Source organism: Telmatherina bonti (genome assembly GCF_933228915.1).
Source record: "Telmatherina bonti genome assembly, chromosome: 8".
NCBI classification, from domain to species: domain Eukaryota; kingdom Metazoa; phylum Chordata; class Actinopteri; order Atheriniformes; family Telmatherinidae; genus Telmatherina; species Telmatherina bonti.
In genome coordinates this window covers 29,878,082-30,015,664 of record NC_136626.1, presented here as the reverse complement: position 1 = coordinate 30,015,664, position 137,583 = coordinate 29,878,082, and the positions used below count along the sequence as shown (strand labels likewise).

At 42.2% G+C, this 137,583-nt stretch overlaps 6 protein-coding genes across 7 annotated transcripts; 4 read left to right on the top strand and 2 right to left on the bottom strand.

Moving 5' to 3' along the window:
• Nucleotides 1-26,165: 26,165 nt before the first annotated feature.
• On the bottom strand, nucleotides 26,166-37,364 carry dhcr24 (24-dehydrocholesterol reductase; the record flags this gene model as incomplete). The annotated part of the gene is made up of 9 exons (XM_079244872.1): nucleotides 26,166-26,319; nucleotides 26,401-26,579; nucleotides 26,666-26,863; nucleotides 28,731-28,874; nucleotides 28,958-29,221; nucleotides 30,712-30,830; nucleotides 31,310-31,415; nucleotides 35,446-35,601; nucleotides 37,134-37,364. The coding sequence occupies 9 exons, from the start codon at nucleotides 37,362-37,364 to the stop codon at nucleotides 26,166-26,168; spliced, it is 1,551 nt and encodes a 516-aa protein (XP_079100998.1).
• Nucleotides 37,365-40,052: 2,688 nt separating this feature from the next.
• LOC306759952 (uncharacterized protein) lies at nucleotides 40,053-42,866 on the top strand (the record flags this gene model as incomplete). Its single annotated transcript, XM_079245699.1, has 2 exons — nucleotides 40,053-40,360; nucleotides 42,629-42,866. 2 exons carry the CDS (start codon nucleotides 40,053-40,055, stop codon nucleotides 42,864-42,866), a joined length of 546 nt encoding a protein of 181 aa, XP_079101825.1.
• Nucleotides 42,867-49,053: 6,187 nt separating this feature from the next.
• Nucleotides 49,054-54,160, top strand: LOC306759705 (uncharacterized protein). The gene is made up of 2 exons (XM_079245420.1): nucleotides 49,054-49,160; nucleotides 53,685-54,160. The coding sequence occupies exons 1-2, from the start codon at nucleotides 49,060-49,062 to the stop codon at nucleotides 53,842-53,844; spliced, it is 261 nt and encodes an 86-aa protein (XP_079101546.1). The 5' UTR covers nucleotides 49,054-49,059; the 3' UTR covers nucleotides 53,845-54,160.
• Nucleotides 54,161-60,819: 6,659 nt separating this feature from the next.
• pcsk9 (proprotein convertase subtilisin/kexin type 9) lies at nucleotides 60,820-67,700 on the top strand (the record flags this gene model as incomplete). Its single annotated transcript, XM_079245354.1, has 12 exons — nucleotides 60,820-60,993; nucleotides 61,296-61,487; nucleotides 62,321-62,453; nucleotides 63,105-63,238; nucleotides 63,317-63,458; nucleotides 63,604-63,800; nucleotides 63,879-64,062; nucleotides 64,134-64,310; nucleotides 64,393-64,541; nucleotides 65,324-65,489; nucleotides 67,239-67,405; nucleotides 67,506-67,700. 12 exons carry the CDS (start codon nucleotides 60,820-60,822, stop codon nucleotides 67,698-67,700), a joined length of 2,010 nt encoding a protein of 669 aa, XP_079101480.1.
• A 4,278-nt stretch (nucleotides 67,701-71,978) lies between these two features.
• usp24 (ubiquitin specific peptidase 24) lies at nucleotides 71,979-115,488 on the bottom strand. Of its 2 annotated transcripts, none has more exons than XM_079245239.1 (66): nucleotides 115,132-115,488; nucleotides 111,475-111,643; nucleotides 110,833-110,900; nucleotides 110,607-110,750; nucleotides 110,376-110,498; nucleotides 109,848-109,883; nucleotides 109,680-109,745; nucleotides 108,621-108,686; nucleotides 108,319-108,393; nucleotides 107,999-108,157; nucleotides 107,797-107,911; nucleotides 107,548-107,651; nucleotides 107,256-107,363; nucleotides 107,045-107,140; nucleotides 106,679-106,840; nucleotides 103,384-103,491; nucleotides 103,150-103,299; nucleotides 102,871-103,002; nucleotides 101,142-101,253; nucleotides 100,985-101,061; nucleotides 100,757-100,897; nucleotides 100,593-100,646; nucleotides 100,352-100,485; nucleotides 100,141-100,207; nucleotides 99,942-100,052; nucleotides 99,720-99,818; nucleotides 99,469-99,642; nucleotides 99,290-99,375; nucleotides 98,934-99,042; nucleotides 98,643-98,798; nucleotides 98,408-98,505; nucleotides 97,731-97,826; nucleotides 96,973-97,195; nucleotides 96,728-96,890; nucleotides 96,469-96,630; nucleotides 91,694-91,764; nucleotides 91,447-91,607; nucleotides 91,314-91,375; nucleotides 90,032-90,223; nucleotides 89,833-89,947; nucleotides 89,537-89,681; nucleotides 89,333-89,452; nucleotides 89,126-89,251; nucleotides 88,871-88,969; nucleotides 88,022-88,104; nucleotides 86,747-86,888; nucleotides 86,539-86,658; nucleotides 86,237-86,451; nucleotides 85,152-85,276; nucleotides 84,930-85,071; nucleotides 83,500-83,650; nucleotides 83,307-83,402; nucleotides 82,845-82,948; nucleotides 82,627-82,740; nucleotides 75,691-75,898; nucleotides 75,507-75,596; nucleotides 75,323-75,425; nucleotides 75,107-75,225; nucleotides 74,910-75,023; nucleotides 74,736-74,801; nucleotides 74,594-74,660; nucleotides 74,410-74,488; nucleotides 74,209-74,284; nucleotides 73,292-73,378; nucleotides 73,030-73,140; nucleotides 71,979-72,613 (listed from the first exon to the last, which is right to left on the bottom strand). In XM_079245239.1, exons 1-66 carry the CDS (start codon nucleotides 115,408-115,410, stop codon nucleotides 72,551-72,553), a joined length of 7,788 nt encoding a protein of 2,595 aa, XP_079101365.1. In that variant the 5' UTR covers nucleotides 115,411-115,488; the 3' UTR covers nucleotides 71,979-72,550. The 2 variants fall into 2 exon arrangements, with proteins under 2 accessions (XP_079101365.1, XP_079101366.1); XM_079245240.1 differs by having other exon boundaries at nucleotides 100,370-100,485.
• Nucleotides 115,489-118,182: 2,694 nt separating this feature from the next.
• bloc1s2 (biogenesis of lysosomal organelles complex-1, subunit 2) lies at nucleotides 118,183-121,395 on the top strand (the record flags this gene model as incomplete). Its single annotated transcript, XM_079245055.1, has 5 exons — nucleotides 118,183-118,348; nucleotides 118,543-118,659; nucleotides 119,870-119,989; nucleotides 120,089-120,193; nucleotides 120,555-121,395. 5 exons carry the CDS (start codon nucleotides 118,183-118,185, stop codon nucleotides 120,584-120,586), a joined length of 540 nt encoding a protein of 179 aa, XP_079101181.1. The 3' UTR covers nucleotides 120,587-121,395.
• Between the last annotated feature and the right edge of the window lie 16,188 nt (nucleotides 121,396-137,583).

The window sequence follows — 137,583 nt, the reverse complement described above, 5'->3', positions numbered from 1 at the left end:
CCACCAAATTGGACAAGCAGTAACTGCAATGGACTAGCAGGTCTGCAGAGAGGATAATCAGGGTCAACCTGCCCTCCTTCCAGGACTTGTATCTGTCCCGGGTTGGGAAACGGGCGAGTGACATCTTTGCCGGCCCCTCACACCCTGCACACATTTTGTTCAAACTTCTCCCATCTAGTCGATGGTTTAGAGTTCAATACTCAAATACAGACACAGTTGCTTTTTCCAGGCCATCACTGTCTTGAACAAAATGTACCATCCATCCATCTTCTGCAGCTTATCTGCGGTCAGGTCGCGGGGGCGGCAGTCTAAGCAAGGAAGCCCAGAATTCCCACTCCCCAGCCACATTTCCCAACTCTGCGGGGGGATCCCAAGGTGTTCCCAGGCCAGCCGAGAGATATGATCTCTCCTGAGCATCCTGGGTCTTCCCCATGGTCTCCTCCCAGAGGGACATGCCCGGAACACCTCACCAGGGAAGCGTCCAGGAGGCATCCTTACCAGATGGTCGAGCCACTTCAACTGGCTCTTCTCGATATGGAGGAGCAGCGGCTCCCCTCTAAGCCCCTCCCGGGTGACAGAGCTTCTCACCCTATATCTAAGGGAGAGCCCGGCCATCCTGCGGAGGAAACTCATTTCAGCCGCCTGTATGTGAGATCTTGTTCTTTCAGTCACAACTTACAGCTCGTGACAGTAGGTGAGGGTAGGAACGTAGATCAACTGGTAAATCGAGAGCTTTGCCTTCTGGCTCAGCTCCTTCTTCATCACGACAGACTGGTGCAAAGTCCGCATTACTGCAGATGCCGCACCAATCCATCTATCGATCTCACGCTCCATCCTTCCCTCACTCGTGAACAAGACCCCGAGATATTTAAACTCCACCACTTGAGGCAGGACCTCACTCCAGACCAGGAGAGGGCAAACCACCCTATTTCGGTTGAGGACCATGATGTCAGATTTGGAGGTCATGATTCTCATCCCAGCCGCTTCACACTGGACTGTGAATCTCTCGAGTGAGAACTGGAGATCAAGGCCAGATGACGCAAACAGGACCACGTCATCCGCAAAAACCAGAGACCCAATCCTGAGGCCACCAAACAGGATCCCCTCAACACCTCGGCTGCACCTATTCTGTCCATATAAGTTATGAACAGAATCTGTGATGAAGGGCAGCCTTAGTGGGGTCCGACCCTCACTGGAAATGAATCCGACTAACTACCGGCAATGCGGACCAAGCTCTGACACCTGTCGTACAGGGACCGGACAGCTCGTACAAGGGCGTCCGGTACCCCATACTCCCGGAGTACCCCCCACAGGAGCCCCCGGGGGACACGGTCGAATGCCTTCTCCAGGTCCACAAAGCACACGTAGACTAGTTGGGCAAACTCTCACGCCAGGACCCCAAAGAGGGTATAGAGCTGGTCCACTGGTTCACTGTTCTGACAAAACCACACTGCTCCTCCTCAATCTGAGATTTGACTGTCCGGCGAACCCTCCTCTCTAGGACCCCCGAATAGACCTTACCAGAGAGGCTGAGGAGTGTGATTCCCCTGTAATTGGAAAACATCCTCAGGTCTCCCTTCTTAAAAAGGGGGACCACTACCCCAGTCTGCCAGGCCAGAGGCACTGTCCCCAATGTCCACGCGATGCTGCAGAGGTGTGTCAGCCAGGACAGCCCCACAACATCCAGAGCCTTAAGGAACTCTGGGCGGATCTCATTCACCCCCAGGACCTAGCCACCAAGGAGCTTTTTAACCACCTCAGCGACTTCAGTCCCTGAAATAGGAGAGTCCACCCCTGAGTCCCCCAGCTCTGCTTCCTCATCAGAAGACGTGTTGGTAGGATTGAGGTTTTCGAAGTATTCCTTCCACCGACCCACAACATTCCGAGTTGAAGTCAGCAGCTCCCCATCTCCATTGTATACAGTATTGACAGAGCACTACTTCCCCCTCCTGAGTCGCCGGATGGTGGACCAGAATCGCCCCAAAACCGTCCGGAAGTCATTCTCCATGGGCTTCGCGGAACTCCTCCCACGCCCAAGTTTTTCCATTGGTGACAGACGAAGCTGCATGCCACTTAACCTGTCGATACCTATCAGCTGTGTCCAGAGTCCCACAGGCCAAGAAGGCCTGAAGGTTGAAGGCTGAAGGCTTCTTCAGCTTGACGGCATCCCTCACTGCTGGTGTACACCAAGTTCTGGGATTACCGCCAATAGAGGCACAGAACACAGCTCACTTGGACTCGATGTCCCCCGCCTCACTCGGGACATGGTTGAAGCTCTGCTAAAGGGGGGATTGAAGCTAGCTCTGACGGGGGACTCTGCAAGACATTCCACCGGGGTAAACCCCAACGTGCAAGCACCAAGCCGGGGGCTGATGGGAATGCCCACACCTGCTCGGCGCCTCTCATCTAGAGCAATTCCAGAGTGGAAGAAGGTCCAGTCCCTCTTGAGGGTACTGGTTCTAGAGCCCAAGCCATGCGTCGAAGTGGTGTAAAAAAAAATTACAACTAGTAGTGATACTAATAAAAAGCCTTTGATAACAAAGGGCTTACTGAAGGAAAAAAAAAAAAATAAATCCCTGTAAAATAAATTTTACAGGGATTTGATACAATATAGAACAAATGAAGCCAAAAAGAAGTATAAGCTTAATAAAAACAAATACTAAGACAAGTTTAAAGAAAATATAATAACAAGAAGTTCAAAGAAAATAAAAGTATTATTAAAGATACTTGGAAAACATGATGCCTAATAATCCAGTGCGCCTTATGTGTGTACAGAGTTCCAAAATCTATAAATGTTATAAAAGTTGTGTGACTTTGATGAGCGCTTGACTGACTGAGAGTGTTTCCGACACGCTGCTTATATAGATAAAAGGTGGACGTAAAAGAGGGCAGCATGAGAATGTTTAAGGGGGAAAGTGTGGGCAAGAAGAAAGACCTAAAGGCATGTCCTCAGTAGGTATTTAGTGCCGATATGTGCATTATGCAAAACAACATTGGTGTGGCTAATGACCCCTTTTTAAAATGGCACCCATGAAGAGACACGCTTACAAAGCACAGTTCAAACTGCAAGCTATCAGCTACGCGGACAAACATAGAGTCCAACTATATCTAGCCGTAACCGCTAAACCTCGCGCACAAGCTTAGGTTCCTTCCCCACCAGAAAGATGACATTCCATGTCCCTAGAGCCAGTTTCTGCAGCTGGGGATCGGACCGCCAGGATCCCCACCTCTTGCTGCCTCCTATCTTACATTGCACCAGACCCCTAAGGCTCCTCCCGCAGATGGTGAGCCCAAAGGAGGTGGGGCCCATGTAACCATTTCGGACTGAGCCCGACCGGGCCCCACAGGCAAATACCTGGCCACCAGATGCTTGCTCTCGTGCCCCACCCCAGGCCAGGCTTCAGAGGGGGGCCCCCTGTGACCTACGTCCGGGCAAGGGAACGTTTCCGCTCATCATAGAGGTCTTTGAGCCAGTATTTGAGTCTGGTCCCTCCTCTAGACACCTGTTTGCCATGGGTGACCCTACCAGGGGCATAAAGCCCTCGACAACATAACTGCTAGGATCTTCAGGACAAACAAACCCCTCCACCACAATAAGGTGACGGCTCAGGGAGGGGCAAAATGTACCCTGATGCACCTTTGCGCACATCCACCAGAAATTGCTGTCAAATGTTGTATAGATACCATGTAAAAAGTTAGAATAACCAATAACTAATGTTTATTGCTTCTCACAACTATGTTGCAGCTTTCACTTATTTCTGTGTATTTGTTTATTTATCCAACTGTTTCTCATTTCTTTATTCTTTGATTATTTAATAGATAGATACTTACATACATACAGACATCAAACATGCAAACATCCATCCCCAGGGGGGAAATTCATGGTGTTTCAACTGTTCCTTTAAAAGCAAGATAAATGGATTGAATTAAAGATCAATATTAAACAGTCTAATTGCGGCTGAATGAAGGACTTTCTGAACCTCTCAGTCCTGCTTCGAAGAGAGATAAGTCTCTCACTACAGCTGCTCCGATGTCCTGCCAGGGTATTATGGAGGAGATTTTTTTTATTATCCAAAATACCCTGAAGTTTTCTTCTTTAGTACTTAATGTACTTAATGTCAGTACAACTGAGAGTAACTTGCCACTGGAGTCAAGTTCCTTGTTTGTTTGCACAAACATGGCGAAAAAAGCGATTGATTCTAAATCTGATTAAATTGTTTCCATAATTTAATTGTTTTTGTTAATTTATTGTTTTTCTCTTTCAAATTTTCTGGCTTCCTCCCTGGTTAATTAATTTAAGCCCTGCTGTGGACTGGCAACCTGTCCAAGGTAGGGTTGGGCGACCAACCCAATATGACCAAAATCTCACATCCTGATATAGGTAATGTATATCCCAATAACAATATATACATAATGATGTAAAACTGCTTGTGTAATTTTGTCCGAGTCATCAGTTATTTGTCAGATGTGCTTGGTAAAGGTAGTGATCTTCTTTCATCTGCGAGAACTGTGGCTATATGGCGTTTAACAGGTAAATGCCTGCTGCAGCATTTGCATCGAGAGTTTATTATGAGCGCTTTCGCCACCACTTGTGGCTGCTTTTGTGGCTTTTGCTTGTTGACTCTGTATTCTTTGTCCCAATTCTTGCCCAGGTGATAAAATAAGTTAATTGTGTCGGAGTGTTACGGCAGCGTGCATGCCGTAAAACGCATCTTGACGTAAAATACCGCTGTGAAGCACCTTATTGTGGCGTAAATGATAGTCTCATATAAAATGATAGACATTTTCTGTCGTACAAAGGATAAATATTGTCATATCCCCCAGCCCTAATCCAGGGTGTGCCCCACCTCTCGCCTGAATGCTGCTGGGATAGGCTCTAGCTCCCCCGCGACCCTTGATTGGATTAAGCAGTTCAGATAATGCATGAATAAATGAATTATATATTTTCATTGCCAATAGAATTGAGATAGTGACTATAGGAAGTATTTGCAGTTTGCTCAGATAGAATTTTTTTTTTTAATCTTTTGAGAGATGTATTTTTGTAGGTGGAAGCAAAAGGAACATCACATCCACAGAATGTACAGAATGAGTGTTACATACCGTAGGACAGAAAGTGGACATATTTGCTTTTGAAGGGTAATACCTGTGCGCAATTTTGAACAGTATATGTTTGACTTTGTTTGCAATTATATACTGATGAGGCAGCAGGAAAATAAAGTTTCACAATGTTTTGTCCAGGAGTGTCTATCAGTGTTTACACAAAGGATCTGTGATGGGATCTAGGAAGTTTCTAATAAAAGCATTGTTACATCTATTATCAGATTTTTCTATAAACAATTGATGGGGAGTAGAAAATTCACTATGTTAACATTGTTTATAAACCAGTTACGTCAATTTTTTTTGTTTGTTTTTTGTGTAATATATATGCACATTGTTCCGCAGAAAACAGTTAATCAAAAGTGAATTAAACAACAGTGAATTAAAAGCAGGGCTGCACGGTGGCCCAGTGGTTAGCACTATGGCCTCACAGCAAGAAGGTCACTGGTTCAGTCCTTGGCTGGGGAGGGGTTTCGTCAGTGGTCTTTCTGTGTGGAGTTTGCATGTTCTCCCCGTGTATGCGTGGGTTCTCTCCGGGTACTCCGGCTTCCTCCCACCATCCACATCAATTTTTTTTGTTTGTTTTTTGTGTAATATAGATGCACATTGTTCCGCAGAAAACAGTTAATCAAAAGTGAATTAAACAACAGTGAATTAAAAGCAGGGCTGCACGGTGGCCCAGTGGTTAGCACTATGGCCTCACAGCAAGAAGGTCACTGGTTCAGTCCTTGGCTGGGGAGGGGTTTCGTCAGTGGCCTTTCTGTGTGGAGTTTGCATGTTCTCCCCATGTATGCGTGGGTTCTCTCCGGGTACTCCGGCTTCCTCCCACCATCCAAAGACATGCAGGTTAATTGGTTACTCTAAATTGCCCCTAGGAATGAGTGTGAGCGTGAGTGGTTGTTTGCCTCTGTGTGGCCCTGCAATGGACTGGCGAGCTGTCCAGGATGTACCCTGCCTGTTGCCCAAAGCCAGCTGGGATAGGCTCCAGCTTCCCCACAACCCTGAATTGGAATAAGCAGTTTAGAAAATGAATGAATTAAAAGCAGACACTCATCCAATATGGCAGTGATGCTGTATTACGCTCCAGCGCACAATGAGGCGTCTACATATGTTATGTATGTCATGTTAGAGGCATGTTTTGGGTTTTGTGGAAGTTTTTGAAAACAGGGTTGAATAGACTTTTTTTTTTTTTTTTTTTTCTTGTCTTACATTGGCCGGAGGGGAGAAGACATTCGGTTTTACAAAAACCCGGTTACATGTGTATATGGCCTGATGCCAACATGGAAGATCTTTACCTGTATTTACCCACACGATCAAAGTTAATCATGCAAATTTTCATTTGTTATTAATGTAAATATTATTCATTATTTATTTAATTTCAGACCACACACACATACATACCAAAAGAAATTGGAAGTAAATATTATTTGTACCTATTATGCTGCTGTGCTGTAATAGAGTGTTAGAAGTAAAGAATGGAGTTCATGGACTTGCATGAATCTTCCTTCCTTGTGTTCTGACTGACACACTAGGGACACACCCACAGCATATAGTCTTTCCTATACATTCCACCCTACGGCTCAACTATTTACCAGTTATACAAATAAGCTACAACTTTGGATGAACTGATCAGTTGTGGAAATGTCTTTTGGAGATTTTTATTTGTTGCGTGGTATTAAAATCCAGAGTTATCTTTCTGTTTATTTCAGGGTTCCCTGATGATGTGCAGCAACATTTGGTGATTACAGAGGGAGTTCCTTGTAAATGGAGTCTAAACAAGCAGCACCTTGACCTTCTCATAATAGAGGAAAAGGAGGAAGTATGGCCAGTCAGTGTGGACAAAGATTTAGTCAAAAAACAGATGGTGAGCCCTCCCGTGGGCTCACCATCTGCGGGAGGAGCCGTAGGGGTCGGGTGCAAAGTGAGCTGGGCGGCAGCAAGAGGCGGGGACCCTGGCGGTCCAATCCCCGGCTGCAGAAGCTGGCTCTAGGGACGTGGAACGTCACCTCTCTGGTGGGGAAGGAGCCTGAGCTTGTGCGCGAGGTTGAGCGGTTCCGACTAGATATAGTTGGACTCACCTCGACGTATGGCTTGGGCTCTGGAAGCAGTACCCTCGAAAGGGGCTGGACTTTCTTCCACTCTGGAGTTGCTCATGGTGAGAGGCGCCGAGCAGGTGTGGGCATTCTCATCAGCCCCCAGCTTGGTGCCTGCACGTTGGGGTTTACCCCGGTGGACGAAAGGGTAGTTTCCCTCCGGGTGGGGGGATGGGTCCTGACTGTTGTCTGTGCTTATGCGCCGAACAGCAGTTCAGAGTACCCACCCTTTCTGGAGTCCTTGGAGGGAGTGCTGGAGGGTGCTCCTTCTGGGGACTCCATTGTTCTGCTGGGGGACTTCAAATCTCACATGGGCAATGACAGTGAGACCCCCCCCCCCCTCCCTCTGAACCCAAATGGTGTTTTGTTATTGGACTTCTGTGCTCGTCATGGATTGTCCATAACAAACACCATGTTCCAACATAAGAGTGTCCATATGTACACATGGCATCAGGATTCCATGGGCTGCAGTTCGATGATCGATTTTGTAGTTGTATCTTCGGACCTGCGGCCACATGCCTTGGACACTCGGGTGAAGAGGGGGGCGGAGCTGTCAACTGATCACCACCTGGTGGTGAGTTGGCTCAGATGGTGGGGGAGGAAGCTGGTCAGATCTGGCAGGCCCAAACGTGTTGTGAGGGTCAGCTGGGAACGTCTGGCTGACTCCCCTGTCAGAGCGAGCTTCAACTCCCACCTTCAGCAGAGCTTCGAACATGTCCCGAGTAAGGCGGGGTACATTGAGTCCGAATGGGCTGTGTTCCGTGCCTCTATTGCTGAGGTGGCCAGCCGGAGCTGTGGCTGTAAGGTCGTTGGTGCCTGTCGTGGCGGTAATCCCAGGACTCGTTGGTGGACACCAGCAGTGAGGGATGCCGTCAAGCTGAAGAAGGAGTCCTATCGGGCCTTCTTGGCCTGTCGGACTCTGGACGCAGCTGATGGGTACCGACAGGCTAAGCGGCATGCGGCTTCGGCTGTTGCCGAGGCAAAAACTTGGGTGTGGGAGGAGTTCGGCGAGCCCAAGGAGAATGACTTCCGGACGGTTTTGGGGTGATTCTGGTCCACCATCCGGCGACTCAGGAGGGGGAAGTAGTGCTCTGTCAATACTGTATACAATGGAGATGGGGAGCTGCTGACTTCAACTCGGGATGCTGTGGGTCGGTGGAAGGAATACTTCGAAAACCTCAATCCTACCAACACGTCTTCTGATGAGGAAGCAGAGCTGGGGGACTCAGGGGTGGACTCTCCTATTTCAGGGACTGAAGTTGCTGAGGTGGTTAAAAAGCTCCTTGGTGGCTAGGTCCCGGGGGTGAATGAGATCCGCCCAGAGTTCCTTAAGGCTCTGGATGTTGTGGGGCTATCCTAGCTGACACACCTCTGCAGCATCGCGTGGACATTGGGGACAGTGCCTCTGGCCTGGCAGACTGGGGTAGTGGTCCCCCTTTTTAAGAAGGGAGACCTGAGGATGTTTTCCAATTACAGGGGAATCACACTCCTCAGCCTCCCTGGTAAGGTCTATTCAGGGGTCCTAGAGAGGAGGGTTCGCCGGACAGTCAAATCTCAGATTGAGGAGGAGCAGTGTGGTTTTGTCAGAACAGTGAACCAGTGGACCAGCTCTATACCCTCTTTGGGTCCTGGCGTGAGAGTTTGCCCAACTAGTCTACATGTGCTTTGTGGACCTGGAGAAGGCATTGAACCGTGTCCCCCGGGGGCTCCTGTGGGGGGTACTCCGGGAGTATGGGGTACCGGACGCCCTTGTACGAGCTGTCCGGTCCCTGTACGACAGGTGTCAGAGCTTGGTCCGCATTGCTGGTAGTTAGTCGGATTCGTTTCCGGTGAGGGTTGGACTCCACCAAGGCTGCCCTTTATCACCGATTCTGTTCATAACTTATATGGACAGAATTTCTAGGAGCAGCCGAGGTGCTGACGGGATCCGGTTTGGTGGCCTCAGGATTGGGTCCCTGCTTTTTGCAGATGACGTGGTCCTGTTTGCGTCATCTGGTCGTGATCTCCAGCTCTCGCTTGAGCGATTCGCGGCCGAGTGTGAAGCGGCTTGGATGAGAATCGGCACCTCCAAATCTGAGACCATGGTCCTCAGCCGGAATAGGGTGGATTGCCCTCTCCGGGTCGGCAGTGAGGTCCTGCCTCAAGTGGAGGAGTTTCAAAATCTCTGGGTCTTGTTCACGAGTGAGGGAAGGATGAATCCGACAGACGGATCGGTGCGGCGTCTGCAGTAATGCGGACTCTGCGCCGGTCTGTCGTGGTGAAGAAGGAGCTGAGCCAGAAGGCAAAGCTCTCGATTTACCAGTCGATCTACGTTCCTACCCTCACCTATGGTCATGACCTGTGGGTCGTGACCGAAAGAACGAGATCTCGTATACAAGCGGCTGGAATGGGTTTCCTCCGCAGGGTGGCCGGGCTCACCCTTAGAGATAGGGTGAGGAGCTTGGTCATCTGGGAGGGGCTCAGAGTAGAGCCGCTGCTCCTCCGCATCGAGAGGAACCAGTTGAGGTGGCTTGGGCATCTGGTCAGGATGCCTCCTGGACGCCTCCCTGGTGAGGTGTTCCAGGCACGTCCCCCTGGGAGGAGACCCCGGGGAAGACCCAGGACACGCTGGAGGGATTATATCTCTCAGCTGGCCTGGGAACGCCTCGGGATCCCCCCGCAGAGTTGGCAAATGGGGCTGGGGAGAGGGAAGTCTGGGCTTCCCTGCTTAGGCTGCTGCCCCCGTGACCCGACCCCGGATAAGCGGCATAAGATGAAGATGAAGACAAGTGAAAACCGACACATGAGAATCCACACAAGAGCCAGACCATTTCCCTGTGAGGTTTGTGCACATTTTAGTTATATACTGGTTAGATCTTTGAGGGTTGTTCATGATAATTTCTTTAGAAAGAAATCCAGCTGAAGAAGTCTAACTCAAGCTATCTTAATCTCTTGATTAAGCTTTAGGATGTTCCATTCAGTCTTTACTGATCCCGACTAATTCAAGACAGACTTGAACAAAATTTTATTGCACTCCGTATCTGTGTGAATCTCCAGGAATGTGTTAGTCTCACTTTCTTATTCCTAAAATCTAACTGACCTCTTTGTTTTTTTATACACATAATTATGGGTGCCAATTAGGGCCCGACCGATATATCGGCCGGCCGATATTATTGGCCAATATGGGGGTCCAGGGTGATATCGGCTATCGGTAAAAAATTGCAGATTTTTTTTATTGATTTATTTTTGTCATATTTGTTTCTGCATCTCCATTAATGAGCCTGCCCAGTTAAAAATGTAATTAGGCTACTTATCCAGCAGATGGGCGCCATCTGCTGGATAAGTAGCAGGGCGGGGTCATCCTTGCTCATGGCTGCCTACCGTGGAACCTGAGACAGAGCAAACCGGATGGTGAAACAGATAGCAGCTGAGCCAAGTAAAGTGAAATCTGCTCACAAGCATTTTATATTTTGTCACTGGTAAGTTGAAATGTTAAACAAACAAACACAGTTATGTTTTCCGTCTTACATTCTCTACAAACTTGTTATTGCGTGCCTCGTGGCTGCGCTGTTTAAAGTTGCAATAATTCTTACCTTGCTAAAAATTAAGCATGCACCAATAAAATGTGATGCATAGCTGTCTAAGTGCATAAAAGCATCATAACTGGTGTGTTTTTCGTGACATAAAGTTATCGTGTTTCTTTCTCTCACTTAAAAAGAGTGTATTCTTCATTAAATGGCTCTTTGCCATCGTAAAAAAAATGTAGCAACCTGCTCTGTTAATACATCCATCCACATGCTGGGTTCTACTCTGTTACTGCAATAGTAGTGCAGTACATCACACAATGCTAATATTTTCAGGCCCAAGCATGATTAATATTATGTACAATAAGAAAGATATTGGTGTTCTGTGACGGATAGACAGACAGGACTAACTATGCTTAAGTTAAATAGCGACTATTGTCATCATATCTAAAAATAGCCATAATCTGACGGCTATTTTGTCCAAGAGTGTCTTTAAAAATGACTACTACATGTCATAGAGACGCCCCCAAAACACCTGTAGTCACGAGGCAGGGAAGTCATAAGAATGAGGAAAACTTGATGTTTTGCAGCAAGGAATGCAGTGCTTAGTGTTTAGCCTCGTGAACGTGTGTGAAAGTTGGTGGCTGCATGCCATTTACACAACTTCTGAATACTTATTATTCGTGGTGCAATGGATCATCATTTATCCGCGATCCGTTCGGATCAGTATCTATGATTTGGCACACACGTGATCCACGGATTGATATGAAAAAAAAAAAAAAAAAAAAAAAAAAGAAAGCTGCGTGCATAATCGTTCCTCACAAGTGCAGCCTGGTCATGGCGAGCGAGGAACTTGAACGCCCCAGTTCATTCAAATCCCGTGTGGGAACACTTTGGTTTTCCTGTCAAATACGATGAAGAAGAAAGAGGTCAGCTGATAAAACAGCGACGTGTGTAGGCACCGCTTTTACATTTTTTTAAATCAGTGAATAATTCAGATAGTTCATGGTGTCTAACAGGTAGACATGAGTTTAAGAATGAGCTTAGAATGTAGTGATTTAGGTTTGAGTAATATTTTTTAATTTTTTTCTGGTGGATGGATTTATCGGCCATTATATCAGCTATCGGCCTGCCCTAAAGTCTTTATATCGCTATCGGTATTAAAAAGTCCATATCAGTCGGGCCCTAGTGCCAATACTGTAAGCACAGAGGCACATATAAATACTATTGCTCTGCGTATGTCCTGCTTCTTTTGCCATTTCCACCTTGATATTTTGGCATGTATTTCCTCCCACAGTTTTGACGCTACCCCCACAAAAGTAACATCAAAACATGCATTTCGATCGGGCATAGTGTTCTACGACTGTGGCTGTACAAAAGTCTTACAGTTTTAACGTAATTCAAAATAAACTGCGACTTTCTGTCCCATTGAAATGAATGGGATTTTGGCCTAAAGGAACAAAGATGAGCCTAAACCCCAGCCTACATTGGAGCCGTACAGCTCACCCCTACTTTCATCTAGCAAGATCAATTGAAGTTTAAACGGGTTACCAAAGACTCAACTTTGACCAATTCAAAGGACATTTTCATGTCTTTTATTGTTTTGACATTATTGCAAGTTATGTTTTATATTAAAAAATAAAATAAAAAATCTGAAAATTTATTAAAATCCCTCTCCACTCTAGCTCCACTCTAAATCCGGGCTCAAAAAAATTGTTTCTGAATTTCTTTAACAAATGCCTCTCACTTCCAGTGTTTTTGTCGTACATGCACAAACTTTAAATCAAAACGTAGGAAATCAAGTTGGCTACAAAGTGGACCTGAGCTCTCAAATTGCTAGGACTGATGGTTTTTGAGTTATGGAGCTCTAAAGGTTAGAAAGTCTACTTCTCACCATTGACTCCCCATCCTTAAAAAAATAAAATAAAATAAAAATAAAACTGACCTCCATTGGGACCCTGGCATTTTTAACTTGATGCCGTTTAAATGTTTTTTCACATCACAGTATAGAAAATTACATTTCTGCTTTCCTCGAACCCTTCTGGCGTTCAGGGTTCAAGAATTATTTTGAAACCACTGCTTTTGTTTTAGGGTACTTTGAGCTGTTGCAATGTTGACAAGGAAGCAGTTGCATGCGTGTGTGCGCATGTTTGTAAGATTGGAATCATGCACACACCTCCCCGGATACAATAACATGAAGTGATTCAAAGGAACAGGATCCATTTCATGTTCAATCCACATGTTTTATTGGTTTATGTTGGTTATCAGTAATTAAGTGATGTCATATAGTGAGGAAATACAGATATATACGTTAGTCCCTCTCTCACTCACTCAAAGTTGCTAAAGTTGGCATGATAGCCCGGCAGGGATGCGTTTAACCAGTAATGGAACATGATTCTTATTTTGATGAGCTAGAATTATTCAAATGAACAGGACCTTCATGTAATCAGCTTGTTAGAATATCCCCAGGTTTAATGTACATAATTATTGCAACTTACCATATAATTATTTTAGTTTATAGAATAATTTAGTTAATTTTTTAAAATGCTAATGTTTTACCATTGTTATTGCTACATTTTTTTGTCATCAGTTTTCTGTACAATAGAGTAAAAGGAAACTAAAAAATAAATTCTTGAAACAAAAACTCTTTTGCTTAGATTTTTCTTTCTTTAATCAGATACTACAAAATTTAATCTTCTCCATGCAGCCTGCACTAACCTCTCGCTATATGGTGAGCGGTGATTCATGTGTTGAACAGGCAGCTCAAGGAGCTGATGGTAGTTGGTTCTCCCTCCACTGACCAACAACGTCCCGAGTTGAGGTCAGCAGCTCCCCATCTCCACTGTACATAGTGTTGACGGAGCACTGCTTCCCCCTCCTGAGCCACCGGATCGTGGACCAGAATCGCCTAAAAGCTGTCCGGAAGTCATTCTCCATGGCTTCGCGGAACTCCTCCCATGCCCGAGTTTTTGCCTTGGTGACAGCCGAAGCCTCATGCCACTTAGCCTGTCGGTACCCATCAGCTGCCTCCAGAGTCCCACAGGGCCAAAAAGGCCCGATAGGACTCCTTCAGCTTGACGGCATCCCTCACTGTTGGTGTCCACCAACGAGTCCTGGGATTACCCCCACGACAGGCACCAACGACCTTACAGCCACAGCTCCGGCTGGCTGCCTCAACAATAGAGGCACGGAACACAGCCCATTCAGACTCGATGTCCCCCGCCTCACTCGGGACACGTTTGAAGCTCTGCTGAAGGTGGGAGTTGAAGCTCGCTCTGACAGGGGACTTAGCCAGATGTTCCCAGCAGACCCTCGCAACACGTTTGAGCCTGCCTGGACATGAAGAACAGGAGGACGAAATCTACAACAGGATCAAGGAGGTATTTCAATGGGAGAAAATCCAAGATCCATCAGGGCCAGCCGGAAAGTAAAAGAGAGACTGCAGGAATTTCATAGAAAAGGTGAAAATACATAAGAGAAGCAGAGGGGGGAAATAAATAAAATATAAATTTAATTACTTTGTATGATGAAAACTTGCTTTGTTATAGTCAAATTAACTTACTTATGATTAATCTAATTTACTAGAACAGAGAACTGCTATTTAAAACCCCAAGTTTCCCTCCAAAACTAAACTGTTGTCTTTAAATTAAAAGTCTGGCGAGATGAACACAAACGGTTGGACAATTGTAGCATGAAGGGAAGACTCAGATATGAGTCCTATCCTATCTCTACTGAGGAGCCCACCTATGTAAGGTTTTACCCCTCCCCTACCAACGGGACTCAGGGACCTACAGAAGAACCCTGAACTTACTGGGTAAAGGTTTAAAAATGTAAAATAAAAGGCAGCAAATTCAAAATAGCTCACAACTTAAATACAACTATGGAAGAATTGGGAATCATAGATGTCTGGAGAGAGACACACCCATCAGAAAGAGACTTTGCATTTTACTCAGCTCTTCGCTCAATTCATACAAGGATAGATTATTTCTCAAATGAACCAAGAAGATAGATTTAGAATTAAAACATGTAAGATAGTGTGGCAAGCAAGGGGTGGGTAATCCTAACAGGACGGAAAATGCCACTTTGGGAATTGCACCCAAGGAAATATTAATCAGAGGCCACAAAAAAAGACTAAAGCACTCATGTTCAGTTCACTTTAAAGGCAGAAGACTGGATCCAAGTTAAAATGTTTGTTAACCATTTAAAAAAAAAAAAAAAAGAACCAATAAAATAAAAACACAGCTTTGGTACTGGCAAGCTTACCAGCGGGGAGGCTGGCAGAACAGGAGCGGCATCCCCAATTTAAGACATGCATGAGTCACTCATGTGCACACCAAAAAGGAACAACCCATGCCCAGGAGTGCAGGTTTAACACCGCATACACACACGAAGAAAGGGGGATGCCACTGCCAACAAAGCCCAGCGACCACCACCTAACTTCTCCAGCACCTAAAGAATAAAGGAAATAAATAAAAACAATACAATGGTCGTTTCAGAGTAAGAATTAAAAACAAAATTAAAATTTCAAGATGAAATAAATTAGCTCCTCGCAAACTCCAGTCCTGTTTGGGAGCTACTCTGCAGTGATCAGCAAAACTGCAGAGATTTAAAAGGAAGCTAAAACACAGAAGAGTTTGAGGCCTTGGCTTGACTCTTGTCAGACTAGGCCACGGTAGCAGCAAGCAACTTTGAGAGGTGGCAGGGAAAGACTGAGGCCCAGGCAACCAGTCCAGCAACGTCAGTGATGTCCAGGCAGAGATAACCAGCTTGGGGCTGAGCTCTCCCAACACTAAGGCCTTCACTGGGAGATATGTATAACACAAATAGCTGCAGCCGAAGAGAGATAGAACCAGGAAATAGGCGGAGACTTCATTGTCTTCATGCTGAACATGCAGCTGCAATCTCCTTTTATAGGGCTGGCCGCCTCATGCTGTTAAAGTGACAGCAACTATAGCGAAGCAACAGGAGGAATAAAATGTCCCTCCTGCTACAACAGGAAGAGCTGACTTATCAGACCACTGTACACTGTACTTAGAGATAAGTTTAAATAGGAAAGTTAAGATCACAAACTGGAGATTGAATATTGGCCTATTAAATGATAAAAAAAAAAAATTGGTGAAAAAATAAAAAGGACAAAGAAAACTAGAAAAGTGCTCTTCTTGAAGAAGAGCAAATGTGAATGCCATACTGTGCTGAATGATTGATATGCAATTGCAGAACCATTTGGAGAAGCAGAACAACTGTGCAACTTAATTTATCACCATAATGCATCAGGATTTGAACCCACAAACAAGAGCCCATTTCTTTAACCACTACACTAGCACAGCACGCTACTGTACTTTGGCAGAATCATTGTAATTTTTTTGTCTTTAGAATGGGAACCTTTTTTTTTTTTTTTTTTTTTAAACAATTCCTGCAATGTGTCATCGGCAAAAGAGCTTAAGATTTGTGTAAAGTAGCACACGAGATCTTTCAGACATAGATCAGCATAAGGACAAGACGTAAAAGCATCTGATATGATTTAAGAAAATGCAGCTCCTGGGTTTGACCTCACAACCTTCTGAATGAGAGGCAATTCACTTTGCCACTTCAATTAAGCTCCATATCCTGGCAGGAGCACTAATATTTTTTGCAATTGGTATGGGATTGCCTTTGCCACCAGTGTGTAATCACCAGAATTGCAAAAAGATGTGAGGGGTTGAACTGCTGTCAAGACGCCAAAGATTTTTTAAAATAATTTGTAAATACAACTAAAACTCTAAAGTCAGTAGTTAAACTACATCAATTATTGCAGAAAATCATTTAGAACTGCTTGTGTAATCAGTTAAAGACTTTATTGTTCTATGTGAGCAATGTTGTTTCATTTGAAGCATTTTAACAACAAAACTGTAATATTAACTGTCATTTATGGAGTTTTTTTTTTTTTTCCTTGAACTAACCCTTTGTATTAATTGCACAAGTTTTGAAGACAGACATCGCACAAGATGTATCCTATTTGTGCAGACAGTGCACACTATGACTGCACAGTTTGCAGCCAAAATCAAAGTCAAAGCTCTTTGATTAGAATAATCCACAGCACTCTACCATTACTGTACACAATGTTCAAGACTGGATTTGAACCATTGCCTTGTATATCAATGCGTACATGTGTGCCAGTGCAGAACATGGACCAATCGCTGAGCTGCATTTTCTGTTTTGTCCAATCACAGGAACAGATTTTAAAAATTGACAAAAACTTGAATAACTTGAAGAGTTTAAATGTTACAAAGACCAAAAGTCTTTGCTGGATTGGAATTCAACCCTTGTACATCAATGTGTTTCTGTGTACCGGTACCAAAAATGGACCAATCGCTGAGCTGCATTTTCTGATTTGTCCAATCTCAGAAAATGATCTGCAAATTTGACAAAAACCTGACAACTTAAAAATTTTTACATGTTACGAAGACCAAAAGTCATAGAACATATCTCCTAAATGAGCTGAACAGTTTGACATTTGAATGGTTGAAGTGGGGCAAAAGGTGTGGGAGGAATAGAGTTTCAAACATTTTACAAGAAAGATAAGTGTTTTATTTGAAGCATTTTAGGAACAACTTAATCAGTGTGAATGCAATTCATCGCGTTTGTGCCACTTCAGCCTATCAAATATTAAACTCTTTGGTACATTCATGAGAATTAAACTATGACTTTTGTCACGACAAACTTTTGTAGATTTTGAGATATTTAGCATTTTGTAAAAACAAATTCAGGCTTGTGATTGGCTGAAAGCTCTTCAAACCAAATGTGGATTGGACACTGAAAAAATGCAGCTCAGCTATAGGTCAGTTTTTGCATTATGAGCTGGAAATTGCTTCAACAGGGTTCAGAGCTCTGCACCAGTTTCCAGTGGCCGGTACATGGCAGCCATATGAATATTGACCATTTCCATTTTACTACTGGTTTGGCAGAGTTTTACAACAGTCCTGTACACATAGAGATGTTTCTCAATGTAAATCTGCCTCGTGCTTCTTAAAATCCAACAACTTTTACATAAATTCATGGTGGAATTTTACTTTTATTGAACCTGTTTTCATTCACAATGTGTCAAACTAGTCAAATTAGCATAGTTAGTATAGTATATAGAGTTTTTGCAATGTTTTGTTTTTTGTTTTTTTTTTTAAAAGGGGGTGTAACCTTGTAACATCAAGTCAAGTCAATCAAGAAATTCAACTCAGCAATTGGTTGATTTTTTGCATAATGAGCTGCAGACTGCTTTATCAGGGTGCACCGCAACGCAAGTGTATAGTGGTGTACAAGGCGCAGGTTCTCATCTAGCATATATTACAGAGCTTCTTAATGGTTAGTGTTTGAATATTGTGAGGTTCATGCAGATGCCTTTGGATGGTGCAGTTACCTCCAGCTGTGTGCTGTAGATTGCAAGTTACAGTCTAAGAAGAGGCAAACTATGACTGGCTACAGTGCAAAATGCAACATCACTTCTGACACTAATGTAATTTGTGAATACAGGTATTTTGAAAGACCATGTAAGTAGCTGTAATTGATTGGTTGTTGAATTTATTGTGAACAAACACAAATTTGTACTCCGACCTTAAATTCATAGTTATATCTGAAACCTATAATCAAGTCAGATTTTTTTTTTAGCTGGTTCAAAGGTCTTCACCAGTTCTTGGTATCTGGTACATTTTGGTCCTGACTCCCATTTTCTCTTCTGAAAAAAAAAGTCAGCTCAGTCCCTCTTAACAGTACCTATTCATAGCACCTAAAAAAGAAAAGGGTTTCTATACATGGCCACTGGGTGGCACTCTAAGACCAGAAATGAAAAGAAACTCCATGCTTTTCAGTCCATGGTGCTTTTCAGTTGACCAACAGCAGTTTAGTTCAACCTTTCCCTTTTATTATGATTGGCTTTTTTGTGTGTCGTGCAACCAGCAAAGTCTGCTTGTTACCAACTAAATCAGCATAGTTAGTATCAGGTAAGGCTTTTTTTTTTTAAAAATAAAAAAAAAATTCAAAAGTAGGGCCTGTTTTATCAAGTCAGCTCTGTACCTCTTAGCACCTATTGATGGCACCTAAAATGAACATTTACCTCATCGCCACGAGATGGCACTCTAAGACCAGAAATTAAAAGAAACTCCGCCTTTTCAGTCTATGGTGCTTTTCAGTTGACCAAAAGATCAATGGCTTTTTCTTCTTCTTCTTCACAGCAGTTTAGTTCAAACTTTCCCTTTTAGCAATCCTGCTGATTACACGCTGGTGGAAGTTCTAAATAGGCATTTTTATGCCAATAGCAAAACTCTTCAATAGCTCTGCCAGTACATTGAACATCCTCTTTTCAATAGAAATGTTTTACCTTTTTCCACACATGTATATCTGGGCAAAATGGTGGCCTAGTGGTTTTGAGAGAATGGGCCTTCGCATTGGATGTTGTAGATTTGAATCCAAGCAGTAACATTTCATCAAATATTACCACACAGTACAACTCCTCACCTCCTTCCACATCCATATTAAATTGTTTCAGATATTTCACAGATGTTGACTTTTTGTGCTGATAATCCACATATTAACTGCACAGCTAACACCCAAAACTGAACACTGGTGGAAAGGTCTACAGCTTTCTGTGTGCAACAATTAGCATACTGTAATGTGGGTGTGTCGGACGAGAAGTTGATCACTGATGCTGCTCACGTGGGGGGGCGAGATGGATTTGCGGCTGCAGCAGAGGAGAGAAAAGGAGAGACTGAGAGGAGCGACGGGGCCCTGGACGACGGTGTGGCTGTCTGTCGGCGTGTGACAAGCATTGTCCGAGCTCAATTCAATTCAATTCAACTTTATTTATATAGCGTCAAATCACGGCAATGCCATCTCAAGACGCTTTACAGACAGAGGGGAAAACATAATGAAGGCCAATTCATAATAGCCTATATAAGGAAACCAACAGATTGAGTTGAGTCCAACTCAATCTCCCATCCTGAGCAAGCACACTGGCAACAGTGGGAAGGAAAAAACTCCCTTTTAACAGGAAGGAAACCTCCGGCAGAACCCGGCTCAGGACAGGCAGCCATCTGCCTCTGCTGTGTGGGGGGAAGAGGACAGAAAGACAACAGACAACAGGAACTGCTACTCCCGGCCAGGGAGACCTGCTGAGACAGGAGACATACATGTTAATGATGCAACACTGTTATGGGGGGGGGTAAAAGAAAGAGATAAAGAGAAAAAGAAAGAAGCTCAGTGTATCAGGAAATGTCCCTCAGCAGTCTAAACCTATAGCAGCATAACTAAGGGATGCTAACCATCCCTAGCTATAGGACTTATCAAAAAGATAAGTCTTCAGCCTAGTCTTAAAGGTGGGGAGGGTGTCTGCTTCAGCGGCTCAGCGGCTGCGTACGCGGCGGCACTCTGGTGGGTGGGTGCTGTTCGCAGCTTATAGTGCTGCCGGCAGCGAAGACAGCTGACTAGGGGAGCTGTGTTCCTGCGATTAGGAGGGGAGGCTGGATGCCTCCTTTAGGTAGCTAGGGTCCAGGGATTAGTAAGTGCCTAGCCGGTGCACCTCCGAGCTGTTTCGACAACTGAAACCACGCAAAGACACAGAGAGCGGATCAGCCCTGCCAGTACGCCCTTCGTGGCAGGAGCCGCAACACCGTTGGGTCCAGAAGACTTTAATCCTTCCGCCCCACGGGAGGGTCTCGTCGTCAGACCGGGGCAGGATAAGTCACTATTTTTTATTCTTATAACTTTGTTTTGTATTTGTTTATAACTCTTACTAACAGTTTTTATATCTTTTATAAGTCTGGGAGCTGTCATTTCAGGCGGTCAGTCAGACAAGCAACACTTTACCTTTCTGACGTCATATGTGGGCGTGACCTACTTGGTGTTGCAGTGGTCCTTTAAAGGGGTGGTGTTTGGTGAATCCCCCTAGTGTGCTGTGTGGTGTTGCTGTGCAGCTGTCTTTGTGTGCCTCTTTGGGTGTTAATAGCTCCTTTTTGGTTTGCAGTGTTGGCTCGCAGAACGTGGTGTAGTGCTCTGCCTACTGATTCCTTTATTTCATCTGCAGGTCCCAGACATTTTTTACCAGATCAACATTTTTCTAATAAAGTTTGTTGTGTATACTTATAAACTGGTGTGGTGGGTACTCTCTTGCCTCTGATACCAGACCAGACCGGATTAACAAAGGTGGTAGCAGTGTGATAAACAAATATTATTACAATACCATCATGACACACGATGTTCCAACACTGGATTTGAACCCGTGTCATATATACCAATGCCTACCCGTGTACCGGTGCAGAAAATTGACCAATCGCTGAACTGCATTTTCTGTTTTGTCCAATCACAGGAACGGATTTTAAAAATTGACAAAAACTTGAATAACTCGACAAATATAAAAGTTACAAAGGCCAAATGGCAAAGCACATATCTCCTAAATTGGCAAAAGAGTTCGATTTTTGAATGGTTTAAGTGAAACTATAGGTGTAGGAGGAGTAACATTAACATCTTGAAGGAAAGACAACTTCCTTCCATTTGAAGCATTTTAACAATAAATATATTTACCTGTTACTTCCCCACAGCTTTTTTTTTTTTCTTTTTAAACTGGAGTTAACACTTTGTATTAGTTGTGCAACTGTGCAAGACAAACCTTGCACAGACACTAATCTATTTCTGTGAAGAGTCAACACCAACTGCACAGCTTGCAGCTAAATCTAAGCACTTTGACAGAACAGTATGCAGTAGATTTTGCACAAAAACTAGTAAACCATCACAGTGCCCACCAGTTAATGCTGGATTTGAACCCATGCCTTGTATACCAATACCTGAAATGGACCAGTCGCTGAGCTGAATTCAGTTTTGTCCAATCACGGGAACGGATTTCAATACATTGACAAAAACTTGAATAACTTAAAAAGTTTAAATGTTACAAAGACCAAAAGTCGTAGAACATATCTCCTGAATGGGCTGAAGAGTTCGATACTTGAATGGTTTTAGTTCAACATACAATCCGCATTTGGTTTGAAGGACTTTCATCCAATCACAAGGCTGAATTTATTTTTACAAAATGCTAAATATCTAAAAAACTACAAAGATTTAAAATAAAAAAAATATCGTGGCACACATGTCCTGATGGAGCTGCACAATTTAAGATCTGAATGATTTAAGTGACTTGAACGGTGCAGGACTAGTACTGACTACTGAAAACACAATAAAAGCATTTTTAAACTCTTTGGATCTCCCAAACATAGGTAAATCACAGAATGCAAGAATATGTTCAAAGATTACAAAGGAAGAGTTAAATAATGCAGTTAAGAAAATGAAATCTAATAAGAATCCAGGATATGATGGAGTTACCGTTGAATGCTAGAAAACATTTAAAAAAGAATTTAACCCAATGTTGTTGGCATCATTTAATCAAACACTAAAAGAGGAAATTCTCCCCCCCATCATGGAATGAAGCTATTATTACTGTTATACCAAAAGAATGCAAAAACAATACTTTGAAAACTATAGACCTATGTCATTATTAAACTGCAACTACAAGATATATACATCAATCATATGCAATAGATTCCAAACCTTTATCTCAGATGTCAGATGAGGACCAAGTAGGATTTATCAAAAGATGGCAAGCTCAGGACAATATCAGAAGGACACTTCATGTAATTAAAGAAATCCAAGAAAAAGACAAGAGTGCAACAGTTCTAAGTCTAGACGTGGAAAAAGCTTTTGATTGTGTTCACTGGAGATTTTTGTTTTTGAGCTTAGAAAGATTTGGTTTAAATACCCAATCAATGTCTTGTATTCAATCACTGTACCAACATCCCAAGGCGAGTAAAGATTAATAACAGTCTCTCGGGTTAGTTTAGACTCGAAAGATCTATGAGACAGGGCTGCTGCTGTTCACCCACCTTATTTGCGTTATTTATAGAACCCTTGGCTCAGGCAACAAGGCAAACTGAGGAAATCGAGGGGGTTCAAATCAAAGGCACTGAACATAAAATTGGGTTATTTGCAGATGATGTCATAATTTATTTAAAATGACTAGAAAAAGGCCTCCTTTAATTGATGAATCTTTTAGAATTCTATGGATATCTATGAGGGTATAAACTGAATATTGCTAAGACCCAGATCCTATCCCTCAACTATGTTCCATCCATAGATATGACTAAACAGTACAATTTCAAATGGGATAAAAAATCAATTAGTTACCTGGGGATAACCATTACAAATAACTTAACCGAAATATGTCAAATAAACTATGTCCACCCAAATCAGAAAATGAGAGGTGGAAAGCCCCATTATTGGATTTGAATGCAAGAATTGAGATGATTAAGATGAATATACTGCCTAGAATACTACATTTATTCCAATCTTTACCAGTGACACTACCCACCACACAGTTTACAGAATGTGACAAAAAAATTTCAAGGTTTGTCTGAAACAGGAGAAAACTGAGAAATAAATATTCTACACTTCAAATATCTAAGAAAGGTAGGATTAGCTCTACCTAATCTCCAAAACTATTACAGTGCCACTGAAATATTTGATTAACTGGTGTATCCTGAGTCTTAGTACAAAATGGAAGGAAATAGAATTAAACGTATGTGGAGGCCATATAAGGGCAACGATTGCCAACAAGAAATCATTTAAAGAAAATGAAAAAGAGTTAGGCCCTGCGATGGACTGGCGACCTGTCCAGGGTGTACCCTGCCTTTCGCCCAAAGACTGCTGGGATAGGCTCCAGCTTCCCCGCGACCCTGAATTGGATTAAGCAGTTAGGATAATGAATGGATGAATGTTTGAAAAAGAGTTAGACTCCCTAACCAAATTTACTTTAGAGACTTGGTTCTTGGTAATCAAAAGATGTAAAATTAAGAATGAAATTAAGATATTTAGTTGGTCGGCGTATGATACAAGTTTTATACCAGGAAGTATGAACTCAAAATTTGAGGAATGGTCAGATAAAGGGCTTACTACGGTGTTTAAATTAGTAAATGGAGGGGGAATTAAGAGTTTTCAAACTCTACAAAGAGAGTTCAATTTTGATTAAAAAAAAAAAAAAAAAAAAAGAATTATATGTACCTCCAGATTCGTGACTACTTCCAAAAAGGAATCCGACCAGGCAGACCAAGACTACTATATCATTAATAAGAGACAAGTGGGAAAAAGAATTAAAAGTGGCAATAGCTGTGTTTCGGGATTTCGTCAGCCCCGGAAAACTTCCAGAAACGCATGTCCCGCATCCTAGAAGGCGTGGAAGGTGTCATGTCAGACGGACAATGTGCTTGTCTGGGGGCGACACAATCAGAACATGACAAGAGGCTAAGGAGGGCCCTGTCACAGCTGCAGGATGCAGGAGTCACACTCAATGATGAAGTGAGTTCTCAAAGAGCAAAATAAAGTTTTTATGGCAAGGGATCGAAGCGTCTGGGGTCAGCGCAGACTCTGACAAAGTGAGGGCTGTAAAAGCCATGTCTAAGCCCAAGAATGTCAGCGAAGTGAGACACTTCCTAGGAATGACCAATCACTTGGGGAAATTCCTCCCTCACCTGGTGGAAAAAACCCATCCCCCAAGTTATCTCCGTCCCCCAAGAGAACATCAGATGCGTGGATCTGGGGACCACTACGGCAACAAGCCTTTGACAACATCAAGGCAGACCCGACAACTCCACTGGGTCTTGCACTCTATGACCCATATGCTGAAACACTTATGTTGTTACTTGCACAGTTGACAGGGCTTCTTGAGAGTACATGCCTCAGGTCCATGGTTTCTGCCTGGTTATACTCACCTTCACTGAGGGGCCTGAAAGATGCAGAACACACAGATTCCTCCTCTTTCAGGAAAGATCTGATTAGTGCTGCTTGCACTAATGCCATCTCTTTCTCTTTCAGTCGTCGTTGCAGCACTTTGTGTCTGGTTATAGCTTCTTTGCTCTTGTATGCCATCTCTGCCCTCTCCTCCAAGCAACGTCTCTGTCGCTCTTGTTCTCTGAGGAACTCCTTTTTGTTGAGGGCATCTCTAGCTTCTTTGTCTAGACGACTGCACTGCTCATCCACTAGCGTCCGTTCCAAAATCTGCCTTTGCACTTCTGCTAGTTCCATGCGCTATACTTGTTCCTTCAGCATGGCACTCGGTTAGCCCCCCTGTACTAAACTTCTGAATAAGCGAGTAAGCGCCATCTTGGCTTCTCGCTCTGCTACGATGAGCACATGTAGAGGACTGGGAAGACTGTGCTTTTACAGAAAGTGGCTCATTACCTCGAACTGTTTCTCCAGGTTCTTCACCTTCAGTGGTAGGAGGTAATGTGACTCCAGGCCGGTAACTGACTTCAAAGTCTTCGAAGTGTGCTGGTAACTGTCTCTCCTGCTGGGGTCTTGAATACACTGCTGTTCCTGCAGAAGGTTGTTCAGACTCCATATTGTTTCTAGAAAACTATCATCCGGCTCGAAGGACCATGTGATAGAGTGGGACACTCTGGAGGGATATTGCTGGGTTGATAGTCTCTTTCCACAAAGCTCCAGTCAGAGAGAGGGGCACAGAGAGATAGTTCTCAAGCATACTTTATTACAGATGTTTCCAAAGAAACGCAGGTGAGGTCATAATGTAGATGCATGTGTGTTTTTCATTTATGCACGCACACGGGAGGTGTCAAGCTCTTGGAATGCGCCGTCAGTACAGAAAACGCTCAGAAAGGAAACTACGCCACTAACATAGACTTTTAAATTAAGATAACTGATAAACTTACAAAGACTTTCTGACAATATGTCCAACCTTGCAGCAATATGAGTCAACACTGGATGTCACTTCTGTCAGCAAAGAACAGGAAACTGAGACATTACTTGGTTTGATAGGTTTTGATTTCAGTTATAAAATTCCGATTGGTAGAATCAGGTTTCGGCATAAACATGAAAGCATGGTTCCATCCTGCCTTGTATGCTCCAAAGTTACAGCTGATGTAGTTATGTAAAGGATTTTTTTTTTTGGCTACAATTTGGGCCTGTTATTACCACGAGCATCATTACAAAGATCAAAAGATTTTAACGGTTTCTTGAACATGACAATGAGTCACTGTACTCCAATGGCCTCCACAGTCACCAGATCCGAATCCAGTAGAGCATCTTTGGAACGTGGTGGAACAGAACATTGTCATCATGGATGTGCAGCTGACAAGCCTGCAGCAACTGTGGGATGCTATCGTGTCAATATGGAGCAAAATCGCTGAGGAATGTTTTTAACATGTTTTTTAATCTACGCCATGAAGAATTAAGGCAGTTCTGAAATGAAAAGGGTGTCCATCTTACAGCTCTTAAGCAAACAATAAGATAAAACTTAAAAAAGAAACAGAATAAAGACATTTAGTTTGAGTCAAGAGGCCCCTAAAATCAGAAGACTATGTTTTAGTAAAAGCATTTTCAATTTAGCAGCTGTAATGAGTATCACACAGCACCTTAGTGTTACCATGATATGGGGAAACAGAAAAGAGGGTCAATGTCGGGCGGATTTACAGATTTTGTCATAAACTTCAGGAAAGGCCTCCTTACAACCCAACTCCTCTCTCAGTCTGTGGTACAGCTGTCCATCAAACATCTCCCAAAACTCCTCCCGGTCCATGTACACATCTGCATACAGCATCTGGAAACTGTATATTGGTCACAGAACATGTAAATCTCACGAGAAATTATGTAAATATGTCACATAAACTTAAAAAGCTAAAACCTACCCATGAACACTTCTGACAAACTTCTCCAGCTGGCGTGTTGATGCTCTAGCTTCAAAATGTTTGACTTTAGGCTCCCCGTAAGCTCCAATATCCACATAGAGCTCCTCCTGTTGACTTTTGGGGTGAACCATCCCTCGGCCTGGTGGCAGCAGAAACGGGCACAGCCACAGAGGGTAAACCTGAAGGAACATTTGATAAACTTAAAGGAGGCCTAGTTTATATTTAAATAGTGCATGTTGCATGCTAGCCTGCATTAAAGCCTCACCTGGATGTCTTGGTGAAAGCGTGTGATGGCAGCCTGCAGACTCTTCATGGGTATCAACATATCCTGGACCACGTGGTGCTGTTCATAGAGACGTCTGATGGTTTCCCCTTGGGTGAGCTTCAGCAGAGAAATTTTAGGAGGTACCATCCACCCCAAAACCCAACGGAAGACAGGATTGTTGCCGAATGGAATAATATCCTACAAAAAGAGTTGTAAATGTAAATAAAGACACTAAAAAAAGACAAACCTACATCCATCTTTGTTTAAAGTTACACATTTTAACCAAAGAAGCCTGACAAACCCCTCATGGATTTATTTTGTTATCCTCCTATAGAAGAAGAGGATCTATAAATATGACATTATAACTCAGTCGTCATCCCATCAGTTCTGGAGATTTGTAAAGTCCGCCATCTGTAATTGATTGCTTTTTAAAACATGTTAATTTAGTTTTTGCACATTTGGATCTTATCACGAGATGTTTAAGTCGCTGTGGGTCTTTTCAGCAAGACTGATACTTGTTTGGACCACTTATGAGAACAAGCAGGAATGTTGACAGGTAAGTTTAGATTTCTATAGTTTTCCCTGTTAGTCCTGCTTTGGCCTCAGCTGGCCACTGCAGCCTAGCATGCCCTCTGACCTGCCGGACAATTATCAAAGTCAAAGGACCAGTAAATAAGCCTTTGAGTGACGATGCTCAAAATGCTGCTGGCTAAAAAGAGAAGGAACTTGTCGCCTCACCAACATGCCTGATAGTTAAACGAGCATAATGGTTGAGACAGTTTCAGTCATGTTGATGTACTTCCTCAAAATTCCCTTTTCAATATCTTCAAATTAACCGGATCCACTTGTTGTCGTTTAGTATGTTTGGATAAGATATTATGGCTAACAGAGTCTAATCATATGCCACCACAATCATAAGAAGAGTGTCAGGGTGATTGTCTTCACAAAACCCAGTTAGCAAACAGGTTTGGGACTAATCTGAGCTACTTGTGGCACGTTGCAATTGTTGTGTAGGCCATTTTGGTCCAAATGCGAGGAGCCAACCTGGACATTAGTCTACAGCCATGTATTGTGGGCTACATGTGACTGAGTTTTGGCAGCATAACTGCATAACTGCATCACATGCAGGTAAAATAAAGGCCAAATAAAACTGCAGACGTGGGTCATATTTGGGCTGAACATTTTTTTATTTGGAAAACTTGCAAACTTCTCATTTCACCCAAATAAGTTGTACAGCCCCACTCAGAAAAAGGTCAGAATTGGTCCCTACACTGCTCAACATGGAGCATTTACTTAATTTACTACTTCTTCAGGCATAATGTAAATTTAGAGAAGTTGTGTAAGGAAATCCACTTAATCAAATTAGTAAAAAAAAAAAAAAAAACATATGATGAAATTGGATGACAATTTTAAGCTAATATAAAATAATTTTTATTTTTGTCACTTAATATTAAAGATAACTTTTCCAGCTCCTCTTTACTTCCACCAGAGGGCAATCTCATCCTGCCAAACTATCTTAACGCCGCCACATCCAACACATTGTTGTTGCTTATCACAAACTATTCGCCCCATTTCTGTCCATCTCTTGCCTGCAATGTGAAAAAAGACAAAGTCCTTTAAAAAGAACAGATCAGTTGAAAGCTCGGAGGACTCTCGTCTAGGTACCCGACAAACCAGTACCATGCATAATTTATCACACCATTTACTGCTGCAGAAATCAGGGATGCCAGACTCTTCTCACTAATGGATAATGCTTCATGTGTGTGTGTCAATTCGTGTGTGTGAGAGAGAGAGAGCTGGAACATTAGAGTTGGAGCCAACAAGAGAGAAATGACAAAGCAAGTTGGTAAGATGATGATGAGCTTTTTCTGGCAGTCCCTGGTGTAATCCTCAAACTCAAGGACACACAATGCCTGTGTGTGCGTGTGTGTGTGTGTAGGCATTTTGGAATGACTGTATCAGCTAATAAGAAAGAGACTACCATTCATGCGCCCAAAGTTCTTAGTCCAACAGGTTTAAATGATGATCTAAAGTTACAAAAGGTATAAAACAGGTACGTGATTACCTGAATCTCCCAGAAGATGCTGCGCGTGTGTCTGTGATAGTACTGTCTCAGAGGGATGTATTCAGTTCCAGTGTAATCTCCTTTCAGGTAGCCCTCCACGTGTTTGAAGAACCAGGGTTTGAAGTGGAGGCCGATTCTGTTAATCTAGTACGCAAGAGGAAAAGGCCATCTGAGGCGTGATAAAACATGGGATGATGGCTCCACATCTACATTCACCAACATCATACCTTGTCCGGCTCTGCGTGGTCAGTCATGGTTCCCGTCATAATGACAGCAGAATCCAGACTATACTGGATACCCTCAACGAATGTGTTCTGCTTGTTCTCAGATGCTTCAGTGAAACGTTTACAGATGTTTTCCAGTCCTCTGACCGGCTCATAGCGCAGCTTCACCCAAGCTTTAGCTGGGACTATCTTAATCTCAGCTGCAACCAGAAATCCCAGAGTTCCACAGGACCAGGGGACAGCATGGAACAGATCTGAGTTCTCCTCCTGTTTATACAAGAAAAAACTGCATACAGATCTTTGGTGTTGATAAAAAAAAAGAAAAGTTTGTTTCTTAATTTCTGAAATGGAAAAATCTCACAACACGGACATATATATTTTCTCCTAAGAAGATCTCTCACTGATTGAAATAGTGTGACAATTACATTATACACTAGCAGAAACAAAGACAGTAAGAGACTAAACGTAAAAAGAAAAAAAGATGAGTTTAATGGAGCACAGAACTAACATTTTATATTTGAATTTTGCTATATTTAAATTGTGAATTGAGCTTCTGCTACCATCTAAGAATAAAAGATGAAGCTGCTCTGCATCTACTGCAAGATAACAGGGAACAAAATGCAGTTCAGTCTTATGTGTGACTGTATTTGCTGCCCAAAATGTGGAAACAAACCATTAAAAAATGGCACAAGAGGTTTCAGGAGGTGAGTTAACCTTGTCACACTCATTTTTGTTCATTTCCAAAAACAGCATTTCCTTATCTTATTCAAACCAAATAAATAAAGAAGCATTTTAGCTCTTTCTTTCTCCTGGTAACTAAATAACTACTGATATGTTTTGCTTATCATTCAATGTAAAAACATATTTCAAACTTCCCTCATTTGAGGTGTATTAAATGCAAACCAATCACAGAGATAACTGAGAATTAATCCAACTTTTTAAAATTTCTATTATTAAAATCTATTATTTGTAATGATACAACCATATTGTTGACAATTTTTTTAGAGACCAGTCCATCCAGTCCAACCAGTCCTAATCCCAAGAGGAGGGCTAAGACAGAAACTGAGCAGAGGGTCAACTGAGCATAAATCAATCATATCTTTTTTTGTCTCCACATTTGCAACTGAGAGGGGGGGTGGTGTTTCAGAAACCAGAAATTAAACAAAGAATGCACTAAATCTTTGCTGAGTTGGAAAATACCTAAATTATCTTTAAAAAGAGGAAAGGAGATGACTGTAAATCTAGCAGTGACAGAATTGACTTTTGACCTTTAGCATTTCCTTCTCTATGTGTATTGTTTGTTCCAAACGTGTCTTGGAAATTATTATGAAGCAAATAAAAAGTTTGGGGGGGGGAGGGATTTTGTTAAATGATGCTGTAGTTGTGAAAACTAAGATTTTTCAAATCTCCAAACTGGGTTAATCTGGTTTTAAGAGCTTCACTTTCATACAATTATAGTCAGACGCACATGTTTATGTGTATTTAAAACTAATTTTGGTCTGACACAATGATTCTTTTATTTCTAGTGTCAAGTAATTTTATTATCCTTCATTTGTTTATCCCATTTTTCAAAACTGGATGTCCATTTGATTGTGATGTTTCTAATCAAAGAATGAGGAGTTGTTGATGAACACATGGTTGTTATGACACTGCTTGCATTCAGGACTCAATATGAGAAGATGCTTGATCTGATCTGACTTTGCAGGGGAATATGATGAAGAAAAAGGGCAAATACATGAAATACATTAAATTCTTACCTTTGTGCAGCGCACTAAACTACCATCAGCAAGAACAAGCTCATATGCAACACAGATGTGCTGAAACAGCCCATAGATATGGGAGGAAGACTCAATGCCTGTACCCATCACCAGCCCACCTGAGAGAGGAGAGAAGAAAAGGTGCTAAGCTGTAATTTCATTTCTACCTCGGCGAGAACAATAACAAGCAAACACATGAGCAGACAGAAGCCTTCCCCTGCTGTGAGAGTGTTGATCTGTGCCTGCATAGCCATCAGGATAAATGAATGAACCGCAGCCTGATGGGAAAACATTAGAATGTTGATGCGTTGTTTATGGCATCAGGAAATCCATTATGAAACATGATCTACGGGTGCTTCCAACACTGCAGCCATTTCCTCCTAGTTTCATCTTTGGAGCTACGACGTCGGTCTTTCTAATCCAATTAAAGGAGTGTCTGAGGCTCTAAGCAGGATGCAGCGATTGATGAAGGAGATGCCCATCTACCTCACTAAACAATGAGCTGTGGAAATCACCAGTGCATCTTTCCAATTGTAGAAACACTACACACTACTGCTTTGTTTTCCCACGAAAATGATACATGACCCAAACAACGTACCCACGGTGAGGTCATCCAGCTCCGGCAGCACCGGTAGCGTCCAGCCAATAGAGTTAAGGAGAGCGGTCACCTGTCCCATGTTGGCCAGTGGCTCGACTCTCACCACCTATAAGACAAAACACCTTGTAAGTAATAAAATGTAACCTTACAAACACAAACACTTTGATCCATTTTCCATGAAGTCTGTCTAATCTTACTCTAACCTTCTTCCCACTGTCTCATGTCCACAAGTCCTGAGGTTGTTGGTCTCACAGTCATGATGCTGTTATTTTACAGGAGGAAGTTTAAAAGGTCCAAAGCTTGAAGGTTTAATGGACAGTGGGTTTTTTTTATAACCACGTATATCAACATCATGGTGGAGGCAGAGGAGGCTGGCTGTAGCTTAGGAGGAAGAGCAGTCTTGCGGCTGGATCGATCGATTCCTGAATTTCCATGACTATAGTGTCCTTACTAGGCAAGATACTGAACCCTACGTTATCCCCTGATGCATCAGGATATAAGAGTGTGATTGATAAAAGTGGTCAGCATACAATTAGAAAAGTGCTGATTTAATTAATAGTTTTGACCAAAGTGGTGGACCCACACATCAACAGTAACACACTTAGGATTCTTATACACCAAGCAGACCTTCAGCTGGTGTAGTGCATTAATGAAAAGTTTCCTGTCTTCTATGTTGTCATAGGGCTGTTAAACGTCTCCAATAAAATCCCCTCATCCTAAAGCAGTGGAAAAGTGCCATTATTTTTGTAGCAACCTTCCAAGGCCGAGTTAACCCCCGAACCAGATAAGAACTCAGGAAGTCCTTATCTGAGGAGGTCCATCCACACATCTCCAAAACAGAGCTCAATGAAAGCCTGATCTGAAAAATCAGATCCATCTTAATCCGGGTAGACAGACCTCCACTTTAAACCAGGAACTCTGCTGGTTTTATCTTGTTCCTGGTAGGAAATGTCTACACAGACAGACTGTGGCACCCTTTTGAAGTTGGACCCTAGTAAGAGCCTGTTGTCCATCACCCCAGGAGGTCCCTTTGTATCCACAGCACACAAAGACCTAATTCCAGAGCAGAACCTTTAAGCTCTGAATTCTAAACTGTATAAAATACTGGATGTATCCTCAGCACACCTGGATAAATGGACTCTTCTTCCTTTCTCAATTAATCCAAGACTTTAACCATTTTTCAGATGTGAAAAAAAGCAGACACCCTCGAACAGGTTGAGATAGGCATTTCAGGCTGATTAAATACACCGTGATTAACATTATATGCTGTTGTTATTAACGACTCTGACTTAAAGTAAGAACTTGTTGTGTGGAAATGATTTCTTGACCCACCAGGTCCGTGGAAAGTGAAAATCATTGATGAAGTGTATTGAAATGTCTTAAAATGTCTTGATGAAATGTCTTGAACCTGTTAACAAACCTTTTCCCCTTTTGACAGCAGCAAAACTGTTTTAAGGTTCATGTTTATAAGGATCATTCATACTTCTCATCTACAAATGGATTTTATAGACATGTTTTGAGGTTGGAAAAATGTTAAGTTTAATTCCCCAAGAACTTAGTATTTTGACCAAACCTTCAGACCCTATGTCCTGAGCCCTGCGCTCTGATTGGATAATCTAAAGTCCGCAAATTTAACTGCGGGTCTTCCTGGAACTCGCTCTCTTTTGTCTCTTCCTCTCTTATCTTCTTTTGTCTTTTTTTCTGCTCTTGTTTTTTCTCTCTCGTTTTCTTTGTTTCTCTCGTTTTTTTTCGTTTTCGTTTGATGTTTGCGTTAGTCGTGTTTTTGTCCGTCTGGCGTCGTGTTCGTTTTTATTAAGTAAGCTCACTCGCTCGACTGCTTAATACCAGAAAACTCATCCAATTCTGGCTGAATAATTTTTGCTTCTGACACAATATCGAAGCTGCTCTCCCGGCCCACAAAGACTGTGACCAGTAACGCATGGACGACCCGAACGTTACTGCTCCAGCTGATCCCAGGCCTCTGCCGGCTCCCGTGACCCGTGGATTCTAATCAGAGTTGGGTCCAGCTTCAGACATCAAACCAGGCGGTTCCAGGCGAGCTCCTGACTTCTGTGGAGGTCCCCTCTGGACAAGTATCAGGATGACCATTGAATCCTTGCCCACTGGACCCAAAGTTCAGGTTCTCGACCACCAAGGCGCTGAAGTAAGACCGACCAATTATTCCACTGTCTCCGATCCAGCTGGTGTCTTAGCAGAAGCTGCCCTTTTTAAATCCATTCCCCGGTATCAGCCTGATAGTGTACCCTGACATAGTTAGTTAACTTCATTAGACTTGTATTCTTTCCAACCTTCCTAGTTGTGTAAGTTATGTAAGTTGCTTACATAACTACCTTTAATAATTTTATTTTACATTTTTGTTGTTGGCTTGGCTCGAGCTTCCATACTCTCCCTCTCTCTCATCTTGGCTAATTCAGTATTTGATGCTTGCTGACGCTATTTCTAGTTTACATTATTAATTTAATTTGTGCCTGATGATTTTAACCGGTGTGGTTTTTAATAAAGTGTGTTATATTTTAAGAAGTCGTGGTAGCGTGATCGATCTTTAAGGAAGTGATTTGTTCCTTCTGACGAGAACTTGCAGTAAGCGTATTTTGAGACTGATGGTTATCTGTTATTAGACAAATATCATTGTCATATTACGGTATTCCCTGCCTGACCGTATAACAAATTTAGGGCTGGGTGGTGCCCCGAGATCGTCCGCTTGTCTAAGGACACAGCGAATTAATAATTAAAACACCCACTGTCGCTCTGACATTGGATCACAGGTTAACGTTAATGATAATACGCTACATTTTACACCTTAATGCAGTTTTGTTTTCCCATTGCTATCATATTTTTCTAAATTGTCTTTGAGGGTGTATTCACATCAGAAGTCCACTAGAATCGGTCCGACTGAGGACTTGGTTCCGTTGGGGGGCCGAGACTGTGTTCACACTGCAACTTCTCAACCGAATGGGATCTTTAAAAAAAAAAACACGTTTCACTCTCTATCAGAGGCAAAAAATAAAACAGAGCTGTATCACATCATAGCGGGTTGGTTGTTTAGATTTCTATCAGAACTTTGACCCAATTCTTCTATGTTTCCCTGTGAACTATTTCTTCCATCCTGAGCCGTCTATTACGCCACACGTGCATGTTTCGCTTGCCATGGTGTAAAGATTGTGCAATGAACCCACAATATACTTTGTTTTGCAGTTCACTTACTGTATTTGGTTTGCTTGAAATAGACAAAGACCTGCTATAAATATAATATGATAGAAAGATAAGATAAGATAAGATAAGATAAGATATATTAGGGGTGGGAAAATCAAATCGTAAAAATTGAAATCGGGATTTCTTTGCTTCACAATTTTAAACTCGATCTTTTTTTGTTAAAAATCAATTTCTTTTTTTAAAATAAAAATAATTCATTACAAAATTTTTGTCATTTTTATTGTTTTCTTTGACCTTTTTACAAGTCTTTTTGGACATTATAGGAGCAGAATGATAGTCTGGCTACTGCATTGTTATTTTCCTAATTGAAATCAAGGAAAATGACGAGCAAAAAACAGGTCGGCCTTTTTCACAAGGGACTTTAACATGGCTCTGTTTTGGAGCCCCGAGCAGTTGACCTGCAATTGTTGGCACTTCCGCATAGGCTTCACTTTTATTTTTCCCTAGTGAAGGTTTTTGCTTGGTTCCAATATATAATCAAGAAAAACCAATGTAAAAAAAAAAAAAAAAATAGGTGAAAGCCTCTTAGGCTACACATTCATATCCAAATTTTGAACTATATGCACTCAAAGAAAACAAACTTCCAACTGAGTGCTTGTCAATTTTTTATGTCACTGATTGTTTGCTTATTTTCATTACAAGCTCTAATGTCAAAATTATCATTAACTCCCTATAGTAAGGAATCCTTAAAAATAATCCTGGATCTGGGTGGTTATTCTGATAACCCCTCAAATTTAATCACTTGTTCAGTGTTTGATATCTGAGATTTTCTGAAAATTTAATCAAAATCTGTCAATACCCTTTTGAGTCATGCTGGTAACAGACAGACAAACCAATGTTACCAAATACATGACTTCTTCCTTGACAGGAGTAATAACAAGATTCTTAAATTAGCTCCTTACCTGTCGTTCTGTGTCAACCTCCAGAATGTCCATCATATTGATCATGATGTTCTTGTGGGTTTTCTTGTATTTGCCCACTCTGAGAGACACAGTGAGCCAGCCAGGTCGACCTGTACACATGTATGTCTTACCACCCTCCTTCTTCCACTCACGTACCTGAAAAAGAAAAAGAAGTTATCAAATAAAGAACAGATTAAAATGAATTAAGGCAGATTATAATGAATTAAAGATTCACTGTAAAAGCTACTATTTTTAAGTAAATGATTTTAAATTGCAAATATGCTTTTCTGGAATTAAAATTTGGGTTAAAATAGGACTTTCTAAAGTTCAAACTGAGCTACAGAATGAAGGAAAAAAATTGATTTTTAGTAACTTTGAACGCAGCATGGTTGTTGGTCTGAGGATTTTAAAAAACTCTGATCTACTGGGATTTTTACACAAAACCATCTCTAGGGTTTACAGGGAATGGTCTGAAGAAGAAAAATAATCCAAGGAGCAGCAGTTGCCTGGACCAGTATGTCTTGAGTATGCCTGCGGTGGACTACAACCAAGGTGTAGGGAATATAATCTCTCAACATGTCCAACCATGAAGCAGATGTGCTACAGACCACATCAGGCACCAATCCTGTCAGCTAAGGCCAGGAAACGGAGGGTACAATTTACATAAACTCAACAGACAAAACTGCACAGTAGAAGAAGTAAAACAGTTCCCCGGTCCTATGAGTCTCAGTTTCACCTGCAATATTTGAAGGTAGGATCACAATTTGATGGAAAGAGCATTAAAAAAAATTAATCCATCCAGCTTTGTATCAATGATTCAGGCTGCTGGTGGTGTAATGATGCATTTTCTTTGCCCACTTTATGCCTCTTAGTTTCAACATCACATGGTTTAACCACCACAGTCTACCTGAGTATTGTTGCTGACCATGTCTATGACCACAGTTTGGCATTTTCTGATGGAAACTTCCAGCAGGATGGTGCACCACGTCACAAAGCTCAAGTCATCTCCAACTGCATTGTTAAACATAACTTTGAGTTCACCGTTTTCCAATGGCTTCCAAAGTCACCAGATCTCAATAGAAGCTTTAGGATGTGGTGGAATGGGTCATTTTCATCATGGATGTGCAGCTGACACATCTGCAGCAACTGTGCGATGCCTCCTGTCATTATGAAACAAAATCTGTGAGGAATGTTTCCAAAACCTTGTTGAATCTCTGCCATCCAGGCTGATCTGAAGGCTGGTCCAACCCGATACCAGTAAGGTGTACGTAATAAAGTGGCCATCAAGAGCAAAAGTTTGTAAATAAATGACTGTTAAAGATGAAGACAATATGCAGTTACCTCAGAGTTTAAAACTTTACAAAGTTGCTTTCATCCAGAGACTTTACACTCAATAAAATATCATTAGACTAAATGACTGAAACAGAAGAAACCAATACAGCTTTGTCAACAGTTAAATCTTGACTTTATAAACACAGTCTGTGGTCCAGTAATGAGCTGTCATCTGAATTAAAAGCTCTGATGTGCATTTCGTAAAAGAAAGAAAACAAAAGACCTTTTAAGGTTTGAAATGTCACAAGTGGAGGTGTACTATGTTGCATGTTCACCTTCCTAAAGAGTTAATTTTTTAAGAAATCCTCACACACGTGCGGATCATTGATGCATGCATGCAATGACAGTTTGCTTACCTGTCGTTGAATGTCTCGCACGCGCTGGTCGTGCAGTTTGGGCGCAGAGCTCATCTTAAAAATGAGCCACGCTCTCACATAATAATACACATCGAATATGACGGACAATGGCAGCAGGAATAAACACACAAATATCCACCGCTGATGAACGATCACGTAATCTAGACCTTTGACTTTGATCCACAGCAGGAAAATAAGAACCAAAACTCCTAAATACACCAGCGGATCCATCGTGTCCACAGAGTTCGGGATGAAGTCGGCAGTTTCTGAAGTGAAGGTATCAGCCTCACTTTTCAGATAAAGCCGCTAACTTCTGTATCGATTAAACAAAAAAAGAAGAAAAACTCGATTTCTGATCACCCTTTTACTGCGATAGGTGAGCAGCAGTGTGTGGTTTGGATGCTCCTCCTCTACTTCAAGCTGATTGGTCAACTTTACAAAAGAGGTGGAGTCATTTTACAAAGCAGCGATCTGATTGGTCATTCAACTGAGTGCAAGAAAATGCAAGGAGAGGCCATGTTAATCTAATGACCAATCATAAAGCACACACTGTGTCAGACCACGCACCGTGTCCTCATTCAGTGAGCTCTTTGTTTAAAGTTTTATCTAGAAACGTTTAAATTCGAAAGGTAGTCATACGATTTCTTGAATTTTGCATTAAAACATGCTTTTCTTTTAGATTTTTAGGAATATTAGTGCACAGAGATGAAATTACTCTCATCACATCATTACTTATAGTCAAAGCTGTTCACATATGTGTTAATGGCAAAAAAATACCTCACTTAAATGCATTATTAAATAAATGTGTTATAAAAAAAAATAAAGTATGCCTGATTATCAGTATGTGAGTGGGGGATTCAGAGTAAATTCTTATGACATGGTTATTTGCATGGCTGCCTATTTGGGAGACATTTACTTAATCAGTTAATCATTTGATAATCATTTTAAATTAACTATTAAATTAATTAAATGATGAAAAAACAGTTTTGTTTTGTTTTTCACACCAAAAAGCTCCAGGACCGCAGCCTTCAAGGACTGGCTGGACACCCCTGGTATAAGATCTATTTTTTGCGTTACTATGATGATTGATGATCTCAGAGACCACTTTAAAATGCTAAATGGTTTACAAGACGCCTGCATGGAGAATTCCATAGAGCGTTGGTTAGTCAGGAGCAAAATGAAATGAAGGAAGCAGCTTAAGAACAGTAAGCAGCACAACTGAACTAACACACACTTTAGGCTGATATCATCAGCAAATGTCTCAGAGTGATTAGGATGAATTTGGTACAATGGAAATTATTTAATATGATAAAATCATCAGTGTCACGGTAATTAACTAGTAATGTGTCGTTATGTATTTAATACTTGGAATCAATGGATTCCTTGTCATCTCAAGATTGTGAAGATACTGTTATTATGGCATCTGAAAAGCTGAATGCAACAAACCTAAAAAAAACAAAAAAAAACAACAAAAAAAAACATTGTGGAAATAGCAAATGATCCACCTTATAAGATAGCTAAAATAAAAAATAAAAAAGAAGAAAATGAATCAGTTTTAATGGTACAACGTCTAAAATATGCTGACATGTGCTAGTAAGGATGGACACAGAAAATATTTAAAATACCAAGGCTGGTGCCTGTCAGAGGCCACAATTCCTCCAGGCATTTAGTTATTTTAGTAAAGTGGTTAAATATCAAAAATAGCTGGTTAAAAATTGTTATGATACATATGATACAAATATGATACATTTTTTTTTGTCATTGATGTTTGATTTTGCTCCTCGCTGCACCTTTAAGGGATTACTGAATAATCAATAAGATACAGTCTCATTATGAACCACTGATGGTTCCTTTGAGAGTGATTTAATGACATATAAAAACCTTTTGATCTTAAAAAGAAGCTGTCTTATTATTCATCTTTCTCAGAATGACCTGAACCTACCAACTGGTATGAAATGACAGAGGAAAACCTTAAAAAACTGGAGAAAAACCAGAGAAAACAAAAAATTGTTGTTTACTTTTAATAATTTTTCTTTTCAAAGCAGATGACTACTTAAGTTATAATAATAATAATAATAATTTCCTTATTTCCTTTAAACCCAGAACAATGTTGGACTCATGTATGCCACCCTTCTCCTAGAACCCCTGGCTTGCCCCCTGTCAAACTGTTTCAAGCCCACCATTGTTTGAAATGTTTTCCCTTATTTTGAAATTATATACTGAACTTAAATTAGGGCAAATATTTAAGTGATAATTTGCAAATCGTAAATTGAGTGGCTGCATTTTTATAAATAATTTAGATTAACGTGTGATGGGAGGTTGACATAAACTGGTGCAGGCATAAATTCGAAGTCCAGCATGCCCACTTATGTTTGGGGAAATTGCTTTGACACACACTCATTCACTCTTTCTCTCTTACACTCACACACACACACACAAACACACATGCAGAGACTAGAGTGATACCCGTTAGACACATTAGATGGAGGGAGGGTGGGGCGCCAGTAAAGATTTCTTAATGGGCTCTGCTGTCCTTTCGTCCATCTGCCTTGAAGATAAACACAGATACTCATCACAAGCCAGATGCGCATCACAGATTTGACCCTTTTATTTATCTTTGTTTCCCAGCAAATGATCAGTTTTGGCATTTTTCCTCTGGACGTGGCACTTCAGACATGGACTAAACTATCAAGAGTAATTTAATACTCCTAGAGATGGAAATGACAGGAGGCAAACAGTAAGACTGAAGAGGATTCTCTGTCCTGGGATTTCTCCAACTGAAATTAAACATTTGGATTTCTGGTTTTTGTCAGAGCACATGGGGAATGCGCTCCATGTTACTGTTTACGTGTGAATGACACAATCCAGCCATCAGAGTCGAACAGTAACCTCAGAAATAGTTGGCAGTCTCAGAGGAGGATGCCTTCCCTGCACCATGGAGCAATCTTCGTCGGAGCCTTCCTCATTGTGGCAGGGGGCTCCACTGCCTTTCTCCAGCACCGCCTGCAGGCTTTCTCCCTCTGCTGTGTGGTGCTCGGGGTGGTCATGCTTATCCTCGGGTTATTTTGGGCTATGAATAGCAAAAGTGCAGCAAACTACGACCACCAGGAGTTTGACCCAGACTGCCCCCATTATCCCTACAACGACTACACCAACTATCCAAATAATCCCATCTTCTCCCCATCAGGACGCCACTTCCCAGAGTCCCAGTCAGTGTTTCTGCCCAGGTGGGTGAAAAAAAAGATGTGCTGTAGATGTCAGTCAAGTTTTACAGTTGTCTGCTTTACCATGCATAATTTTTTTGTCTTGTTGACAGTAAACCAGGAAATAGGATTATTTTTTATAGGCTTTTCTAAACTAAAAAGCCTTTAGTTAATAATGCAGATATCTAGTACTGTATGCATTACATTTTGGCCATTTCATTGTTCTTACAATGTAGCCCTTTTTCATTTTTTACAAAGTCATATATCCGCTTGATGACGTAATGAAATATCTCTTCCTGACGTTCTGCAACTCAATAGTGTAATTTTTACGAGTTAATCAGAATAAATTACAAAAATAACAAATAACATGAGTTGAGTTATGCGGGAATCAAATCCAGACTAATATTGGATCACCTTATGCAGCATCTTTTCATTAATTGGCACATATTGTCTGATGCATTCAGTTCTTTTATGGAGCATGAATCTGTATGTGACATTGCGATTTTTTTAACACTGATTATTACAAATGGACGCTCTATGTACTCTAACAGAAAGGCCAATAATCTGTTAATACTTTCTTATCTTAATGTGACCACCTTACAAAGCAGCTTTGAAACATGAAATGCTCTATAACAAACACTTGAGGAAAAGCTGTGAGACAAACTAGATCCATTTAAGCCAGGGGTGGGCAACTCCGGTCCTCGAAGGCCACAGTCCTGCAAGTGTTAGGAGTTTCCTTGCTGCAACACACCTGCAGACCTGTGTAGAGCTTAACATCAAACTTTGCACAAGTCTGTTAATTACCTGTTGATTTGAGTCAGGTGTGTTGCAGCAGGGAAACTTGTAACTCTTTCAGGACTGCCGTCCTCAACAACCGAAGTTGCTCACCCTCTGATTTATTTTATGTAAATGTATTAAGCATGTTTAAATGTGCAGCTTGTAACCATAAGAATCTATTTTAAAAAATCCTAGACCTAGGTAGTAATCCAGATCACCCCAAAATCTAATCACATGTTTCTTATTCCATTTATGATACACCTGCAAATCTTTATTAAAATCTGTCTGTACCGTTTGAATTATTTTGCGAACAGACAGACAAACCAAAGGCACAGAAAACATTAGCGAAGGTAATTAAAAACTGTTTGTTAAAACAAATGCAATAATTTTTTTTCTTGTAGAATGAGACATTTATATCTTCTCACTGTTAGTCCATAGAAACTGTGGCACAAGTGTGGCAGCCAAGTTGTGCTGCCATTTTTACTGTGGTGTCTCTGAATGGACAAACAACTTTTTGAGAGCTGCTTTGTTTAATAAATACTTGAGCACCATATCTGATAAGGAAAGGGTTCCAACATCTAAGCCCATTGGATCCATACGCAAACAAAGGATGTTTATGTCTGCTAGAATTTTAGCATCAAGGGCCTGTCTGTTTACAAATATGCTTGGTATTTGAAGTCATTTCTATTGCCATCTTAACCTTTGGATTCTTATATGCTGTACCTTGAAGTGTTAATTGTCATATTGTGTGACATTAGCAGGTTCTAGTCAGATTATCCATCTATAAACTAAGCTGAGCAAGGTAAAGCGAAGTTGAACTAAGTTTAGCAAAGTAATGCTGAGCTAAACTAAGCTAAGCTAAGCTAAGCTAAACTAAGCTATGCTATGCTATGCTATGCTATGCTGAGGTAAACTAAACAAAAAAACATAAAGCTAAGTGAAGCTATGGTAAGCTAAGCTAAGCTACACGTTAGTACAGACGTGACATAATTCTTATGTCTGTGTGCTAAAACTCAAATGAAAAAAAATCTCAGTTCTAGCAGTTTTCTGCAAGGAAATGGATTTCTGTTGCATAAATTTCGAAACTAGTTCTTTTGTATTTCTTCATGGAAACGCTAAAAACGCTGTATGGGGAAATTGTTATGTTAATACAGTGGTTCACTTTAAATCAGGACTTTAAGTGAACTACAGATGATTGCTTGTTGGTAACAGTCCAGTATGAAAAGTCATCAAATACAAAAAACAAAACACGAAAAAGAGAAAAGACTACTGAAACAGGTATACATAACTCATGACTATATATAAGTAAAACCTTTATACATTTCAACTCGGTTAGAATGTCGCTATGTATAAACTTTTATATTCATAATTAACAGGAAGTGGGATCCCTGACACAGTATGATTTAATTTGCCTTATAGTGTCTGGATCCAATGCCTCAGCACTGTACTGTACATATTCATAAAGGTCTTGACATGACAGTTCTCCTGTTGTTTTCCACTGTTTTTTGAGTGTAGGACGGTGGACCGTCATAGGCATGGTACTCGTGGGGAAGATTTTGACTATCCACCTATGGAATGTGGTGGTTTTAGTCCAACGCCTCACCCTCCACCCTGGCTGGATCCCCCACCTCCCTATGAGGTTGCCATCAAGACCACATGCAGCTCTACACACTTGAGGCGTGCATACTCTGACACACACCTTGCATCAGAGCCCTTGTTTGGACAGTCAAGAGAGATAAGCTTTGAGGTGTGATTCTGGATGATGATGACATCGTGCCTTGTCTATACGTCAATGGGTACAAGATAGTAGCTATCAACTTTATGTTATCTTTCATTATGAAGCATGCTTCTGTCTTGGTTCCAGCATGTATACCCAATATTTCGAGAAATTTCAGGCCAGGTATTATTGAACTTTTAAATATGTGGCCTCCAACAATTTTACTGTGTTAAGACATCTTTTGAAATTAAGGTTAGTCTTTAATCAGGATGATGAAGAAATGGTTATTAAGGGAGGAGTTTACTTTTTTTGGTCTGTAAAATCCACCTAATTTGACACATAGATGTGATATATGTAAGGATTAAATGACGAGGAGCCGTGGATTAGACGCTACGCGCTGTGGCGTTCTGGACTCCACGATCTGATGCATAGATCCAAGTTGTTTAATCCGCTTATACCATGGTCCCACATAGTCCACATTTTGTAACAATTTTTTTTCCTTTTTACAACACTTGCTAAATATGCTAAAGTTTCTAACTATGTTATGTTTGCCTCAATGTACTTTGCACCACACAACTTTTTGATCTGGAACATGACGTGACATTGCAGTGGAGTTTCACTTCACCCTAAAAACTGACTGTTTCGAACATGCAGCATCATTGATTCAGCAAAGAAACACAAGAAGATTATAAGAGAGAAAGAAAATAAACATGATTCATTGGAAATTTGTCTTTTGCTGGCTGGAGAGAGCTGACAGAACGGGTAGGATGCAAGATGGATGCTGAATTAGTTGTGTGTGATGGGAAATATAGCCAAGGTTCTGTAGTGTGTCTTTAAAAGCTAGGCTTGTGACATTTATTTGGAGCTTCATTTAAAGAACATAACATAAAAAAATAAACAAACAAACAAAAAAAACAAACAGGATTTGGAAGCTACAATTTTCTTCATTTCATGGGGAGGTTGGACAGATACTCTCTGCTGTCTGGGATATCCTGGGATTCTCGTTTTTGCCGCCTGCTGAAAAGTGCAGTTTTCACTTGGAATTACAAACTTGAAATCCTGAACAGACACTTGCTTGTTTTTCCAGTTTGTGTGGTGCACATGTACTCCTCAACTGAAAGCAAGGGAACAATGACTCATCTGGCCATACAAGTTTTTTCCGCTGCTCCATACTGTTGATCACCACAGCTTATACTAGCAACACCGCTTGAGCCTTTGGTATTATCACTTGACCAATTGTAACCACAAAATGTGTTTCAAAAACCCCTTTACTGTTTTTGATTTTCACACATTTTACTAAGTTTGTCTTTACCTTCTTTTAAGATCTCTTAGTTAAAAAGCTACATGATAATCAACTTCCAGAGGCCTTAAACTTGCTTCTCTTTAAGCAGGAGGCCTTCAGGTGCAGCTTGGAATCTAAAGCTGTCAGAATTCAGGGAGAGATCAAACCAAATGCTTTCTTTGTGTAACTTGTTGTTATTTTGTTTACTTAAATGGAAAAGAAAAGAAGGGAGATTCTCTGTCGCAGATGGTTTAATAATAAACTGATGGAGTAATCATGGTTTGCTGAAGTATGTCTGTAGCCTTCACATGGATGATTAATTGTGCGTCTAATTGCCATCACACTTATGTAGAACTCACTATTTGGGGTGAGGGGGGTGCTGTTCTGCACTCTTCTGGTCTTTTACAACAAAAGCAAAATTAATTCTTGCTGGTATCAGTCAAAGTATTACAGATGATCCAACAACTTGTTTTGCATTGCCTCTCTGCAGATGTATGCACATTTAACAGAACAAAGATGTTAGAAAGGAGAACGTTCTGCCAGTTTCTGTGAGAGTATATTAAACTAAAAAAAAAAAAAAAAAAACAGGGATTATTATCAGTATTTTATATCAGATTATATCGTAAAAACTGGAAAAAAACGTAACAAGTTTTGTACTAAATATTTCAATTTGACAAATACTCAAATCATGTAGGATCATGACCTGATTATGAATCAGTGGGTCATGAAGTGGAAAAGCCTCTTCTTAAAACGACTGAGACAACCCGGCTAAGGGGACGGACAACCACATGACACACAGTTTGTGATTGTTTTCTGTAAGGAATGTGTCTTACAGAGATTTGCAGCATGATTCATTTCACCATTGTTAAAATGTTAAAATATTTTCTGGCTAAATTAGCATCTTCTTTGGGTTGCTTATTGTCTAATTTGGTACGCATTTAGTTCATTTGGTGTCTGAAAGAAAATTCAATTTCCTTTTGACCATTTTGTGCCTCATTATTGCAGTTCTGCATCTTTGTTTTTGTTCAGTTTTGTCACATTGTGTTCTTTATGCGAGTTATTTTGTCTTCATAGTCACTGTATGTCTCGGTTTATTAATTTGGATGTCTTTTGGTATCATTACACCTTGTCAAAGCCATTCCACACATGTCTTTTTGTGTTGTGTATCCCATTAAAGTTGAATAGGATGGGGTTTTTGTATTTGTGTTGCCATTTCCTGTTAAAGCCACACATTTTGCTACTTTTTGCTTTTACGTAGCATTTTTATAATCTATTAATGCATTTATAGCAATAGTTCTTCAGGTTTGGAGGACCTGGTGTGTTTTTTCAAGTATTTCTTTAATTTATAGAGGTGTGTGTTCATTTTGTGTGTGTGTATGTGTTTATATTTTTAAATAAAGGTACTTCACATCAATCATTTAACGATAACTGGGCAGAAAGTAATCTCAGTCAGTCAGAAGATGGAGCCAATCCCAGCAACCATTGGGCGAGAGGCAGGGTACACCCTGGACAGGTGGCCAGTATATTGCAGGGCGAAGTATCTCAGACTTTGCCTTCCAACAACATAGCAAAAAAGTAATATTTTAAATAAGCACTTTGTTAGTAGCAACCTGAAATAACACAGTCTGGCAAATATGGAAAAGTTATTTAACAACAATAAAAAATATTTCCAAAGAACTATTATTTGACATTTGGCATGTTTTGGCATGAGTCACAGCATTTTTTAGAACAGTCGAGGAAACTGAACAACTGGTTGACAGAAGATGTGTTAGGCCTGACCAATGACCTGAAAGATGTGTCCGAACCTTCAGTTGATCCATCTACTGATCAATGAAGCCTCATCAGAAACGGTGTTCATGTTGTTGTCACGAAGCCATTAAAGTAAGGTAACAAGGGAAAAAAAGTTGAAGTATTTAAAATGACACAAGAACTGAAAGTCAGTGGGAACAGATCCAATCGAGACATAATTCCTCCTTCCAGCATGAAACATTATTTAAACAGTGCAGGATCATCTTGACAGAGAACAGAACAAGAGGCAGAAACATCCAAACATGAGCTTTGGGAAGAAGCCTGGAGAACTACTGAAGACAAAAGACTCAGTCTGTTGACTTTCAAACTTACTTCAAACCTGTGAAAACTGTTTTTGCCTCATGTTTGCACATGTAAATACATATATATATTTGGTTTTCATGGCAGTGTATAATATCTTATAATATCTTAGTTATGACCTTTAAACTGTTTTTCTATGTATGTTAACTCATGAATGTCTCTTGTATTTAATTTTATATTAATACCATGTTTTTCTGAGATGTACAACTAAAACTCCAAGAGTTGGGATATAAGATGTATAAAAACAGAATGTAATAATCTCATAAACATGTATTATATTCCCAGTATAACATAAATTGCATAACTGGAGTCAAATGTGTTTCTAAATTTCGCAGTTTTGTTAAAAAACAAAACAAAACAGGATATTTTGAATTTGTTTGCAAAAACTGTAACAGACTGATATTTATCATCGTGTATAGCATCCAGTTTCCTGTTAACACCCATCTGTTAAATCTGAGAAGTAAGGAGACCAATTGCTGGAGTTTTAGAGGAGGAACATTGTCCCATTCTGGTCTGATGCAGGATTGTAGCTGCTGGATTTTTCCCTTCATGATGTGCCAAATGTTTTCTTCCTGTAAAAGATCTGGACTGCAGCAGGCCAGTTCAGCACCAGGACTCTCCTCCTGTGAAACCATGCTGTTGTGATGGATGCAGTATGTGGTTTAGCACTGTCTGTTGGATAAAAAAAAAAAAAATTCAATCTTTAAAATAGAAACAACAGACAAACAGAATCTTAGTAGAGTAATTTTATCTTGCAAGGAGTTTAGTGTCAGCACAAACACAGAAGACAAGATGAATTGAACTGAATGTGAACTCAGAGCAAACTGAAGAACAGGTGCTAGCAAAGATTGTTAAAACTGCATTTTTTTTTTACCAAGGTCACGTTCAGCTTCCCCGTGAGAAAAAGAACATGATGTTCACAACACAGAATATGAAGACATAATATGCTTACATCGGTAAGAGAAAAAACAACGACTGTATAATGATGTTTTTCTCTAACAGTCTTGCTGAAATAGGTAAGACCTCCAAAAAAGATGCCTGGATGGGAGATTTGGTTTAAAACTACGACAGAGCCTTCACAGATGTACAAGCTGCCCACTGACATGAATACAACCACATATTATCAAAGATTGGGGCTTTTGAACTGTTTGCTCATAACAAGCTAGATAATCTGTGTCCTTTTTAGAGTTCAGGATCATCAACAGTTTTGAAAATTAATTTCAAATTTTGATAATTTGGCAAAAAATGTTTGTCTGAACAACTTTAATGAGTTTTGGCCAAGAGAAGATGTTGGCATTATCTTCACTTTTCTTTTCTTTTAACATTTTTTATGATGTAGTTTCAACCTACATTAGTGGATTTTATGAACTGTTTTCATTTCTCAAACTTTTTCATACTGTTTTCATTACAGTGCTCCCTGAGGACCTCGTGCCGCCGCATTCAGTTTTGATCTTTGTCCTTTTCACAGAGATTTCTCCTTATTCTCTAAATCTTGTGGCGATTAGATCTTCAAACATTAAGGAACTTTTTTTTCCACACTTTTTACAGTTTGTTACCCATTTTTACATCTAAGATGCTCTCTTTTGGAGGTCTTGTTACTGACCTGTTGCCAGTTTACCTAATTACCTCTCAAATGTTCCTAGATTTTATTTGTGACAAATACTTTTTCCAGACATATGTTCCAACTTTTTCTAGATGTGTTGCTGCACTCAAATAAAAAACGAGATAATATTTTTTAGTAAATAGATAAATATCTAAGTTTCAACATCTGATGTGTTGTTTATGTTCTAGTTTCTTAAGAACAGAGTGTACATTCAGACCTTGAGAGATTGAGGCTTCAGGCTGGCAACAAATAAAAGACAGATTAGAGATAGTAAGCAAAACAATGTTGGATCACAATGTCACATTTGTAAAGTCAGTTTAGTTGTAATACGATCATATAAAGTCGTAGTTTATGTTTAAATGTGACATTAACTCTTTTGGTGTGAGCATCTTCCCAAAAAATGAGGCAAAGAGACAACAGAGCCCGTGTGAATGCCCTGCCCTCCTGTCCTCGTCAGCAAACGCGTCCTCATTAAGAGAAAAAAACACTTCCTCACAGCGCAACTGTGCTGCTGCCGCCGTGGCCACATGAAATCCACACGGAAACCTGCCCACAAGCAACATCAACTCTTATCTAACGGGTCTGCCACAGTTTCCCATCTCCAAAAAGCGGATATGGGCGCTGTTCGGGGAAAGAAAGCAAAGTGGCAGAGAGGCACATCATGAGAGAGGCGCGGCGGCTTTGCGGATATACGGACTGACCCGGATAGACTGTTTCCCCGGATTTTTTTTTCCAGGGATCGGGAAGGCTCCAGGCAGGCACTAGGGGAAGAATCAAAGTTGATGACAAGAAAAAGAGGAATGATCACGGTTTCAGCTCAGACAGCAGCTGAAGAGCTCGTTCCCGCGGTTTCCTGTCAGGTATGGAGACGATCGAGATTTGCTCTCACTCCCTCACAGAGATGATTTACATGTTGCACATATCTGCTGTTGTTTGTTTCCACCCTGTTCACTTCCGCACACTTCTTGGCTCTTTATCTGTTGTTTCCCTCCTCCAGACTGGCTGTGACCGAGGTGGATGCGCAGCTGTAGCTGGAAGAAGTGAACCCCCGGAGGGCAGGAGCTCCTGAGATGCCCGTCCGTCATGGCACGCTGCTCTGTTTGGGACTGCTGCTGCTTACTACCGGGGGGCTCATGAGCTGTGGGTTGGGAATGACCCATCTATCATTCCCGTCGTATTTACCGGGGATATTTCTCTGCCTGGGGGGTATTGGCCTGCTGCTTATTGGACTCTGCATGGCCATGAGGAACCTCCAGGCAGCTGTTCCAGGACACTTTCTGTTGCACCCCCGCACGGGTACGCGTTTCAACCCCCAGCAGGGCTTGGCCATCCAAAGGTACACACTCCTACTGAAGCATGTGTTAGTGGAAAAACGTAGAAAATAACTTTTCAACAACACAACAAGAGAATGGTAAAAATAAAACACATTATTCGCCTGTACTGGTTTGAAACTTCAATAACGTTTAATAATACATTTATTTAACAAAAAAAACTAATCTGTATTCTCAAATCAATAAAACTAAAATTAATAATAAATAAACAAACAAACAAATAATAATAATGATAATAAAAAATATTCAACCAGAGGCAGAGGGGTGCACAGTGGCATGGTGGTTAGTATTGTGGCCTCACTGGTTCGATCCTGGGCTAGGGCGAGGCTTGGACAGCGACCTTTCTGTGCGGTTTTGCATGTTCTCCCTGTGTTTGCATGTTCTTGCATGTTCTCCAAAGACATGCATGTTAGGTTAATTGGTTACTCTAAATTGCCCATAGTGGTTGTTTGTGTCTGTGTGGCCCTGTAATGGACTGGTGAGCTGTCCAGGGTGTACCCTGCCTTTCGCTTGAAGACTACTGGGATAGGCTCCAACTGCTCCACGACCCTTCATCGGACTAAACGGTTAGGATAATGGATGGATGGATGGATTTCTTAAATGGAAACTAATGAGGGAATCACATTGAGGGCTCACAATTCAACAAAAATCTAAAACTTTTATTGATGTTATAAGCATGTTTGCATGCTGACTTGAGTTGGCCTACTTGGTACAACCTTAGCAATCACATACCAAGGTTATCTATCCATTGCTCTCAACTTTCATTCATTGTTCATGCGCTCACATGCTGCACACAGTACATGCTAAGAAATCATTAAATAATGCTGAAAAAGGTTTTAAAGTGGGGAATTTTCCCATGGTGTTGGAACGTGCCTTACACTAGCACAGAACCACAGCTAGCGAACCTCCAAGCAAGACGGATCGATTGTATCCAGGTGGGATGTGGATCATTCTGCATGGCAAGCTGTGTCACTTCCAGTGAACTGTCCCATGAGTTTATTTCATGCACGACTAGTTCTACTACAAGTCCCACAATGCATTGTGCTGGCACATTTTTCAAAATGTATTTCCATTGCAGATACAAAACAGACAACAATTTAAAGGTCAAGCTTAGAGGCAGCGTCACACACCATTCTGGTTTTAACATCTTTTGAATTTGTGCAAATTTAAAGGACTTTCGACACATGCTTGGCATAATATAATAAAATTGACATAATTGGTATTTGCTCAGCAAATTTTGCTTCCATGTTTATGAAATTTGGCAATAAAACAGCCAAGAATTTTTTTTTTAATCCTAACTTAATACTCCAATTGAGGTAGAGATTAATAGCATGCCAGAAGGGTTGACTATAAGAGCAGTCTGAATAAAGATGACATATACATTCATTTTCTTGATGACAGAAGAAACAGAAGTGGTCTGCATTGTTATGTCTTCACAGCTCATATAGAAGCCAAGTCCCCTAAAGATTCAGGAGGAAAAGAAATGATGCAGGTCAGCTGACAAACTGAATCATACAGTTGCAGTCATCATGAGGCAAAGGCTTGAAAAAGAATAATGTAAGGATGTAAGGAGCACCAGAACAAAAACAGTTAACTTTATAAGTAAAATGTGCAACTTTAATCACCAGTTAACCCACAGAAATCCAATCAGATTACACTATGTTTACAAAGTACAGTAACAAAAGAAAAGAAAATTGGCAAGTCTTTGCATAATGACCCACACCCATCCAGATACAACAATTCTTTCTTGATAGGCTGCTCTGTAGCTGTGGTTCCAACTCCATCAACATCTGTGCTGGACCTTTTCCACTTTGTTCTGTGATTTCTCTTCGTGAAAAACACTCCATGTGGCGTATGAGTGTGTGAACAGGCTGAAATGATTGTGTCTCACGCCCAGTGCGTGAGAATTGAGAACCCAGAAGGTTGTGCTAAGTGCTAAAGTCAGCATGCTAACATGCTTACAATGTTAAACGTCAGCAGGTATGTGGAACATGTTGGTCATCTTAAATGACAGCGTAAGGATGATTCAATGCACTAATTAGTCCTTCAACCCAATGTACAGCTGAGGCTTCTGGAGTTGTCCATACTTTTGTCAAAATTCCAATTTAGGGATTAAATTTTATCCAGATGGAGTCATGTTTGTGTCACACTGAATGGCAATCCATCAATCATTTGTCAATAAATTTCCCTCAAGGCCACCACATCACCTTGTAGCGTTACAGAGGAAAGATCAGGTGTTTATCCTGTAGGAACTGCAAATGCCTGCTCAAGTACGGTTGGAGTTTAACTCAGTAGTATCTGAGATATTGCAGTATGTTCCTAAGAGGTGAGCCCGCATGCCCACCGTCACACAGGAATACCCTGGAAGAACTTGCTCTGCTACTTTTCAGGGATCCTGTTTGTTGTGCAGAAAAAAGAAAAGAGCCCACTTGCAGACAAATACCAGAACACATCATCCACTGGTCTTGTTGAAAGGAATCACTGGGAAAGATCATTGCGTGTTACTGAGCGCGCTCAGTCTGTAGCAGAGAGCACTGAAGCGTATCAGAACCCTGATAACTTGAGATGCTGAAAAGCAACTGATTCTCTAATTGTGGAACAATTTTTAGAAGTAGGTCATGGAGAAAACAGCCTACACACACGTGGCAGACAGACTTCGGCCTGGAAATGCCGAAGGCAATCTACAATAGTTATGTTCATTGTCCAACACTAAGGAAGCGAGATGCCAAGAGCAAAAGCTTTCATCATTATCATTACGATCATCATTACTACCCCAGTAACCGACAAAACTCAGTACTTCTAAACCTTTTACTTTATGTTGCGACTTGCAAATGCTTCTCATAAAACAATATTTTTTGAGAGATAAAGTGTTAAAGTACTCTAGATACATTACATGCAAACTGCACGCATCGTTTTTCAAAGGAAACTAGTGTCTCATTGTTGGAATGAGACACTATGGAATGAAAGCAGCTGCTGCAGAAGGAACTCTAGCAGGAGTTTTTCTTGTGTTTTTGAAAATATATTTATCCTGTAGGATTTTTATCCCATATAGGAAAAAGAGTTAACTTGTCAATGTTTAGCTGCAAAGGAAACACACACTTTCCTGTCATTGAAGTCAGGAAAGGAACATTTCTGTCAGCTGAAGTACAAGCTTATTATACGTGATTGCAGCCCTGCAGAAATGCAACACTGCGAAAGTTTTCACACAGAAGACAACGTTCCATTTTGACATCAGCTATCAGCTGAGGTGTTACTACTGGAGTGGGGTGAGGTGCACTGAAATTAGCTGCTTCTTTTTAAAAGCTTAGGTTGGCTGTGCTTTTCAGCAGTAAGAGGGTGAAAGTCACAGGTCTTCATGCAAAAGCTTTCAGGTTTGATACTCATTCTCCACAATGTTTGCTTCTTACCGCCTCCTTGCATTTATTTTTAGGTTTTAAAATACATGCGTCCACTTTGAACCGGTCTAGGGGTGTCTAAAGTTGGTCCCTGAGGGCCGCTATCCTGACTCACATTAAATGGATCCAACAACTTATTAAGTTCTGCACAATGACGAATTAATTTAAGTCAGGTGTGTTGGAGCTGGGATACCTGGAAAACCTGCAGGATTGTGGCCCTCGAAGACCGGAGCTGACATCCCTGGGTTAAAACATGACATTACTTGCATTTTATGCAGCTCAATTCAGTTCAGATTTACTTATACAGCACCATCGCAAGGTACTTTTACAGCCATATTGGGCATTGTCCATTTTAATCCAATTAAAACAAATCCATTGCATGATCCTCATTAGTTTAAAAAAAACTCCCTTGTTACGAAAACCAACAGAAAACATCAAATCTTCTCTTCAGTCGAGCCCCTCCATCCTGAGTGGGGATGCGGGGAACAGTGATCCAAAATACAGCCGCAGCGTTCTGATGAAAATGATCAGGAGAGATTATTATTCTTTAGAGTTTCCTCATCGGCTTCCTGTTAAATCCAGACTAAATTCGGAAATTGTTCCCCTCATATAAAGCTCTTTGTGACCAAGCTGCACTGTATCTTAAAGATCTCAGTGACTTTCCCAGCAGAGCACTCTACTCTCAGCCTGGTTGTTAGAGCTTCTGAAAGGAGGCAGAACCCTCAATTACCAGGCCCGTCTCTAATGGAACCAGCTCCCAGTTTGGATTAAGGAAGCAGATACACTGGCGACCTTTATGATTAATGTTAAAAGTGTCCTTTTGATGAAGTTTATAGTTAGAACTGAGTGATTGACCTTTAGGCATCAATTTAGTTATGCTGCTATAAGATATAATGCTTATCATCTTTTCTCTCTTTGTTCTTTTTTTATCCGTGTATTCATACTGTATATGACATTATAATTGTCCTTATCTGGTGCTTACAGTCATGCGTATATTGGCCAACATTGCTGCCTTTTCATAATATTAAAAAAACCTGGATAGAAAGCAGGTGAAGCAGATGAAAACCATGTTGAGCGATGCTTGAAGCAATAAAACAGCCAATGTTCTTATTCTGTCTCATATTATGTCTTCAGGAGGTTGGATCGAATTCGTCGGGAGATGTCAGCAGACTCTGTCGACGGGGCGCCAGAGCCCGAGCCTTCCCTGCCGTCTACCCCTCCTCCCTGGACTATGGAGCCTCCTCCATCCTACGACACAGTGATGAATAGCCAGGAGCACAACGAGCAGCTTTAATCTCTTGTCCTGCCCGCTAAAACCCTTGTCAGTGCCTTCGTCGTTGGTTTTTCACAAGAGCTTTGCATGTTTGTTCCTGTGCTGCCAGTGAAGTCACTGGTTTCTCTGTGCCTTAAGACTGACGCTTTTTGGTAATCCAGAGCATGAAGGAAAAACAGAGGAAGCAGAAAAAAACTGAACGTTTCTTTGAAAAATGAAGTTTAAACTGTTATGGATGGCATGAATAAGAGTTGAATTGCTGGCCCCTCCTTCGTTTTGTTATTTCACATGAAGCTGTTGTTTAAAAACTGCTTCAGTTTATTTGATTTGGTGTGACATACTGCTGAAACAGTAAACACAAGGGCTAGACCTAATAACCACTCTGACATATGATCGACTGCCATTTATCATGTCGGATGATCGATTATTACACTGAATTATATGTTTTTATTAAAAACGTTTTGCTTTACTCTGTTTTATAAGTGGTCTGATCATTGTTTATCTAAAAGTCAAGCAGATGCAGGCTACTAAGAGGAAAAAAGTGATATTATTTAAGTAAGTGTACGTTTGTAATTCAGCCATGAATTGCCACAGATATGGGCTGTTATGGACCAGATATTGCTCAGCTTTATCCTGTGATGAAATAAGGGATTCACTTTTATACCGTGTCCGATAAGTGATAATAAATAATCTGTAATGTGCTAAACAATGCAGAATGTTTTCGTGCCTTGCTGTTTACCAAACCCAGTAACACACACCCAGGCCTTATTTATTGGTAGTCCCTCATGATAATAATTTCAACACAGCTTGGGTTTGTGGGTGCGTGATCATAAGTTTGCCACATTAAAAGCTCAGTGTGCTAAAACGAAATATTTTGCTGTTATTGGGAATAAGTTGTTTAATTAGAGGCAGCCCACTGGGTCTTAAGTCTCGGCGGCTCAGTTGCTCTGGCAGCCAACATGCTGGATGGATGTTGAAGCATTTGCCCGAATAAGGAAGTAAAGCTTATGCAAGTAGCTCCACAAGCTTCTCTGTCATCTTATAGCTTTCTAAGGTCTTAATCATCAAAAGGCTGGAACGCCAAAAGTTCTAAAAAAAAAAAACTTCTGTCCTGGACTCCCGGTTGCATTGTGCTGAGGTTTTTATTGATTTAACCAAAACTTTTGATATTGTGTATCACACTGATGTTATTGAGGCTTGGCTGTGTTGTCATCTGGTAAATCATCTATAAAAAAAAAAAAAGTAGGTGATGTATAAAGTTGACACTATTCTTTCTCAGTCCCTTCTTGATCCTTTGTCCCACCCTTTATATATTCATTTTTATTTAATATATTGTAAACTCTGTTGTGAAGTCATTCATGTCTATGTTGGATGGAGTTTCTAAACAACTTCAGCTTAGTTTCATCAGTCTTCAGTATGGCCTGCCTAGATTTGATCAGCGGTTTAACACCTCAAGTGGTTTGGTAAAGTAGGCTATATGTGCCCTTAAACACCCCAATTACCTTTAAGCATTTTGGGACTTCTTTAGAGAAGGTAACTAAGCATAAAAATCTGGGAATCTGGCTCGACAACATTCTGTCCTCTTTCAAACCACGTTGATAAATTACAGTCAGTGTTAAAGATAAAACAAAAACAGACTTACTCTATAGCAGAGATCCACAATCCTGATCCTTGAGGGACGGTTTCCTTTTAAGTTCAGGATGTTTCCCTGCTACAGCACACCAGACTCACATCAGTATGTATATGTAGACTTGATGTCAAGCTCTGCACAAGTCCAAGTCTGAATCAGGTATTTTTCCAGCAGGGAAACTAAAACCTGCAAGACGCTGGCCTTTGCAGACCAGGATGGAGCTTCCATTGCTCCACGGGATGTTCTTCTGTTTCACTTCTGCTGCAAGGTTAATACCAGCTCAAATGACCATCCTTCCCATGTTTGATTATAGTGATGTGATTTATGAATTTGCATGTAAAACCACGTTCCGAAAGCTGGATGTCCTGTCCTGCTCGGCCACCTGCTTTGTTTCATACGCTAATAAAGACAAACTGAAAACCAGGCTAGTACAGGTTCAAAGCTAGTTTAGATCAGAGTTGTTACTACAAAAAACCACAAACCAGGAATTTGACTCTCTTCAGTGTGTTTTATGTCAGAGGATGACTCCCGTTTGTTAAAGCGTTTATGCTGTCTGACTTCAGATCTTCTACTTGTTCCAAAAAAGGCAATAACACACCGAAGGAAGTGAAAGTACTCTAAAGATTAGTCTATACTTGAGCCTGAGCGTGTCTCTAATGTCTACAAACACAGTGTGAATGCAGTGACTGTTTGTTAGAGTGATTAAAATGATCACATCTGTTTGATTCGGTCTACTTTGGCCTTTTACCTTCACAGTACAGTTGGATATGTGTCAACAGACTGACTGCAGGCCTTTATAAGCCCACTTGACTTCATGTGACCTATAACTGTTTGCACAGCGCTCTTCAAACACAATAAGAAGTTTTCCCACAGCTGCATAGTTCCTCTCTGTATCTGCACCTCATTCTCGCACTAAGAGCATTAACTAGTGACAGCAGAATGCTAACAGGACAGCGTTAGCGATCACTCAGCTTTGGATTCACCGTTTCAGTGTCCATTTGTTGCGACATTGCTATAAACTTGACTTAATACATCGACGTGAAGCTCCCCAAGGTTGTTGGATTATTTATGTACAAGAAGGAAAGCCCCTGGAGAGTAGGAAAGGGGAGATGTCTACACATCGAGTAATGCTCAGGAGCTGAGTTGTGAGATTCCTTTGCCAGAAGCAAGGTGACCTATCAAACACACACACACATGCACAAACACCTGCAATTTTATACCTGACCTTAGCAGACTGGCTGCAGGCTGTAATAAGCAGCAGAGTGGAACCCTAACTGGGTTTTCTCCGCCCCTCACCTTCAAGCCCTGACACACAAGTACACAAAACCTGTCCTCTGTGTCTTAAATTGAGACAAGCACAGGTTTCAGTGATGGCAGAGGGGAAACCTTATCGATACGGCTTGATAGTGGCAGGTCTGTGTGTGGTGGCAGTCGGCTTATTCATCATGATGCAGGAGCGGCCCCATATCTATGTCACAATGTGTGTTCTGGGAGTCACCATGGTGTGTATCGGGACTGTGTGGAGCCTCTGCCAATGCTATCCTAAGGTACATACGGAGTTGTCTGTGAGAGAGAGAGAAACAGATGAAGAGGAGGGAGGGTTTGTATTGAAGGTGTGTGTTTACTAGGTCATTGTGACTGCTGAGATTCAGAAGGAAAGTGTGGAAGATTTGGATTCTGCTGCAGCTGAAATAAAAGATGAAAGGTACAGCACATAATCACAGTCAAATAGTACTGCACTGATTCCCTGTGGTCTTTTTGCTACGTGTCCATCATCTTGTCAGAGCACGATGACAGCAGCACTGTGTGGGGGGGAAGGGTGGAACTAATTCACTTTAGATACTCCTTTTTTTTATTTTCTCCAAATCTGGGTTTCCAAAGTGGTTTTGAAAATTGGAGGAAATGAAAAAGGGCCCAGATAGTTGTGATAAAAAAGGGTTAAATTAGCTGGAAATATGAAGGCAGAGAACCGTTAATGTTCCCCTGATTGCAGCACTTGAGTGTGATTTGTTGGAGCTGTAGAGGAGGCTGTGCTGAGCAGCTTCTGCATTAGTTTCTGTAATTACACGAGTGCTCGGCACTCTGATAAAGTCATGCATGGTCAGCAAAGCTCGTCTTCAGAGGCAAAAAAAGTAAGAAAATGGGGACACAATACTGGAACTGGACTTCTATTTCTGTCTCTCTCCTCCCCCATTTCAGATGCACGGCGGCTCAGCCAGGTTACTGTGGACAAAAGTGGAGTGGCGGCTTTCTTTTCCCTGAAGTGCCGAAGAGCCAGTGTCACAGCTGTCCCTCACTGCAGCTGGTCTGACGGAGAAAGATTACATTATCAGTAAACTGATAAAATCAAAGCAAACCAGTGTAATAGGCTGCAAACAGGAAAGCCATGGAAATGCTTTGATGTATCAGTCAGACATGATGCAGTCTGGATGAGCATTATGTTTTTAGCTGACAGAAGCAGCTTGTGCCACAATGAAGAGGTTAATAAATCTAAATGTGTTTGACATCTTGGCCCAGAAGAGGGTGCTATTTACCATATGATTAAGAGTGTGTCTGTATGAATGTCACAAAATACAGCAGAAATATAATGACAGACTAATACATATGCAAAAACAGAGAGAGGTTGATATGAGGAGCAGATAAACCAACTCAGTGGAGTTTTTCTTCATTTTCTTACATCTTTTAAACAGTAAAAGTATAAATACCACACTGAAAAACACAACCTCTTTCAATTAGATGGCTTTACAAATCTGGTCGTCATAATTATAGTGATCATGTTATGATTATATACATTAAATAAACATTATACATTAAAAGATCATCTTGTCTGTACTGCATCTTAAAGTTAGGTAAACAAAAGTTATATTAATCTTTCAAAAAAGTCAAAGCCAAAGTGCTTCATACGTTCACGTGTCAGTAGCTTGAATACCAACATTAGCAATGATGAAGTAATCTGAGACATGCATAAACATGTCATATACTCACAGTGTATATGTCAGTGTGATGCTATGAGTCTTGTTTCAGTTCAGTTGCGGTTTCTGGATATTAGTTTGTACACAGCGCTCCATAGATTCACATGTTTTTAAAGTCAATCAGGTTGAAGTCTTTTGTCAGACCGGGTCATTGCAACACTTTCATTTTAATCTTTTCCTTCTTTTTGTTTTATAACATCCATTGTGTCGCAGGTTAACCAATGTGTTTGTTCTTATATGATATATTATCACCTAGTTTAGCTTCCTGACTGCAAGATGCTCTGGAATACAGAAAACTTCATGGTAGAGTTAATGATTCCTGCAGCTGCTAAACAAACTCAAATCATCAACCCTCCACCACCATGCTTTACAATGGGTGTGAGGTGTTTATGTTGATATATTGTATTTAATTTTGAAAATTATGGCCAAATATGTCCAGTTTTGTCCCATCTGTCCAAACTACATTGTTCCAAATGTCTTCTGGAACTGAAAAACTGAAAGTAAGGCTATTTTCCAACCTTCATCCAAGCTGTCGTATTCTTTTTTTTTTTTTTTTTTTTTTTTTTTTTAGAGAAAAGAGGCTTTCTACTGCAAAATGCTAACCGTTGTTCAATTTTTTTCTAAATGTGTTTTCACGAATTGAACATTAATATTCTAACTTACGCTCTTTTTTCTCCTTTTTGCGTGTGTGTGTGTTTTGTTTTTGTTCAAAACATTGCATGATATCTGGAGAAAAGACTTGCTGGGGTATCCACACCTGAGAATATTGGCAATAGTTTTTAATGTTTTTCACTTGTAATTATTATTTCCCAGGATTGAATGACATATTTTTGGATAGCTTGTAAATTGTCCTACCCACCTTCACAGATTGATGGGCAGCAACAGCATGTTGTCTAATGTCATTGTTAATATCTTTATATCCTTCCTCTGTTGTGTTGCCAAAACCAGTCTTTTCAATTGGGTGCCTTATACATACATACATATGTATAAGGCATATATATATATATATATATATATATATATATATATATATATATATATATATATATATATATATATATATATATATATATATATATATATATATATATATATCAGTAATAATGATTCATTCTTACGTTCACTTTTTAGTCAATTAATGGATTGCTTTGGATAAAAATACAATCTAAAAATTTAAGCAAAGCTGTTACAGATGCTGTAAACACTGATCAAAATGGATGGATGGATAGATAGATAGAGAGATAGATAGATAATGTGATGATGGGTCCTCTGTGATCTGGGAAGCTTTCTTGAACACATCGCAGTGATGCAGGTCAGAAAGTTTTTTTTTTAGGTGGTGACTAACTTCGCTTGCCTAACTATGCAAGAGAGTTAATTTTTGTTTGATCAATTGGTTTGTTATGTAGGTGGAGTTTTTATAGCTAAATATAATTATATATTTTCCAAGTTCAATTGTTTTTTTTGTTTGTTTTTTTAATTATCTGTAGCCTTAATTAAACAACTCAACCAGTTAAATGTGGACACAGGGCTGCAGCACCGGGCTGTAGTGCACTGGCCTCACAGCAAGAAGGTTGCTGGTTCAAGCCTTGGTCCGACACCAGGAAGATCTGAGCTGACTGCATGACTTAAACATCATGTCTAAGACAGAATTCACGGAATGTGCAAGAGAAAGAAGTCAAACCTGGCTGAAAAGTCAACAGTGCACAATGTTGCAGAGAAAAATTGCCCAGTGATGTCTTAATAACTCCCTGTTCTGCTCCAGTTTGGACTGGGACAGTGTGAACTGAACCCAGCTGTTTGACAGCTGAATATTGAGACACAGTGACAGCTTTAACAGAATCAAGACTTTCTGCAGCTCTGAGTAAATCTCAACATCAGCTTAAGGAAACTTAAAATGTACAAAATAAAGCTAAATGAAACCAAACAGTCGTGAATTAACAAGTGAGTCTGCACGCGCTTCCAGGTGCACGTGTTCAAACGGCATCAACCTCGAAGTGTTTTCTCAGATTTACATGAAATAATCTCAGGGAGGTGGGGTGGGGGTGGAGGGGCATGAAACATGACTCCTCTACAGCAAGAGGTGTTTTTAACGGAGGACAATCATTCGATACAAAAGCGGTGGCGTGAGCCGCGGATACGTCACCAGTCCCCGCCTTAAATTATAAGAATCAATTGTTCGATTTGATTTATTATTTCAAATCATCGATGGTTGGAGGCAGATATCGGACTGTTGGACACGCAGGACGCGCGGCTGTCGGAGACACTTTGGAAACATCTGGAGAAGTCAGACTGAAATAATAATTATTAATATTATTTTTTTTTTTTAAAAAACAAAACATAATAAAATTTTGTCAGTGGTCTAATTTAGCAGCTGGAAACAGGTCGGCGTGAAGAATGCGTTGCGCCCCAGTCTGGGTTGGCTGGGCTCTGTGTTTGTGCGCATCTTTGGCCGCGTGCGCGCAGGACTACCCAGAAGACGACGAGATGATCCTGGATCTGATCCGCGAGGACGGGACTCAGCCTGAAACTGGAGCCGTGCCCGCCGCGGAGTTCCTCAGGTGCAACAAGGTAAAGGGAGAAACAAGGGAATGAATTTGATGAGAGGCATTAACATAATTTCTGTGTGAAGTCATCATTCATCTAATCAGTGTTGTGATGATCTAAAGAAATTGTTGGACACATATGAAGCTCACAGTTTGAAAATTAAATGTTCGTTCAGTGATGCTATGACAACGATGTAAACCGTCATGACGCACAGAATGCGGATACATGACTTGATGCAAGCAGGCTTGCATTGTCACGTGCATGCAGACATGAGGGGTCACCTGTACCCTAAATAACTGTATGGGTTCCCTGCACTGTTCTCCCAGGTGGCATGGCGCATGCCCGGTCAGTACCTGGTCATTCTGCACCCAGGGACGCACGAGTCACAAGTCCAGAGGACCATCAGGAGGCTGCGAGCCAAAGCAGCCAGGAGAGGCTACCTGGTGGAGATCCTGCAGAGCTACTCTGGAGCTCTGCAGGGGTTTCTGGTCAAAATGAGTCATGATGTCCTTCACATGGTCAGTGTTATTGCTCACAGGGAAAGTAATGGACTAAAATATGTTGTTTTAACTTCACATCCAGGTTAAAGCTGACAGAAAATGTAATCGATTAGCAGCTTTCTCACACAAGTTTTACAACCTAACCACACTTTTCAGTAATTCTAACCATGAACTTAAGGACTCCTCTGCTTAGACGACAAAGGTTAACACTGGTTAAAGTAATAAGAAGTTGTGTTTGTGCAAACTGTGGCAATTTTGCCTCCTGAAACTTACAAAATGTTCAATGACACAAAAGGCTTTAGATCTAGATCTTCTGTTGATCACCATCTTCCAAGCACTATGTGATGCTGGCTATCTAAATGAAAGGTGACTTTAGTTTGTAACACCTGAACTAGGGGGTGTCTTTGTGGGATTTTACCAATTAAAATATATGAACTTTGTTACCAGTGAATTTATCTGTTAAAGAATATTGAATGGACTGAAAGAGTTAGTGAATATACTGTTTTAGTATAATATATAATACTGAAAAATGCCTTGATTTAAAAGCCAAAAAGGGGGGTGTGGTGACAGGTTGCAGCAGCTTCAGCTCAAAGCAGAAGACAGACAGAAAACACCAGCCTAGGTTCACAACATTGATACTTACATAACTTTTCAGATATCTGACTATGTCCCAAGGACTTCTGACATAATTTGCTTCGACTAAAGTTTGTTGTCTTTTATTTTTAGATTTAGGGTCTTTGAATATGACTTTCAGATATTCAGAAGATGAAGTATAATTAAGTCATAAGTGGGTGGATAAATTCATTTTATCCGTACATGCAATCATTTTCCTTTGATTATGTCCCTGCCAGGCGGTGACTCTCCCTCATGTTCATTACATAGAGGAGGACTCTTCCATCTTTGCTCAGAGCGCCCCCTGGAACCTGCAGAGGTTGCTGCAGCCTCATGGCAGCATATCAGAGAATGGAACATACAGGCCTCCCAGTGAGTCTGTTTCTGACCCACACAGCTTGCAACTCAGCGAGAAGCAGAAAGCCTGTTAAAATGTAGGGTGAAGTGGATTTAATTTATCATTACGTGTACCTCAATATAACCTGAGACAAAAAAGCAGAGACTTGTATGAAGAAATTAACATGTTTTATGGCAATACATTGACAGGATTCTGCTCTGTCTGATGATATTATTGAGGTCATATGAACTTTCATTTGGTAATTACTCTAGAGTTTATCAACAAAAAAATGACAAATTAGTCCCAGTTATTGCATTTATTATCCCTGTGGCAACCTTTGATTGCAAGGTGACCACATGCAGATGCTTATTAGATGGTGCGAACTGCATCTGGAAGCAGTTTTCCAGCTGTGGTCTTTGAGTCTTACTGTCCTGCAGGTTTCCGATGCTTCCCTGCTTTAACACACTGGACTCAAATGAACTGCTCATTGTGGAGAAGTTGACAGCAACATATTGGATCCTTTTTTGTTTCAATCAATTATGTTGGAACAAAGAGGCACCTGAAACCTGCAGGACAGTGGCCCTTGAGGGCCACAGTTTAAGATTCCTGATATAAACACACTGGATTGTAACACTTGAAACTTACAGTGTTAAAAAAGACAAAGAAACGCTTTCTCTCATTTGCAGACGATGGAGGGATGGCGGAGGTGTATCTGATGGATGGAAGTGTGCAGAGTTCTCACAGAGAGATTGAAGGACGTCTACTCATCACAGACTTTAATAATGTCCCCGAGGAAGACGGCGTCAGAGTTCACAGACAGGTTTGTTAAATGCGGGTGAGACACAAAGCTTTAGGCGGGTCTGTTTCCGTGTGATGTTCAGCTTCGTTTCATCGGCAGGCCAGTCAATGCGACAGTCACGGCACGCACTTGGCGGCCGTTGTAACTGGATCAGATTCAGGTGTTGCTCGCGGTGCCGGTGTTAACCTGGTTCGTGTGCTCAACTGTCAGGGTAAAGGAACCGTGTCGGGAGCTCTGGCAGGTAAGACTTCTAGATGTAACCTGTAAGAAAAGATTCAGGTTGCAGGTTTGATCCTTTCTAGTCTTGGTGAGATATAGAGATGGTCAGGGAGGGTCACTATTTATGCAGTTTTCTGCCTTGTTCTGCTTTCTTTCTGTATAATTAGGACTGGAGTATATCCGAGCAAGCTTACTGGCCCGTCCAGTGGACGCAGTTGTGCTTCTGTTGCCCTTCATCGGTGGCTTCAGCCGCTCGTTGAACACAGCATCTCGAGACATGGTGGCAAACGGAGCTGTGGTCATTGCTGCTGCAGGGAACTACAGAGATGACGCCTGCCTCTACTCGCCTGCATCAGAGCCTGAGGTAATGCAACAGCCCATCAAAAGAGTTTTTACCTTCTGGACCAGCTTTACAGTATCTTTGCTTGTTTTGTGCATGCAGGTCATCACCGTTGGTGCAGTCAACTCAGCCAACCAGCTTATGTCACAGGGTGTAGGTGGCACCAACTTTGGCCGCTGCATTGATCTGTTTGCACCTGGAGAGGACATTGTTAGTGCCAGTAGTGACTGCAGCACCTGTTTCACCTCTCGCAGTGGAACCTCCCAGGCTGCTGCGCATGCTGCTGGTACGTCTACACGCAATCACACTTAAAGCAAAGGCAAAGCCAGACTCTAAAAGCAAGTGCTTTGTGTGTAGGTATGGCAGCAGTTATCCTGTCGTCCCATCAGAAGGCATCACCAGTGCAGGTTCTGCAGACGATGCTCCATCATTCCATTAGCAATACAATCAACTTCCTGTCGCTGTCTGAAGCGCATCGTCTCACCACTCCAAACCTGGTAGCAGCTATGCCCACTGCGAGTAACCCCACATCAAGTTAGTGCCGCATAACCTTTAATCTTACGGACTTGAAAAGACATTTGTTTAGTTGACACTCGAATTCTGTTTCCATTTGCAGATGAGGAGCTTCTGTGTCGCTCAGTGTGGTCAGGGAGGTCAGGACTCGCAACCACCGACAGGGTTGAGAGCCGGTGTCGTCTCGGGGAGGAAATGATGGGTTGCAGCAGCTATGCTCCTGATGGCGTGCGAGCAGGGGAAATCATCACCGTGAGTTTAACCTATAGACCGTATATTGAAAGTGGACGGAGCCTCCTGTGGTTAAAAGTGAAGCCTATGCGGAAGTGCATAAAACTGTAGTTCCCCCTTCATCCACTAGGGGCTGCAAAACAGCGCAAGTCCCCATAGACTCCCATGTTAAAAAGGCCAACTTCACAGCAGAAATAAACACGTTTACAGCCTGGTTCAAAAATCCATTTTCGGTTTATAGGTCAGGTTTACCTTCATGACAACTGTGGGGGGAGTGAATTTTTTTCTAACTCGCCCGTTTAAAAGTAATTTAATCTCGAAGTTCTGCAAATTTAGGGGCGTGTTCTTTTGATTGACAGGTACCCGATCTCCCGCTTCAAATAGGAACAACGTAGAAGAACCGCGGTTTTTAGCCGCTTAACATGACTTATCTTTAGCCTGCTTACCTCCGTTAGCTGGTTAGCTGGTTAGCTCCTGTTATCTCAGGGTTAGCTCGGTTAGCTCTTAGCAACAGAAAGCTCGGAGTTTGCTTGATGTCAATCATCCACCATGACGCTCACAGCCCCCCTCTCAGCTCCACCTCTTTGCCCACATTTGTATTTTCCGGGCGAGACGACACGCATGCCCCTGTCAAGATGACGATGGTAGGAACCGCCCTCCGAGCTTTAATTCAGCTCTTCAGAAACCTATGGGTGACGTCAGGGAGGCTCCATCCATCTTTATATATAGTCTATGGTTTAACCAGTTAAACTCAGATCCAAGGTGTGCAAGCACAAGAATCCATTAACGCTCTGTGTTCACAGGTGAGCAACAAACACATGGAGTGTGTTGCCTTTAATGGCCCAGCAGGTAATGGTGTGTATGCGGTGGCTCGTTGCTGTGTGATCAGTGGCCTGCAGTGCCAGGCCCACGCCAGTACTGAGTCGGGACAAGATGCTCAGTGCACTGGTCCACAGCACCACCTGACTGGTAGGTCACAGGTATATTATGCATACATCTGACCATTTAGTCTGTTTTAGATACTCTCACATACGTTCAGCCAGATCAAGCCTTCCTTTAGGTTTGAACATGCAGAATAAATGAAGTTACAGCCATCTGCTTGTGATAGGATCTGCTGCAGCTTCACTATACTACAGCTTTAACCATAGAATTGCTATAAGCCGGCCTTGACCTTTAATTGTAAGTGAAGATAAATGTTACTAGGAAAAAAGAAGCAGATAAACAGCTGATAAAACCATTTATTGCTGCTGTGTGCAACTCAGTCTAACGTGATCTTCAGATACGTTTCTTCAGTCTATTTAAACTGTACAAGCTTTTGTTCTGCTGCATTTAAAACATTATGATCAATTATGTTACCATGGAAACCCTAAGAGAAAAATACACTCATTATTGGCAGCTATATGTGTGATATGAAGAGTTTTGACTGAAAGGTTTTGCATAATCTTTGGTTACTGCTTTAGTGAATATTTGTTGTGTAAAGCAGGAGTGTCAAACATATGGCCCAAGGGCCTAAATCAGGCCACAAGAGGCTCCAAATTGGCCCACAGGATGAATTTGGTAAATGTGAAAATGACACAGAAGACATTAACTGTAATTCCTAATGTATCCATATGAGGTTGCAATATATAACATTTACAAGGCAGGGAGATAACTTGTTTTATCTTTTCTATTTTACTTAAAGCTGGGGTAGGTAATGTTGTGGACCTAGCAAGATGTGAAAGTGGCGCCCTGTCTTGGCTCCTCCCCCTCTGGTTTTGCTCCTTGGGTGATCCAAGGCTTTTCTAGTTTGCAGCGTTTTTTCACCAACGATTTTCTCTTTCTCGGCTGTTTAGCAGGAGGAGGCAAATAAACCGAGCCGGGTCGGGAAATCCTTCTTGGATTTTCCTCAGCCACGTTTGCCTTCTGAGTTTCTTCTTCACTATTTTCATCCTAACACGCTATTTATATGCAGGGTGTGGTGATCAGGTATGCACAGCAGGAGGGGGAGGAGGGGAGCCGGGAGAAGAAGCTTACAAAATAAAAGAAATGAACAACTTTAATTCAGTCTGACGTTTGGGTTGGTCAGAGTTTTTACAGATTTACAGTAAACTGAGAGGTCTAACTATATTTCTTATTGTTCATGATTAGAACATGTATAGACTACTATCAGGATGAGGAACCACTTCACCCAGAGTAAAAAAAATAAAAAATATTTGGGCAAGATTACCTACCCCAGCTGTAATGAACTTCACTTCAGTTTCTATCATAAGTGGCGTCACTTCAGGTGGTCAGGATTACCACACAGATGTATAAAGGTACATGAATAACCTCTAGCTTTTGGTGATTACTCTAATAGTCATGTGAAATACTGTGTTTTTCAGTTTCAGACACTTGTGATTAAAGGTGCATCGTGGTTTATAAGTTTTAATGCACGTGTAAATGATGAACTAAATGATGAAGCTGAAATTAGTTGAAAGGGATTTTTTTTTACCAAGAACTTTCACATTGGTTTTACTAAAAGGATAGCTAATTGAATATAAATAATAATGTATTTGTACTTCTTTGCACAATAAGAAAGAGAAAAAAATGGATATTTGTTGTTTATAGGTTATTATCCTGTTATTTTACTAGTTTGACCCACGTTCCCACGCCTCATGTGAAGGTTAAGTTGCTGCCTGACTCGTCCTTGTTACCATGACAACTGTGACAAGAGTAAGCATGCAGACTTTGTTTCTCCAGGGTGCACAACTTGGTCCACAGCTGAACTCTTGTCCGACTCACGTCCACACCACAGACACGTGAAACGCTGTAAAGTAAAAGAAGGAGCCACTTCACATGCAGTTTGCTGCCACGCTCCATATCTTGAGTGCAAGCTGGTAGAAAACATATCAGCTGACAAAGATCAGGTGTGTCATTTAAATATGGACGTCAGAAAAATGTAACTTTTGTCCCGGACTCCTCTCATCACATTTGAATGTCCCTCTTTTTTTTCTTTTTTTTTTGTAGGTTGAGGTGTCCTGTCCCTCTGGGTGGACTTTGACTGACTGTAGCGCCATCTCTCAGGACTCTGCTGTCTTGGGGCCAGTTGCCAAGAGCAACAGTTGCCATGTCCGCAGCGTCACAGGGTTTGGTGGAGCAGCAGGCGTCGCTGTGTGCTGCCGCGTCACACCACCTGAGCAGCCTGCAACAACAACTAACTGATCCAGTCTTTAACCATGTCTTTCCTCTGACCTCATGTATTCCTCTCCAGACACTTTAACCTGCTTTGTATTCACAGACAGAACTTCTGCAAAGCTGTCTGTGGTACTATTGTAGGGATAGACCAACATACGCTCCATATTGTATTAATGTGACATCTTGTTAGCTATTTTAAACCACCAGGCTTATGCAGGTTTGACTACATATATGTTCTCTTTTATGGACAGACTGGTTGAATATTTTTGTAACTTTTTACTAAACAAGTGTAATAAAAAGCTTTCATGAACATTTAAACAGTGACCATGTATTCAGCTGATGTACTGTATCCTCTTTACAAAGTAATAAACTAAGTGGATGAAATAAGTAAGTGCTTTCTGTTGAACGATAAAAAAAACATAAAAACACATCAAGGAATGCAGATGTTATTATGCACGTGATGAATCTGTTTCCAGCTGTACACAATTCATTAATTCATTTTCTAAACTGCTTTTTTTTTAAAAATTTTTTTATTCAAGGCTGCTTTATAAATGACCTACTTGTTTTGCATTCACTGGGAAACTGGAGGCTCCCTCAAGTGATGCATCTGCTGAGAGTCCAGTGTATTCAACACTACTGTTGGAGTGAAATTTATCAGTAGAGGTCAACAGCTCAGAAAAATGTCTGTCTCATGACAGCTTGGTGTGTTTCACTGGCATAAATCTTGACTCGCACAGATTGATGCCTTCAGATGCCCACAGATCTGTATCTGTAAAACACTGTGACAGCACATATGTCAGTGACAGCTCAGCTGATTTAATCTGTTTATGACAGATGCTTCACTTTCTTCTCTTTTAAACCGGGAAAAAAGATTTTCTGCATGAATGCAATGCTGTTTCAGTCAATTCTAAATACTTAAAGGAATAATAGTAATAATAGTAAAGAAGACAAATGGGAAGAAAAAAGAAGAAATATGCATCATGAAAAGCAATATTATTATGGACAGCATTCAGGGGAATTTTATTTTCTAATAATTATTTCCACTTGAAATGAGGGGGATTTGGGCATGAGAGCATGCAGCAGCACCCGCCAAAAATTCCCTTGAATCAGAAGCTGAACCCCAACTTTTTCTAAGCTGGTGTGTAAAAAAAAAATCTCAAGAGACCACAAAGCAGCACACCCACTAGCTACTTTATCAGGAAGACCAGTTCAATTATCTTTAACACAAACATCTTATCAGCCAATCACATGCCAGAAAATGCATGCATTTGCTCATGTAGACATGGTCAAAAACAACTTGCTGAAGTTCAGTCTGAGCATGAAATGAGGAAAAACAGGGATTTAAGTTAACTTTGAACATGGTATAGTTTCCTGAGTATTTTAGAAACTGCTGACCTGCTGGGATTTTCACAAACAACCATCTCTAGTGTTTCCAGAGAAGGTCTGAAGAAGAGTAAATATCCAGCGAGCATCAGTTGTCTGGACCAAAATGTCTTGTTGATGTTAGAAGTCAGTGAAGAATAGACAGACTGGTTGAAGATGACAGAAAGACAACAGGAAGTCAGATAAGCACTGATTCCAACAAAGACATGCAGAACATCATCTGTGATCACACAACATGTGCAACCTTGAAGCAGATGGTCTACAGCAGCAGAAGACCACACCGCGTGCTACTCCTGTCAGCGAAGAACCGGAAACTTAGGCTACAATTCACACAGACTCACCAGAACTGGACAAAACATCACCTGCTCTGATTAGTCTTGATTTTAACACTCCATTCAGATGGTATGATCAAAACAAGATAGAACCAACCTGCCTTTCAGCCATCTCCAACCTGTCTGTCCATTAGCTTTTGACATAAAAATAAAAACATTGATACAAAAAACTGCAGCGTACTGGATATGTTCTCTTTTAACCACTCTCTGCAAACCTTGTGTGTCAAAATCCCAGAGGATCAGCCTGTCTGGAACCAACAACTATGACATGTAAATTTCCTCACTTTCTCTGCAAGTATTCTCGACAATGTACATGCTGAAATGCATCGCCTTGATGTCATGTAATGGCAGACAAGACACTATTGTTAACTAGAGATGAACTGAAGTGCACTGTTGGTCAATGGGATTAATTTCAAGATGTACTTCTCTTATTTATCAATTATGATGTTTACTTCATGCTGATAACAACAGTGTCACACAGACATGTAACCAGTGTTTTATTCATAACACTTGCTAAATATAAGGTATCAGTGACAGGAACAGTGTGCAAACAAGTAAAACACAAACAAAAAGAACAACATTTGCAAAGGTTGTGCATTCCAGTTTATTTTATAACAAATTTCCCCATAATCAAACTCTGATGTACAAATTAAAACTGAGTTTTAACATGCATTACAGATTCCTGCGATGTCAGAAGTGAATTTTCAAAACTGAAATACAGTAAAAACCCGTATAGATGCCAATCCCAACCCACGCTTACTCACCAAACCCCCCCCCCCACCTTGCATCCCGGCATTAAAACAAAAGATTGTTTTACTTTTTTTTTTTTTATTCCTTCCCCTCCCTTATCTTTAAGTTGTTGTGGTAATGTAGAAGAGGGCCAAACCTATGAGAGACTCTCGGCTGGATGCAACTCATGTTGCCATGGCTATGTATCACTTGGCACAGACTGCATGCAGCTCCCTCACTTAGCACGGGCGTTGTTTGTCACAGTAAGTGCTAATGAAACCGAATCGCACAGCAAACAACACGGGGGGCTGATTTTTTTTCTTCTTTTTTTTTCCCATCACATAGAGACAGACAAACTTCACCACCATTTGCTGCCACACATGCAAATGTGCCGGAGAGCACGACGTGACATTCACAATAATGAGCTAGAAAGGAAGAGTGAGAGGTGTGTATGGAAGGGCTAAAGCAAAGTCATTCCTCTCAGTGGGCTGTGAGGATGCAGAGGAGCCTCAGCTGATTGATCGCAACAGAAAATCAGCTTGCATGATTGTTTTACACTGTAGGTCCCCACACTGTAAACATTGACCTGTTAAAGCTGAAAGCTAATCTGCTATGCAAGTTTAAGCTCAAGTCTTCAAAACATGAGTGAAAGTGTTCAAACTATCTAGCCTAAATCAGTATCTACAAAGTTTGTCTGCCAGAGAGCAGAGTGAAAAGAAGCAGCATTTTTACCATCACTAAAACCCTGTTTTACTGGGTACACCTTACTACCACCCTCCCCCCCCACCCTCTCACATCTGCACAGTATCACTTACATTCCTTGAATCCTTTGTCACAACACACAGAGGAAATTCCCTGTATTAGTTTGGAAGGATAAATGGGAACGAACAAGGCCTGCTGCTCTCCCACAGGTAGATTAAATGAACACAAGAGACACTGGTTTGGTGCCAGAAATGGACACGCCTTGCGGTGGAGAGGTGGGGAGATCGGGAGATTAAGGCACTTTAAGACTCCCGATGATTGGGGTAAGGATGATGGTAACATTGGTGTTTCCTTCTGTTGAAAACTAGAGCTACATTTGGGTTTAGCTCCCCTGTGTGTGTTTAAATAAAAGGCAAAAAAGCAAAAAAAAAAAAAAAAAGGCAAAGCATAAAACAAACAAAAAAAAATGTTCACCAAAAAGTAAGATGAACCCGATAAAGCAGAGGTAACAGTGAGGTGAGGACCTGTAGCTTGTGTGGAAAAAGTGAATGAGTGACGCACATTTACAGGTTTTGGAAACTTCTTTGTGCGTGTGAGTGTGTAGAACCTTGGCACCTAAAAGTAAAACGTGCTCCTGAGCTCCCCTTCAGTCGGCACTGATGGCCCACCACAACTAACCCGCGCACTTCAAGATCAGCTTTTCTTGCATAAGGCTGAAGTCCCTAAAGATCCTCTCTCTCAAATCCATCCAGAGTCAAAGACAAGTGGCCAAAAATAAAACTAAAAACACGGTGAGAGAAAGAATAAAATCCAGCACACGAGGCTGCCTGTCAGCAGATGAAATGGTGGAGGGGAGAGTGCTGACCATGGCACTGCTGAGGGGCCACGGAAACGGCCCCGTTTCAGGGACAGATCCTGCCCCGAACTGCTGTCCCCGTGGCTACAACATGGTCGCCGCGGGTCAAAGGTTCAGTCACAGGCAGAACGGCTTGCTATCAGGGTGTTCATGTGTCTGCATAAGTGGCACTGCAAAGATCAGTTGTTAAAAGCAAAAGAAGAAGAGTACGTGAGCGCCGAGTTGCTCTGGAGGAACTGACCACAATAACCTGGGCTGGACTATAAAGTGCATACTTGACCCCACCCCCCCTCCCAAGTGCTTGTGTGTCTGGAGGTGTTTCTGTACAAATGCACGTGTCTAAGTTCCTCTGGAGCAGCTAACGTAACATCCTTCAGTTTGCATGGCTGTGGACAAGCGAACCAAGAGACTTTAAAATACTATTTTACACTGGAAATTACACTTATGGAACAAATCTTAATTACAATATGAAGTTGTTTATGCAAATACATTGGCAAATATGAGCAAAAAATTGTTAAAACACAACCCAAACCCATCCTCCACCTTGCTGTCATTCCGAGTGAACGAATGAATAAAAAGGATAAACTGAAGTTGTCTGTGATTGTGGAGGGTTATTCGCACTTCCCACCCTAATCAACTCCGGTACCCTTAATGATAATGCATCTCCAACATCGCCTTGGCTTGTCTGAAAGGAAGTAATTCATAATTTATTCATAGCTCCTTATGTTGCCGTAGCGACCAAGAGAAAGTGTTCTGATTGGCTTTCTGTGGAGTCCCAAATGTCCTGACCAATCAGAGGCGAAGTGCAGCCCTTTCGAATGGCTGCCCGGACCTGTGCCGCCTCTCCTTTGGAGGGATACCGCCAGCTGGAGGAGTTAGGAGTCCACATCTTCTAGATCGCTCTTTGAATCACCGAGCATCATGGGAGACTCTGACCCCTGTAGCAGAGCAGAAGGAAACTCTTCAAACGCAAGAACAGAGAAATTAGGTCTTTTTGTTTATATATATTTGTTTATAAAAAAATAAAAATAATAGTAAAATATTCATGTGCCATGCAGTACCAGCAGGATTACATTTTCTATAAATCACACTCATTGTCTGGACTGAAAACAAAACAACAATGTGTTATGTAGGCATGTTGACAAACACAGCAAGACTCAAAAGCTTCAAATCCATCGCTAATAATAACCGTGGGAGGTAAAAACTGCCTTCAAAGCTATCTGCAGAAGCAATTTTTTTGCTCCATTCTTCTCCTGCTCACTGTGTGAGCTAAACACAGGCTGCCGTAACGCTATGAGTCATATGAGGTGCCCCGCTGTTCTTAGCAGCTCGCGGGGTTGTTAATGATAGCTACCTGTCGGAGGCTGCGGTCTGCATTTTCATTCGCTGGGCTGCCGTCGGAGCCGTTACTGCTGCCAGACTGCTCCTTTTCATTTAACAATGCCGTGGCATAAGCCAACGTATCCTGCACACACACAAATTCACACAGAAGTGAGTCTGAGAGCAGCGGGGAGAGATCAGTAACAGGTTCAAGTAAGTGGGTTTGTGGGAGAGTGGATGAAAAACAGAGAAGGTCTTATCATGCTGATATGCAGTTATTCTATAAATGTGTGTACCTGTGCAGAGATAGTACGCTGGAAGGTTTTATTGGTGGATGTCTCATTGGAGACATTGCTCTGTGGAGTCCAGTAATGTTCAGTCATCTGAGGAAGAAAGAAAAAAATTATTTTGCACATTCAGGCTAATTCAACTCTATCACAATGCATAAAGGCTTTCCTTTGTCTTCTGTCCTGCTATTCCAAACAGTCCCGAAAGTAAATAAAGATAATTATACCGTCATTTTAAAAGAAAGAATCATTTTAGTTTAGGAAACTTTCTGCAGCTTTGACACAGACTTCTCTTCTAGATTAAAACACAAGTTTGCTGAACGTGATGAGACCAGAGGTGGCAGACGATTGAATACAGTCAATGTTTTTCTCTAAAAATAAATACATCAAGATGGGAGTTTAACTAGAGTTGGAAAAGCTTGTAGTAGTAAAAGTAACAAACAAAAAAAGACAAAAATTGTACATCTTTAACAAATCTAAAGTAGAAGGAGGTGATTAAGTGTGTAGAAATACCTTTTTTTTTTTTTTTTTTTTTTTTTTTTTTAAGCTATAAGGGACTTAAATGATTGAGGACAATGTATAATACCAAGATATGTAAAAAGTAAGCTTTCACATATAAAACATAATAGGCAGATTTAATTTTAAAAGAAAAAAAAAAATTCTAAGGTTGAGAGAATTAAATTTGCTTTACAAATTTAGATAAAAGTGAAAGGCGTATAACTGAATATGCTAACATGAGCCTACGGTTCAGAATACATCGCTGAACTACTGGGGATTATTTAAAGGCTCCCGGAGGCTTCATCTCCATTCAGTAACCACTTGTTGTCTACGGTCACTCTTACAAAAGCAAACACAATCCCCCCAAAAAAGTCCCCTAAAACCAATCGCCCTGATACATGTGATCAATCAGCGTTTTACAAGCTTGCCTTTTTCTGAAGCCACTGCACCGCCCAGCTCCAATTCCCAGAGAAATCTTTAAAGTAATCCTTGGCAGGAGGGCACCTTCGGGGACACAGACACAGGTATCATTTTTAATCACTTAGTGTAAAAAACAAAGAGGACACGCCTGCTGCAGGGTAAATAGCATGTTTCCTCCTTCATGACCTCTGAACTTCAGATGTACTCACTTCTGAGCAAGTGTGACCAGAAACTTTACACACTGGTAGCAGCGCCTGCTGTCCACATTGTTGCTCTGCTGCATCAAAGCTGTGAGGACGAAGTGATTTGTTGTTATTGGAAAAGAGTCACAAGGCTTTTACATGTTGTTTCAAATCATTATAGTGATGAAAAGATGACGACGTTGTCACGTACCAAACAATCCTTTATCTGACTCAAAAGCATACTTCAGTCTCTGGGATTGTAGAGGGTCTTCTACAACCTGTGATGATTTAATTTAAGTTAAATAAAAGTATTTCTCACCAGATACATTAAACTGAAGGGAAGGTAAACTCACAAGTAACTCATGCAGCATCTGAAAAATGTTCTTCAGCTCGTGAGGTGGAGCCGTCTCCATCTGGGTCTGTGAGACACAAGGTTTTGGGTTTTTTTTTTTTCTTTCTTTTTTTCTTAATAAGAACATTGTCATTGATACAAATGCATGTTTGTTTTTTTCTTGAATAATTCTGACCTTGAGTAACTGCAGCACCCCCAGGGAGAAAGGCTCATTACAATATGAGCAATAAGTCACCATTTCTATCAGAAGAGACAAAGGTCCTGACAGCTCACGCATGGCAAACATCACCTGGAAGATCAAACAAGAAAGCATCGGTAAAAGAGGCTTTTTTAAATGAAAAAACAAGCAAGCAAACATTGGTTTTGTGTTACCTCAAGAAGGTATGGCTGCCCCTCCGGAGTGAAGAGAGATGCAAGGATGTCTGAGTGGAGAGGGAGGAGAGGGGTGGAAGATGGGATGCTACTCACACGCAGCTTACATCCTCCCGGCGCTGCAGAGAAAAATAAAAACAGAAAACTAAATCAAAGCAAGAACTTGATTTTTCTAAGAGCGTGCAGGAGTGAGTGCTGAACACTGACGGGTCTGACCTTGCGTGCGCTGGGGGCCGAGGTCGGAGTGCAGGGTGATGAGCGCCAGAGTGCTGTGGAGGTGAAGAAACTCCCGAGCCTGAGCCGGACTCCACCGTCGGTTCTGAAAAAGCATTTATTCCAATGACTTCTCAAGACTCCCGTCTGTGTTTAAAGTAAGTAAAATGCTAAAACGCAGTCGTACCTGGTTGTTCTGCCTGTTGGGCCCCAACAAAAAGATCAGCATCCGACGATAAGCCGAGTGTTTCAGCAACAACTGGCAAGGTCCACAACCCTAAGAGCACGGCAACAGAAAACACACACAACGCTCAGGGACTTATCTTACAGGCCGGTAATTCAACCGTTTGCTATATGATCCGCTGATTTACCTTCTGAGCAAAGTTACTGAAGAGGCTGAAGTACTGCGCACAGTTTTTCACATTTTCTGGAACATCTTTGTCCAGGAGGGACAACAGGGCATCAGTCAAGCTGTCCAGTCCCGGATCTCCGAAGTGCAGGGCGCTCTCCAGGGTTTTTTCAAGGATGGACGCCACCACCATCCTCACCTCTCGTACACTGCACTCCAGCAGACAAACCCTACGGTGGAAATATTATTATCAACATGCTCAGCAGGAGGGATAACAGAACTAAAAGAGCGTGCTTGAAAGCACTTCTCAAGCTTGTGAAACTCTTATTTTTCTGTAATTGTAAGATTGTTCTGGCAGCTTTTGCCTTGGCACACAGCAGAGTGGCATTACGTGTCTTGTTTCCATGCGAGAGGGTGTGTGTGGTGTGTAAAGGAGGCCGGGGTTTACTGTTGCCGTAACGTCCGATGTTCAGCAACCAATCATGTATGAGGATTGTACGATCACCCCATGATTAATGGTGGAGTAGTGTAAGCCAACACCCTTCACTGAAACGCACATAATCTGGGGAAACTATCCTCTGGCTCTGATTGTTTACATTCCAGAGACGGGCCTGCTATTTCAGCCAATCAGCATTCACTGAGTAAGAAACACGCACACAGGTGTTTTTAATACTCCAACGCTCCGAGAGTACTCAGACAACAGAAGAAAGTTGGACAGCTGGTTCGATTAAAACACGTTCCAAAACTCTCAGGACTTTAGATTAAAGCTTAATCATTAAAATGTGTATTTAACTGCAAGTGAAGCTGTAACATCTAGAGCAGCTTTATTTGATATGAATTTATTTTATATGAATAGTTTGACTGTGGACAGAGTGATGAATGTGCATCGGCTACAATGAGACGGCAGCTTCGTCTGTAGTATTGCATTGTTACTATGGCAACTTTAAATTAAGCACATTTGTGTTCAACATTGTGTAAATAGGTTTTTGATGGTGAAAATTTATATAAAGGATTTTCTATCAGGTCATGACGTCCTGATCCAGATTTAGTTTCTTGTCCAGTTTGACTTATCTGATGCTGAGTTTAAGGTAGATTCCTGCATTTTCCTGCAGCATGAATAAACCACAGAATATTTATGATTTAAATTACATGAAGGCTGAGCTTTTATAGACAATATTTATTTGAATAAATGTAACATCCATCCATCCATCCATCCATTCATCTTCTGCCGCTTATCGGGTCGCGGGGGCAGCAGCCTAAGCAGGGAAGCCCAGACTTCCCTCTCCCCAGCCACATTTGCCAATACTGCGGGGGGGGATCCTGAGGCGTTCCCAGGCCAGCCGAGAGATATAATCCCTCCAGCGTGTCCTGGGTCTTCCCCGGGGTCTCCTCCCAGAGGGACGTGCCTGAAACACCTCACCAGGGAGGTCCAGGAGGCATCCTGGCCAGATGCCCGAGCCACCTCAACTGGTTCCTCTCGATGCGGAGGAGCAGCGGCTCTACTCTGAGCCCCTCCCGGATGACCGAGCTCCTCACCCTATCTCTTTTTTTTTTTTTTTTTTTGTCTTGTCCAGCATTTAGGCAAGCAGAATGATGGTCTGGATGCTGTGTTCTGCTGAGCAAATTTTCTCTGCCAAGGGAAGCTTTATAGATATAATGATCCCCTTGACTTTCTGAATTTTTATTTTATTTCTATGTTTATTTTGTATTGTTGTTTGAATTGTAGAGTTTGTACTGCTGGACCAGAGAGGACAGACAAAAGACAGAAAGAGAAAGGAGAAGAAACACCTCATAAGAAAAGGGAAAGAGATAAAGGGAGAGAAAAGGGAGAGAAAAAAACAACTAAAAAATAACCCAAAAACAAAAAGAAAGAAAACGACCTACAGATGTATACATACACACATACAGGCACACACATACATATACACACACATACACACGCATACATACAGATACATATACACACACGTATACACACATAATATATATATATACACATATATATATACATATGTACACATATACATATACACATACATACATATACACACACACCTCTATGCACACACATACACACACATACATACGTACAAACATATACGCACTTGCCAGTATTAACACATATACATACACATACAAGCCAACTTTAGATCATAGTAACTAAACTATGAATCTAAAAAGTTAAATATAAATGAGAAACAAACAGAAATGAGAAAACTAGCTGCTATTAGTGAATAAAACTGCGTGACGACTCGGTGACTGTGTCACATGCAGAACATGCAGAGTGGAACGTGTTCCGGAAAAGGTGATCATGCCAGTGTGACCCCTCCCACACAAAGGCAAGAGGCATGCCAGGAGTACCCCCGAGACCAGGGCCATCGGCAGCCATCCCCAGGCGCAGACCCCAACCGCCCCACCCCGGAGCCAGCCATGCACCGACCCAGGAGGAGGCAGAGGGGGGTCCCAGCCAGAGTCCCCCGCAGTCAGGGGGAACAGGCCCCAGCAGGCCCGGACCAGCGAGGACCGGCCCCGCCGGGCACCGGCCACCCAGGGCAGACAGAGCGCGGGCCCCACGGCCCCAAGAGCCCAGAAGCAACCCCCCACCCCCGCAGGCAGAGGGCCCAGCCCACACCGACGGAGGGCCGGGATCCCCAGACCGCCACCGAGCGGCAGCCAGGCTGCACCCCAGCAGCGCTCCCCGAGCACCAAGACCCTCCACGCACACAAACACACACGCACACACATGTGCACACACACACACACACACACACACACACACGTGTGCACACACACACATACACACACACGCACACCCCCACCCACACGCATCCACACTTCCTCCTTAAACACACCCATTCTCTTACACACGCTCAAACTCACACTCTCCTACCCCCGTTCTTTATACACACACACCCCCTCACACACACATCCCTGCTCCCTCTATAATCACCCATTCTTCCATACACGCATACCCCACTCTACACACACACATACCTCCCTACACCCCTCTATCCACATTCACAGTCCTCATTGTACACCCACCCCATCACTTCCCTGTACCACCAACATAACCCCACATACGCACCCCCACCCATCTGCATACACCCCCCCTTCCTCCTATCCCAGCGGCCATCCACTTTCCTAAATTCTTTCACCCTGATCCCCCCACCCCCCCTCTACCCTAACATTCAGTCACCACTTCATCCATTGGCTCATGCACGCCCTCACCTTTCTTTCCCAACGTGTCCCCTGTGAGATACCCCCGGGGGAGCAGGGGATAGGAGGGCCCCGATCAGGGCCCCACAACTACCTCCCACCCCTGTCAATCCCCCCCCACCACTCCACACATGCAGCCGATCCAGCACCACCCAGGGCTAGCAGCAGTCCCTCCCCTGCCAGGCCAGCCCAGACCCAGGCCCCCTGAACAGCACCACTCCCCCGCCCAAACTCCTCCGGCACAGCCCCAGAAATAGGGGCGTGGCAGGACCCCATTGTCACCCCCTCCCTCCCAGCTTATGAATGATTGTGAAGTGTGTGTTGTTTGCAATTAAAATTGGGAAGAAGTAACCACATCATGTTGGGAGCGGGACCACCAAGGCAGCCCCGCCCACCGCACACTGCATGGCCCGCCCCCCCAAAATATGTCCATGTGTTGTCAGTGTGTGTTTTTTTGTGTTATTTTGACTAAGTGTAATTAAAACTGGGAGGTGAACCGATGCTGGGTGCAGCGATCGAGACCACCTTGATGGCCTCTCTCACCATCCAGATCAACGTGTCCGCCTCCCAACGCCCTGCCTGTATGTGGTGGAAGAAGGGAAGGAGGGGGGTCCGGGGATTTACGTCCCGAGGGAAGCGCGCCTCCCTCAAGAAGATGAGCCACCTGCGGCACGAGGCACGTCCCCCATTCCCGGGGCCCCCGAAGGCCAGGACAGGCCAAGGGCAGCTGCCCCAACAACCAGGGCCCTCAGCAACCCCAATAAAGGAGCCGCCACCGGCCCCAGAAGGCACCAACGAACCACATGCAAAAGTGTGTGTGTGTGGGGGGGGGGGGGGGCAAAGAAGAGGAGGGGCGGGAGAAGGAGAGACAGACCAAGGGCCCACCGCCCCCACACCCCTAGGAGACGCCCCCACCCAGAGACACGTTGCATTCCCTTCTCCTTTACACACCAACACATTCACACCCCCTCACCATCAGCCTGGTATACACACATCTACACACACACACACACACCTACAGACCCACACATACATCTATACACATACACACCCATTCTAACAGATACACGGCCAAAAGATTAGTCCACCTCCAAAACCCTACATCCCACTCACCTCCCTGCCCATCACAAAACAACCCTTCTAATTCTACCTACCCTTGAACAAACCACCACAACTCCCCACTTCTCTCACTGAAGTCCTACCCCCTTCATAATCATGACCCTTCACCCCCCTATACACCTACATACACATGCACCCCACATTTGCCAAAACTGCGGGGGGGATCCCGAGGCGTTCCCAGGCCAGCCGAGAGATATAATCCCTCCAGCGTGTCCTGGGTCTTCCCCGGGGTCTCCTCCCAGAGGGACGTGCCTGAAACACCTCACCAGGGAGGTCCAGGAGGCATCCTGGCCAGATGCCCGAGCCACCTCAACTGGTTCCTCTCGATGCGGAGGAGCAGCGGCTCTACTCTGAGCCCCTCCCGGATGACCGAGCTCCTCACCCTATCTCTAAGGGAGAACCCGGCCACCCTGCGGAGGAAACTCCTTTCAGCCGCCTGTATACAAGATCTCGTTCTTTTGGTCATGACCCACAGCTCATGACCATAGGTGAGGGTAGGAACGTAGATCCACTGGTAAATCGAGAGCTTCGCCTTCTGGCTCAGCTCCTTCTTCACCACGACAGACCGGCGCAGAGCCCGCATTACTGCAGACGCCGCACCGATCCGTCTGTCGATCTCGCGCTCCATCCTTCCCTCACTCGTGAACAAGACCCCGAGATATTTAAACTCCTCCACTTGAGGCAGGACCTCACTCCCGACCCGGAGAGGGCAATCCACCCTATTCCGGCTGAGGACCATGGTCTCAGATTTGGAGGTGCTGATTCTCATCCCAGCCGCTGAGAGCGAGCGTCTGGTGGCCGGGCCTTCGCCCATGGGGCCCGGTCGGGCTCAGCCCGAAAGGGTTACATGGGCCCCACCTCCCGTGGGCTCACCATCTGTGGGAGGAGCCGTAGGGGTCGGGTGCAATGTGAGCTGGGCGGCAGCAGGGGGCGGGGACCCTGGCGGTCCGATCCCCGGCTGCAGAAGCTGGCTCTAGGGACGTGGAACGTCACCTCTCTGGTGGGGAAGGAGCCTGAGCTTGTGCGCGAGGTTGAGCGGTTCCGGCTAGATATAGTTGGACTCACCTCGACGCATGGCTTGGGCTCTGGAACCAGTACCCTTGTAAGGGGCTGGACTTTCTTCCACTCTGGAGTTGCTCATGTTGCTCATGGAGTTGCTCAACAGCAGTTCAGAGTACCCACCCTTTCCGGGGTCCTTGGAGGGAGTGCTGAAGGGCGCTCCTTCTGGGGACTCCACTGTTCTGCTGGGGGACTTCAACACTCACGTGGGCAATGACAGTGAGACCTGGAGGGGAGTGATTGGGAGGCATGGTCCCCCCCCCTCTGAACCCAAATGGTGTTTTGTTATTGGACTTCTGTGCTCGTCATGGATTGTCCATAACAAACACCATGTTCCAACATAAGAGTGTCCATATGTACACCTGGCATCAGGATTCCCTGGGCTGCAGTTCGATGATCGATTTTGTAGTTGTATCGTCGGACCTGCGGCCACATGCCTTGGACACTCGGGTGAAGAGGGGGGCGGAGCTGTCAACTGATCACCACCTGGTGGTGAGTTGGCTCAGATGGTGGGGGAGGAAGCCGGTCAGATCTGGCAGGCCCAAACGTGTAGTGAGGGTCTGCTGGGAACGTCTGGCTGAGTCCCCCGTCAGAGCGAACTTCAACTCCCACCTTCAGCAGAGCTTCAACCATGTCCGGATGTGAGGCGGGGGACATTGAGTCCGAATGGGCTGTGTTCCGTGCCTCTATTGCTGAGGCGGCCGGCCGGAGCTGTGGCTGTAAGGTCGTTGGTGCCTATCGTGGCGGTAATCCCAGGACTCGTTGGTGGACACCAACGGTGAGGGATGCCGTCAAGCTGAAGAAGGAGTCCTATCGGGCCTTCTTGGCCTGTGGGACTCTGGAGGCAGCTGATGGGTACCGGCGGGCTAAGCGGCATGCGGCTTCGGCTGTTGCCAAGGCAAAAACTCGGGCATGGGAGGAGTTTGGCGAGGCCATGGAGAAAGACTTCCGGACGGCTTCGAGGAGATTCTGGTCCACCATCCGGCGGCTCAGGAGGGGGAAAGCAGTGCTCCATCAATAAATGTAACACTGAAAGTTAAAACTGTTAAAAATCTGAGTAAAACTGAAATAAATATACAACATCAAATTGCAAATGTTGCGCAATGAAAGTGACTGCAGCATATCTGGATTGGTGAGTTACGCCTGTTCATTCTGACGTAAAAGAAGGTAAAATAGGAGGTGATGTGTGCTTATCACTGAGAAAGGCCTTGGTTAGAAGCCTGATCATACAACCTCAAGTAAAAAATTCAGAATTATTACGGTAAGGTTGCATTCAGAGCAGGATAGTCCAAGGAACTGGTTTGACTGGGATGTGAATTCCAGGAAATGTCGACACCTTGATTTGGTTTGGTTTGCTTTCACACTGCAGAACAAACCACATTAAAAATGTCACACAGGTACAACGGCTGCTAGTTTGGGAGGCAGGTGATGCCTCAAACAACCAGTAACCAAGATGGAAAATAGCAGCACAAAGAATAAAACCCTGCTCATTGATTGGCTACTTGACTAAACGTGGAAGTGCACCACGCAGCATCGGTGTGGATACATCCTGCTCGGAACTGACCTGATGATTTCTCGTCCCTCTGGCCCGACCAGGTACTGCACCATCCACTGGCAGGCCTCGCTGCTCTTAGACAACAACACCTCCACCGCTGCCATCCACTCCTCTGTGTCCACCCTGCAGGGACACAAATAAATTACAGATACGCTGCCTCGTCACAAAGATACTGAAACGGGCACATGTGTGTGTGTGTGTGTGTGTGTGTGTATGCATTTAATCACCTCAGTTTCTTTTTGGTGTGCAGGTAGGTGTGGAAGAGAAAGTTAACGGCCAGTTGCAGACTTTCTTTGGCCATAGGCTGATAGTCTTGATGCTTCAGTTTTGTCTGTAAAGAGATTTAATATGTTTTTCATTATTTATGGTAAATACTGCGCTAACAGGTCAATTATGTGTCATTTAATCCTGATAACAAAAAAACCCCAATCTTTTTTTGAACTGTTGTCATCTAATTATTTAAATGAAGCAAAGATGGAAAAATGTGACCTTTACTTGCATTTCTGCAAAAAAAAACTTTGAGTTATTTTATTAGAAACCACAGAAGATTTAAGGTTCCAGTAAATTTTTAGTAAAAGTGTTTCTCCTTTTGTCTTCGTTTTGAAAATGTGGCACAAGTAGGGTCAATATCTCTGGTCTGCATCTTTAGGCTGTACTTAAATATATATAAAACAGACAAAACAACATACTGCGTTGACTGAAACCAGGGAGAGAATGAAGTTGAAGTAGTCGCTGTTGTAGACGTCTCTGTTCCTCATGAACTTTAGGTTCTCATCTCTCACCATCTGCACGACACAAACGAGGAAGTCATCTTACCCTCTGGATGTTACGCTGGTGTGAAGACAGACCTCGTTTCACACAGGAAGCTTGAAAACACTTTACCTGGTAGATGCTGGCAGGCATCTTCTCTACAAACAGGCCCTTTTTCTCCCCCTTTCGGACCAGGCGGGTGAGGAGGGTCAGGCGGTCGTTGTTGGCTCTTGGGGGGCGCGGAGAGGACTGAGGGGAAACATCAGGTGAGGACGGGGCAGACCTGGAAAATGCAGAAATAATTTGCAGATAATAAACGGAAGCTGGGATGTTAAGTGGTAATGTTTCTGTATAAAAAGCATTTTTTGGCATTTAAATATGACTTATACATTTTTATATCTGAAGCCTGTTGTGTGTCATTTATGTTTATGGATGCATTAATTATAGATGTCCGTATTATCGGCATACCGATGATACTGGCCGATATCAACATTAAAATGCAATATTGGAAATGAATGACTTTTTTAATGACAACATTTACACAACAAGCACATAACGTATATCAAACTCTTCAGCTAAGTCTCCTCTATCTCAAAATAACAGAATATAAGATGTATCATTTATAGTTTTCCAAATATTTTTGTTTGTTTGGTACAACTCGCTTCAAAAATATTGGTACCAGCTGATATCGGTATCGGAAAAGATTAGTTCAAAATAAGTATATAAGTATAAGTATATAAGCCAATATTGAACTTCCTTAGTATTAATGTAAGGCATTTATTAATCATTTTATCAGTGCAGGCTTTTTCATACAAAACTGACACAAAATGCAAAATAACTCCTAATAAACTAACAGTAAAATCAATAAAAAAAATAAAATAAAAAAAACCAACAAATCCCTCAGCTCTGATGTACGATAATAACATTATCCTAGACCAGATTTAATGGTTGGAAAACCGGGAAATAGTCTGTGTTTGCAAGAAAAACAGAAGAAAAAATACAAAGGGGCATTAATACCATCTAGTTTAAAATGTGATACTTAGTGAAACATTGAAATAAAGTTAATTAAAATAAGACTAAAATAAAGAAAACATAAAAAAAAGCTTAGTTGAAATCCAGACTAAAAAAGTTGCTTCCTGCTGCTCTCAGGTCTTCAGGAAGGCGAATGTGAGCCATAATAAAACAATTTCTCAGCACATTTAGTCTTCTGACTTTAGATATCATTAAGGCTGAATTTATATCAAGCTTTCTTATTTGAATCTTAGTTTGTTTACATGACAAGCCTGGTTTGTTTGGGGGAAACCAAACCCTGATGCGGATCAAAGAAACAAACTCTGATCTGTCTAAAAACAAAAGTCTCAGTTATTGTCAAGTCGACTAAACGTCATCAAGTCGCCCATCATGAAGCATTAGATGAACAAGTTTTTCTTCTTCACCCATTCTCTTGTCTTGTTATGATTTAACCAAATTTTGAGACTCGGTTGGGATCAGATTTATTTTATTCATGTGGTGTAAATCCTCAGAACAGGACAGGACTTCCTGATCCCAGAAACCTGACTCACAGCGTAAGATCCTCAGCCTCCTGCCTCATGATGCTGACTCTGCTCTTCTTGGGGAGGACGGGCGAGTTTTGGTCACTGATCTTCTGATAAAACAACATGTAGGCATTCCAGTATCGCCTCCTCACGTCAGGATACGGGTTGGCTGCGTGCACAAACACTCAGATGAAGTTTCCGTGTCACATGACAAACAAACAGATACACACAGTACTGCCAGTTACTCACACTGGTCATAAACTTTGGGACGGTACTCTCCGCCAAAACACTCGTACTCCAGGGTTTCATCATTCATATCAAACTCCTCCACCACATTGTCATTAAACTTGTACCAGCGTCCACGGGCATTCCCACTTTAAGACACACATGAAGGAAGAGGAGAGAGCAAAGGTAAAGAAAAGGATTTCTATTTTACTCATTTATGAGAGGTGAGATGGTGAAAGCTTGGTGGTTTAAGTGCAATTTATCATTATTTAAAAAAGTAAACTTAATTGACTAAGTAGCTGTAAAATGTGCATCATCTTCTGGACAGAAATGGGTTTATGATCCCAAGCAGGAATAGGAACAAGTGAGAGCAGAGTGCTAAAAGCTGGCGTTTGCAGTCTTTTTATGTTCCACTACCCCAGTGAGCATTCCTGCCTGTTGGAGCCAAACATCTGGAGACATTTACCAACTAAACCAGCCCACACAAAGTCTGATGCTGCATTCAGGCGCCCCAAGGAGGTCTTTTATATTCTGGAAAACCAAAGCAGTGGGTCAATGTGCTCCACTCCTTGACTTCTTATGCAATAGACAAGAGAGGGGAAATGCCTCTGAAAAGCTCTGCAGCATGTAGAAACCTTCCAGCATAAAAGCTGTAATATTTCTGATCTTCAGAGGTAAATCTCGAAGTATGCAGCTGACACTGTTCGTGTCAGCCTTCTCCGATACGAGAGGGAACATGGCTCTACGGATGACTTTGTGAACTGGTGTGAGGACTCCCATCTGATGTCTTTAAGACAAAGGACATGACCTTTGACTTTAGAAGGAAGCCTCACACTCCTCAGGTCACTCAAATCAAAGTAGTTGTCCAGTGAGTAGAGTCCTATAAGTACCGTGGGACTATAAATGACTGGAAATTTAACTTAGAAGAAAAGTGTGCAGCGGTGGTAAAAAGGGGTCACCACGTTGCATGTGTTGGAAATGTTCATTTTATGTGATTGTATGTTTATTTTGTGTGTGAACATCAGTAAGCCACCTCCAAGCTGCAAACCAATCCCATCTACAGGTATAAATAAAGTTACTTGACCTGACCAGAGAATTATCCTTCTCACCGTCTGTCTTTAATGAAGGAGTAGTAGTGGCCAGCATGTGCCTGACCACTGTGGACCACAACCCCGACCAGTTCATAGTTCTCTGAAATGGTGACTTTCTTCCTGGGTGATCCCCCTGAGGTCCCATCGCCTCTCCCCTCGCCTCCCTCTCCGCTGCAGTCCTGGCGAGCCATTCCAGAGACGGTGTAGGGCTCCATGTTCAACACCCAGGGGAACTGTTGGTGAAAAATCATAGAACTTCATAGATATCATGTTTTATAAGTCAGGTATTTAAGAATAAACAAAAAAAAAAAGCTTCTCACTCTGATCTGCTCATCATATTTGATGGAGCGTCCGCTTTCCCAGTCAAAGCCGAAGCGCATGAGGTGAATGCAGAGAACACTGGGGAGGGATTTGATGCAGGTCCTCTTCACCGTGGTCCTCTGTGCAGATCACACACAAGCATAGGAACCGTTGACTACACGCAGTGTTGCCATGGCAGCTTAAAACCGTGCAGGGGAGTCTACAAACCTTCTCCTTGCATTTTTCACAGTAGTAAGAATTGCTGCCCTCTAGCACCTCTCCTCTGACAAACTGGTCTAAAGAGATCTCTAAACTCTGGCAAGACGTCACTCCGAGGTTCAGCGCCATGAAGGTTTCTTCACGCTCATATCTGTGGAAGAGGAGCTCCATAGTCAGATACTGCATGTAATGAGAGGAGGAACAATTCGGTGATGTCTATATTTGTCAGAGGAGTTGGAGAACTTAGCCCAGTTCTTTGCAACAAATATTATGGTATTAATTCTTTCTATTTGAACATGGGTAATATTTTGGGGTGGGAAGGGAGAAAAACAAAAAACAAAACAAGAAAACAAAAAAAGGCCTTTAGCACTTCATGTAAGGACCTTCATCCAACTGGACAGTCCACCAGCACCTTCCTATGACGTCCTCTCTGGCTGGGCGACATGACGACATATAGTATATTGTTTGGACAATAGAAAATGTCTATTGTTTCATATGAGGCTCTATTATTTACGCGACAATAAGGTGTTTTACCGCACTATTTTACGCCAAGATGTGCTTTACAGCATGCGTGCTGCAATATATAAACAAACATGGAGAAAGGCTGTAGCAGTTTCAGAGCAGGATAATTTACTAAAAGATGACCAGCCAACCAAAACTGATGAGCTTGTTTATACAAGAGGGGAAATTTCTGTCGGATGGATGCAGTTTGGAAATAAAAAGACCAACGTGGAACTGACAACAGACTGGCTCATAGTCCCAACAACAGACTCCGACACAACTAACTCATTTTAGCACCTGCGCAAGAATCAGGATAAAGAATACAGAATATAGAATAGAGTCAACAAGCAAAAGCAGCGTCAAGTGGTGGCGAAAGCTCTCATATTAAACTCCATACGTAAACGCTGCAACAGGCTTTTACCCATGAAATGTCCTACGGCCATAGTTCCCATAGATGGAAGGAGATCACTGCTGCCGTTGCCAAGCACATCTGACACATAACTGATGACTGACACAACATTACAGAAACAATTTTATAATGTTATGTATATCATTATGGGGATTTAAAATGAGCGATATCTGGATATGAGATTTTGGTCATATCGCCCAAACCTAGTCTCTGTGTGCTGTGCTTGTGTTGTTCTCACTCATATTTAAGTTGCTTTGGATAAAAGCGTCTGCTAAATGACTGTAGAATAGAATAGAATAGAATAGAATAGAATAGAATAGAATAGAATAGAATAGAATAGAATAGAATAGAATAGAATAATAATGGTTACACACCGGTGCGGGCAGTCTTTACAAATCTTCTGGTCGGAGAAAATTCCCTGAAATGTGTTTTTGAAGATCTGTTCTCGACCCATTTTCTGGAAGAAAAAAGTTTTGCAATGATTGAATCATCAAACTTAAACACAGGAAGTAGTTGTGAAGGCATCAAGGTGCAGCCAGAACGTAAACATCCCAGGGTGTTTATCTGTGTGAAAACATCATTTCAGCCCTGCGGCTTCTGGATTATTACTCGACATCTAAGAGAAGATTTAAGACTGATGTGTGCTGCGCCTCGATGACATTCCTGGAAGAGGAGCAGAGCTGCTTACAGACAGTTAACCACAAGTCAGCTTTGGTTGTTTTAAGTCAAAACTTCCATGTTACACATTTTATGCATCATGCATGTTAAGATGAGTGGTGCAGAAAATAACATCGCCCTGAAGCAATCAGAAACTAACGCTTCATCGCTCTGATTTCACTGCTTCCTCTCACAAGCAGAGCGATCTCTATCAGGAGCTGCTGCAGCTCACAGTGCTCGCCGTTTCTGATCCGCTGATTGATGCCACATGAATACCTAAATTTTGAATGTTGTGTTGACAAACATGTTTGCCTATAATGCAACTTGAAGTTGACAGACTTTAAAAGCTATTGTGCACAATAAAGCTGCGACAGACACAAAATGCAGGCGATGCTAAACATATTTAGCATGAAGACCATCTCGAAATTTCCATGGCAACTCAAAATGGTGTCCATGCTATCAGAGCCAGTTTTGGGGATGAAACTGCTCCACTGGAAGTTTGTTTCACACCAATTCCTGCAGTCAATATGCAGGAAAGGAAATGGTTCCTGCAGCTGAAATGATACCTTGAGATGCTCATCAAGCTGGTCGACCAGGCTGGTGAAGAACTCGTACGCATCCTGCTGTTCTCTGACATACAGCTCCTTGTTCCACATCTTGAAGATCTGCAAGAGATTTGCATGCAGATGTAAGTCAGGTCTGCATCCAGACTCTGTTCCTTATAAACTAGAACATCAACATAATCAAAATATGTTATTTTAACAGACCAGCGGGGATGATGTCATGACTTAAAACTCACAACTAAACTGTGATGTTGTTACCTTCCAGAAGTTTTCTGGCACATAGTACTGCAGTTTGCTTTCCATCAGGTGTCCAAACAAGGACTGAACCTGGTAGAAGACGCTCTCCTCTGGCTGGTCTGTGTCATCCTCAATGGACAGAAAAGCCTTAAACCACAAAGATTGCAGTCACTGATGTGATCTTCAGCATCTGAACAAGCTCTGCACTCATCGTGGAGAAACGCGTACCTCTGCTAGGCCAGGCTGCATGTACAGCTGCTGGAACACAGCATTCATGTAGCATGTGGCTCCACCGTTCTTCAGTCCTACGAAACCCGAGACCGACCTGCTCTCCACAGGGGGTAGATACTGACAAGACACAGAGTTGACATCATTTCCAAACTACATACACAAGAATACAGACTAATGCATGCCGTTCAGTCGGCGTCTTACGTCAAACTCCTTGCAGAGGGAAGGATCAGACTGATGGTGCATGGACAGCAGCTCTCGGGTGATGAGGCGAAGGTTTGAGAGCGAGCTGTCGGCCAACATCACCAGCACTTCGTAGGCTGCCAGTCTGCTGCTGGCTGTGCTGCACCTGACCACACAATCCACATGATCAAGCTCTGACATTTATTCTAGAAACATGCAGTGCTTCAAGTGTTTCTGCACGGTTTTCAGAAGAAAAACATGAATATACTGGAATGGATCAGAAAATGAGGAATTTGACGGATAAATGCTGTGCGTACTTGGGATGGAAGTCGTGGCTCGGGGCTGGGGAAGGTGTAGGGTTGGAGCTGTTGATGATAATGCGCGAGGCTCGGAACAGGAAGTCATCCAACAGCTGCTGGATGAGAGACGGACCTGTGGAAAGTCCAACATCAGCTACCAGCTACGCATCCAAAATGCAGCATGGATGGGAACATGTGAACTCCTGAGAGCGCTCACCGAGATGTTCCTTCTCGCTGCCGCACAGCGAGAGTAGCGTCTTTATGAGTCTGAGATGTCCTGCGAGCAGGATGTTATCCGCCTCGCTGGTCTCCATCTCGGAACTCCAGCTGGGCTCAAAGTTGTCGAGCCAAGAGATCTCGTCCTCCAGCATGGTGGCTGCGCTCACTTTTAACACCTCCATCTCTGATGCTGGGACAGGTCAGACAGTGCAGAGAAGCAGGGAGGAGAGCAAACGTGTGACATGAAAGTTTACATCTCGCATCAAATACAATTTATAGCAGAAGTATCAGACATATGGCCTGAGAGCTACAACCAGCCTGGGAGAGGGTTCAGTCTGATCAAAGGGATGAATCTGGTCAATATGACAATGATGTAGCGGATATTAACTGTAATCTTTTAATAAAAGAAATTGTCATTCTTAATTTGTCCATTGCATTGTTTTTCTCTAAAGTATTTACAAGGCAGCGGGATTACTTGTTCTGTCATTTCTATATTTCTACCTCCATAGATCTGACTTCAGTTTGTATGATGAGGTGAGTCAGTCAGAGATGGAAATTCCTGGTCCAGGAAGTAAAAGTCCTGCCATGTTTTTGGATCTACCTGTACATTTAGAACAGGTGTTTTCACTAACCGGCTCGTTTACCTGGAAAATAAACCTTGCTCATTAAATTCAGCTGGTTTGGTGACTGGTCAGAACAGCTGCTGGGCAGGACTTTTACTTTTAATTGCCACCTGTGGCCAGGATTACTATGCACATGGAAATACACACGTATGTACATTTAGAATAACATCTAGGTGTTGACAAGTTTCTCTAATCATAAAAGGAAATGCTGTTTTATTCTGTTCCAGACATCTGTGAATAAATGTTTGTAAAACTTGAAGATCAACTGTGATTTGTGAGCTGTAACGCACACAAAAAATAAGTAAAAGTAAATGTCAATGTCGCCCATTTATTCATTTTCTTTACTGCTTCATCTAATTCAGGGATGCAGGACGCTGGAGCCTAACCCAGCTATCATCAGGTGAGAGGCAGAGTACACCCTGGACAGGTCGCCAGTCCATCACAGGGACAAATAACCATGTAGTCTCACATTGACTGCTAAGAGAATTTTGTGTTTAATTAACCTAACGTGTCTTTGGATGGTGGAAGGAAGCTGGGATACCCGGCAGGAACATATGCATACATGAGGAGAACATGCCAACCCCACATAAAAAGGCTCGCTGAATTAAAATGAGTTTGATGCCCCCTGATTTATAAGCTCTGCTAAATATGACTTACTGGTTAGGTCGTCCAGGAGCTGGCATCTCAGATCAAAATACTCCGTGCACTGAGACAGCAACCTGAGAAGAAACTTAACATTACACATCTGCAAACATATTTAATATTACACGACCCATGCAGCCTTTTCTACCTCTGGTTGACGCCTCTCATGACCGATGTGGGACTCCACAGTGGCAGCTGAGCAGTGAGAACAACTGAGATTAGGAACAAGTTGGGTTTCTGGACTTCAGGGAAGGCTGACGTGTCAGACTGGCTCAGAGTGTACAGCTGATCACAAGCCACACGGCGGATCTGAAAAAGCAAGATGGGGAGAAGTGTCTCAACACAATGCGCTAAGACAAACACACTTTGTGCAGTCTGTGAAGAGTGTTATTTACCTCTCCACTGGGAGATCCCAGTAGAATATCAATAATGAAATCACTAACAGAGGGAAGGTTGTAAAAAGATGCTGCAGAGAAACAAAGCACAAGATCATCAGGAATCATAAAATCTGTGGGAGTTAAATATCAAACACTGATGGGAATGTGCTGCAGCTCTGGCAGCCTGGGATTTCAGGGATGCAGAAAACACAAACAGGATCAGTGGTAAAAGGTGGAATATTGTGGAATTTGCTCACACAAGAGCGCGATTCACTTTCTTTACTAATCTAAGACTTTTGATGGTGTCTACGCTGAATGAACAAGAAAAATAAGAGAATCAAACATTTTGACTCCTGTCTGCGCAACATCAGCTGCACTGGCAGGACAGGTGACTTTCCCTGAACAACTGGGATATCTCAGACCAAGAGAAACACCAAAGTTATCCAAGTAATGAAAAAGGCTACCCCAAGTGTCCAGATGATGAGGGGGAAAAAGAATTTAAAAAAAAAAAAAAAAAAGGATGTTTATAGCATAAAGCTCAACTGGTTGAGTTGAATTTTTGTCCATAACCCTTCGCTGCAGGTCACCCATCTGTATCTGACCCTCCTCCTGGACTGTTGTGGTACTCTCTCCGGTGTGTGGCGGAAGTGGGCGTGCCTATTCTCATGGCAACGGATTTTACACCTGATCCTCATTGGACAATGAGCAGTGGTGTACTTAAGGACAGCTCAGCCTTCCAGTCTTCGCCAGACTGTTGTTCACCAAGTGGTAACAGCTCTCAGCCAACTAAGAGTTTTGATCTCCCGGATCTCGACCAGATCCAACCTGTTTTTTCTGTCTTGCTTAGAGTATCCTGTCTGTCTACCAGTCTGTCTGCTTACCAGTCCGTCTGCCTGTCTGCCTACCAGTCCGTCTGCCTGTCTGCTTACCAGTCCGTCTGCCTGTCTGCTTACCAGTCCGTCTGCCTGTCTGCTTACCAGTCCGTCTACCTACCAGTCCGTCTGCCTGTCTGCTTACCAGTCCGTCTGCCTACCAGTCCGTCTGCCTGTCTGCTTACCAGTCCGTCTGCCTACCAGTCCGTCTGCCTACCAGTCCGTCTGCCTGTCTGCTTACCAGTCCGTCTGTCTGTCTGCTTACCAGTTCGTCTGCCTACCAGTCCGTCTGCCTGTCTGCTTACCAGTTCGTCTGCCTACCAGTCCGTCTGCCTACCAGTCCGTCTGCCTGTCTGCCTACTAGTCTGTCTGCCTACCAGTCCGTCTGCCTGTCTGCTTACCAGTCTGTCTGCCTACCAGTCCGTCTGCCTGTCTGCCTACCAGTCCGTCTGCCTGTCTGCCTACCAGTCCGTCTGCCTGTCTGCCTACCAGTCCGTCTGCCTGTCTGCCTACCAGTCCGTCTGCCTACCAGTCCGTCTGCCTACCAGTCCGTCTGCCTACCAGTCCGTCTGCCTACCAGTCCGTCTGCCTACCAGTCCGTCTGCCTGTCTGCTTACCAGTCCATCTGCCTACCAGTCCGTCTGCCTACCAGTCCGTCTGCTTACCAGTCCGTCTGCCTGTCTGCCTACCAGTCCATCTGCCTACCAGTCCGTCTGCCTGTCTGCCTACCAGTCCATCTGCCTACCAGTCCGTCTGCCTACCAGTCCGTCTGCCTGTCTGCTTACCAGTCCATCTGCCTACCAGTCCGTCTGCCTACCAGTCCGTCTGCTTACCAGTCCGTCTGCCTGTCTGCCTACCAGTCCGTCTGCTTACCAGTCCGTCTGCCTGTCTGCTTACCAGTCCGTCTGCCTACCAGTCCGTCTGCCTGTCTGCTTACCAGTCCGTCTGCCTACCAGTCCGTCTGCTTACCAGTCCGTCTGCCTACCAGTCCGTCTGCCTACCAGTCCATCTGCCTACCAGTCCGTCTGCCTGTCTGCCTACCAGTCTGTCTGCCTACCAGTCCGTCTGCCTGTCTGCTTACCAGTCCGTCTGCCTACCAGTCCGTCTGCCTGTCTGCCTACCAGTCTGTCTGCCTACCAGTCCGTCTGCCTGTCTGCTTACCAGTCCGTCTGCCTGTCTGCCTACCAGTCCGTCTGCCTACCAGTCCGTCTGCCTGTCTGCTTACCAGTCCGTCTGCCTACCAGTCCGTCTGCCTGTCTGCCTACCAGTCCGTCTGCCTACCAGTCCATCTGCCTACCAGTCCATCTGCCTATCTGCCTACCAGTCCGTCTGCTTACCAGTCCGTCTGCCTGCCTGCCTTCCAGTCCGTCTGCCTATCAGTCCATCTGCCTACCAGTCCGTCTGCCTACCAGTCCGTCTGCCTACCAGTCCGTCTGCCTGTCTGCCTTCCAGTCCGTCTGCTTACCAGTCCGTCTGCTTACCAGTCCGTCTGCCTATCTGCCTACCAGTCCGTCTGCTTACCAGTCCGTCTGCCTATCTGCCTACCAGTCCGTCTGCCTACCAGTCCATCTGCCTACCAGTCCGTCTGCCTGCCTGCCTTCCAGTCCGTCTGCCTATCAGTCCGTCTGCCTACCAGTCCGTCTGCCTATCTGCCTACCAGTCCGTCTGCCTGCCTGCCTTCCAGTCCGTCTGCCTACCAGTCCGTCTGCTTACCAGTCCGTCTGCCTATCTGCCTACCAGTCCGTCTGCCTACCAGTCCATCTGCCTACCAGTCCGTCTGCCTGTCTGCCTACCAGTCCGTCTGCCTACCAGTCTGTCTGCCTGTCTGCCTACCAGTCCGTCTGCCTGTCTGCCTACCAGTCTGTCTGCTTACCAGTCCGTCTGCCTACCAGTCTGTCTGCCTGTCTGCTTACCAGTCCGTCTGCCTGTCTGTCTACCAGTCTGTCTGCTTACCAGTCCGTCTGCCTGTCTGCCTACCAGTCCGTCTGCCTGTCTGCTTACCAGTCCGTCTGCCTGTCTGCTTACCAGTCCGTCTGCCTGTCTGCTTACCAGTCCGTCTGCCTACCAGTCCGTCTGCCTGTCTGCTTACCAGTCCGTCTGCCTACCAGTCCGTCTGCCTGTCTGCTTACCAGTCCGTCTGCCTACCAGTCCGTCTGCCTACCAGTCCGTCTGCCTGTCTGCTTACCAGTCCGTCTGTCTGTCTGCTTACCAGTTCGTCTGCCTACCAGTCCGTCTGCCTGTCTGCTTACCAGTTCGTCTGCCTACCAGTCCGTCTGCCTGTCTGCCTACCAGTCTGTCTGCCTACCAGTCCGTCTGCCTGTCTGCTTACCAGTCTGTCTGCCTACCAGTCCGTCTGCCTGTCTGCCTACCAGTCCGTCTGCCTGTCTGCCTACCAGTCCGTCTGCCTACCAGTCCGTCTGCCTGTCTGCCTACCAGTCCATCTGCCTACCAGTCCGTCTGCCTACCAGTCCGTCTGCCTACCAGTCCGTCTGCCTGTCTGCTTACCAGTCCATCTGCCTACCAGTCCGTCTGCCTACCAGTCCGTCTGCCTGTCTGCTTACCAGTCCATCTGCCTACCAGTCCGTCTGCCTACCAGTCCGTCTGCCTACCAGTCCGTCTGCCTGTCTGCTTACCAGTCCGTCTGCCTACCAGTCCGTCTGCCTGTCTGCTTACCAGTCCGTCTGCCTACCAGTCCGTCTGCTTACCAGTCCGTCTGCCTACCAGTCCGTCTGCCTGTCTGCCTACCAGTCTGTCTGCCTACCAGTCCGTCTGCCTGTCTGCTTACCAGTCCGTCTGCCTACCAGTCCGTCTGCCTGTCTGCCTACCAGTCTGTCTGCCTACCAGTCCGTCTGCCTGTCTGCTTACCAGTCCGTCTGCCTGTCTGCCTACCAGTCCGTCTGCCTACCAGTCCGTCTGCCTGTCTGCTTACCAGTCCGTCTGCCTACCAGTCCGTCTGCCTGTCTGCCTACCAGTCCATCTGCCTATCTGCCTACCAGTCCGTCTGCTTACCAGTCCGTCTGCTTACCAGTCCGTCTGCCTGCCTGCCTTCCAGTCCGTCTGCCTACCAGTCCGTCTGCCTACCAGTCCGTCTGCCTACCAGTCCGTCTGCCTATCTGCCTACCAGTCCGTCTGCCTGCCTGCCTTCCAGTCCGTCTGCCTGCCTGCCTTCCAGTCCGTCTGCTTACCAGTCCGTCTGCTTACCAGTCCGTCTGCCTATCTGCCTACCAGTCCGTCTGCTTACCAGTCCGTCTGCCTATCTGCCTACCAGTCCGTCTGCCTACCAGTCCATCTGCCTACCAGTCCGTCTGCCTGTCTGCCTACCAGTCCGTCTGCCTGCCTGCCTTCCAGTCCGTCTGCCTATCAGTCCGTCTGCCTACCAGTCCGTCTGCCTATCTGCCTACCAGTCCGTCTGCCTGCCTGCCTTCCAGTCCGTCTGCCTACCAGTCCGTCTGCCTATCTGCCTACCAGTCCGTCTGCTTACCAGTCCGTCTGCCTATCTGCCTACCAGTCCGTCTGCCTACCAGTCCATCTGCCTACCAGTCCGTCTGCCTACCAGTCCGTCTGCCTGTCTGCCTACCAGTCCGTCTGCCTACCAGTCTGTCTGCCTGTCTGCCTACCAGTCCGTCTGCCTACCAGTCCGTCTGCCTGTCTGCCTACCAGTCCGTCTGCCTACCAGTCCATCTGCCTGCTCGTCCGCTTGCCCTCCAGTCTCTTTGTCCAGGAGAATTACATTAAAACCTTTTCTTGCTCCAACCATCTGAAGGCCAAAATAATATCTTTATGAGAAATATATTTTCCTATTTAACTCTAATAATATAATACAAGCACCACATTATTCGAGCCTCCCCTCTGTGAAAAACACAGAAAAAAAAAATACAACAGGGGCTAAAAAAAACACGTCTGCACTCATTTGGGTCTTACATAGCTGCTGACAGCGTAACTGCAGGCAGGTAACCAGCAGCGACAAAGCCTCGCGAGCGATGATGGCGTCTTTGATGGAGACGCTCTGCTGTCGGACACAAATCCCAGCATGCAATGCTGTCGGCGTGGTCTCGCCCTCGCTGCTGGAGCTGCAGTTGCTTCCTGTAAAAACACACAGCAGCGTGTTTTGGTCTTATTTCTCGAGGTTTTTGTTTTTATTTGGAGAGAGAACCAGTTCTACTCCAGTTTTCTGTCTTACCAGTGCTGCTGACTCTGGTGTGGACTCCCTGTGGCAGAAGTGAGCTGTGAGTCTCTCTAATTGGCTGTGGGCTGCCGACAAGATCCAATCGGCCTGCAGCGGCCGCCCACGTCAGGCGCATGAAGCAGGCAACAGTGGAAGTGAAGTCGCCCACCTCCATTGTCTGAATAAAAGAGTGTAAACATTAAATTTCAGGATGGATTTAAGATGGAAGCAGTCCTGCATGAGGAGAATACGTCTGGTACCTGAATGGCAACTCTGGCTGCAGGTATGATCTCCTCCACTCGTATGGATGAGCGCTCAGACAGAGACATCTGCCTGTAGGAGGACTTCTCCGGAGTTCCACATAGAGACAGCTGCCGTCCAGACCGTCCCGCGTTACGGAAAGGCCGGGAAGACAGCGCGTCACCGTCCCTGATGACATCATCATCCAGAGCTGCAGGCATGCTCTGACCGACGAGAAGGAACCTGGGAACAGAGGCGGTTTGGAGGATTAGACCAGGACGCTGCAGCTGTCTTTTAACTCACGCACTTCACATCAGTCAATTCTGTGTGGGATGAGCTTTCCTGAGTGGAAATACTCCAGAGTGGGTACAGAACAAAGGAGGCAGTCTCATATGTAAACAGTCGGCTTTGTTTCCAGCATGCTGACAGTGCATGGAGCTCCTCATATAGCTAGAATGATGTTTTGTATTGGATTTACTGCAGTCTACTACTGTTTTCAAATGATCAGTTTTACTTTTTTTGCAATAATTTTTGGATGTTGCTGGGTCACACGGAGTCCTGCTCATGCATGCAACATGTTAAAAAAAATCATGAGGAGCAACAACTGGCCAAAACGGCACAAAAGCACCAGGTGTGCCAGGTATTGTCCTGCCAATGTTCCCAAAGCGAAAGAGTAATAACACAATAATACCAAACCTAATTCTCTCATGCAGCCAAAAAATAAGCCCTACAGGCTGTCATGTATGTGTGAAAACGTCTCTGCATGGACGTCTCTCACCTGGCCAACTGAAGACAGATGGAGTAGACTCCTTGTCTGGTCTCGTAGTCAACTTCAGATGGGATGGAATCTCGTTGCATAACATTCACCACCAGACTGTAAAAAACACAGATAAATGCAGCCGTCAAGGCTAAACTCTGAAATACACCAGGGAGCATGTTAGAAAGCAGACGCCATGCGTATGTATTCGGGCTGGGCTGATATGTTTTCGTCGCGATTCCATTACTTTCCAACTTTCTGGGTGCCGATTAGATTTAAATCACGATTCTCACGATTCTTAAATAATGCTGATTTTTGTTGACTAAAAAAAAACTCAACTGTGAGTTAAAAAAAAAAAAAAAAAAGGACAAAACTTTTCTTCATTTCAATAAGAAAAAACAATAAATATAACAATAAAAACAATAAAAATGACAAAAATTAGTGATTAGTTTTATCTAAAAAAATTTAAAAAATTGGTTATTTAATGAAAAAAAAATTTGTTAAAATTGTGAAGCAAAAAATCCTGATATTTGATTCTCTCAATTCAATTACCCACCCCTACTGTGTATATGAAAATGTACATGTGCATGTATATGTATAAGTATGTGTGTGTGTGTGTGTGTGTGTGTGTCCTGGAACTTATTGCACTTGACATATAAGCTAAATGTTTTAACAATGAAACACTGACAGTCTGTTACCTGAGGCCTCCTGCTTTAAGGAAGTTCTCACAGAAGGACTTGCTGCTTGTTTTGGCCATTTCGTCATCCGATGTGGGCATGAGCTTTGAACTCAACACCTAAAACACAGAAACAAGTGAAAAACAAAAGGAAACACAATAAATGTGAAGGTAAACCAGAGGTAAAGCCATAAATCCATTGCAGGATTTGAGAACAGGGCCTGTCGAAAGCAGTGGGCGCTTAAAGGCACGCGTACCTCGAGATTGTACAGCACTCTGAAAGTAGACATGCCGGGGGCAGAGGATCTGAAAAGGGACTCCAAGATGGAAGCAGCGCTAGGCTGATGCTGCTGCTTGGAGGTCATGGACGGAGAACGAGAGCCTGTCCCTTGGCCGAGGGTGAAAAGTGTCTTCTACAAAAAACAGTTACAAGAGAAATAATTACAAAAGATGTGCAAACGAGAAAAACTCTAGACGTAACACAACCAGCTTCCAGAGTTCTGTAAAAGGGTTTTTAAAGCAGAGCGAGACGTGATGATGGGAGGTACCTGTTGGCTCCAGACGCTGGATTCTTTGGGAACAAAGTTATCAAGAGCATCTTGCACTTCGGGATCTGTTGGAATCAGCAGCAGCAGCTTCCTCACACGGAGAGTGATCCTATTAATCACCAGAAAACACATGAAAAGTTCTGCCATAATAACTGTGACTTATCAACTTTTTCAATATTCATGTAAAAGTATCTTAACGGTGAGATAAACATCCACATTTATGGAACAGTGTGAAGGTGTCACTGTTTATAAGCAGACAGATGGCATAAAAATGGTGTTGCAACAGTTTATTCCGACAACATTGTGTACATAACACACACACACACACGCAAACATGCACATGCAGAAACTCTCACCTAGACTCATCTAGGTTAGCCAACTGGTAAAGCATCTCAAACACATTGCACACTAAAGCCATCACCACCCCAGGCAGGGACTTCTCCTGCAGACAGAGGAACAGGGTCACAGTGCGACACAACGAGCGAGTCAATGGTTTTGTACATTTCACTGTAAGATTCAGGTTGCGGATAACAACCTGCTCCAAGGCGTAGGCAGAGTTGAAGACAGCAGAGCTTGAGCTGCTGGAGGCGGATGCTGAGGACTCGGAGCTGCCAGAAGGAGTGCCGGTGCCTGAGCTTTTCACAGTCAGAGTCTGCTCGTCGCTGAAGCCCAGCTGGGACAGCAGCTTCTGATCCCGATTCATGGTCAGCTAACGCGCAGCAGAGAAAGCGGGTTGGAGACCGAGGCAGTTTGATGCACGGCAGGTCAAATCAAACTAACACTCACCACACTGTCATTGGCAAAGATCTGGACATTATCCACCGGACAGCTCAAGTGCTCAGAAATCTTCCACCTGATGCTCCCGACAGTCTCATTACTGTGGGTCTGGAGGACACACACACACACACACACACATACACATACATACACACACACACACAAATCAGGGGAACCATCTCCGCTACAGATGATAACTCAGTATAAAATGTTCCTGGGAAACAGGGTTACCTCAAGGGTGAAGGTGTCTTTGGTTGACTCGTAGGTGATATGAAGAGTGATGGGGTGTCCGTTGAATGAGGCCCCGTGAGGTAGAATAGTACGAGGAACGGAGTACATATCCTACACACAAACATATTAAACAACAGCTTTAGAGATCCGTTAGCAGCAGAAACACCAACAAAAAAATGACAAAGACTGCACCGCGGACCTCTATCGTGATGACGTAGCGTTCAGCCAATAGCAGCAATCTTTCAATTATCACCAGCTTTGTGGATCTAAAAAAAACAAAAACAAATACAAATGAAGAAAATCAGCATAAATAAAAGCTTTTCAACAGCATTTAAACCTTCATGTTATTTTTTATGTTCATAGTTGTGAGGCATCAAATGATTTAATAAGTTTAATAACCATGTTCTTACCCAAACCCCCCTCTGTACCTGGATGGTGATTGTACAGATGTGGCCACGGTCGGCATGGCAGTGGCTGTCAGCATCTTGGTTGCCTTAGTTACAGCATGAGTTAAAGTGGGCCCACCAAGTGCCGAACTTGCAGCCTGATGGAGATGAATAAGAAAAAGAAAAAAAAACACAAAAGAGAGCTGTTGGGTGTTGATTTTTGTGAAATGGCACAATTATACCTGAAAGTAGTTTGATTGCTCACCTCCAGTCGCTTGTAGCAATCAGCAATGAACTTCTTGTGCAAAGACACTGAATCCTGAAAAGAAAAAGATTTCAAACTAATCAAGAAGGGAGATAATTATTAACTTAAAGATATTAACGACATGGAAACAGATCCCAGCATTGTGTGCACACACATACACCTACTTTCTTCATCTTAGGGTTGAGGTTGGTGTAGCTGTATGTGATAATAAGCTGGATCGCTTCATTGGCTATTTCTTCATCAGGGGTTTCCATGGCGATGCGCCAAATAAAATCCATCCCTGCCAGGTCCAGGCGCTCCACACACTGTAAACGAAGCAAATGTTACGTTAACAGAAACACCGCCCAGGGCTAAGCTTCACTAAAACGGCAAGAAGGCTTGTGAGCACTGACCAGCTGAGTTCCCTGGCGTTTCAGACGATGGTCGCACAGATTCACGTTCTCAAAGAAGGTCTTGAACAGATTGAAGCCTGACATAAACAAACAAAACAAAATAAAACGGCTGTGACAGACATATTACTGGACAACGGGGAGCACTAGTGCCTCTCACCGTTCATGGTGATCTCATACGGCTCCAGTTTCAGGATCTTCTCCTTGAAGAGCTGCTGCTGGACGTCGCTCTCAAGGTCATGCTGTCCTTTGGTAAACCACTCGAAACACATCTGCACATGCAAAAACATAACCGTGCTTAGGCTTTATCACACAAAATGTTGGCTTCAGATTCTTTAAATTCTTTCCTAAAATGTTTTTTTCATCATTTTATTCTCCTGATTAGCTACAACTTTATTCACTTCAACAGTTCTATTCTGATTTATGAGAGAGATTACATCTTCCCATTCTACACACAGAAACACTCCTGTTCCCTTGCACCATTAACCCACATGTGACCCTTATCTGATTTCTGTATGAAGGTCTGAGCAGCACAAACCAACCCAGCCCACTTCCACACGTCATCCTAAATCAGACACATAAGATGTTTTTTTAAGCTGCTCAGTCAAAATATTCTTATTCTATTTCATTCAGCTGATGTGAGATGTGTCAGAATCTGTGCCAGAGGAGAAGAGACACGGCAAGATCAACTGTAAACAATGGAAATAATAAGATTATATGATAACTGTCAGTTCCTGTTGCACACAAACTTCAACAAACATGAAGCACGAAGCGTCCACATTTACCACAAACACGATTCATGGGCTCGGCACAGAGGAGGAGACATCGCTCATTCTCCATTAGTTTCCCATCATGCTTGTGAAATTTCTCCCTCCTTCATGTAGACGTGCACATGGGGGCTTGCAACGTGACACGGGTTGGAAAAATGTTTTTGTCCTGGTTGGATGGAACTACAACCAATCAGCGACGGTTTCAGTGGCTGATCAAATAAGCCCGGAATTGATCTGGATCAGCCATGAGGTCCGCTATCACAGACTGATATTCACCATGTTGTTTCCTTGTTTTCAATAAGAAATTAAACCAGTTTGACTTCTAGTTTTGTAGAGTTGATGGCAAGATTTCTGTTAATTCAAGCAAAATCTTCTGACTCGTGAATCACCGACTGTTTTAAAAATGTCAAAATTGACTCGAATATCATAACTACCAAACTTATTGGAGACGAGGGCGACGCTGCAGCCGTCACCGCTCTTTGTCATGCCGTGTTTTTAGTTTCACTCCCCATGTTTTAAACCATTGTAATGTGAGCCACACACAAAAAAGTTTGTATTTTTGCAAAAAAAAAAAAATCATGATCAATCATTCAGATCTGCAGTCTGAGCGTTACAGGAGTGAAACTTACACTGAAATGTCTCCTACATTATTAGTCTGTTTAAAACACAGCATCGTTGTCAAATGTTTGTATTTCAGCCCAACGAGTGCAATGTATGACTTTACATCATCTTCCTGGCAGTCCTTTGAGCGTTGTGTTTGTACACTGACAACACTTCAAGGATTAATGTTCTTACACCGCACTTTGTTCATTTAACCCCTTAACAGCTACATTTATTTAGCTTTACATACAAGCAAAATAAGGAAAAGACCAAAAAAATATTGGGATAAAATAATATACAATGAAATATTAAATAAAGGAATAACAATAAAAAAAAAGTAAATAAACAATAATAAATAAAATAAAATGAATATAATTAGAAAAACAAAAACAGGGTTTATAGCAAAAACAGGCATGAAGGGACTAAATTCCAGTTTCTGTTTTAAAGGGAATTGAGTGTTTGCTGCCTCCTCAGGCGGAGTCTTTCAGGGAAATATTCCTGCAATGAATGTTTAAATACCTCACGGTCAAGTTCACAAACATCCGGCCCCGACACCAGGCACTCCCACAGCTCCTTTGCTCGGTTCCACACCAGGTAGAGGCTGGCCTCTTGGAGGAAGAACGCCAGGAAGCGCAGGTGGCTGTCCAGATACTGAACACAGTGACAAGGGTGTGTGTTTTACCAGCTCAGGTCAGCAGTTTTAGTTCAGGTGAAGCTGACAACTAAGGTGACATTTAAATAAAATGAAATAACAAAGACCTGGAATCAAAAAAAGAAGTGTTCAATGACATAACGAACCTCCTGGTAGGTGTATCTGCCGTCCACCAGCGTCGATCCCGAGAGGCCGTTGTTACCTGAAGCCGTCGCAGCGAGCCGGTGGCAGCACACGAGGGATCCTGTGATCAGCTTAACAATCTCAAAGTTCTTCTTCAGGTCCTGGATGATGCTCTGGGGAAGGACAGAACAGCGAGACTTTAAAGCATCAGCGCTCGCACAGCAGCTCACTCAGATTAGCGTGCACGCTTGAGGTACCTTGTCTTGTTTCTGGTAGGTCTGCTTGATAAAAGAGCGGGTGATCTCGTGCAGCTGTCGAAGAGCGGGAACAACCCAGACGGCCTGAGGAGAGCTCTGCTGAGAAGCCTGTTAAAACGGCACAAATACACGATAACAATCACCAAATCTGTCACATCACAGGCTCACTGCCGCTGAAGTGAGAACTTTGTGAAAACAAAAGGAGAAAAGAGAAGAGTCAGAGCCAGGGATATAAAGCACCGAGTTTCAAATCAGCCTTTTTAATAAAAACTCAAATATCAAAACGTGCTTCTTTTGGGTATCCATGGTTCTGATTTAGATTGTTTGTTACGGGTAAACGTTCGAGCACTTCCAACCAAAGCTGCCCACTCATCAAGCTGCTAAATCATTCATAAAGTCCAGACAGTTGTTACCCAGAACAAGATCAGCACCACCGTGTAATCATTAGTAAGAGCCAAACCCCTCTTAGTGAGGCAAGCCAAAGATTAACAAGCACCTTGTTAGATTACCTCGTGTTGCAATCACACGTGCAACTGTCAACCTGTGACCAATAAAAGCCCTTTGTAGTAAAAAAAAACCCTCCTCCGTGATTGGATGACAGGCAAGAAGCGGCAACATTAGAGAGATATCAGTGAGTGGAAATGCAAATTATATGGGATCATTCTCTTACTTTAGCCAAAGTGTTAGATTTCTTCTTGCCCCAAGTCCCAATGTGAAAAGAGCTTTGTGTGTTGCTGACTTTATTGTCCTCCTGAGTGTGAGTCTGGAGACATACATTTAATTTCAAGTGGGACATTTGTACACATTTGAGTATGCAGCCAATAACAAGGGAGATTTGTGAAGCTGAAACAAGAAATACTCTTCAGTCCAACAGCCACTGTTAGCTGGATTGTGCCAATGCATGAAAAGTGCAAGTGAAACTATAAACACAGCTCAGCTGGAGGTGCAACAATCATGTTGGAGGGCCAGAACACACAATACCAGTTTACTGATCGAGACACACCTAAACATGCATGACTGACACAAATGTAGAAGTATGACGAAGCATACATTCCTTCCATCCTTTTAACCTTGACATTCGACCTGCGTTTCTTTTGATTTAGTATCAAACACACCACATGTCTAGGAAATAATCTGGTCAATTTCTTCCTTTTTAATCAGCCTAACAAATGGCTAATATTGTAACTCGGATAAAAATCAACTTTATGCAAAAAGAAAAACAAACAAAAAAAGTTTTCTCCCAAACAATAAAGTGCAGTTTTGGTCATTAAAGTCAGATTTTTGTCCATTTAATCATCAGCCTCCAACAGGGAATGAGCACAAATGGCATAAACATCTTTCCTATCCTATAAGTCCATCCATTTTCTTAACCTCTTAGGCTCGTGGGGAAGCTGGAGCCCATCCTAGCAATCACTTGGCGAGAGGCGGGGTACACCCTGGACAGGTCGCCAGTCCATCACAGAGCCAACACAAAGAGACAAACAAGCATACACATTCATTCCAAGGGACAATTTAGAGTAATCAATCAACCTAACATGGACCCACACAAACACGGGGAGAACATGCAGACTCCACACAGAAAGGCCACTGGTCAAACCCAACAAATCAGACCTGTTTGCTGTGAGGCCACAGTGCTAACCAGTATACCACCATGCAGCTCATCTACAAGGCCATAATTCTTCATTTTCATTGATGACTCATTATTCAATGAGAGAGTGGTTCCCCGCAAGCCTTAAATGAATGAATGAACTGGTTCCTTGGTTACGCATTCATGTCAAGTCAACCTAGAAATCCCAGAAGTTTTATTGTTGATTTAAGACAGAAACCGAAACAACAAACAGGCTAACTCCCAGCTCAACTAGAAATGACTATAAACTTAACACTCTCCATTTTGTATTGGATTAAAGCAAAGTGTGTGTGTGCAGAGCCGAATGTTCCAAAGTGGTTCAGAAAGAATTCATTTAACACTGTTGTTGTGAAATAATGTGTCTGGTAAACGCTTCATACAGGATGGTAAAAATAGCTGTTCTATTTCAAAAACTTGATTGAATTGAACTGGCTTAAAGCAATGAAAACATTTAGTCTTGGATGCATTTTACGAGATGCAGCGTCCTGTCCTGTCCTGTCCCCTAAATGAGCTGGATCTGCTGGTGTCCAGATAATAAAGCCTCTCCAGAACCTGCAATGTTGCATAGCAACTATCCATCTATTTAACACAGCGCTTATTCCAAATTCAGGGTTGCAAGGAAACTGAAGGCTATCCACGAGTTAGCCGGCGAGTCGCGGGACACACCTCGGACAGGTCACCAGGAGATTAACGGATTTTCAGCCAATCATCGTCGGCTTTGAACATCCTTTCTATTTTGTTCAATCGTTGCAACTTTAATGCATCTTTGACACAGGACTCCTCAACGGTACCTCACATACAGCCATCACCAGCTGTACTTGTATTTATTATTAACATGCACTGATGTGCAGTTGTGCCTGCTGTCTACAATCACCACAAGACACTGTGTATGACACATCCCCAGCGTTCAGAAAGGGGTTTTATTCAACTAGCTGAGCGGCCGCCTCACACACACATAAAAACGCTACAGTCCCTCGAAGCAGCCAGCACAGGTTGGGATTCCTGGACTGTCTGACCCACTTTCCTCTCAAGCAACTGTCTTAAAGACCCGAGAACCTGAAAATACCTTTGCAATGGCCTGCATGAAAGTGGAGGTAAGCTGTCGTCATTTTTCTCCCGTAAAACAGACAGGGAACCTCTGAGATACTCTGGGGAAATACTCTCCAAGCGTGTTTAGTTCAGTAAACAATGTGGGAGTATAATAACTAAAAAAAAATTTCAGGTGCTTCAGCAAGAAGAAAAAAACTAAACAATAAAACAATTTAAAAAAAGGCGACTTCATCCTGTTTAAAATAAAAGGAAAAAAATTATGAAGTCAACTTTCCAAAGTGGGAAAGCTGAAAAAGTCGGATACCTGAGCTTTCCTAGACACTAAAAATAACATGTAGAATAAAGATTAACCTATAAAGTATGGTGCTTCTCTGAAAAGACAAAGGCCTAGACTGCATAACCCGACTGTGTAGGAACAAACCCAAGTGAAATAGTAATAACAAAGTAGCTGAGACATGCTAACTTTAAAGCAAAACTGTCACAGCAGGTTGCAAAATGTTTGGGCACACATACATGTTCCTTCTGACTGCTGAGCTGCAGCAACTACCTGCAGGACAAACTACATAAAAAAAATCAAATATAATGAATAAATGCAATTCTGTCACATGTCTGTCTCACCTTCTTAATGTCCTCAATGCACTTAATGATGTAACTGCGTTTTACAGTCTCCTTGACAGCATAGGCGTCACTCAAAATCCCAAGATGTTCCTCCAGTGCCTGCTGTACCAGACTGGTAGGCAGGGTGGGGAGGTGGGCCAGCTCCCAGAGCACCTCCAGCACCTGAGCAGACACAAACACACACCACGGCTCGGACTCATGGGGATATCTTACACCAAAACCTGGAGTGTTTGCTCAGTGAAGCCTGGTTGTTTTTTTTGTTTTTTTTAATTTTAAATCAGTTCTTTATAAAAGAAACTCAATTCAGCTAATTATACTGTGCTTCACCTTGACTAAAAAAAAAAAAAAAAAAAAAAGCCAAAATACCTTTCCTGTTGTAGTCTCAGAGCGAGCCTCTCGGCCTATTCTCCCAATCAGACTGAGCAGCTTCTGTCTGACGCGGTCACTTTCCACCTCCCAGCTCTAAAAATTTTTTAAAAAAACATGGAAATGCTCTACAAATACCACAAAAACACACTTAAAGACCACTTTAAATGAAAATAGGTAAATCAATGAAAAGGTCACAGACTGCACCGACCTTTTGAATGAGGATGAAGAGATGGGTGAGCTGATCGAAGCTGAATTTCACAGCAGCAGCAGCAATTATCGTATGAATGTTTTCTATTACAGTCGATGATTGGCCGGCCTGAAACACCCACACAGAAATCAATGCGTTAGCTCGGTGGCAGGAAACCTGAGCCTTCTGTCAATTATCTGTATACATGTTAGGATTTAATGTTCAGATTACAGTTTTTAAGAGTCAAAAACATGCAAACCTGCTTACTTATATTTATATTGTATTATATTATTGTTAGTGTTTTGGCTCTAACCTGTATTCTCCAGATCTTGGAGAGCTCATCTAGCGACAGCTTACTCCCCAGCAGCTCAATGATTCCCTTGATCCTCTCACAGTACTGGGCCTGGTCAATGTTACCTGGAACGACAATGTTTTATGCATCACTTGTGGACGGAGGAGCTCCAACGAAAGCCCTGAAAAAATTTCATTTTGTGCTGATTTCAGATTCACAAGTAAGGAGCAAAGTCAACGGTTCTGAGTCTGCCCGGATTTACGTCTCTACCTTCTAGTGCTATTGACAGGACTGAGTTCTCTACGAGCCAGTCCAGCAGTTTGTCCGTGTCGATGGCGTTTTTCACCGTTTTTGACACCGTGCTGTCTTCTATTAACTTGGTGACCTGCAAGACAAGGATCCATGATAGGAAAAAAAAAATTACAAAAGCTTGATGAGCTATTTAGACACTTCGGGACCAATGAGAACAAACCTCTTTGAGAGAGTTCATCTTGGTGGAGAAGTGGGGAGTTTTGAGCATGCGCAGCAGCGTGTCCAGCCGCAGGTCATCCACTACGGCGACCAGCTCCCTCTGGAACCTCATACACAACAGCTTGATGGCCGACAGCAGGTCTGGGATGCTCACCAGACGCTAAGGTTAAAGTGACACAATGACTACAATGTAATTAACTAACCAGAATAAAGTCAGCTGTTCTATATCGCTGAACACAACTAAGTCAGACACAAACAACCCACAGCATTTGTGACGTCATGCATCAAAACCAAAGGAGGCGACGAAAATAAAAACACTACCTTGTCTTTAAGGTCCTTTTCCTCTAGGTTCTGCACATATGTGATCATCTTATGAATGACTGGATCGAGCATGGGCTAGGGAATGACAACATGAGACTTTGTTAATAGCTGCCGTGGGCTAAATGGACAACCGGTACAGCAAAACAGTAAGAAGATACAGGAAATAAAAATAGAACAAAACCAGAAAGCGGAACAGATGTCACCATAAACACAACGCATCATTTCATCGCTGGAAAAAGTTGGAAAGAAAACAAACATGGAGGTTAGGACGTGTGTGTCACAGAACGTATGTGTGAGCTCACCTGAACGAGGCTGGAGTTCAAGTACTCGGCACAAACTCCGAGAGGCTGCACCAGAGCCGATACACACTGTGCAAGGTGGGAAAAGACAGACAGAAACCAAACAGGAAATGAAATTAGCAAAATAGCAGCACCAACTGTGGTATCCTGATCATAAAAATAACAAAAACAAAACTGAAGTCAGCATTTTTTGTAAGCGGCAATCTGTTTAGCTCGGATGCCAAACTTGATTTCACCAAAACCCTCCATAAAAGGCGGTAAAATGTCAACATGAACAGTCAATTTTCATTCCAGAGCTCAATCACAGGAGCTTGATGAATCGCTCCTGTGTTCCCTATTTTCTCTCCTCTGAGACCACCTTCCTTTGCCTAAGCAAAGCACCTCCTTCTCCTCCACATTTTCCCACCACTCGTTAAAAAAAAAAAAAAAAATCGTAACCCCCTTTGCCTCATTCGACTTTAAGCTCAAAGCTGACAAATGAACGAGTCACCCATGGGAGTCAGCAGAAGAGGGAGGCTCTCCACCCATAACATATTCTGCTTTCACTTTCACTCCCTCTTTATTCTGGCAGAAGTCAGTTGAGCATCTAACAGCTGACACACACACACACACACACACACACACACACACACACACACACACACAAACACAGAGCTGAGCTTCCAGTTTCATCAAGAAGCCCAACATTAGTCTTTGCTTAATTAATATGCAAGCAATTCAAGAGATGTTGTGTGTGTGAGTGTGTGTGTGTGTGTGCATGCAACAAATCAATGGCTATGCCGGGCTGCAGATCCGGCCAGGTTCCCTGAAGGAAGCGTTAGTACAAGGATGCCTCAGAACACACAAAACAACAGAGCATTTCAACCGTCACACAGCGGGAGGATGCGGGTGTGTGTTAGAGTGTGTGAGGGAGGACACCCTGCAGCTGAGAGCAGTGGGGGTAAACATGGTGACCTTTTGCCTGCATAGGCTGTATCAAAGACTTTATGCAGCACCTCTCCATCTATCAGGGCGGTAACAGCTATTTCGACTCTTGTGACACACGAGGAGGGTCGTTCTTACGGCGATCTCGATCTCCTCTGTGTTGAGCTTAGTCTGGATGGCGGCGAATCCTCCCAGCTCTCCAAACTTCCCCCATAAAGACAGAGAGAAAGAACAGAAACAAACGTATAAGGCAAAGCTGATATGGTGCGTGGACATTAAGATGCAGGCAGTCAGTTCTTTACTCACTCGATTCACCAAATCAACCAGCCAACCGTGAGGCTCCTGAAACAGACATTAAACGATGTTTTCAGCAGAATTACTCAGCAATTCCACTCCTAACTCTCGGGAGATGCGCATACGATTTTCTGACAGCTGTTGTTGTCAGTCACACATTAACCCAGCAGCTCTATTACCCAAGACTGAAGATAGAAAACATGCCTGTCCCTGATCTTCATTCATAACCGTAACCAAAGGCCCACTTCCACTTCCCCCGCTGACCCTTCCACTTGGTCTTTTCCCACCTTTTATGCACTTTGACACAAACAGTGAGCATCCAGACACATTCTGGGTTTAATTGTGTAATAAACTGCGTCAATAAATTCATCCCCCTCTTGTTTTTCTTTATCTTTTCCATGGCAGCGAGTATAAACACCCCACCACCAGCAATGGGAAAGAATTCAACTTTTGCACATTCAGTTATATTTATAAATGAATCTGAAAAATACTCCAACAGCATGTCTAATAAATGCCACGTGACAACAGAAGAGAGCTTACCTTCTGATAGGTGTTGGGAGAGACCGCAAACATGTTGGCCTCCTCTCCGAAAACCTCAGCCCAGTTCCTCTGACACGCCTTCATCCGGTTCTTAAAATGGTACTCGTTGTCAGGGTTGAGAGCCTGGTCAGGAGGGAAAACGAAACACAGATGCATGAAACTGACAGCAAATTATTCCTGATGAAAAAAAGCATTCTGACGCTGAAAAGGATGAGTATCAGGAAGTCACACCATGGTCAGGACTCCCATCAGGTTTACAGGCACAGGATCCTGCTTCACCCTCTCAGCAACCAGCTCCACCAGTAGCATGAGCATGTTGTAGATTCCCTCGTGAATCTCCGTGCCCCACTTGTGTACGGCACTGCTGGTCAACAACTGGTGATGGCAAGACGAGATGGAAGAGAGTCAGATAAAGCACGCCGGTCCATTACGCAGGCCACGTTTCTTCTTTGCTCACCTTTTTAAAGGCCTCCGGCATGCACCGATCCATAAAGCGCTTGCAGTTCTCATCAGCATCGGCAAGACCTGACGGAGAGGAAGATTCAAAAAATGTATCGGCTTGGAAAAGGACCTCGGCCGTCGCAGAACATCGATATGTTTCGCCATGTGGCACAAGTGTCCAAAAAAAAAAAAAAAAAAAAAAAAAAAAGCCCAAACAGGGTGTGTAGTAGGGCTGTGATGATATGCTTTCGTCCTGATTTGATTCCCATTTTTTAGGTGTCAATTTGATCTAAATTGTGATTCTCACATTTCTTCGATATTGCTGATTTTTGTCAACTAAAAACAAACAAAAAAAATGTACAAAACTTATTTTTGCTCGTCATTTTTATTAATTTCGTTTATGAAAAAAAACAACACAGTAACCAGACCATCCTTCTGTTGCTACAATACCCAAGAAAACAAGTAAAAAGATCAATAAAAACAACCATTACTTAAAATAATGGCTTACTTTTATTTATTTGAAAAATGAAAAAAGATTTTTTAACAAAAAAAAATTGAATACATTTTTTTTCGATTTGATTCTAGTTTCCACCCCTAGTGCGTATAATAACACCATTACATGGTTAACAACAAAGATGAATATCCCAAGTGTTCTTACCGTGCCGTGCAAGGCAGGTGGAGGCAATAAGACACTTGCCCAGGGACTCCTCTCTCTTGTAAGGTATGGACCAGTGGTCAGTAAAGACGCGACTCTCCAGCTCGTACAGGTTGGTGGTGGGAAACTCCATGCTGCCTCCTGAGCAGTTCCCATTCTCGTCATTGCTCCGCTGGAACACAAGACGTGACAAATTTACAACTTAATGCAGAAGGTGACTTTACTCTACGCAGCTGGTCCCCTTGTTTTAAATACATGACACTGCATCTGTCCTCTGTGTGATGCTGGGATAAAACAAATGGCCTCTGGCACTTGACAGAGTCAGACAGGATGCTGTTTGATTCTTTTTCTCCCTCTGGGAGGACGACGACAGCGGTCATTCAGAAAGCGTGTCCTCTCCTCAGCCATCTACCCTTAATTTCTGTATTACATTTATACCTCTGTTTCCTCTCAAAAGGCTTTCAGAACGTAATAAACAGAGTTTTTCCCAGGTACTTGCGTGAGCGCTACAGTTAGTTAAAGAGCACTCTGCCACATGACATGACACTGTCTGGTGAGCAGCAGAGAGCTACCAGCTAAGCCATTTTCTGCTGTCATGACTGAGCAAGCAGTGAAGTGAGAGTTAAAATTCAACTTCTGCAAAAATCAACTTTTACACCCTTTACATTTTCAGTTTGAAAAGCCAAGTCTAGGCTCAGCTGCAATAAGAGCAAAAACAAAGAAACCGTAAAGCTTAAAGAATCTGTGTAGTGAAAGCAACAACCAACGAAGGATTGGTGAATTATTTATATCATAAAGTTCTTTGCATATTCATGAAAGTGCTCTGTATATTCATGATTAAACTGCACAGTAGTCTGATGGCACTTTGGGGCAAATATGTGACACCTGAAAGCAAAAATTTACAGTAAGTTTGCCCTGTAGCCGTCGAGCTTCCAGATTCAGCTCTCACTACATTATAAATGAGCCAAACTATTACAGGACATTTGCCCATTTTGCCTGCAGGAACTACCAAGTATAAATATTAATACAGAACGACAGAGTTAGGTCAAGCCTTACTATCTGAACCGTCTGACATGCCTCCATATTTGCATACAAACTGGACAACACGTTCAGCATGTTTCACTGTGCTGAATGCTGATATTAGTCTGATAACAGGTGATAAAATGGAAATAAAGTCTTTCAGAGGAAGAAAACGGGAGGAGAGGGGAGGAGGAAGCAACAGGGAAGCATCATATTTCATCCCATGCCTTTCTAAGAAAATTAAATATGGCAGGATGGATGAGAAGTAGGAGAATGGGAGTGAAGACTTCACCAATATGAAAATTAGAAAACACTAGGTTTAAAGAATAATAAAAAGAATACAAAAACCTTCAGACATAGCCATCAAACCTACAAAGCTACCCATGTTTCAAGTCTTTAAAAGGCTCTGGGGAGTAAATGCATGTGTGGAAAACAGTGTGCATGTGTGGGGCGTGGGCTGGGCGACTGAGTAACTCGGCGCCACTCTGTTACTGTGCATCTGTGACCCTCTTGGGAACCCCAGCAAAAACTGCAATGTGTTTGTGTGCATCCAGGAGACTGCAGGGCTATATTTAGGAACACAACACACGGCCAGAGATCTATGACAAGTGTCTAAATTACAAATACAGTAAACATGTGAAGAGAAGAGAGGCAATGAAGCAGGTCCACCCCTGTCTTATTACATACACTGAATACTTATCATATCACGTACAGAGGGGTAATTTTTAATTTCCGTCTTGTGGCAAAGATTGTTGTGCTAAATGCCATTACATTATGCTGTTTTTGGGACACTTTATGCCAAATATTTTTAATATAACCCTGATTCAAAATGAAGCGATAAGACTAGAAGACACAACTGAGGTGTCCAACGGGAAGAGATCACTAGTTCATTTAAACAGCAGGTATCGAACTCCAGTCCTCGAGGGCCAGTATTCTGAAGGTTTTTGTTGTCTCCGTGCTCCAACACACCTGACCAAAACTTAAAAACAGGTTGACAAGAAGCTGCTGGATGCATTTGATTCTAATCAGCTGCCTTGGGAAAGGGGGAACAACAAAAACCTACAGGATAACAGCCCTCGAGGACTGGAGTTTGACAAACCATCACTGCTCAATACTGAAGAAAGCTATATCATATTCAAAAGATTATAAATCGAACAGTCTGGATCAATAATGTAGCATATTAATCAGTTAGTGACAAAGTTCTTACTTTTGTTCATTTATTTGGTTATGAGAGAGAAACAGGTTTTTGGTTGTAGCTGACAAAGACCTCCAGGAGACAATAAAAACTACACTATTAGTTATGCAGACAGGTTATTATGAAAAGCCATTCCATGTTTCTGTTGGCACATCAAATAAATGACAGCTGGATGGGCCAAAATGACAGGATTTCCAGGTAAAATCACTCTAAATAAGAGATGACTGCCTTAAATTCCATATTCCTCATATATGTACAGTTGTGCTCATATGTATTCATTTCCTTTCATTAAAGAAAAGGCTGAATTTACAACAGTCACTCAAATAACTGGAGACTAAAAAAAAAAGAACAATAACTAAAAATTTGAAAAAATACACTTTTTAAAATTTTTTTATTTATTTTTTTATTTAATTGAGTTAAAGAAAGAAAAAAAAAACCCCAAAACAAATTGGTCCTGGACAAATTAGAGCACTTTGCTGTTGAAAAGTGGGACAAAATACCTGTCAACAGCTGCAGAAGTCTGACTGAGAGGAACAGAAAACACCTGACTGTAGCGGAAACATTAAAGGATTGTTCAACTAAATATTAGTTTGAGTGATGTAATATGTAATAAATTATCTTATTTGTTTGCTTTTTAAAAAATAAATTTCAATTGAACCAGAATAAGAAAATAATGTAATGATTTTCATAGAATTTTTATTTATTACTACTTTAGTCAATTTCAGCTTATTTTACAGGCAGCTATTTCCTTCTTTAATGAAGGGTATGAATACATATGAGCACAACTGTATCTACATAAAAAGAAAAGTACTCCGTGAGTCAAATACTGACACTGAGGTGATAACTGGATAATATATGCTGAAGATTGTACGAAAAACAGCCACGTAGATGAAAGAAATTGCGAAACTGTGTGAGATTTGTGTGAACTGTGATCTCAATGGGAGCTGAGCACGACAACCTTTTAGCTAACAGTAGCTAACCTAAAATAAATCACTCCAAGGACTCCCATCTGACTATCGCAGGGCTGGCTGATAAAGGTGATTACTCCGAACTGGCCCACCATCACTTCCATCATCTACCTCCAAGCCTCCAGTGATGCTTCTGTCCTCCTGGTCCAAAAATTACCGGCGCGTTTAACTCTCCCCCAACCTAGCTAGCCAGCTACGAGCTAGCTAGGATAGTTTGTTGGGTTTAAAGTAGATTTTAATACTTTTTTTTAATAAAGCAAACGCGCTAATAGTGTGTCATATCAGTGTGAATCAGAAACACATAATGTCCTGGAGGACTATGGAGTATAAACATGCAAGTCTTGACAGTTTGTGGAGGGTTTGGTGCGTGTAGCATTGAAGCTGCTAACTTTGGATGGTTAAATGGGCGAGTCCACGATGTTACAAGTTCCTACAGGCAACGCTCTCCCGCGCCTCCTCAGCTTAAAATGTCCTCACCTCGCTGTCCACAACATCGTGGTATGCTGGAGGGGGATCAAAACCACTCGTCCCGGTCCGCCCGCTGGTTTCCCCCTCTCCACTGGAGCCCAAGCCGGGAGAAGGCCCGCTCTCCATCGGTTCATATCCATATCCGAGCCCGGGGCTTTCGTTGGTCAGGAGCGCCACTGCCTCGTTGATGTCATTTTTTGCCAGTCGGAGCGCTTTTCGGATCACATCGGGATCTGGGAAACCCATGCAGAGGAGCGTCGTTATGTGCTGCTCCTCTTCGGTCTCCATTTTTTTGGGGTGTCTCAGTCTCTCAGACTAATAGTAACGGGATGTTCGGCACAGCTCTGTAGCTGTGCACGCCGCCATGTTTACAGTCTACCGCTGCAACTCGCCTGTCACGATTTGCTTTTCCAGGAACAGCGCCGACACAGGTGTTTTGGTGAAATATGCCTCCCAGGAAGGGCATACTTCCGGCGGGAGCGCGCACAGTGAAAGTAATAGTTATTTTGAATGAAATAAAATAAAATAAAATAAAAAAACAAAAAACTTTATCAACCCCCAAAGTGAAATTCAATATTGTAATAGATAATAATAATTAAGTTGACGAGGTCTTGTTCCTGCTGGCAGGAATGAGCTTCTGTATCTTTCAGTCTTACATTGGACCTGAAGAAACCTCTCATTGAACACGCTTTGTTGTTTCTTCACTGTCTTGTGGAGAGGGTGTGAAGAATCCTCCAACATCTTCATCAGCTTGTGCAGCATTCTTCTTCATTTTAAAGGTTATTATTATTTAACAATGTTATACTTTGAAAGTAGAGTGTATTTACTTTATTCTTTATTCCAGACATATCGGTCCATATCAGTAATTAATTGGAGAAAAAAAAAACAAAACATTCATGTATAGACACATAGCCCATACATACACACACAGTATTATTTATAAATGGCAACGTTATCAAACAACTGCCTTATGCTAACTGTTTCAGTCATTTGTGTAGTAAACTCATAATAAAAAGCAAGGGAAATTGTGATTGAATAATATATTCAACAATTATAACAACAGAATTGGCAAAATTTTAATGTCACGTTATGAACAAATATCACATCAACAATATGACAGTTTAAGGAAAAAATTTGTGGGATGAGCAGCAAAGAATAGCATGTGGGTTGCACCCATAAAGTAATGTGCCAGATTATGTGGCAATGTCAAACAGCTTCTTCTCCTGTTGACTTTTTTGGTGTTCTTTAATATAGTAGATGATCACACACTTGTGACAGCATCAAAATTCTTCAACCAGCATTTAGTGCAAGTCAACCAAAGTGATTGTGTTGGCCACTGGCTTAAAGGGCATGCCCTAGGAAATCTAATGGAATTCACGCCTGCAGGCTATTCCATCATATCCTTTCCCAAATTCTGGAGGAAGTCTCTGATAAATCCCGCTCTGTGTTGTCATATTGGTGGATAGAGATCAGTCCTGTTGTCTTTGTTGTTGTTGCCCTTTTGACTTGTCCCTCTGAAGGGGTCACCACAGCAAATCATCACACGAGTGAATTGGCACATGTTTTACACCGGGTCCTGTTGTAGCTTAGCATTTTTCTTCACATGTTATTGAGGTTCTTGTTGGTCTTGTTTCCCACATCTGCAGGTGCACAGTTGATACTTTTAAGTTGATACATGAGATATTCCCATGAGAACTTTCCCACACCATGGGCATGAGTGTGTCTCTGTGTGTATGTGTTGCCCTAATACTGCTGACTATTCATGTTCATCAAAATACATTAGTTCATGCAAACAAAAGGGGGAGCAAACATATAAAAGCTTGAATACAAACCTCTAACTAAACCATTCCTCACTGTACTTTGTGTAGACTGTAATCTGAGACTTTATAGTGACTGACACCAAATATACCAGAAAAAGATGATAAAACTAAGTAAATAAATATGTATGAAAGGAAAGGGGAGGGGTGACAAAATATCAATCATTCATTCATTCATTATCCTAACCGCTTAATCCAATTAAGGGTCGCAGGGAAGCTGGAGCCTCTCCCAGCAGTCTTTGGGCGAAAGGCAGGGTACACCCTGGACAGGTCGCCAGTCCATCGCAGGGCACACAAATATCAATCAATATGGTTAATTCTGTGAGAGTCATGACTGTGCATCCCAAATTAGAAAAGATGTGGATGAAAGATTTTGAAGACACACTTACTCTAAAATTGAAAGTTTGCCCTCATGGTGGTGCTGAACAAAAGGCCATATCATGACCAAAAACGATGGAGGTCATACTCTGGTGATTATTAAATGTTTAAATAAAAACATTTCAGGATAAAAAGTTTTCTAATATTACAATTAGCCCTGATAGTAGCCAAAAGAAGAGGTCAAGGTTTTATTATCAAATAATCATTTTTGTTTTAAACAAATAAAGAAAATGCCTGACACAAAACCTCCGTCAACAATGTTCTGTAAGTAATTTTCTGGAGACAAATATTCCTGAGGTCAGGTTGACCACAATGGTAAATGTGGTGTAATATCTGAAGATAAAAGGGTAAAAAAATATGGAGGAATAAAAGTACCACAATTTATTAATTAAATACATAATTAGTTAATTTAAAAAAATGTGTCATTAATTTATTAAAACAGTGAACATAAAATAATTCATTAAATCTGTCATTAATTATTTAAAATTAGGATTAAATGCACAAATGTATAATTATATATATATATATATATATATATATATATATATATATATATATATATATATATATATATATATATATATATATATATATATATATATATATATATATGAATTTTTATTATTATTATATATTTAATTAATACATTGTGACACTTTTACTCCTTCATAAAAAAAAAAAAACATATCAAGCTCTGAAAACAAGACGATTTATTTAGATAATGTTTTAAACATCACTGTATCGTGTTACACACAAAAGGGTGTGGCTGTGCGCGCACATGAGGCGGTAGTCATGGTGGCGGGCCGAGTCGGCGTCACGTGAACACGCAACTCACGTGACAGCGACTAATTAAAACAGGAACAAAATGGCTGCGACTGGCGACGAAGCCGCAGCTATGGACAGTATTTCCAGGGAGCCTTCGGCTGCCTCGGTGGCTCTGAACGCGGCTGCCAGCAGCAGCGGAGAGGCGGATCGGTCGGAGGAAACGGCTGAAAGTCTGGTGCCTGCTCCTAAGAAGCCCAGCACAAACAGTACGTGTTGTTTTCCCTGTCCATTAGCTAATTGCTAATATAGCAGAAAATAAACAAGACTGATCGCTTTCTGTTTGGATTGCATTTTATACTATTACTACAAGCCAGCTTACTTTTACGTTGTTTGTTTATATGTGGGTTTTATTGATTTTTCTGTCCTATTCATTTAGTTTGGTATTTTCCTTTGTAATCAGGTGATGGTGGCGTGGAGACAGCAGAGGAGGCTGTGGAGCCTGCAGAGCCTGATATTGATGAGTTGTGCACCGATATGTTTGAAAAGATGGCCATCTTTCTGCAAGGAGAACTAACAGGTTGGTTACCCCAACCCATCAGCTTACTGCACAATGTCTTACTCATGCTTTTGGCACAGTTTTCAACCATGTAACATTTAGTAAGATCTAATGTGTCACAATTTTAGGAGGCATTCTTTACTGCTTTCGCACTGATGTAACTTCTTTCAGACTTAACCATTACAGTGACTAAAACGACCTTAAGTTCATGTGTAAATACCATTCTTGAGATACTTTAATGGGACCTCAGGTGAGGCGTAATGCCAATCAGACTGCATTCACACCAGTACAGTCCAGGGACTGGCTTTGTATGAACAGGGGAGTCTGAAAAACATTTGAACCTTCCTTTGTTTTGGTTTATTTTCACGCTGTACTTTACTGAAGCAGATCAAACTGTCTGGTTAACAGAGTCCAAATCCTTCTGCTTTAGTTGGTTCATTCAGTTGTGGTTTCTGGAGTTTTCACAAGAACCTTTCTTCCACTATGAGTAGCAGAAGAGACGGTGAGCTACTCGGCATGCTGCGCTTTAACACGTTGCAATCCACTTCTTCTCTTCGAGTTACTGGATGTTCCGTTTACGCTGCAAATGTATCGCAACCAAGACCCCCGGTTTTCAGTTACACCAGTTTGCTTATTTAGTCTTCACCAGATTGCTAATAGCTTTTCACCCTTTTCTAAACAAATACTATCAGTGGAAGTAAATCAGGGGTTGTTTAAAGCAGAGGTGTCAAGAGTCTGTTCTTAAGGGCATTGCCCCGCAGGTTTTCAATGTTTCTGTGTTTTAGCTCACCTGATTCAAATTAAATGGATTCAACAGCTTTTGAAGTTCTTCACAATTGTGAGCCAGGTGTGTTGAAGCAGGGAAACTGTGAAAACGTGCAGATTGTGGTCCTTTAGGATCAGAGCTTTACAGTCCTGGTTTAATGTGAACAGCACCAATGTAAATGTACCTTAGTTTAATAGATTTTCTCTTCTATCCACCACGGTGATTTCCTTCAAGATGCTGTCACAAAGATGTGACTGGTGGACAAGACAGTTATTGTGGTTTCTGTAAACTTTAAAAAGCAACTTTTTAAAAAAAAAAAAAAAAAAAAAAAAAATTTTTTTTACAGCCTCAACCACTGTAGAAATACATAAATTAAAAATTAAAAAAACACTCCATCTAATAATGATACAGAGAATCACTGGATGCAACATTTTTAATATTTCTATTTTCTGGTTTTCTTCTCAGCCACTTGTGAAGATTACCGTCTGTTGGAGAACATGAACAAACTTACAAGTTTGAAATACATGGAAATGAAGGATATCAGTATCAACATAAGCCGTAACCTGCAAGATCTCAACAACAAATGTAAGAATATTGTCAGAAAATTTTATATATTTATGTGCATTTCCAGAATATTCTTCAGTTTAATGAAACAATGTATGGTTAAATCCATGTCTGTTTTAGATGCTAGCTTACAGCCATATTTGGACCAGATAAACAAGATTGAAGAGCAAGTATCCGCACTTGAACAGGCTGCCTATAAACTGGACGCATACTCCAAGAAACTGGGTAAGACTGATAATACACAGAAGTGGGAAAGAATGGATTGTATGTGTTTTCCAAAAATGTCATAATACCAATAAAAAAAAAAGGCATTAAGTATTACATATAAATTGAAAACACTGCTACGTTTGAATGACATGAGAGGAAAGTCCCACCTTGAGGATATTACCCTCCACTTCCCATGGTCTGCTTACTGTACGAGTAGCATAGGGTAATATCAGGTCCTTTGGCAATAGATGGCGCTATGACACCACAAATATTCTCTCCTCTAACTACTTCTACATTATAACCTGAAGCTACAAATTCAGCATTTGGTATATTTATACACAGACTTAACAATCATCTCTGTTTTTATATCTTTTTATAGAAGCAAGATTCAAAAAGTTGGAGAAACGATGAGGAGGACGAGGAAGCAGAACAAGAAGTCTGGTGCCTTCTCACTTTTCTGCCCTGCCTTGCCTTCTGCTCTCCCTGCCAGCAGAGCCAGGAGCTGCAGGGAGGATGTGAACTAAGACTGAAATAACAAACAGAACGGCTTTGACACCTAAAAACGACCATGGAGGAAGCAGCTGAATGCACACAAACTGGCACTGCAACGTTTGGCACGGACTGGACGTTAGCAGCCAAGGAGTTCAATGTGCACTCACAACTCCCCCCCTTTTATTAAAACATTTTTAACATAGAATCGGTGTGCTTAATCATCAGTCTACACCAACTGATTGGATAAAGTCACACTGATGTAGTCCTCATCAAAAAGGAACTGAAGATTGGCAGGTACTCTTACAAGTAAAGTACTAAACTCATCATGTGTGATAATGTAATAATGTCCCAGACTAGTAGCCCTCTTTCTCCGGTACTTTTAGGCATTAAAGTATTCGTCCCACTCAGCAGGAAAAGCCTGAAATGTACTTGTGGTTAATATGTTGTCACATTTGTCACGCAGCACTGATAGTCGCAAACTCTTGAACTTCTGACACTGTCTTTCTACCTGCTCTAGATTTTGTAGCATAAAGGATATTTGACATGAATGAATTATACAATATTTGCTCCAAATACACCCCTTCAAAGAAAGGGGGAAAAAAAAAAAAAAAAACCCCAAACCAAAATCTGTGTATCGTCACATTGACTGTTTCTTTAAAGTGGTCCTGCAGCCGACAGCAGGGGGCAGACCTGCATCAGAGACTGTTTTATTTGTTGCTTTGGAAAAACTGACCTGAAGTCAAAAGATTGAGTTGTAGCTCCATAGAAAGGTAGGAAAAAAATAAGAAAAGAAAAGCAGAGGAAAATTGATGGCACATGCTTGATAATTCAATGGAAAGATGCATGGATGAAGGTGTGTTTGGTGCCGTTTGCCTTTTTTTTTTTTGTTTCCTTTATAATTTGAGCAGAACATTGATCTCTGCATGCCAGGTACAGCACATTATGTTAACTCACAGGATCTCCCTTCTGAGTGTTACTTTTTGTGTGTGTGTGTGTGTGTGTGTGTGTGTGTGTGTGTGTGTGTGTGTGTGTGTGTGTGTGTGTGTCAGTCACAGATCTAATCTAAAACAGGTCTCTGTCATTAGTCCAGCTGAGGCCCTGGCACAGCGCAAGCTCATTATTCATACTGTAACATTATTTACTGTGCACTGTGATCCTTCCATCTCTCCCTTTCCTTGCCTTCTTTCCAGGGCCCTTGGGCATAAACTCAACTCCCCTCCTAAAGCCTCTCAAGTCAGGTCTATTAAATGAGTTTAGGTTGTTTTCTGAAAGCTAAATCTGAATGCCAAGAGGCAGTCATGCGTACAGAGGAAGGTAACATATTAATCATAGGCAAGCGTTTCTCTTATTATTTAGCTTGGGAACTGCTTTAAACCTTGGCCACACTGTAGCAATATAACTTGGGTGTAACATTCTCTGCTAAATATTTGGTTTTAAGACTGTCTCTATGGAACATATACATAAAGGAATTTGTATAAGCAGAGTTAAGGGGGACCAAACAGTCATGTCAAGTATTTCCACACAGCTAATTTTCAAGTATATGATTTAGAATATGTTCAAACACAAAGTGAGCCAGTTTTGTGTGATTGGAAGTATTTAAAATGTTGTACAAGTTTACTGAACATAAATAAAACATCCAAACAGGACAAATATTGTGTTTTATAATATTTCCATGCATAACTTTGACAGCAATTTTGAAGATTGGACATTTTAAACCTTTTCCCACCTTGTGTATAAGTTTGCTAGTCTTTTTACAACTGAACCCCCCCCCCAAAAATGTAGTTCATTACTGAGTATGGGCAAGTTGAAAGCAGTCATTCTTGTCGTTTTTCACCTTTATTTTTGTTGTTTGAGTTGTCACTGGAAATCTTCAGTCTTCACAGCACACCATGTAAACATTTCACTCTGACACACTGTGGTTATTTCTGATTTCCTTGATGCAGTCAATGCCAAGACAAAGAAACATCTTAAACAAGTGCACATCATGTGTCACCTACAATGCCAGCTGACCTCTCAGTAGCACACCCCTAATTTAGATTTTATTACTTGTAGCAGGGTTTTAATTTACAGAATAAATAAACTCAAACAGAGGTTTAAGAGATATAACTAATTGAAGACAGGAATTACTCCTAAATCAGGTCTCCTGAAGTGATGAGATCATAATGATTTGCTCAGATCTCAGCAGATTCCCAGCAATGTGACTGGGAAAGTATCTAACATGTTCATCAGCAGAAGGAGAGAAGGTGCTTTATTCATAACACTCAAATGAAGATGGAGCCGGTTAACAATAACAGGGCGGGATGCCACACCGCAGAACTGAGTAAATGGCAAGCAAGCATGAAGTTTGGGGAATTTTTCGCCTCTGCTCATGAATGAGAGCGAGCAAGGACACTCAAAAAGCCCTTTACAAACCACATTTGTTCTTGTTTTTCCTGCCTTGTTCGAAGTTAGCATGTCATCTAACAGGCCAACATCAACAAATTTAGCAGTATTGAGAAATCTCTCTTTACCATCTTGTCCTTCACACACAGAGACTGCCATGAGATGATCAGCCCTCCGTACCCCCATGCCAAGAGATTTAAATGCCCTTCTATGCCCCCCCCAGAGGCCCCAAAACAACCAAATGGCTCAAGATAAATGGGAAAGCAGTTCATGTTTACATCCTGCTCAAAGAAGCCAACAGATCTGGGAGGTATTTAGGTGCAAATATGAGCCACATGTGAGATCTCAAAGACTGACTTCAACTTCAAATACCTTCAACCAGAGGGGTATGAAAATCCACATGAGGCCAACTTTTGGCATCACAACCATTTAGCTCACAATGCTGCTCACACCTTCATCACATGAGCCGCACACACACAAGAGGATGCAAAACATACACGTCCCATCCATCCTCAATGAAACTCTAACCCAAAACGCCTGCATCTGTCAGTTATAAGGTCCTTTGAACATCTTGACCAAAGCAAGATGAATGCAATCCATTTTGAGTCAGGCCAAACGTCTAAGCTGTCACTTCATTACACAAATCTAAAATAAGACCAGATGGTATAGAAGCAGAGGTGCAGCGTTATTTTGAATGTTAGACAGAACCAGGCTCTTTCTCAGCAGGATGAGAATCAGGGTGTCAGACCTGGGCTCCAGCCCCAAATCCAGCTCTGCTCCTGAGGTTGAAACGAGGACTGAGGGTCTTTTCACTGCAGGAAGTCAAAACCAACACCACCTGTGGACTGTCCCCTGTAATCCTGATCAAAATGTGATGTAAGGTCACTCCCGCCGTTGTTTGTGTACCTATTTAACGCTCTGCAAGGAGTCTATCTTTTTAAGTTCTATGTGTCCAGCATCATTTCTAAATCGACTCAGCATTTCTCAGATGACACCCCCACCCCCTTCCCTTTAGAAGCCCGCTCAGACTCTTTGGCACCAGAACCATCAGCGTTCATCTGTCTGCATTTGTTTGCATCAAACACAGTAACACTGAAGGTATTTAACTTAGAAAACATGTTAAACCTCTGTCTAATGTAGAACGTCATGGTGGTGCTGCACTACTTTGCATCTAAAAAACGTCTAATTGGGACACAAAGAAAGCAACTGGTGCTGATCAGGGAGAATAAAGTGAGTTACTGTGGATCAACAGTTGCTCAAAAACTTAAGACACAAGAAGGCTCATGTCTAAACATGCAGTTGTTCGCTAGCAACTATTTTACAGTTGTCATTTTAAGTCTTTACCATGTCTTATCTGTTCTGATGAGAATGTAGAAGAAAGAAAGATGGCGAGCACTTCACGTCATTTCACTGAGTCATGTAAGAGGCCCATGTCTGAATAAGAACGCGGATTTGTGATGGGAACAGTGACATTTTCAACACGGCACATCCTGTTTATTAAAAGGAAAATGTCACCAGATAACACTTAACCAGCTTTGTAAAAGGTTCTCAAAAAGGGCTTTTGTATCATAAATGTTCGCATTAGCTCATCCATATGAGCAATAAGTGTTGAAAAGCCATAAAAGAACAGGGATGACTCATCTTGTAATGGGAGTCCGACAGATCAGGAATTTCCAGTCTATAAGTGGAGCAATACTGGGTCTTTAAAATGTATTCACTTCCTCAGGATTATTTATTTATTTATTTTTTTTAACTTCACAACCTGGGATTAAATAGAGTCTTGGTTAGTACAACAGTCCCAGCTCCACTCTAATCTGCGCTTCTCCTGAACTTTGTCCATGATGCGTCTAAAGAGCTCTCTGGTCTCCATTGTGCTTATTACTCAGTCGTTTGTAGAGCACAGGTTCCCATTTGTCTAGTTTTACTCTGCTTGTGACCTGAAAATCATTCACAGCCAGATATTTAGAAGGATGTCTTCATCCATCTAAATCCATGAAAAGAAGGAGATAGGAGGTTTTCTGGAGGAGCTGTAAAGCAGGATGTGCAGGTTCTCGTCCTCTAAGGTGTGTGGCACGTTTATTCCAAACTGTTAACCAATTTAAAGGTAAATAAATTATTTGTAACAAATCAATGTAAAGATTATATGACATTAAAAGTAAGTACAGTTCTGTTCTACAGCAAACAGATGATTCAACCATGTCATCTTGTTTAATATATACAAGTTTATAATGATGGCACTGAAGTCAAGGTGTCAGATTGTTATTAAAAGCATCTCATCTTGCCTCCTGTCTTGTCATGTGTGTACTAGCCTCATATTGTTCTTCTCTATGGATGATGGAAATACTGCAGTCTAGTGCTATTTGTATTTCTTTTATGCTTTTTTTTTTTTCCTGTAATGCGTTTAATGTTTCATGTAAAGAACTTTGAATTGTCTTGTACATGAAAGGTGCTACACAAATAAACTTGCCTTGTTTGTAACATGCAGAAGTTACAAACTGAGGTATAAAACTATACTCTTTTCCAGGTGTATAATTACTGTGTATAATTGATCATGTGACACTTCAGAGCAATATGTTAAGCTCAGTTCAGGCATTTCCAGTCTATAAGTGGAGAATTCCTTGGCTTTTAAAATGTATTAACTTCCTCAGGATTATTTGTTTATTTATTATTTATTTTTAACTTCACAACCTGGGATTAAAATTGATCATGTGACACTTCAGAGCAATATTTTAAGATCAGTTCAAACATGTTGGCAACATAAATGACAGTACCAGTCACATGGTGACCAGTCAAAGCACTTTTTAGACAACAAGTCGTCACATTCACCCACACACTCGCACAGCACTTCTATTGGAAGTGCTTTTCATCAACACACACATTCCTTCCCTGATAGACACATCAGGACGCAACTTAGGTTAATATTTTCATTTAATATTGCTCTCTTCATTTTAAATATCAAAATCTCAAACTATAACTATTAGATTATAGTTTTAAAAATTCAAATTTTTATCATATTTGTCCCAGATAGGATATTGGGTTCTGCATTTTATCCATTGTTTGTAGAGAGCAGTGGGCCGCTGTATGTTGGAATAAACTTGTATGTAAACTAATTCATGTAATGCAGTTAAAAACATTACATTACATCATTAAATCATAAATATTATTTAACTTCCCTGTTATGAATATTTTGATCATTTGAGCAACTGAGTCAACCACTGGGTGCATAAAAAGGTTGCGCAATGTGCTAACTGTGAGTGCACGTTGGCTGCAGGGGAGGTTCAGCAGAGTACTGAGTTAGACATGCTTTTCTCTCCCTTTCTTATGGGAGAATATGATAGAATGAACAAACTGTATCCAGACATAGACTTGGCTTTTAAAATACACTATAGACCTAATAATTGAATCAGCTGAGCAGTTAAATCAGATCTCATCTTCTGAGACTTAAATTTTATATTCAGGCTGAAAGTTTTGTGGATCTGGATCAAACATCCGAACTGCAGTGATCTCTTTTTCAACTGTCCCAGTTTGTGCAAATGGACCTTGACCAGTTGTCCAAGCTCAGCAAAGCAGCAGTAGAGCATAAATAAACACATAAAGCTGCAATAATATTTTTGAAGATTACACAGAGAACACAAACATGAGTGCACCTGGTTCAGCTGGGCTACCTGGGCAGTTCTGCTGTGAGTCAGTCAGAAGCAGCTGGTGCTGCATTAACTGTACGCACAGGTCATGATGGGGTCAGTCTTGTTCTGCCAAACATATTAGATGATTCAATTGTTTCTTCTTGGTCTCCCAACTCCTCTAATGTATTTTTAATGATTTTTCCCTCAACAACTTATACTGAAGAGTCAGCAAAACGTGGACCCAAAGTCTAAAATTCTTTGTACCAGAAGTTTCCTCCATGTAAAGCAGTCAAAAATGTGCATCTTTGTCTTCCACTCTCCTGCAGTGTTCATCTGTTAATAACATTTTACACACTGCCTCCCTGTCTCTGGACTCTTGTTATCCAATCAGGATCGAGTCCACTATTACAAGCAGGAACCATCCAACATATGGAGTTAGAAAGAGTATGGCTTTACTGTACATCTGGATCAATGAGAGAATGTGCGCACGTGTGTGAGAAGTCGTCGTCTTTTTGCCTCCCAGGAGCATTAATAATGCCTTTTGCAAATTACATGTTATTGAATCTTCATGTTTACCTCTCAGACTTGAATCCAGATTACCTTGATTGCTTCCAGTTACCCTTCTGATGGTGACGTTCCCTTACTTTGTTATAGAGTCTTGTGTACTACCTATTTGGAGCTTGTAGTTTCCATCTTCTTTCTACTTTGAATGTAAACAGAAAAAGCTAAAAAAAAAAAAAAATACTGGGCTTAACTTTTACTGTAACAGAAAACACAAACTTCACCCTTGTTGCCTTCAGTGTCAAAAAAAGAAAAGAAAAAAAAACAGAGCAGGCGGTTTGATTGATGGCTTTACCCCCTCTGGTTTTGAGATTTGTTCACTCTGTAACAGATCTAACCTACAACAGATGCTTGAAATGTTTGTGTGCTTGTGTGAGAGAAAGAGCGAGTGGTACTTTATATCCTGTCCTCATTTCCAAATTAACCATCATAAGAGTACAGATACCACTTGCAGATGCTAAGCATTAGCAGTCATGGCTTGGATCGTTTGACCTCCTTAAAGAAAGGGTCACCGAGAATTAATACAAAGTTTCTCCCAGTATCCACCTTTATCCCATGATGAAACAGTACTCCAATGGGAGTGGTCTTTTCCAGGAGGTAACTCACCCCATTCATATAGTATTAGAAGCCACTAAATGGTTTGGTGAGTATGAAAATAAATAATCACGCGCTATTGCTTTCACAGTCATCGGATCTCAGCCCAGTTAAACACCTGTGGGGGATTTTGGACTGAGGTGACAGCGCACTCCACCACCACCACCACCACCACCATAAAAACACTAAATGAGAGAATGTCAAGTGGAGGATCGACATCTGATCCTCTCAGTGGAGCTATAAAAACTCTAGGGGTGCCCAAGTCCGGTCATCTACTATCTACTATCTTGCAGCATTTCTCCAACACATCTGAATCAAATGACTGAATTCCCTCATCTGCATATGTCATTTAGTTTTTCATAGGCCTGATAAAAAGCCATTTATTTGATTTGCATGTGTTAGAGAAGGCTTGCATTCAAAAGCTGCAGGATAGTAAATCTCAAAGACTGGACTTTGGTGTCCCAAAAACTCACTGAGAAACCTGGATTTACACTTTTCCTTCACTTTTCCACCTGTTTTTATGTTATTTAAAACATGTTTTGATGTAACAGCCAACCTTCCTGATCATTGAAGTTATGAAAGACGCACCATGTAACGTTTGACCATAAAACTTTGTGCTCATGACTCGTTAGATTGCTCAGTGACATTTGTTATGTACATTTCTGCAGCTGCTGCTTCCCAGCAGGGCCCCAATGCTAAGAAACGGCATTTCAAAGCTTTTTGCTTCCATAAATCCCATAATGCACGATAATGTGACACCTTCATTTTATGGCAAGGTTACTTTCTAGTCAGACAATATCAGGATACAGATCCTGCAGCTGCACACCACGTTTGGCTCATATGAGGCTTTACAGCCAGTCTATGCTCAACATATCACATTCATTATGATGTCTGAAGTAATATGGGATGACAGAAGATGCAAGCAATCAGTGTGGTGAAATATTAGCAGGTAGGGGCGGAATGAAAAAAGAAAATGAAAAAAGTAAGCAGAATTGGGGAAGAAAAATGGGAAAGAAGCCCAATATTTAGCAAATGGCTAAAACCTGATACTGGCACTAAAGCTTTATGTTGCAGTGTTTAAATGGTCGATTAGCTCATTTTCTTTTCTTAGAACATAAGGCAATGCGAGACTTTTTTTGAGAGATTACATTTGGAACACAGCATTGTAAATTGGATACGTACAATAGTGTTCCTGAAAATAGGGTCATTTTGAGCTGCTGGTTTGGTTATATTTGCAGCAGTGGCAGCTGCTTTATCATCTTTCTGTCTGAAAGCATTAGAGAGAAAATAAAAGGCAGTTGACTCTTGCTATCTCTTGCTATCTAACTTTTTCTTTTCCCCCTTTTCTTCCATTAATTCCTGTTTGGTTTCTTTGCTTAGTCTGACATGATGCACATCCAAAACAGCCAGTGTTTTTTTATCCAACTGCGGCTGTGTGAAGCAGTGCCGTCGTGTAAACTGCAACTGTCACGTGATGGTCACGGCTGGAACAAAGTATGAAGTGTGTTTTATCAGCCCAGGGATGCTGGAGGAAAATGGCGACTCCAGAAATGTGCATAATAAATGTAAATGTGAATCAAAATATGTCAGAAGCACAGAGTTATGTGATTAAAGAAATCATTAAAATGTATTGCTCTGCTGGGAAATCTTGGTTCTTGGCATTTATTTGTTTTTTACATGGTCACATACAAATCCATTGAAACCTTGCTCCTGAGCAACCAAACCTCCACGGCTCTGTTTGGACATTTAAAAATCATAATCAAGAAAGTTTTTATAAGAAATGATATTTGATTATTAAAACTTTCAGTGTACATAAAATAGCTTTTGAAAACATGTTGGAAGAATGGGCTGGGCTCCCCTCTCTGCTGCCTCCTGGGTGAGTGCATGGCTGGCTCTGGAGTGGGGCGGTTGGGCTTGTCTGCGCTTGGGGGTGGCGGGGTCACATTGGCATGATCACTCTTCTCTGAACACGTTCCACTCTGTATGTTCTGCATGTGACACAGTCACTGTGTCGTCCTGCAGGTTCATTCACTAACAACAGCTAGTTTTCTTTGTGTGTTTCTCATTTATATTTAATTTGTTAGTTTCCGACAGTTGATAGCTTAAGCCTCAGCAGGGGGAATATGAATATAAGCTTGGCTTGTATGTATGTGTATGTATGTGTATATGTGTATATATGTATATGTATGTGCATATGTATGTTTTTCTTTTTCTCTCTCTTTCTCTTTCTCTATGAGGTGTTTTCTCTTCTTTCTCTTTCTCTTCTATCCTCTCTGGTCCTGTCCAGCAGTGCAAACTCTGCAACAAACAAAAATGCAAAATAAATAGAGAAAAAAAATAAGAATTCAGAAAATCGAGAGGATCATTATATCTTTAAAGCTTCCCTTGGCAAAGTAAATTTGCCCAGCAGAACACTGCATCCAGATCATCATTCTGCTTGCTTAAATGCTGGACAAGACACAAAACAACAACAACAAAAAAAAAACAGGAATAATGTTGGAAGGTTGATGTCACTCTGAATGGTGTAGCTTAACTGTGACTCAAAGTTTTCACGTGTGTGTGAAAAACAGTGATATTTCATAAAAAGAATATTTTAATCACTAGATAATCCAATCCAAAAGGCAAACTATGCTATTTCATGAGCAGTTAACAGCAAGCTAGCTAATGCTGCTGTTAGCCATGGATTCTTGAAAATAAAGAATTTTTCGTCAATTCTTTGGTTGAAATTCTTGTGATCATTGATGATGAATTGGATTAACATTAAAACGTTAGTTGACAATGCAAATGTTAGAGGGATTTCATGTAAAACATTATAGCCGGAATTGCTTTGCAGTGTAAGGATTTTGTGCACAGCCACACAGATGTCTAAAGTTTCTGACTGTCCAATATCTTATATAAAGTTTATCTTCATGACTTTGCAATTTCCTTTGTGCACCTCCTAGTTTTACATATTTCCATAGGGAATAACTGGGATTAACGTTTTACTGTTGCTGATCATAGCTGAACAGAATGTCCTTTCATACTTCATCATTAGCAGATGTCGGTTGCCTTTTCTGTATAGTTAATAACATAGATAAATTGGACCAAAGTTGGAAAGTTAGTGGCATATTATGTATAAACAGCCTGTGTTTGTGATTTCATGGCTAAAGTGTGTTTAGTTGGTTAAAACAAATTGTTGTTTCCTGACTAGCGTGGTTTGTTTAAGTTGGAAAATTATTAATGTGAAGAGAATTTTGTCAAAGTCTTCTGTCTTTGGACCTGCAAGCTGGTAGTTTTGCAGCGGGATTTAGAAAGATAGTCTGTAAACACATCTATCCTCTGCTTTATTTTGCTGTGCTTTAGAGCTTGTGCATTGTCTGGAGCTTTCTTTAGCTGCAGAGGAAGCGTGTTTTGTTTGCTGCCCAGTAAATACAACTGTTTCCTGTTTGAAATGAAACATTTTCTAATGACTCTGTGTCTCATGTGAAACTTAGATAATTTCTATTTATTACTGGTCAGGAAATAAGCTAATAACTACATTTGATTATGTAATTTATGTAATGTTGCTTTGGTATTGCATCATCTTTTATCGCAGGTTGACAGGTGCACCGGAGCAGATAATCCAAACATCCCTTGTTAAAACATTGTGGATTTCTTCTGGATTTTGGTACAGAAACATCCTTATGACACTAAAATCAGCAAATAAGCTTGGAGATAAGGAAATGGCTATTTTGAGAACAGTGCTAAAACCTTGACTGTGTGTGTGTGTGTGAGTGTGTGTGAAATAAGATTGTTTTTTTGAGACAGTTCCATAGGCGTGTCTGTCATACCACCGTTGACCCTCAGATTCCCTCCTGTGCAACGTCATGTCACTTCCCTCCTTTGTTCCCTCACTCAAGAGGACCTTTCTAAAAATGTCTTTTTGTTTAAAGCTTCTCAACAGCCCTTCCTCCTCCTTGACTCGGCCGCCTTGTTTGTGCTTGTTTGTACATTAATGACACCCTATATAGTTGGTCCCAAACAACAGGAACTGTTAAGATGCAGATGAGGATGCTGAAGGGTGGGTATCTTCCTCTTTGGTTTGCACCTATATACAGTAAAAGGATTCTGTTTCATAACGTACTCAAGATTAGAATTGTGGGGACCAGCTGGTAACCACGCACACTTTATCCAGAGTGACATACTGTGCACTCTTTCAAACATATTGAACCTCCCATGCTGTAAAACTCACCTCTGCACAGAGAGACCTCTGGTCATGACCACAGCACAGCATTGGGACACAAAGTGCCCCCTGAGACCTTTTAGGAACTTCTAATTATATTCAGACATGCATGATGTAATACTCTTTTTGGGCCACCGTGACCATATCACGCTGTGGCAACATGCGCATAGTGAAATAGATGAAAATCTGCAGCAAGATTTTCCTCAGCTAGGTTTGCTCATTGGTTTAGATCCAAAAGACACTGGATGTAAAAACACAAGCGCATTTATTTGAAGTCTGAGAGAAGCACATATGCTTCTCTCTTCAGTGGAAAGGGGCTTTTGTCCAGATAAATAAGTCATATCCAGACTTCCAACACTTCCAAAGTTTTCTCTGCCACAGCGGTAAAACAATAAGAAATTGTAGTGGCTATTCAGAGCCAGAGTAATAGGATGCACCAAGCAGGAGAGCTGATAAGGTGACCATTGGGACCAACAAACCCTTCACTGCTCTGCCCATAGCATGCCAGTGTGCATGGAATAGGACAATGATGATTATTAAAACATCGATTCTCCTCTCTGTGGGTGTGTGTATGTGGGTTGTGCATTTAAACTATACTTGTGTGCATAGCATAGCTTGGTAATAACCTACTTTATGTACATAGGATGTTCATGTAAGGTGAGATTATTTAGCTGTCTCCAATTACAGCTCCTAATGATACCCGTTTGACCATTGCCAGTTTATCTGATTTGTTCACCGTTGTAGCATTCACAACTAACTGCAGGTTCATTTCCAATTTTATTCATGGGATTTGACAAATTTAAATACTTATACTTTTAGTCTTTCTTTAAAATAAACTATAAATAGACACATAGAAAAGTAATATTCCCAAAGATACTGTCCTTTCAGTCACTCCATCTACTTCTTTATCACGCTATTTCCACACACTCGGCAGAGCATCTCGTTTGGGATCTCATCCCGAAACTCAATCTCAAGCCAAGATTCCCACTCAGCTTCTTAAAGGGCATCACAGACCACTGCTCTATTTGCAGACCTGTGTGTGCTTTTTCCGGTGTCACAGATCTGAAATAGCTCTGTTGGCAGAGCAGAAGCCAGAAGGCATCCGATTCTTCTCTCATCGCGGATGTCCACCACAGCACTGAATGGCAGCCTCATAACCAACTGTCTCACAGCATACAAAATGAGATTACCACATGCTAAGAGGTGAGGAATGAGAGTAAAGATGGCGGGACAGACAGGGCAAGAGGGGATTGTGAGAAGGAAACTAAAAGGAAGCCAGAAAAAGGGATAAAGCAGATGAAGAGAGAAAACATTTAGTCTGTTTATTCTGTCTCTATTTGTTGTTTGAAGATCTGTTCAGAAATGCAATAGGACACATATTGGAGGTTGTGCTTCACTTGGCATGTGATTAAAATACTGAATCTCACGCTCTAAGCCCAATGGAGACTCAACCAGAAAACTGACTCCTTGATTAAACCATTCACTACCACCCACTGAACCCAGATCACTTACTTGAGACCCCCACTATGTCTCTACTGGTCAGATAGGAGTTTTATTCCCTGGCAATCTGCTGCCTTACACATCAGTCCAAACTAAACAGTTTTCAAAAGCTTGAGTCTGCATGCACAATTGGACACACACACACTCACACACACACAAAAGCAGGAACGTAGCTTGCTTGCGTGCCTGGCAAGGGATCAGAGGAGATCACTTCTTTCACACTAATATAGACATTTTGAGTAAAACAGCATCTTGTTGGATCTTCGGGATGGTGATCTTTTTAGACCTCAACATAAAGATACACAACATACTTAATTTGCAGTAAATACAGTAACATATGTAACCAGCAGTTAGCTACCATGCCCCACAGCTCTTATAAACACACAGGACCCCTGGGCTTTGATCCTTCCTGGCAAACAAAAGACTGACTAATGACTTAACAACAGAAACATGCATTAACTTCTTCTCAGCTTTTTATAATGTGTGGCAGGTTTTCCAAGCTGTTCTGTTGTTTACAGGGAGAACCAGCCGAATCTAACAAAAAAAAAAGTCTGTATGTAAATGTATCACTAACAGACTCTACTCATGTCTTCTCAAAATGGCAATGAAAGTAGGATGCTTGAAAAGCAACTGCTGTAACATCTGTTACAAGACAGAATATTGAGAAGATTTGTCAGATCAGTGGTAAAACCTGTAGGAAGGATCTGCCAGGTTCATTGGAGAAGTGTTTATTGGAGAATGGTTGCTGCAGACATAGAAGGAATCTAAAGTCGTCTCCACACATGTGAAGAAGCCCTGAATGTTTCTTTGTGTGAAAAAACACATTTCTGTAATGTTTGCTTTGGATTTGTTGTGGATTTTTAAGTAAACTATCTGGGGATAATGGTACAATCAGCTAACCCCAACTCAGGGAGAGCATGGGGGATTGCAGCAGCAACAGAGTGCACGTAGTAGTTACAGTGACAGTTGCTGTTTCTTCTGCTGACCTGTTGGTGGATATTCCAGACTCAGCTGGTATCAATATTGAGACAAAAACAGCTTCCATAACAAGAATAAAAAACATTTTTTACTTTGTTTGCAGTTGGTTGAAATGTCTGGCTAAAGCTAGTAAAACTACAAGTTTAAAAAAGATGCGGGTCCTGGTGGTGATCGACATTCCTCGATCACCAGTTCTGCACAAATTATATCCAGTAACCACAGAATGTGCCCTTGAGCCCAACCCTACAATGTGTTCCTGTTTACAACATGTATCTACAGCATTTACTACCACTAAATAGATGTACATAGTCTTGTAACAGTGCAGCACAAAATGATTAGTTTGGCTTCTCAACACAGCAAGCTAAATGTTGTGTTGCCAGGTCAACAGTGATATTACACTGCAGGCAAGCATTCGCTCATCTTATATACTCATGGATTACGGAAGCTGCTCTAAAATCCTGAACATTAAATTAATCAAAAAATGCTTAACAATCCACTTCAAGCATCAGTAAAACCCAGCAAACACAGCTCTGTACCTTTATGTATCTCTGACTGCCTGACACATATTTAATCTGGAAATTTCTGAATTTGCTTTAATGAGACTTTAAATATCCCTTTTTGTCTTTGATTAAGTCAAACTTTAGTGTTTCCAAAAATTTTGTTCATGAAAAAGTTTTTTTTTGTTGCCAATTAACAAATAGTGTCACACTTGTCATTGCAAATATGTGACATCATATTTGCAATGGTAACGTGGTTCTACTTAGAGTACCAGTCCAAAGTATGGACACACTTTCTCATTAAATCTATTAGGCCAGTGTGTCCAAATTTTGACTGGTGGTGTATTTCAAGGGTGTGCTTTGGGTACTCCAAGTATAGCTGCACTGGGCAGTATGACTATGATTTAGCTTCCACTGTCTTTGTGACAGCTCATGATGGAGTGTATAGATGGAAGGGGGAAACTGCTGACTCTCGGGTCAGTGGTCTGACGTCATGGCTTACAAAGTCTTTCACAGGTTTTCCTGTCAGCAGGTTGTTTGGTGCCATGTGTTTCAGAAAGTGGCCAAACAGGCACCTGACCCCTGGAAAGGATAACCTTGCACAAGCCACCTGGTTTTTGTTTGTCCCATCTGAAGAGCCACCAGGATGAGAACCCAGTGGATGATGTACAGTTTCCAGTCATGAGTATAAACAGTCTACTGTCTTTGCTACTGTAATTTCCTCAGTGCTGCTTAAGTACTGTTTTCCCTGTGCAGTAACGCCTGCTCTCTCTAGCGACACCAGTAGACACGTGTCATATTGACTGGAAGAAAAAGAGAAAAGAAAAAAGCAGAAGACTTCCCTCCTCTCCTCCGGTTTGCTGCCCCTTCATCAGCCCTGTGGTAGCAGCAACAGTTCAGCTCTGTCACTCAGCACGGGCAGGGGTCCTCCATGCACACAAACACCACCATCCTTCCCTTCACTGCTCACTCTGCAAACACCTGGTTTGGTTTTGTGGGGGGTCAGAGGTGAGGCATAGATGGATCGTTATCACAGGTCATACGTGAGGCAGATGCTGAGAGTGGATGGCCAACACTTAACTGAAGCATGCACAGGGGATCGTACGGCAATTATTCCAGGCTCCAGGGTAGGCCTCTCTCTTTTGATTGATGTGACTAGTTTGACCAAATCTCAGCATGTATTTATTACTTATTCTTTCCTATCATCAGCTGATAAGACATCTCCCACTGAGAGGCATGGAGAACTGGATCATGGAAATACAACTTGTATTACAGCACAGTGCAGGTCCCACATCCCCTCGGGGACTGGACAGTTGGAGAGGAATTTTCTGTGTTGCAGGCGAGAGAAATGCCCAGTTTGTGTTTAATTTTCTATATGTATTTACAGTTTTAATCACACAAGGATGTGGACTAATTAATGATGTCACACAGGATGGCTACAGAACAGAAAATACTGCTTGTAATTTATTCACAGATTTTTTTACATTAATTTGAGCATATTTTTAGGACCAGAAATTTTTTTTGCTTCTTTTCTTTTCTTAATAAATAAGACCAGGTGAAGGATGTCTAAGCTGTACAAATCCCAATCTGTGCATTATTCTTGGGCAGAGTGACCTGTGAAGTAAATCGCCGTTTCACAGTTCTGTGTTTTTGAGATTACGCAACTGCTATAGTTTAAGTTTTAGACATACAGATGGGCCACTTTTTTCTCCATGTACTTCTCAAGGCATAATTTGTCCCTGCTCTGCAGGGTTTGAGAAATGGTTTCACTGGTCCCTTCAATTAATCAGTTTTTGTAAAAGAGCAACTTCGCCTGCTAAGAGATTTAGATGATACTGTAAAGATAATTACAAGCCTGCAACATTACTTTCATGGCCAATGAAAATAAGCCGTATTTATTTACTTATGTCGTTTAATTTATGCCGAAGTTATGTTTTTGTTCTCTTTTACAGTTATTAATGTAAAGCGTGTGGATTATTAACTACTATTTAGCTGTGGCTTTGTGGACTGGAATAAAAAACACCCCTCCTTTAAGACAAATGAAGCGGTGGAAGAGTCACGTGAAAAAGGTGGTTAGTCCTGCCTGAGTCATACCTTCAAAGTAAATATTAATGAATTAAAATAAACAAAGAAAAATACTTCATGCGTTATTGAACCCAGAGGAAATTGTAATGTTGGAGTCGTTTTTTCTTCATGTTTAATCCTAAAATTTGTTAGAATTATTTAACAAATTTTTCCAAATGGAAATAATTGATGATTCTCTAACTATCTAAATATAATATGTGTGTGTAATATGTGTACAACTCAATCAGTAATGCATCTGACAAGACACCACATTCATGTTTTTGCTGAAGCTGTAAGACGGTATGTCACAGATTCTTATAATGGGCTTGGAGTGTCTAATATTGCATCCAGCAGCCATCATAAGTATTAAAATTGACCATTTTTAGTCAAGGAAATCATTAAAAAATACACACTTTTTGCTGCCAGTAGTCGGAACCACTTCTGGGTGTTTTAGTCAGAGTAACTAAAGAACAATAAGTGATTACAACGGAGTGACAAGAGATTTATTCTGCAGAA

Excerpts from the sequence above, each read along its gene's own strand:
- usp24 (XM_079245239.1), bottom strand. The coding sequence starts at position 115,410 with ATGGAGACCGAAGAGGAGCAGCACATAACGACGCTCCTCTGCATGGGT. Across the intron at positions 85,072-85,151 it reads TCCCAAAGTTTATGACCAGT|CCAACCCGTATCCTGACGTG; the intron begins GTGAGTAACTGG and ends TTGTGCACGCAG. Across the intron at positions 72,614-73,029 it reads CAGACCGCAGCCTCCGACAG|GGGTCAGAGTCTCCCATGAT; the intron begins GTAGCTATCATT and ends GCTCTGCTACAG.
- LOC306759705 (XM_079245420.1), top strand. The coding sequence starts at position 49,060 with ATGGCCATGAGGAACCTCCAGGCAGCTGTTCCAGGACACTTTCTGTTG. Across the intron at positions 49,161-53,684 it reads CAGGGCTTGGCCATCCAAAG|GAGGTTGGATCGAATTCGTC; the intron begins GTACACACTCCT and ends TTATGTCTTCAG.